The following is a 136,982-nucleotide window of genomic DNA, read 5'->3' on the forward strand; positions in this document are numbered from 1 at the left end:
AGCCCTCATAGCTTCCTTCCATTCAGATTTCCCACATTATACTTGCTTTTTAATTATATCTGAGGTCCAGTTCATCTCTCCTGGTATTTCCAGGTCCTCTCCTCTTGGGTCTTTTCTCTCAGATCTCTCCTCTCACTCCTTTCTTTCTCCTCCCCTCCAGACCAGGATGTCTCACCCTATTCTCTCCATTGCTCAGCATTGGCTGCTTGTTTTTATTGACAATACAGAAAACAAATGGTAGCACGTTTACACAAACTTGAGACAGATCATGCTTAGAATAAGCATCACAGTGCAATGTCCAGATTAAAACCAGCTAGTGGAGTAGAGAAATCAGCATTTGAATGAACAAGGGTAAATTGTATACACTCCACAAGAACATTATACCAACACTTCTGTGTGTTTGTGTGTTGCATGTGCTTGTATGTGTGTATGTGGGATGCATATGCCTGCGTGTATGTGTGTGCATCTAGCCTACAGGCCAATGTGCGGTATCTTCCTTCGTCACTCTTTGTCTTATTTTTGAAACAGGCTCTATCACTGGACCAGAAGTCACCCATTCAGCTAGGCCGGCTCTGAAAGCTCCAGGAATCTGCTTGTCTCCCTCTCTTCAGCACTGAGATTGCAGATGTGCAACAACTGGATTTTTACATGGTTGCTGGGGATCTAAGCTCAAGTTCTCATGGTTGTGTGGCAAGCATTGCACCATCTTCCCAGAACCCAGGTTTTATTTTGTGACAAGATCTCACTAAGTTGCCTAGGCTGCCCTTGAGCTTTTGATCTCCTACCAAGGAGATGGCCTTCCAAGGAGCTGGGATTACAGGCCTGCACCACCAGGCATGGCGAATACCTCAGTTCTTGATGTGTGAACAGTGCCATTCAATAGGGATATAATGAGTTCCACATACATAATATAAAATGTGCTAGTCACCATATTTAAAAAATAAAAACATTGGATAAAAAATAATTTTAGGCTGGGTGGTGGTGGCACACACCTTTAATCCCAGCACTTTAGCACTCAGGGAGGCGGAGGCAGGAGAATTGCTGCGAGTTTGAGGCCAGCCTGGTCTACAAAAGTGAGCCCAGCACAGCCAAGGCTGTTACATAGGAAAATCCTGTCTCAAAAACAAAACAAACAAACAAAACAAAACAAGATGAGGGGAGGAGGAAGAGAGGGACACACAGAGAGAGGGAGAGACAGAGGGACAAAGAGACAGAGAGAGAGAAAGAGACAGAGAGATATTAGTATCTGTTGGGGTGGGGTCTTTTTTTAAAGTTTTATTTATTTATTTTACATGTGAGTGCTCTATCTGAATGTACACTTGCATGCCAGAGGAGGGCACCAGATCTTATTATAGATGGTTGTGAGCCACCATGTGGTTGCTGGGAATTGAACTCAGGACCTTTTGAAGAGCAGACAGTGCTCTTAACTGCTGAGCCATCTCTCCAGCCCTAGGGAGTTTCTTAGCACCATTTCTGTGCCATTTTCGGGACTAGTTGTGTGTGGTGTGCTTCTTGGATTTGGCCACCATCCCAACAGTTACTTGGGGCTCTGGAAGCACCTGGGACTGTTGGAGAAAGGCTGTAGTGCAGCATGGAAAATCAGCCATTTGTTTGTTGTTGTTTGTTTTGTTTTGTTTTGTTTTCAAGACAGGATTGCTCTGTGTGTAGGCTTGGCTGTCCTGGAACTCATTCTGCAGACCAGGTTGGCTTCAAATTCACAAAAACCCTCCTGTCCCTGCTTCCCGAGTGCGGGGGTTAAAGGCATTCGCCATCAAGCTGTTTTTCAACACAGGGTCTCAGTATGTAATCCCAACTGGCCTGAAACCCACTATGTAGCATAGTTTGGGGTTGAACTTGTAACGCTCCTCTTGGCTCTGCCTTCCACAAACTGGGATTACAGACATGCACCACCACATTTAGCATAAAGCCATTTCAATTCAGTGTGGTAAAGCTATGATGCGCAAACCACAAAGTACAATGAGTGCACACAGACTGGACCTTGGTCCTTTGCTTCTTCGCCTAAATCCCATAATCTCTGGAATTTGTGTGTGTGTGTGTGTGTGTGTGTGTGTGTCCCCTGCCAGTTCTTATCCAAGCCAGATCATCCCTCTTTGAGACTTCCACAGCAGACGCTAAGGTTGTCTTTGTGCATCTGTGCCCAGGCCAGGCATCATGATCTATTAAAAATGCATATCAGGAAGCTGGAAAGACAGCTCAGCAGTTAAGGGCACAGAACACTGTACAAATAATAAATAAATAAATCTTTTTTAAAAAAAAAAAAGTAGGAAGAACTGGTGAGATGGCTCAGAAGTAAAAGTATTTGATGCCAAGCCTGCTGACTTGAGTTCAATTCTAAGACGCCCCTACACATTAATAAATGAATAAATAAATATATTTAAAATATATGCAAAATAAAAGAAAACCTTGGCTATTTATTAGAGTTAAGATTTGTTTTATTTTGTTAATTCAGCATGATCTTCAGTTAACTCTACCCCTTTTCCAGTGTGTATGTTTTTGAGTGGACATGCATCCGCAGCATGTGAGAGCCAGAGAGCCACCTTGCGTGTCCTTTTTCCGGTGCTATCTTAGTCACTGTTCTATTGATGTGAAGAGACACCATGACCAAGGCAACTTTTATTTTTTAAAAAAAGCATTTAATTGGGGGCTGGCTTGCAGTTTCACAGGTTTAGTCTGTTGCCATCATGGCCGAGAGCTGGCAGGGTGCAGGCAAGCATGGTGCTGGAGAGGGAGCTGAGAGCTACATTCCGATGCAGTCACAGTGGGAGACCCAGGGCCTGCCGTGGGCTTTTGAAGCCTTAGAGCCCACTCTCCAGTGACGCATTTCCTCCAACGAGGCCGCACCTGTTATTTCTTTCAAATAATGTCATTTATTGGTCACTAAACATTCAAATATATAAACTCTTGAGGGGGGTTGGCATTCTTTTTTGGGGAGAGAGTTCTCTGTGTAGCCTTGGCTGTCCTAGACTGACTTTGTAGACCAGGCTGGCTTTGAACTCACAGCCTGCCTCTGCCTCCCTGAGTGCTGGGATTACAGGCATGTGGGGGTGGCATTCTTATTCAAACCACTACCATGCTATCCACCTTGCTTTTTGAGACAAGGTCTTTCATTGACCTGAAGCTCATCAATTAGCTAGTCTGTCAAGGAGACCCAGGGATCTGCCTTTCCCTGTTTCCTCAGTTCTGGGATTGCAATCGTAGCCACCTTGTCCAGCCTTGTTTTGTTTGTTTGTTTGTATTGGTTGGTTTTCTAAATGTGTTTTGTGGTGGTTTGAAGAAAAATAGCCCCCATAGCACCATAGGGGGTGACAATATTGGAAGAGCGGTCTTACTGAAGAAGGTGTGACTTTGTTGGAGGAAGTGTGTCATGATGGGGTGCTTTGTGTTTTCAGAAGCGCAAGCCAGGCTTAGTGGCTCACTGTCTCTTCCTGCTGTTTGGGGATCCAGATGTAGAATTCTCAGCTACCTCTCTAGCACTATGTCTGTCTGCCATCATAGTGATAATGGACTAAACCTCTGAATTGTAAGCCAGCCCCAGTTAAATGTTTTTCCTTATAAAAAGTTGCCATGATCATGGTGTCTCTTCACAGCGATAAAATCCTAGCTAGGACATGGTTTTAGGAATCAAACTCAGATGCTCATTCTTCTACAGTAAACACTTTTTTTTTTTTTTAACTTACTATATAGCCCACACTAAGCTAAAACTCACCCTCCTGCTTCTGCCTCTCAAGTGCTGGGATTGTAGGCATGAGCTGTCACTCCTAGCTCTAAGTTGGCTTTTCTTGTAGATTAAAAGTGTCTCTGGGAAGGCACAAACAGTGTTCTTCTGGGAGGAAAACAGCTTCCTGGGTTATGGAGAGGGAATGGTGCAGTTACTTGCTTGGGATGGGTTAGTGACTGAAGTCTTTCAGAAGAACAGTCTTGCCCACAGCTGGCCTCTCTTAGTTCCGTCTGGGTGTGTTGCTGCTGCTACTCAGCAGTACACAACGGTGAGAAATGGCAGAAGTACCACCCAATATCTGTGTAAGTCAGTAACAAAATGCGCAATTAAACAAGGCTTTGGGGTGCTGAGAGAAGGCTGTTTCCTCTTGGAGGGTCAGTTCTGTTTTTGAAGGATGGACTGATCTAGACACATGGCCTGCTCCCTCCATTTCTGAGAAAGGAGACTCGGGCCTTTCTGTACGTGTTTTCCTCTCTGTGGCTGTGGCACAGGACAGTACTGAAAGTGGCCCGAATGTTCTCTGCCTCCAACAGGGTAAGAGGAAACCCTGAGACTACGGAAGGAAGGCTGGAAGTTATGATTAAGAAGGACTTCTCGGTCTTGTGTAGGAGTGTATACCTAGAATCTCAGCACTTAGGAAGTAGAGGCAGGGGGATCAGTAATTTAAGACAAGCTGCAGGTACATACCAAGTTGGAGGCCGCTCTAAATTACATGAGATCCTGTCTCAAAAAATAACAAAGAAAAACAGCAAAGAAGGGACTTTTTGGTTTAGGCACAGTTAACAGGAGGAGCACAGTGATGTATGCCTATAATCCTAGCTCTCCAGAAGCCACGGCTAGAGGATTCTTGAAAGTTTGAAGTCAGCATTTGGGTTACCCAGTGAGTTCCAGGCTGCTCTGAGCTACACCATAAGACTCTTTTTCAAACAAACAACAAAGGCAGAAGGATCTTACCCCAGAAAAGATGCCTCTGAATATAGAAGAAGTCTCTGGATATATCTAACCACAGCCTCTGCACCTATGGCTCAGGTGGCATCACGGGAGAGGGGGGCAGAAAGACTGCAAGATCCAGAATTCTAGGAAGTCTGGTGTGAAGCAGTCTCTCCTAGAAATGGCTGTATAAACAAGGCTGGAACAGAGGCTATCCCTGGACGTGTTAACATGGAAGGGAGACATTTTCATGGGTTTCCACCCTTAGACAAAGAACTCTAGGCAACTAATGACTGCTGGGAGAAAAAGAATTAGCTTTTCTCAGGGATGAGCTCCTTTATTGCTAGTCCAATGCAAAATGGTTAGCTTTGAAACTGTGTACAAAGTAGATCCAGGACAGCTAAAGCTACACAGAGAAACCCTATCTGGAAATAAAAATTTTAAAAAAAGGAAGAAAGAAACTGTATACACACCGCCACCACCAACAAAATGGACTCAGCAGGTTGTATTTATATATTTGTGTTTACACATATATGTACATACACACATATAAATAGCAATAACAATAAGAGAAAAAGAGGCTATCAACTTGAGAGTGATGGGGACATGGGAGGGGGCTAAGGGACAGTAGTTTGGAGGGGCTCTAGGGAGAAAAGGAAAGGGGAAAGTTATAAAGATCCATTTCAATTAAACACATACTTAAAAAACAAATAGCAAAAACTGTAGCATAAAGTTGGCATAAAGATATTCTAAAATAATATCTTGTTTTAAAAAAATAATTATTTTGTGTCTGCTTGTGTTTAGCCTACATGTATGTTTATATGAGAGTGTCAGATCTTGGAGTTACAGACAGTTGTGAGCTGCCATGTGGGTTCTGGTAATTGAACCCCGGTCCTCCAGGAAGAGTAGTCAGGGTTCTTAATGGCTGAGCCATCTCTCCAGCCCTAAAAGAGTATCTTGATACTTGAAATGTAGTTTCCTATAGGGATTCTGGCAAACTAATTGTTTATATTGTTTTTGAAGTAGTTATAGCTTAACTGAAAGATTCCTTATAGAACTAAAAGTATGTAATTTGTAGATAGCATTTCTGATAAAAGTTATTTTCAGAATAATTAACTCAAGAGAAATGCTTTATTTATCCAAATTTATCAAAAAGCATTAGTAAGTTCATCTCAAAATCATGAATAAGTGTATCTGTTTATTTATCAAAACTCATAAGTAAGTATATTGAAGTGGCATCTTAAAGGTTATTGTGATGATTAGCAGTAACTGGATCAACTGGGAGAGGGGCTTCCAGGAAACCTCCGGGTGATTTTCTTGATTTCCTTAATTTACGTGGAAAACCCTATCTTAAGTGTGGGCAGACCATGCCCTGGATGGCATAAAATGCTGGCATAAATGGAGGCCGGCATAAAATGGAGAAAGTGAGCTGAGCGCTAGCGTGTGCCCGCGGTTGCGCTCTACTCCTGACGATGGGGTCAGACGTAGCCTGTGGCCTGTGGCGGGCTCCCTCACACTCCTGCCTCTGCTCCTGGACATGATGGACTGTAACCTGGAACTGGGAGCCAAAGGAAGCCCTTTCTCCCTTAAACCTCAGTTATTGGGGTATTTTATCACAGCGGCAAGAAATGAATTGAAGACAATCGCTTAAGCTAATTACATGATTTTTCTTTATACCACAAATTCGCATTTTTCTTTTAATGAAAGCAAATCCTGTAAGCGCGTATATGAAACATATTGAAATTTGTTGATCTGCCTCTGAGAGACGAAGGGAGAGAGAGTCCTTGTCTCAGGACTGAAGGACTGACCTGGGCAAGCGTCTGCTTCTACTGGGGCTGGAAAGTTCAGCTTCGGGGTCAACAAACTAGCTGGGAGTGGAGAGTGGCTATGTATGGTAAAGTTCTCAGCACTCAGGAGGCAGAAGGCAGAAGCGGGAAGATCTTGGCTGCAAAGAAGACCCAAACAACAACCAAAAAACCAAGCAGAGTTGTTAAGTACAAGCTACATACGAAGCAGCTCCGACTCATCTACTATGTTATTTTAATGTCTGAACCTAAGGGTGGGAAAGTGGAAGTATCTGGGGGAGTTTAGAGAGGGGAAATTTACTCAGAATACATTGTATAAAAGAAAATTTCTCTTTAAAGATTTTCTTTTCTTTTTTTCTTTATATATTTTTAAGATTTATTTATTTGCCAGACGTGGTGGTGCACGCCTTTAACCCCAGCACTCAGAAGACAGAGTCAGGCTGATGTCAGTTCGAGGCCAGCCTGGTCTACAGTGTGAATTCCAGGACAGCTAGGGCTACACAGAGAAACCCTGTCTCAAAAAACAAAACACAAACAAACAAAAGATTTATTTTAGGTATATGGTGCTCTATCTGCCTTAATCTTACGTCAAAGATTTTCTGAGGACATTTTGAAAGATTTACTTGTTTTATGTATATGAGTGCTTTGCCTGCATGTATGTGTATCACGTCCATGCCTGGTGCCTGCAGTAGTCAGAAGACGGTGTCATGAAAGTTACAGATGGTTGTGAGCCACTGTGTGAGCAGTGGGGATGGTGCAGGTCCTCTGCAAGAGCTGCAAGGGCTCTAACCTCTGAGCCATCTCTCCAGCCCCATGATGGAAATTTCCTTCTGAACAGGTTAACTCTGTGGATAGAAGAGCAGCGGTTTTCTGTGTGGGTTAGGATTGACAAGTAGACCCAAAGAAGAATAGCGGCTCAAATACTTTTCATTTTTGCTTCTTGGGTAGTGAGAGCATTCCCCTTCCATGAAGTCAGTTAGAACCCCAGGCTGATAAGGCCCTGTTAGGCGAAGAGCGGAAAAGAGCAGACGCTGGGATTACAGACCCACAGGAAGTAAGCATGACCCTGGGATGGGTTCCACAGACCAGTGCTGGTGTGTAGTATGTGATTAACAAGAACAAGGATGGAAAGCAAGCCTTCAGAAGCTTTACAGCCGTCATTGGAGAGAGGTCACCGAGATTCAAATCAAGTGCTGCTCCTGCAGAAGACAACAGTTTCTGACGCCCCTGTAGGGCAGCTCATAACTGCCTGCAGCTCCAGCTCAAGGTGACCCAGCACCGCGGGCTGGCCAGTACTCTTTCACACACACACAATTTTAAAAAAACAACTTTTTCTAGAAAAATAAAAATGTAAACCGGGTGGTGATGGCACTCGACTTTAATCCCGAGGGCTATGTAGCCCAGACTAGCCTCAAACTTGCAGCATTTTCCTGATTCTGCTCCCCAGTTAAGGGTTACAGGCATTATCATGGTTGGCTTTCATATCACCTTGCCACAAATCAGAATTGCCTGAATAGGGAGCCACACCTGAAGAACTGTCCTGATTACCTTAAATGATAAATAATGTGGGGGAGATCCCCCTCCCAAAAAAAAAGAGTGTGGCAGGAAAAAAAATACTTTTTTTTAATGAAAATTCCATTTATTTATTTATTTATTTATTTATTTATTTATTTATTTATTTATTTATTTATATTTGGATGTTTTGCCTACGTGTATATGTTGCTGGCAGGGCCAGAAGGCATCAGATCTCCTGGAACTGGAGTTACAGACCCTGTGGGTCCTGGGGAGTTGCAGACCATGAAGGCACTGGGATTGAAATTTGGGTCCTCTGGAAGAACAAATGCTTTTAACCTGTAAGCCATCTCTTTAATCTCAATCACTTGCCTTTTGTTCTCTTGGCCTCTCTCTTGTCCTGTTGATTTGCCCTGTAGCCTCTGATACAGATTCTTTTGCTGATATCAGAACCAGAATTTGCAAACTTTCTTTTTTTTTTTCCTTCAGTTTTTTTTGAGACAGTTTCTTTGAGTATTCCTGTCTGTCCAGGAACTTACTCCGTAGATCAGGCTGACCTTGAACTCAGAGATCACCTGCATCTTCATCCCGTGCGCTGGGTTAAAGGTGAGCACCACCGCCACCTGGCCATTTCCAAGCTTTCCTTGCGGACTAGGAACCAGAAGCTTTTCAGGAACCTTTCTGTGTTTGGGCACCACAGTGGGACTGCTCAACAGTGAACAGTGCAAGTTAGTCACTATGGGACTCAAAATGCTGAGGCAGCAGCAACTCTAGGGCTCCTAGGAGTGATGCAGCTGTTGCTGACTGTGGTGCTGTGGATGGAAAATGTCTCCCATAGTCTCAAGCGTTTGAAAACTTGGTCCCCAGTTGGTGCTGTCGTTTTTGGAGGTGTGGCTTGCTGAAGTAAGTGCCATCATGGGTGGGCTTAGAATATAAAGACTCCAGCCATTTCTAGTGCACTCTCTTTCCTGTGTGCTTACTCTTCCAGGTGTCCCCTTGGATGGCTGTTCCAGCTGCCAGCCCTGCCGCCTGCCGCTTGTTGTCATGCCTCTCTACCATGATGGACTCTTTTTTTTTTTTTTTTAAGACTTATTTATTTATCATGTTCTGTCTGCATGTATATCTGAATGCCAGAAGAAGGCACCAGATCTCATTATAGATGGTTGTGAGCCACCATGTGGTTGCTGGGAATTGAACTCATGTGTCAGTCCCAGCAGGAACCCAATTACCAGGGAAGCTCAGGAAGGAGACTTGGAGGCCAAATTGATACAAAATGCAAGAGGTTTATTCAGACCATTGCATGATGGGGCTGCCCTGCATGCAAGCAAGAGACAGCCCTGAGGGACAAAAAGCCTCGGGTTTTTAAAGGAAAAAGCATGGGGAAGCGCTGGGGTTACAGGCTTGGCAACACTGGATTGGGTAGGGTAGTTGACTTTTAAAATAATTGGTCAGTTTTGGGTGCCAAGTCCAGTTAGTCCTGCCCTGACATCTTTAAGTCACACCTGGAATGCCCTGCAGATTTGGCTGCTATTGAGGAGGAGAGAGTGATTAGCACATACCCAGGACCACAGTCATGTTGCCCTGGAATGTTCTGCTATGTGACTCTGGTCATAAACCAGGGGCTATCTGGATAGGAAACAGGGACCATCTGGGTCAGTTGCTAGGTAACTGATATCTTGCAATTGCAGGCCTGGTTACTCTTTTACAACAGGGTAGGTCCGTGGGTCCTGTCTCAATTTGCCCACTTCTCTTTTTGTGTCCTTCTGCTTTCTGGAAAAGTACTGAGAGAGCTTAGTTTAACATGGGGTCTAAAATTTATAAAGAAAGCTGTAAAGTTAGTCTGTTCCTTTCACTGTGAAAAATCTGACCTATTGTGGTAAATGTAAAAGTAAGGGTAGGGTCTAATGATGCTTATTATTAGCCCTATAATTATTAGGGTGGTGTTATCTAATGCATTATATACCCAAAAAAACTACACAGAGAAACTAGGATTTACTTGGTAGCCTAGAGCACAATAATTACTTCATTCTAAGCCTTCAAGCTAGTATAGTTTCCTCCCATTCAGATTTCCCACATTATACTTGCTTTTTAGTCATATCCTAGGTCTGGTTCATTTCTCCTGATGTTTCCTTGTCCTCCCCTCCCCAGACCAGGATGTCCCACTCTCTGTATTGCTCAGCATTGGCTGGTTGGTTTTTATTGGCAATACAGAGAACAAATGGTGGACATTTGTTTACACAAACTCGAGACAGGAGATGCCCAGAATAAACATCACAGTGTAATGTCACAGTTGTAACCAGATAGTGGGGTAGAGAAATCAGCATTTGAGTGAACAAGGGTAAACTGTACACAGTCCACAAGAACGTTATACCAACATTGACCATTCTGTGTTTTGGAGGGATGGGTGAGACTGAAAGTGGACTAGAAAAGTATATATAATGGGTCATCCTAGTAAGATTTTGGAAGACAGTAGTGTTGAGAGCCATGTAGACTGTGTAGACTGTGGAGGCCCGGCTCAAGAAGTCTCAGAAGAGAACAATATTAGCAACAGGTTAGAGACCATTCTTGTGATATTTTGGCAAAGAATATGGTAATGTGGTTGCTTTCGATCCTCATTTTAAGAACTTGCCCTAGGCTAAATTTGTGTGCATGCGCGTGTGTGTGCGTGCGTGCGTGCGTGTGCGTGTGTGTGCGTGCGTGTGTGTGTGTGTGTGTGTGTGTGCATGTTTGAGACAGGGTTTCTCTGTGTAGCCTTGGCTGTCCTGGACTCACTTTGTAGACCAGGCTGGCCATGAACTCACAAAGATCCACCTTCCTCTGCCTCCCAAGTGTTGGGATTACAGGTGTGCACCACCGTGCCCAGATCTGAGGCTAAATTTTAAAGTCATGGATTAATTTATTTGACCAAAGGGGATTTCAAGGTAGCCTTATATTGACTCTAGTGAACTGTTATTAATGATCACTTTTATGCAGGTCTACAATGAAAAAGAGCAAATAAAATGAGGAAAAAAGAAATAGAAAGTGTAGTTTGGAGAGAAAAGGACACTTGGAAGTTTAGTTTACAATCAAGTCTTAAACTGGGAGTAATTGTTGAGGAGACTGACGCCTTTAAGGAGCCACCTAATCTGCATTAGAATAGAGGAAAGGTACCCTCAGGGGAAGACCCTCACCACTCTACCATTCCAAATTGTGAAAGAAATCACAAGGCATGTGCTGCTCTTGGAAAGCTACTGTTAATGTAGTTCAGAGAGGCCAGGCTCCATCCCAAGCTGGTAGCCAGTTTTGTCAGTGTTGTCCACGTAGTGTTACTTTAAATTTATGAAGGATTCAGGAGGAAAGGGCTTGTGGAATCTTTGCCTGAGGTTTTGTTAGACCCAGCACGAGCCTAATTTTCAGAAAGGATGAAGAGAACTCAGGAGACCAAATCTCATCGTTGCAAAATCGCAAGAGGTTCATTCTAACCATTGCGCAATGGGGTCATCCCTGCCGGTCAGCAAAGCGTGTCACCGGGAGACAAAGGCCTTGGGTTTTTAAAAGACAAAGCGCAAGAATTTTGAAGTTGCAGTCTTGGCAATTTAGGATTGGATGAGGAAGCTATAAAGTAAGATAATTGGTTAGTCTTAGGTGCTCAAGCTTGGCCAGTCCTGCCAAGTGTGGATGCAGCTGCAATTAAAGGTGGGGGTGGTTAGCTCATCCTTGAAGATCAGGGCTTTGGGCTTTTGGCTGGAGGTCAGGAGCTACTCAGAAGAAGGATTGAGGCCATCTAGGTTGGTTGCTAAGAAACACTATCTCGAACACAAGGGTCTGGTCATTCTTTTTGCTGAGTGAAGGTCATTGCTTGCTCACTTTTTTTTATATCTGTCCTCACAGATGGCCAGGGTCACATTCCTCCATTCTCTGGAAAGGTACTAAGAGGCTTTAGCTTAACCTGGACCTAAAACTCAAAACTATAGGCTTTAGAAGACATATAGGTTACAAAGTTAGTCTGATCCTTTCAGTTTCAGAGAGCTACTGAGGCCAGGCAATGTGTGGTAGAGGAGGAGCCCCAGGGGAAAGACCTGAGAGGTCATTGTGTGAGACTGTGGAAGTAAAGCCTGGGTTATACTGGAGACCTCAAAGTGCTGGAGATGCCAGAGCTGTGAGAAATATGCCAAAGAAAGCTGCATGCAAGGAGTGGAATCAGCCCAAGAGAGAAGTATGTAACAGACAGCGACGCTGGAGGGGCAGTGAAGACCTCGACATCACCACAAAACACACCCGGAGAGCAGACGTTCAGCACGAAGATTTATTCAACCTGATGGAGATGCAGGATACCTCTGATTGGGTAGAGAGAGCAACAGCTGGCCTAGGCAGGACTGTTTTATGGACCTGGAGAGGTGAGGTGGGAAGAGAGAGGAACAGAAGCCCAGGAGGATCTAGATGGCAAGATTAGTTGGCCAGGAGAATTGTTGTATCAAGAATGTATAACTAGGGCTGGAGAGATGGCTCAGAGGTTAAGAACACTGCTTGCTCTTCCTGAGTTCCTGAGTTCAATTCCCAGCAACCACATGGTGGCTCACAACCATCTATAGAGATCTGGTGCCTTCTTCTGGGGTTCAGGTGTACATGCAGACAGAACATTGTATACATTATAAAATAAATAAATCTTAAAAAATATTCCTTTAAAAAAAAGAATGTATAACTAAATGCATTGTGAGAAAGGTGGGAGGGTGCATTCAGGTGCATTCTGGGAAGGAGAAACAGCCACCTTTTTAGTGGCCCAGTGCTGTTTAAGGGTGGAGAAGGATGGGGCCTGTACCAATAGACAGAGCTGTCTAAGCCTTTGACACAGGACATGATGTTTGCCTTGCTGGGTTTTGGGCTTGCTTTCATCTAGTGTTTTCCCACTATGCCATTCCTTTGTTAGGCATGTACATTCTGTACCACTGTGTGTTGAAAGAATATAATTTGCTTTTCTGAAAGGGAGTTACAATTAAGAGATTTCCCTGAGTCTTAAAAGTGACTTTGCACTTTTTGGGTTTTTTTTTTTTTGTTTGTTTTTTGTTTTTTGGTTTTTTTTGAGACAGGATTTCTCTGTATAGCCCCAGCTGTCCTGGAACTCACTCTGTAGACCAGGCTGGCCTCCAACTCAGAGATCCTGCCTCTACCTCCCAAGTGCTGGGAGACTTTGTACATTTAAACTGTAAAAGATTAGGAGAATTTTAAAACTGAACTAACTGTATTATGCAATATGATATGACCATACGACTATGGAGTCCAGGGAGCTGGAAATAGTGCTTTAAATGAGGAATGTCCCCCATAGCCTCAGGCATTTGAATACATGGTCCCCAGTTGGTGGTGCTGTTTGGGGGACATTTAGGTGTTATAGTATATGAATGACATGGCACACGCAGGTCTGATACAAGGAAGTTTATTATGGGAAAGGCAGGGAGAGAGGGAGAGAGACAGACAGTGTGAGAGAGCATAAAAGAGAAGAGAATGCAATGGGTGGGAAGAGACAGAGAAGTAGAGAAACAGGCAGAGAATACAAGAGAAAGAGAGAGGAAAGGTGGGGTGGCAGGCAGGTTACATCCCCAGCACCTGGCGTTATTAATCATAAAGAAGAAGAAGCAGGGGGACAACCGATATTCTCTGAGAGAGGTTTATTAGAAGGGTACGGAGGAAGTGGGTAGCAGGACATGGTGGGGGAAGAGGGGGGAAAGGGAAAGGGAAAGGAGGCACCCCGAGAGAGAGAGAGAGAGAGAGAGAGAGAGAGAGAGAGAGAGAGAGAGAAGAGTATAAGAGAGTTGACCACGTGTCAGGGTAGACCCTTTAAAGGGGCACGATAACCACGTCTTCTAAGTGTGGCCACCTGGCTGGCTGGCGACACATGATGACATCATCATAGGTTGCTGGGTAACACAGAAGCAGGTTGTGTTCCAAAATACTAACACCTGGTGCAGGTGATAACATAGGATGCAGGTGGTGATGTAAGACATCAGAACCCTAAAGGCCCCTGAGGGCAGGCCAGTTGAATAGTCTGCACACCAATGTAACATTCCTCCCTTTTTGTTTAATTAAAAATGAAGAATTGGAAACTGGGTGCAGCGGCGCACACCTGTAACCCCAGCATTCTGGGAGGCAGAGGCAGGCCGATCTTTGTGAGTTCAAAGCCAGCCTGGTCTACAAAGTGAGTCCAGGACAGTCAAGAGAAATCCTGTCTCGAAAACAAACAAATAAACAAGCAAATAAATAATAAATAAATAAATAGAGGAATTGGGAAGGGATGGGGGGAAGCAAGAGCATAAAATGTCCAGATTATATGGTGAGGGAGCAGGGAAGCCCCTGCTCTGGAATGTTCAAGATAGAGGATGGAGTATGCCAGCCATGCCCAGCAGCAGGTAGGAACTGAGGGATGCTGGGAGAACCTGGAGTTGCTTGTCCCAAACCTAAGGCTCAATATTAGGAGGTGTGGTCTTGCAGGGATAAGTAAGTATGTCATTGGGGTAGCCTCAGAATTTAGAGACTTGAGGGTTTTGGTTTTTTTTCCCCACCCTTTTGTTTTGTGTATAAGGTATTTTTTGTTTTGTTGGTTTGGTTGGTTTTTTGAGACAGGGTTTCTCTGTATATCCTTGGCTGTCCTGAAATTCGCTATGTAGACCAGGCTAGCCTTAAACACATAGAGATCTGCCTGCCTCTGCTTCCCAAGTGCTGGATTCAAGGCATGCACCACCCACTAGCTGGGGTCTATGGGTGTTTTGATGGCATTTACATCTGTACACCATGTTGGTCTAGTACTTGCGTAGCATGAGCAGAGCCTGGGATTTGACCCCCAGGACCACAAAGACAAGGTAAGGTGGCATGTATCTGTAATTTTAGCACTAAGGAGGTGGAGACAGGAGGATTAGAAGCTTCCTAAAGAGCTGGAGGCCAGGCTGTAAGTAAGATCACACACACACACACACACACACACACACACACACACGCACACACACACACCCTAGATTTGGGGCCATCCGTACTTGAATAAATGCTGGGTGGTACGCTGACCAACTTGTAATCCCAGAGCCCTGAAGGTGGAGATGGGATTCCTAAAGCAAGATGACTAACTCTCCTAGTTCAATAAGTGCTCTCTAGGTTCAAGGGAGTGACCATCTCTCAACATATAAGGTAGGGATCAACTGAGGAAGACCCCTGACATCAACCTCCTTTGGACTCTGCTAGCACCAGGCACCTATGAGGTGCACACGCACACATGCAGGTAGTCTTACATACACACAAAATGAAAATAAATTGGGGCCAGAGCGAGGCTCAGCAGTTAAGAGCACTTGCTACTCTTCTAAGGGGGCCCATTTGGGTCTTGGAACCCACACAGAAGCTGAAAACTGCCTGTTACTCCCTCTTCTGGCTTCTTCAGGAACCCACATATACATAAAAAAACAATGGAGTAAATCTTTTTTAAAAATTCTTTTAATTAATTAATTTATGTATAAGTGCTCTGTCTGCATGTACACCTGCATGCCAGAAGAGGGCACCAGATCTCATTATAAATGGTTGTGAACATTTATAATGTAGTTGCTGGGAATTGAACTCAGGACCTCTGGAAGAGGGTCCAGTGCTCTTAACCACAGAGCCATCTCTCCAGCCCCAAAAAACAATCTTTAAAACACCTAATGGTCCTGGCCAATATTTGGTACCTAGTGGATAGTTATAAATGAATGAAAGAATAGTTTTCAACTTTGGGGCTGCTAATAGGATAGAGTCTTTATTTCCTGCTGTTGCCCTGTCTAAGGATCAAGAGTTTGAAAAATGTGGTACAGAAAGAGAGAAAAGCAGAAAAAAACCTAAGCTAGATCTCAGAAAGACTGTCAAATGATGATGTTTGGTTTTGGTTTTTTCAAATGATGACTCGTATACGTGTGGGATGGGCTGAGAGATCTCACTCAGCGTCTTGGGAAGAGAGGCTGCTAGTTGCCTGCTCAGCATCTATGCTTCCATGCTTTCTTTTTACTTTATGCACATGAGTGTTTTGCCTGCGTGTGCATCTGTGCACCATGTACACGCACGGCAGAGGAGACCAGAAGAGGGTGGCGGATCTCTGGGAGCCAGAGTCACAGATGGCTATAAGCAGCCATGCCAGAACTGGGAATCAAACACTGGTCCTCTGCAAAGTCAGCCAATGCTCTTTACTGCTGAGCTGTCTCTCCAGGCCCTTGTGCTGCCTCATTAGCATAGCTCCCTCATGTTACACTGGTGACACTTAGACTCCACGGTAGTTGGGAGTGCAAGCACTTGGTGAGGCTCCTTGAAAAACCGTTTTCAAGGCTGGTTTGCTGGCCCTGGTGGTACACACTTTGAATCCCAGCACTAGGAGGCAGCAGCAGGTGGATCTAGCTAGTGAGTACCCTGGTCTACACAGTAACCCTGTCTGAGAAGAAAACGAAAGACTGACTGTGCTCAGAAGCCCCCCTTCTAACTTTGTCTCCTCCTTTCTGCCATCCAGCATGGATATGGATCTGGAGTTCAAATCTTGGCAGTCACCAGAGAGCTAAAACAAAGAACTAGACAGAATCTGAGTCCCTGCTGAGATGGAACTGTTCTGCTACTTTGGCTTGCCTGTTTCAACCATCTTCCACGTGAGAAAGGAATCCTTTTAGTTTCTTTAAAACTATTCTTTAATTCTGTAAAAAAAAAAAAAAATCAGAAAGTGACATTTTCTTTGCTCTTTGTTTTTAGGGGCATGGTGTTTTTAGGGGGCATGGTGTTTTTAGGGGGCATGGTGTTTTGCCTGCATATAAGTCTGTGTACCACGTGTGATGTCTGTGCATGTCTAGAGTCACAGACATTGTGAGCTACCACGTGGGTGCTGAGAATCGAACCTGGGTCCCTTGGAAGAGGTGGAGCCATCGCCACCTCCTAGACTATGTTTGATTAGATTTTCAAATTAATTTTTCCAAACCTAATCTTAATAGGGTTCACAGAATGCCTTCCTATCAGGCATTGTATACATAGTACTTTTTTGTTTGTTTGTTTTTGTTTTGTTGAGACAGGGTTTCTCTGTGTAGCCTTGACTGCCCTGGATTCACTTTGTAGACCAGGCAGGCCTTGAACTCACAGAGATCCGCCTGCCTCTGCCTCCCAGAGTGCTGGGATTATAGATGTTGGCCACCGCGCCTGGCTTTACTTCATCTCTGTGACAGTGCACTAAAGTTGGACAGATTGCTCCTTACAAGCTAGACGTCACTAGCAGCTATGCCACGTCACTTTCATATCCCTCAGCTCCCTCGTCTGGAAGACGAAGACACTGGCAACACCTACTCATACAGCTGGGAAAATGGCACAGTTTGCTGGGACTGTGCTTGGCCTACGCTGACTGCTCAGTGTTGGCCATTGTTGTATTAGCTACAACACAGTTGTGCTCAGAGGCCTGGACGTAGCGCATACCTTGTTTACAGTCACATAGTAGGGCCCAGTGAGATGGCTTAGTGGAAAAGGCACTTGCCACCAAGTTTAATAGCCTGAGTTCAATCCCCAGGACCCACGCGGTGGAAGAAGAAAACTGACTCGTTCTCCAACCTCTGCATGCTAAGTGGTAAAGGCTCGATTAAAACCCTGTATAGCGTTTGAAAGTGAGCATTTCCACACTGCATCCCAGAAGAACCCAATGCAGGGCATAGGGATGGTCCAAGATGCTTGAACAAACAAAACACGGGAGCCTCTCACGCTCTCGTGCCCCTCATCCTTGGAACAGAGGAGCTTCGTCCCTCTCGCCCCCTTGTGGCAATCGGGCTCTCTGTAGGCTCTAGGCTTTTAGAGAAAGCCAGAAGGGATAGCTAACCCAGCAAAGAGCTTATCTTTCTGCGCCTCTGTGGGAGAGCGGAGTGTACCAGGATAGAAGGGCAGTTAATTAGCAAGTTTAAGGGGACCATCCTAATGCCTACTGCTTTTCTCTTTCTCCCTTTCTCTTTCATGCTGGTGACCCGCCCTGGGAATCACAAGTGCTGGACAGACACTTGACAGACAGACAGAAGCAAGCTGGCACTGCTTGCCCTCAGTGACCAACTTCTAAATTCCAAGTTCATTCCCAGGGCTAGAAGTGTCCTGTCTGCCTGCCATAAAAATGAGGCCCAGAAAATTCTAGGCAGTTGGTAAGATTTTCTTAAGGACGAAATGGGGTTCTCAAAAGGAAAATTTCGTTTCCTCCATCCAGAACTCACCACATAATGAAGTCTACTTGAGCAACCCAGGGGCGAATGACATGTGGCTAAAAGCATGTTCTGGAGCCAGACTCCTGTGTAAATCCTGTTGTTTTCTGTGTGACCTCAGGCAGGACACTTCACTGCACTGCACTTGGTTTTTCCCCTAGGGGCTGGGGATGTTGTTCAATGACTGTTGAGGGCTGTTGAGGGATCCAGGCTTTCCCCGAGGCCCTGATGTGTAGAGAAAGAACACAGATCCTTCCCTAAAAACCGGAATATGTGGGGCAGAGTCGGTAATGGCCTGGGGCCATGGCCTTGGAGGGAGCTGTGGCTTCAGATCCTGGGAACTCAAGGCTTCCCACTCTATTGGGCTATGGTTATCAGTCCTGAGGCGGCTGTGTGATCAGTCTGTAATGTTCTTGAGATATCCTGTGTTCCCTTTGTGCAACATTGTTTGCTTAACTTCCCTCTGACTTGGTCCCATTGTATGATAGTTTCTGCTGGCTCTGTCCCATTTCTTCTCTGTAAATGGCATATAAAATGCTGTAAATAGTATATAAGCTTGCTTCCCATAAGACACAGCTTGTGTGAGACCTCTCATCCCACACTTATCTACCCCCTTATTTTCTGACTTTCTGGTCCTATCTGTCAGGACCTGTCACTGAAGAATGACCTGCTTGTGGAGGTCATAGAGCAGAATACTTGCCTACCATCTACAAGGCTCTGGGTTCAATCCTAGCATCGTAAGTAAATACATACATACTTCACATATAATACATACATATATACATACTTCTTCACTTAAAATGGGATTAATACAACTAGGCATGGTGGTGCATACCTTTAATCTCAGGAAGCAGAGGCAGAGACAGGAGGATCTCTGAGTTCAAAACCAGCCTGGTCTACATGGTGAGTTCTAGGCTGACCAGGACTATACAGTGAAACCCTTTCTTAAAAAAAATGAATGGTGGTGGAGGAGGAGCTAGAGACAGCTCAGCAGGTAAGAGCACTGGCTACTCTTGTAGCAGACTCAGGTTCAATTCCCAGCACCCAGCTGGTGGCTCACAACCATCTGTAACTCCTGTTACAGGGGATCCCGTGCCGATTTGTGACCTCTGTGGGTACCAGGTACTCAGATATACATGAAGGCAAAACACCTATACATATAAAACATTTATTAAAGCCAGGAGGTGGCAGCAATGGTGATGCATGCCTTTCATTCCAGTGCTGGGGAGGAAGAGCCAGCTGGATCTCTGTAAGTTCAAAGCCAGCCTGGTCAGAGCCAGTAACAGGACAGTCAGTGATACACAAAGAAACCCTGTCTCAAAAAAATATTAAAATAATAAATACATAAATAACATTTTAAAAGAGTGAAGTAAATACTACCTACCTCATAAGGTCATTAAGAAGATCAAACAAGGTAGTACTTATAAAAGTAAGTAGAATTGTAATTAAAATAGCACATGATTAGCTTTTTTTCCCCAACAGCCCTGGCTGTCCTGGAACTCACTCTGTAGACCAGGCTGGCCTCAAAGTCACAGAGATCCCCCTGCCCCTGACTCCTGAGTGCTGGGATCAAAGGCTTGCTCCACCACCACAGGGACAAGTGTTTAACTTTTAAGTAAGTGAACACAGAGCAATTAGAGTTTTTCAGATAACACTTATCAGACAACTTAGCCACAAAGAATTCAGAAAGGAGAAACTGGGGGCTGTGGGTACGGACCTGTACTAGCCCTGGGTGTGGGAGAAATGATGGAGTGTGAATGGTATAGTGAAACTAAACAACAGACAGGGTTAGGCCAGAGGTGGAGGTGAAGACCTATCCTGGAGGTCAACAGGCAAATGTAGAGAATCAGGAGTGTGGCTCAGGCACAGCCAGGCGGGGAGGGACAGGAAGTGGACACAGCGGGACTGGCATGAGCAGGAAGTACACCTGGCAGTGCCTCTTCCGGGAAGAACAGAGAAGAGAGGGGAGGGTTAGCAGGAGTTTGTGAGAACTCTGGTCTGAAGCTGGGACCTTCTTTACGATTACACTAGACACAGAGGAGAGGAAGAGACTTTGGTGGATGCGTGCTCTCACACTTATTTTCAGAAAATAAGTTTTACTTAGAGTTTTAGCACATTAAGGTATGAAAAAAAACAGGGTTGGAGAGGTGGCTCAGCAGTTAAGAGAAGCGGCTGAATTTCCAGAGGACCCTGTAACTTTGGCTCCAGGGGATCCAACGCCCTCTTCTGGCTTCTGGGGGCACTCTCACAAGCATGACAAACTCTTCTCTATCTCTCACACACAAATACACATAAGAAAGTAAAAATAAACCAGATGTGGTGGCACACGCCTTTAATCCCAGGACTCCAAAGGCAGGCGGATCTCTGTGAGTTCAAGGCCAGCCTGGACTACAAAGCAAGTTCCAAGACAGCCAGGGCTACACAGAGAAACCCTGTTGAAAAACCTAATGATGATGATGATCATGATGATGATGACGATGAGTTGTTATTATTACTAAATAAATATTAATGATGAAAAACAAATTTTCTTTCTTACTCCCAGTTCAGTTCTGCAAATACATATACTTGCAAGCACATTTACATCACAGTCACACCTGACACAGACTGTGTGTGTAACTGTGTGTGTAGAGACCAGAGGTTGACAGTGTCTTCCTCAGTAAGTGTGAGTTTGTCCATGTGTGGGTAGATATGTTCACCAGTGCACATGTGTAGAGGCTGGAGGACATGTGGTATCCCATTTTACTTTCTCGTGACAGGGTCTCCCACTGACCTGGAGCTTGCCTATCCATGTGCGTGCGTGCGTGTGTGTGTGTGTGTGTGTGGTTTGAGGTAGGCTAACTGCCCAGCAAACCCCAGAACCTCTTTATTTATTTATTATCTATACAGTAGTCTGCCTGCATGTGTACTTGAGAACCAGAAGAGGGCACCATCTCTCATTGTAGATGGTTATGAGCCACCATGTGGTTGCTGGGAATTGAACTCAGAACCTTTGGGAGAACAGCCAGTGTTCCTAACCTCTGAGCCATCTCTCCAGCCCCCAGAGTACCTTTTGTCTCAATGTTCCCAGCACTGAGGCCACAGTAGATGCTGGGGGCACAAAGAAAGTCTGTCTTGAAGAACCAAAACCCAAAACCAACCAAACAAACAAAAAAACAACAAAAAGAGTAGGTGCTAGGGAATCTACTCCGGAGACCTCAAGCTTTTTCAGCAAGCCCTCTTACTTGGTGAACCATCTCTTCAGCCCTTCCACCTTATTTTTTTGAACGAAAGTCTCTCACTGATCTTAGGACTCAGCAATTTGTCTAATCTGGCTGACCAGCAAACCTCAAGGATCCGTCCACCTATCCCCACGTGACCCTCAGTGTTAGCATTACAGAAGCAGGTCACCAGGTCAGATTTTTATATGGTTGGTGACTGCGGGTGCCAATTCAGGCTGGCAGGCTTGCTCAGTAAGAACCTTATATCTCCTGGAACCTTGGAGTCAACTCTGCATGCAGCATTTTTTGCTCTGCAAACCTGCCTCCAATACTGAATTAGTAAAATTTTTCTCTTAGATGAAATTAGGGATTTGGATTCTTTTTCCTTTTTTTTTTTTTTTTCTTAATTTTTTTGTTTGTTTTGTTTTGGGGCTATTGGGACTTTGTTGTGTTGTTTGTTTTTGAGACAGTATCTCATTTTGTAGCCTTGGCTGGTCTTGAATGCAGATCTGCCTGCCTTTGCCGCCTGAGTGCTGGGATTGAAAGTTTGTACCACCGCACCTAGCAAGGATTAGGCTCTTGAAAATATCTGGCCAGAAAATGAATTATGGCTGGTGAGACTGGGTAAAAGTGTTTGCCTCCAGCCTGATAACCTGAATTTGATACCCAGAATCAACCCACGCAGTGAGGGGAAACAGACTCCTGAGCTCCACACTCATGCTGCCCATGCACCTGCACACACAAAAACATTGTAATAGATTTTTTCATCAATTGTGGTGGCACACGCCTTTAATCCCAGTACTCAGGGGGCAGAGTCAGGTCAATCACTGAGTTCCAGGCCAGCCTTTTCTACAGAGTAAGTTCCAGAACAGCCAGGGCTACACAGGGAAACCCTGTCACGAAAAAAAGAAAAAAAAAAATAGAAAACACACACACACAAACAAACAAACCCAAAAAACTATTTTGAGAAAAGGTCTCATTCTGTAGCTCAGGCTGGTCCTAAATTGGAGATCCTTTGTGCCTTTGCCTTTTCAGAGCTGGGATCGTACAAGTATTTTCTTTGTTTGTTTGTTTCTTTCTTTCTTTTTTCAAGACAGGGTTTCTCTGTGTAGTCTTGGCTGTCCTGGAACTCACTTTGTAGACTAGGCTGGCCTGGAACTCAAGAGATTAGCCTGCCTCTGCCACCTTGAGTATGGATTAAAGGCTTAAGCACCACTGGTCTCCAGTATTATCAACTGATTGCTCTGTAAGCTGTTCTGTGTATGTTTCTCTTAGACTCTCCTTTTGTTGGTTCCCTCTAGGCTTAGATTTTTCAGTCATCTACTTTATTTATGCTTCTTAAATACCTCTCCCTTCCTTCCCACGATCTGACCATAGGTAGGAGATAAGTAAGGAAAGGGGCTGTAGACCTTTTATCTACTTCCTACTGACTAGGGTCCTTGGGTTCTTTGGGGATATAGCAATCTCAGTCGTCAGGATACCCGCAGTCTATTCAAACAGCAAAGCGGCAAACCGCAGCAGCAGCAACAGAGGTGGTGCCGTTCAGAAAAGGCAGCCAGCCGGCACCTGAACAGCAGGGGTCTGACGAAGTGGCAAGGCAGCAAGAAAAGTGTTTTGGAGTGTTTCTCTCTTCGAAAACCAGGAAAGCAATCCTAACCATTTCAAAATGTAGAGATACAAAAACCATTGTCTCACTGTCTGTGGGCTTCTACTTTTCCCTCCTCAGAGGCCATACAGGATGTTGTCCAACTGGCAAAACCCATGCCCCTCACATGAGGTCGTTTCCAGCTGACAAACATCACTCAACTTTTCCTGGGAGCCATTTTCAGAGGGGACAAAATATCCCACACTTGGGACCAAAACAGAAATATATTTACATGACACAACTGAGTTTCCAAAGAAACCAGAAACTTCTACTTCAGTTCCCAACACTGAACTCATAGGTAGCTTACGCCTGAAGGAAGCTTGTCCAATACACTGAAGCTTTCCTCAGCTCAGGAACTCTAGACAGCATTTCCACAGGATCCTGAGGATTATTCTAAATGAGCGCTCTGCCCAGCATGTGTCACACTAAATATAATACATTAGAGAAAGAGATGCTTATTTATGGAGTAAGCCAGGGGCCAGAATGAGAAGCAGTGTTGCCTCATCTGACCTCAGCTGGTAATATAATAGCCAGTGACATTTCTGCTCTGCACACGTCCGTGAATGACCATGCAAGCATTCTGTACCTTGTTTGGGGGATTACAAACTAATTTCCTCAAGCTGGACCAACTGGAAAATACAGAATCAAATAATGAGAATCAGCCATGTGTGCAGAGAGATCTAGCTTTGTGGGCACGTGACCTGTGCTGCTGCAGAGAATCCCCACTGGGAAAGGTCCCAGGCTTACTTCAGAGCTTTACCATTGTTGCTGTATGATGGGGACTCTTGTGTATGATGGGGACTCTTGTGAACAAGGGGCTCCTGTTGTTTAATTTTGCACTGAACTACAAACTATGGAACTGTTCCTACGTGTCTTTAATTTCATGAATGAACTCATATACAAGTCCCTCTGAACTTTTCTTCTCTTGTCTGTTCTTCTGTCTTTTCCTTCCTCAAAGAACTCTTCTCTTATTGACACATACAAATCTGTTTCCTTCTAACAGCCTGACACCCATAGTACAGGTAGGTACATTATGACGCATTTATTGACTTTCCTATTATGACCCTTACTCTACTTTTCTTTTCAGTTTTTAGAAAGCATTGATCTAAGCATGGTAGCATACACCCTGTGGCCCCAGTCCAGGCTCAAGGCAGTCTAATATGGAGGCAGCACCATAAAGAAATATATCATCTCCAAAACACAACAAAAAGGAAGTGGGGCTACAGGAACGGCTAGGCAGAAGATGAAGGTTTGATTGCTGTCAAAACCGTCTTAACTCTAGTTCCAGGGAATCTGGTACTGTTTTTCTGACTTCCACAGGCAGCTGGTACATATGTGGTACACAGACATTACATGCAGGCAAAACACCATTACACATAAAGTAAAAATAAATAAATCTTTTTTTGTTCTTTCTTTCTCTTTTTTCTCTTTCTCTCTCTTTCTTTCCTTTGTTTGTTTGTTTGTTTCTTCCTTCCTTCCTTCTTTCTTTCTTTCCTTTCTTTCTATCTCTTCTTTCCTTTCTTTCTCTCCCTTCTTTCTTTCTTTCTTTCTTTCTTTCTTTCTTTCTTTCTTTCTTTCTTTCCCTCCCTTCCTTCCTCCTTCCTTCTTTCTTTCTTCCTTTCTTTCTTTCTTTTTCTTTGATACATTGTTTTTCTGTGTAGCTCTGGCTGTCCTGGACTCACTTTGTAGACTAGGCTGGCTTGAACTCACAGATATCTGCCTGCCTCTGCCTCCTGAGTGCTGTGATTAAAGACATGAGCCACTACCACTTGGTATAAGTCTTTTCTTAAGAAATGAGAAAAATTGTGCTGAAAGGACTCTGTATCTTCACACACAGCATGCACTCTGTCATACCTTAGAATTATACTCATCCACTGCTGTAGCAATGGGTCTTGTCACTTAGTCAAAACATAATTGTATTTCAAGTGACAGTTATTGGATGGTTGCTCACCAAAAAGACTGTGACTTCCACTCCTACCAAGAATACTTGAGGATGCCTATTTTCTCACAGCCTACTACCTCCAAAAATTTCTAAATCTTAAAGCCAAACCAAACAAACAAAACAACTGCCAGCCTTATAGACAAAACCTGACATCTTATAGTTGCTCTAATTTTCATCTATTTGATGTGTGAAGCAGAATGTTTTCCTACTAGTAGGAACAAAACCATCTCATTTCTTTCCTTTGTTCATCTTCCCATTTGATTGCTTGTCTTTAGTCATTGGTGGTGGCGGTAGTGGCTGCTGCAGTGCCAGGGGCTGTACCCAAGACCTTGAACATGATAGGAAGCTTCTCTATCACTGGACTTGGCAACAACAGTGCCTTTCTTATGCTCTTCCAGCAAGAATTCACACAGTAACAGGTCCTTTCTTTTCCTTGATCTTAGAGTGCCAAAGTCTTACAATCAAAACTTCATTAGGAACTAGAGCAGGTAGGCCTGGCTGGCCTTGAACTCCCCGTGTAGCCGTGGATGGTCTTGAATTCCTGATTGTCCTTCCTCTACCTCCCAAATTCTGAGATTATAGGTGTGTGCCACCACGCCCAGGTTATTATCATTTTGTGATGTTTGTTCTTTAGACAGGGCCTCATTATTTAGCCCAATCTTGCCCTGAATTTATGAAAATTCTCCTTCCTTGCCCTCCTGAATGCTGGTATTAAAACAATGCCCTGCTCAGTTTTCCAATCAATATCTTAATATTAATAGCATGATATATTTGACACATTTTTAACGATTACTGCTATTAGTTGAAGGTCTAACTTTATTTTATTTTCTTAGTGTCTTTTTAAATTACTATGTGTTTGGGTGGTTTGCCTGCATGAATGTCTATGGATCTCTGTGTGCCTGGTGCCTGTGGAAATAGTGGGCTCCCTGAGACTGGAGTTACAGTTTTGAGCTGTACTAGGAATTGAAACCTGGCCCTCTAGAAGAGTACCCAGTGATCTCCAGCCCCCTTCATTTCTAATTTAGTGTCTTTTTTCTGTTCCAAGATCCTATCCAGGACACCATATTTTTTTCATTTTACTTATTCATACTTGCTTCTACTGCTCAGTTATAACAGATGAATTTCTGCTGCTCGTGGACAGTTGTCATTTCCCATCAATTCACTGAGTGATCAGAGCAAAACCCCTTCGGTACCATCCCTGTCTAGGATGTAGAACCAGCCCAACCTAGAGTCCAAGCTGCTAGCCCTGTGCTGCCTCCCACCCCCTCCATCTTCTCTGGGCTCTCAGATGCCCTTCTTCCCTATCTTTGTGCCCTGGACAATCTGACTTAGGCCTAGCCCCAGCAAATCTTCTCCAAAGTCCAATTTTACTTCCTAGCCTGCTTTGTCCAAGGCTGGGACTACTCCACATAGTCCATAAAGTTACCCTGCATTTAAGTAAGTGTCCCATATTTAGCTAGCTAGTAGGTTGTTGTTGGCTTTTTTCTTTGATTTTTAAATTTATCTTTATTTCATTTGTGTGTGTGTTTGTTTATCAGGGGCAGAGGGTATATGTGCATCTGCATGCAGGTGCCCTAAGAGATAAGATGAAGGTGTCAGATCCCTTGGAGCTGTACTTAGAGCTGTGAACTGCTCGATGTAGGTGCTGGGATCCACATTTTTGTCTTCATGACTACACAAGCTCTTTTAGCTACCGAGCCATCTCTTCAGTCCTGGTTTGGTTTTTATTATTATTTTCATCATTATTTTGTTTTATGTATATGGTGTTTTGCTTTCACTTGTGTCTGTGCACCACATGTGTGCCTGGTGCCTTCAGAGGCCAGAAGCGGGTACTGACTCTGTTGGAAGTGCAGTAGGTATTTCATAGACATGAACTGACTGAGTGGGTAAATCTGTGTTGTCAGCAGATAAATCTATGCTGGTGGACTTACAGGACCTTGCCATCCTATTATAGTTGATTTGTTTTTGGGTTTTAATTTAGATTTTATTTTATTTTATTTTATTTTATTTTATATTTTATGTATACACATGTTTTACCTGCATGTGTGTATGTGTGCCGTGTGCATGCCTGGTGCCCAAGGAAATCAGAATTGGGCATCAGATCCCCTGGAACTGGACCCCCAGATGGATGTGAGACACCATGTGGGTGCTGAGAGGTGAACATTCGAAGTCCTCTACAAGAGCAGCAAGTGCTCTCACCCACTGAGCCATGTCTCCAGCCTCTCTGGTTTGGTTATTTTGAGACAGAGTTCCGCTCAGTAGCCCGGGCTGCTATAACCCACAGCAGTCCTCTGATATGACAGGCGTGAGCCACAGTACCTTCTGGGTTTTCTAAGCAAAATTCTCTCTCCATATTCGGTGATTCAGGCTGTGAGAAGTGGACACAGGAACTTCCAGACAGAGAGCTGATGTACTGTGGAAGTTTGTACACCTAGTTTGTGCCCTAATCAGAGGTGAGTTGTGCAGGTGCAGAGGCCTGGGGAAAGTGGGAAACACACTTGGTTTATGGATTATGGAGAGGTCAGGGTTGACAGAGTTGAGATTTGTGTTGATATAAAAGCAAAAGTGGAAAGTATGAAAGTTAGTGAGCCCCTAAGGGAAAGGAGCCAGGGACAGACCAAAGAAAAGACATTTATCACCCTTAGGGAACAGGGGAGAAACACCCGAAGATCGTCCAGGCGAGGGCATGGAGCCGGGGAAGATCATAGATACAGCAGCAGTTGCAAAGCCATGGAGGAAAGGAGACACCCGGGAACGACCCACAAGTTACCGCCCACCAGAGAGTCTAGCTTTTAGTGCCCCATGGAAGGAAGCCCACCAGCTCAGTCCAGGCAGGCAGACAACACTGTTTTGACTTCTCCATACCTGGAGGCTGAAACAGTGTGGCACCTGGTAACAATTCAGTAAGTACTGATGAATTGTGGAGAACAGGACTTCAACACAGTGGCTAGGAGGATAGGTTAGCAGGACGAAAGAGGCCTTTTCCTCATAGTCCACAGGGAATACTGAGCTAGAGAAAGGGAAGACTTCATGCCCAATATCCTCCAGCAAGAGCCAGAGCTACTAGTGAGCGAAGGGCAGAAAATTCTACTGCTTCCACACTGAGCGGGCTTGGGATTCCCACTGAGCACTGTCTCAGCCCTCTGCATTCTGCATTCCAGAGATGACAATGTAGTGACAAGATCCTGGTTAATGAGCTAGTGAGCACCTGCCAAGTGGGTGGTAGGAAGTTGCTCTTCTTTCCTGACTTCTTTCGCAGATTTTTTTTTTTTTTTTTTTTTTTTGTGAGTGACTCATCTTGTTTCATTACGAAGAGTACAAATTTGTGAGCTGATAAGAGGTCAAAACCCAGGGGAAACAGATCCACCCCACACCTCCAAATTCTACACTTGTTATCTTGCCTATAGGAGGGATTCCATGGATGTAGACTCACATGGGAACTCTCCCACAGTACACTTCACAATGAAGTTTATCATATGCCAATCATAGTTCAATAACCTATTTTTCAAAAGTAAAAAAAAAAAATCTATGTAAAAATTTTAAATCACACAGTTTAGATGTCTAATTTATATATGCTTATTTGCATATAAGAATGCATCTAATTCATGCCTGTGCTCAAATAGAAATTTGTTTTGAAATAAGATTTTTTTTTCCTTCTGGTGCAAAGAAAGCAAGCCAGGGCCTCTCCTGTGGTAGATACTGTTCTTTCTCTGAACTACACCGTAGCCCTAAAATTAAATAATTATTTAGGGGACTAGACAAAGAACAGCCCAGATAGACAAAGACACAAAGCATGTTATTGTGGAATTTCTAGCTACATACCAGGATAAGGACTTGTCCCTTCCCTGAGAACCAAAGAGGAAAAGTATTTGTCAGTGGGGTGAGAATGTTGTGTTCTCTTTGTAAACTTTTTGTAATTTTTCATTTAACTGGTTAGCTTCCTTCTTGACACCATTTTTTTTTCTTTAATCTACAGAAAACCCTCCCTTTTTACAGCCCCAAGGAAAAGATGACTTTCTACTTGGAAAGCCAGATCCTGTGCCATTCTGCTGCTCCAGGGTTCCATTGCTTAGTCCTAGTGTGCTGTAGGATGTGAGACCTGTGTGGTTCACCCACCTTCTAGAAGGGTCCAGGCCCAGTTCCCAGTCCCCTGTGCTGAGGATGCAGCAAGCAATCAGAGCTTGGCTGAGGACAGCTTACTTTACACTTTCTAAAGAGTTTTTAGAAATTATTCCCCCCAAATTTGAACTCTAGTGGCCAAGGATTTAAATGGCTTCTGGTTGGGTCTCCATCATTGTGGTCTTTGGGTTTTATGTCAGAACAAACCCACAAATGCTTCTGGGTTCTGTTTTTAATTATAGAGGCAGGCTAGTTACTTTTCATTGTTTAGATTTATTGTGTGCCTGTGTGTATGTGTGTGTGGGTGTGTATGTGTGTGTGTGTGTATGATTCCTGTGGCATGTTTGTGTACCACACACATGCAGTGCCCAAAGAGGCCAGAAGGATATATCAGATTTTTTTTGGAACTGAAGTTACAAATGATGGTGTATTGCATTGTGGTGAAAGATCCCCGGAGGGTATCTTCCGTCAGAGAGACCCCCTCCCAAGGATCAACGAGGCCATTCGGATGCAAACAGCAAGAGGCTTTTATTTTGATACACAGGTACCCGGGGCAAAAAGTCTTTCGGAAGACTTCCGCGCCCCCTAGATGGGAAGCTGGGGTTTTTATAGGGTTTTAGAGGCAGAGGCACTGGTACAGAAACGAGAGGGCATGGTTACAGGGGGCTGATTGGTACGTTTACACGAGACCACAATTTGCGTCAAAGTTTGGCAGGGGCACCAAGATTTCAGGAACTGGGTGGTCAAGGGGGGTGGGATGACCCCTTGACGTGGCCCGCCACCTGTTATTTTGTTTTTCCCTATCTTAGCTGAAACAGTCTCACAGATATCTATGAGAGTGATTAACACAAACTGTTTTTAGTATGACTGGGGCAGCCTGACCACAGATATCCCAAGTGGGTGACACAGCTAGGATTTTTCAGTAATTTTCCAGTTTCTCATCTGGCCTTCAGAGTTTTACAAAACAGTGGTGTCTCACAAAATGGCATTAGCTATGTTTAACTTAGGGTGAGGCTGGGGTCTTTCAGTGGGTGCTGAAAGCTGAACTCAGGTCCTCTGCAAGAGCAGCCAGTGTTTTTAACCACTGAGCATCTCTCCAGCCTGGCTGCTCTTTCACACCCCAAAACAAAAAGTTCTACTTGACAAAAAGGGTTTTTAAGCCGTTACACTGGAAGAGGTGGGCTGTGGTAAGAGGTCAGAGGACAATTGACCTCTCCTTTCACCATGTGGGTTCTGGAGATCAAACTCAGGTGTCAGCCTCAGCAGCTGAGCACCTCATCTTTTTTTATTGTTGTTTGTTTTGTTTGTTGAGGTAAGGTTTCACTCTGTAGACCAGCCTAGCCTCAAACTTGTAGAAATTCTCCTGCCTCACTCTCCTGAGGAGATGAATAATAAGTCAATATTTTCTTTGTAATTGGAGCTTGTCTGTTTCATATAGCTCATTTATGATTGCGGAAGGTAAAGCTGGGCTCTAGGTAAAAGTAACTTCTTGAATCAACAGGCCTAAATTTAGAGAAAAATGTACAAAGAATTATAGGAGATTCAGGGCCAAAGGTGCCTGCCATCATCTTCAAATCTTTCAGAGTTTGGCTCAAAAGCTGCTTCCACAGAGTGCCAACCTCCAACCCCCAACTCTACATCTATTCCTCCTGATATAAATCTTTTAAAATGCCTTCATTGCCGTTATTAGCCTCTGAAAGTATTAATTTACCTGTTTCTATCTTGCCATTTATAATACAACCTCCATTGATGTCTGTGAATTCGGGGCCAGCCAGGGTCACATAGTGAAACCTGACTCAACAAACAAGCCAGGAGGTGGAGCAGTGGAAGAGCATGCCTTTAATCCCAGCAGAGACAGGTGTTCGAGGCCAGCTAGGGGGTTACTCAGGGAAACCTTGTTTCGAAAAAAACCAAGCCAAACAACAAACAAAAACAAAACAGAAAGAGCAGAAGAGAAGAGAGAGGAGAAGGGGAAGAACAAGAAGAAAACGGTAGAAAGGAAGAAAGAGGAAAAGGAGGAGGAAGACGAGGAGAAGTTCTTGAGAAGGAAGGAAGCTGGCACTGAGCTTGTCTCAGCCTTCCACGGGTTGTGATTACATGTCTCACCACCACAATAATAATGTAAAATATTGTTCTCCAAAAGATGTCGCCATCCTAAATCCAGGAGGCTTTGTTTTCTTACAGACGAAAGGTATTGTCCAGGTGTGATTAAGTTAACGATTTTTAAAACTGGGTTCTGTAGCCTGTGCCTGTAATCCCAGCATTTGAGAAGCTGATGCAGGAGCATTGCTACAAGTTCAAGGCCAGCCTGGAAAAGGATTCAAGGCAACCCTAGCCTACATCTGAAACACTATCTAGAAAAAAAAAAAAAAAGAGGTGAGGGGATCTTGAGATGGTGAGATTATTCTGGAAGGAGAAAGGAGCTTCATACTCAGGGAATACCTGGTCAAATCTGGAGATGCTTCTGAAGATATCAGACAAATTAAATTTAGCAGAGTTTATTTGAGCCAAGGCTACACAGAGAAACCCTGTCTCAAAAACAAAATGAAACAAAAACGAACAAACAATAGAACAACGACAAAAAGGAATTGTCCCTCCAAGCTTCTTTAATTTTCTTTTAGTATTTGCAACTACATGTTTTGCCTGAATCTATTTCACGCATTGCATGTAGCACCCACAGGAGGAGGCGCAAAATCTCCCTGAAATGATGGTCATGGGGGTGAGAGTAACCAAACACAGCTACCCTGGGAAAACAGCCAATGTCGTAACCGCTGAGCCATCTCTCCGGCCCTCCTTGGTTTTGTATTTATTTATTTGTTTGTTTATTTGTTGTTTTGTTTGCTATTTGTGTTTTTTTTTTTTTTTCTTCTGTGCAGTCTTGGCTGTCCTGGACTCGATTTGTAGACCAGGCTGCCCTTGAACTCGTAGAGATCAGCCTGCCTCTGCCTGCCTGGCCTTGTTTTTATTTTTATCTGATGCCAACAATAAGGACATATAAAAAACTGATTTACTCCGGCCATACCACTCCTAGCATACATCCAAAAGAGGCTCAAGTACACAATGACATTTGCTCAGCCATGTTTGTAGCAGCCTTATTTGTAATAGCCAGAAGCTGGAAACAAGCCAGATGCCCCTCAACTGAAGAATAGATACAGAAATTGTGGTACATCTACACAATGGAATATTACTCAGCAATAAAAAAACAAGGAAATAATGAAATTTGCAGGTAAATGGTGGGAACTGGAAAAGATAATCCTGAGTGAGCTATCCCAGAAGCAGAAAGACATACACAGTATATACTCACTTATATAGACATATAATATAGGATAAACCTACTAAAATCTGTATACCTAAAGAAACTAATCAAGAGGGAGGACTCTGGCTATAATGCTCAATCCCCATCCTGAAAGGCAAAGAGGATGGACATCAGAAGAAGAAAACAGGAAACAAGTTAGGAGCCTGCTACAGAGGGCCTCTGAAAGGCTCTGCCATGCAAACTATCAAAGCAGATGCTGAGACTTATGGCCAACCTTTGGGCAGAGTGCATGGATTCTTATGAAAGAAGTGGGAAATAGTAAGATCTGGAGAGGCTCTCCACAAGGAGAGCAAAACCAAAAAATCTGAGCACAGGGGTCTTTCCTGAGACTCATACTCCAAACAAGTACCATGCATGGAGATAACCCAGAACCCCTGCACAGATGTAGCCCATGGCAGTTCAGTGTCCAAGTGGGTTACATAGTAATGGGAACAGGGACTGTCTCTGACATGAACTGATTGGCCTGCTCTTTGATCACCTCCCCCTGAGGGGAGAGCAGCCTTACCAGGCCAGAGAAGATGACAATGCAGCCACTCCTGATGTGATCTGATAGACTAAGATCAGAAGGAAGGAGAGGAGGACCTCCCCTATCAGCGGACTTGGGGAGGGGCATCCGTGAAGAAGGGGGGGAAGGGTGGGACTGGGAAGGGAGGAGGGAGGGGCTTATGGGGGGGATACAAAGTGAATAAAGTGTAATTAATAAAATTAAAATAAATTTAAAAAACCTGATTTGCAATCCTTTCAAGATACTGCGTTTCTTCTTACTATGCTTGTCTTCTTTTAACCCTCATCTACATATGTCTCTTTTCCCCTGGTGCTAGGGACTAGATGCAGGACCTTGTACATGTAGGCAAGAGCTCTACCACTGAACGATACTTCACCCCTAAGACAGAGTACATACATACAGACTTAGAATTGCATTGTGTGTACACACATACATTTTTGTAGGGTTAGCCTAATATGATGGCCCATGCCTTTAATCCCAACAAAGGCAGGCAGATTTCTGAGTTCAAAGTCAGCCTGGTCTACAAAGTGAGTTCCAAGACAGCCAGGGCTACACAGAGAAACCCTCTCTGAAAAACGAAATAAATGTCCTTTCCTTTCTTTCTTTTCTCTTTTGAATTTCATTGCTTTTTCACTGGGACACTGGAACATAGCAAGAGGTTTATTGGTGGTCATGGAATGATAGCTAAGAGCAAAAGCAGCTGGACGAGGCAGAGAATCACTTTGCAGATCTGACAAGGCCTCAGTCAACCACACAGAAATGGGCAGAGTTGCCAGAGTAGCTTCACAGTCTTCAGAAATGACCAGCTCTGGGTGTATACACCATGTCCACTTGTTTCTGAGGTGTGGGTGCGAAGAATGCAGCCTTGACTTGAACATGGCAAATTCGTACAGAGTTGCTTTGGAAGAAGTGAGATAAGGACATTTGGAACAGTTGAACAAAGAGAACTGTCCTCCTTCCTGTGGGGTGGGGGTTGGCTGGCTTCAGTCTTCCTGCCTTAGGCACCGAAGTGCTGGAATTACAAGAGTGTTCCATCACACCCAACCCAAAACACACCTCTCTGTCTCTGTCTCTATCTTTTTTCAAAACAGGGTTTTTCTGAATAGCCCTGGCTGGGATTAAAGGTGTCTGCCATCACCACCTAGTACATGTTCTCTCTCTCTCTCTCATTTTTTTAAATATTTATTTATTAATAAATATAAGTATTTAAGTACCTTGTGCATGTGTAGAGGCCAGAGGACAGCTTGCAGGAGTCTGTTCTCTCCTTCTACTATGTGGCTCTTGAGGATTGAACTCAGCTTGTCAAGTTCTACCTGCCAAGACATCTCGCTGGCCCAAAAATTACATTCTTGAAGGGCGTATCTGTGACTACGCCAATCTACCCTTTGTGTCCTGAGGGTTCACGTCTCCATACACACTTGATAAGGGTTTCTTGGCTCCCTCTTCTTGTGGGAGAACCTAGATGAGAGATGAAGAAAGTTAGTGGATTGTGTCTGGTACTCATTTCATCCTCTTCTTTATTGGAGGGTGGTGAGGTAGGAGAGGGTAATGGCTAGGTATCATGCCTAACTGAAGCTAGCCTGGAACTTTCTATGTAGCCCAGGCTGGCCTCAAACTATTACTGATCTTCCTTTCTCAGTCTCCTAAATACTGGGATTATAGGCATGTGCCACCATGCTAAGCTTCCCAACTTCTCTAAATTCTTTATAGATAATATCTCCTTGGTGTATCTGATGCTAAGGTTGAAACTCTAATTCCTGAGGATATAAGGTCCCCTTTGCATCCTTGACATTTATTGTCATCCTTAGCAAGGCAAAGAAGTACTAAGAGGTGTCTGCGTGTGTCAGTATATATGTTCCTTTCTCTATGTAATAGTAGCCTTGCTATTTGTTTGTTTCTGATGAGAGGCTCTTACCCTTAACTACATGGTAGTTTTTCTTCTTGCCTGGTAATTCCTATGTACATGGAGTTTAAAGTGTCCACGTGGCAACCATAGAATACATTTCAATATGAACCACTTGCTGGAAAGAATTTGAGTCTTTGGGGATTATTAGAATTTCTAATCCTGCAGAACAGGGAAGCACAAAGTCCTCCAGGAGGTCACCAGGAATGATGAAAATGGGCTTAGTTCTTTTCTGCTCCAGGCCCCATGCAGAGTGGGAGACTTTCTCTTTAACATCTATTAACTCTTGTTGTATATCTGCACATAATCTGCACATGTGGGCATGTATGCAGTTTCACATGTGAAAGTCAGAGGACAACTTTATGAAGAGGTCTCCATTTACCTTTACCCACAGAGCCCTTTTGCTGGTCCCAGAGTGGCAGGTTTTGGGTGACCTGGTCTATGGGTCAGAGCGGTGTTTCTGTAAGGAAAGGGTTGCCTCCAGACCTACAGAGCACCAAGGTGCTGTGAATTCTTCTCTGTGGCAGGGGATGAAAGGCATAGCAGTTTGTCAGGGTCTCACTGTGTAGCCGTGGATGACCTGTCTCAGGACAGGTATGTGTGACAATGCCTGGCAGCAACTGTGCTTTCTATATTGGAACAGATGTCCCATAAGCACCGGATTCTTGAAAACATGACCAACATTGCAGGTGCCAGTTACTTCTGTGCTCTGGAGGTCCTGTATTTTACAATGCCAGCTACTTTTGCTTGGCCTGACTCATTAGTATGACTCTGTCCACAGGACATCCTAACAGACTGTTCTAAGTAGGGTGGCCTCACTGGCAGCTTGCCTTTGGCTCGGGCACTGTTGGCTACCTTGCCTATCAGTGACAGTTCAGATTCAGTGTCCAACAACCCTCCAAAATGTCTTCGTATCATCTCCTCTGTGGCTAATCAAGAGGAATTATCACAAGCCCCACACTGGAAAGATGGAGATCAAATCAGTAACACATTACTCATATATTACTGGTGCTGCAAGCCTTTGTGAACAGTCCACCAGCTAATCAGTTTGGGGTCTGAAAGTGACTTAGGTCAGGAAGCTAGTCAAAGGAGTATGATTTAAAAAATAACCTAACAAGCCAGGCGCTGTGGTGCACACCTGTAATCCCAGCACTCGGGAGGCAGAGGCCAGCCTGGTCTACAGAGCAAGTTCCAGGACAGCCAAAGCTATGCTGAGAAACCCTGTCTCAAAATAAATAAATAAATAAATAAACAAACAAACAAACAAAACAAAGGCTAACAAACAAAAACTCAGAATCTAAACTAGTCAAGGTGGCACACACCTTTAATCCCAACACTCAGGAAGCAGAGGATGACTGTGAGTTTGTGGCCAGCCTGATCTACAAAGCAAGTCCAGGACAGCCAGGACAGAGTTACACAGAGAAACCCTGTCTTGAAAAACCAAACCAAACCAAAACCAGCAACAAAAAAGAAACAGAAAAGAAAAACAAACAAACCAGCCTCAGAATCTCTTCTCAACTTCCTGCCCGTCCATCCTTGCTTGCTTTTCTTTTTAATCGCTGTGCTTGGGAGTTCACAATCGTGTGTGCAGAGGTCAGGTCTCGAGGACCCCAAAGACCTCCAAGGAGCCAATTCAGTAAGGTCTTTATTACAAGCTCGAGCTCGGGCCCACACCATCACCAGTGCATTGGTTCTGGAGTGTAGAGCCCTGAGCTCAGGAGGAAGAGAAGGGTTTTTATTGGGGTTTGAGCGAGGACCGGGGAATTCCAGCTTGGCAGTTCTATGACTGATTGACATTTAGCAAATATCGGGTGATAAAACCCGATTGATTGTGTCTGGAGGGCCAAACCATACTTGTTTTGCTCAACCTATAAAGAACACGTGGGTAAACTCCAGGTATTCACTAATTAGCTGTTGCTGGGGTGATGGTTAAATATTACCAGAGATGAATAGTTGAAGCATATTTTTGTGGGTTTTCTCCTTTTTTGAAACTGGAGTTCATGCACAGGTCATTTACCCTTAGGAAGGAGTTTCTTTTTCAGAAATGGGGCTACACAGTCCTCGCATTCCCCCTTCAAAGATTTGAGATGGGTTCAAGGGCTGGTATTGAGACTTTTTTCTAATGCTAGGCATAATCATGCAAGGGGCACAAAGCATGACTAGAAGAAACAAAACTAAGGGTCAATTTTCTGGTATGTCAATTGGCATTAAGGAACCCATTCCTTATGTCAGGGAGCTGACTTAGCATTTCAACCTGTTTGGTAGGACAATGGCCAACAAATTTATCTTCTGTAACTTCTTTTTATATATATATATATATATATATATATATATATATAGAACGCTTCCCGAATTTGCGTGTCATCCTTGCATAAGGGCCATGCTTATCTTCTCTGTATCATTCCAATTTTAGTATATGTGCTGCTGAAGTGAGCACCTTCTGTAACTTCTTAAAGCTGACATTAGGACAAAGACATTGGAGGGTCCAGGAAGGCTGAAAGGCTAGGCAATGGGGCACTTATCAAAACCGTCTAACTAGTGATCCAGTTGAAGAGACAAGGAACCATCACATCAGCTGGACTGGTTTATTTCAGCTTTCAGCAAGTCTAGGTCTCAGCAGCTTGCAATCCACAGCTGATCCCTGAATGGAGTCTGTCAGCCAGGTGAAAATCTGCTGAGACAAATTTAGACTAGGACAGAAGTTAAAGTTTGTCTAGTAATTGGGGAAAGTAAGGAATCCCAAGACCAAGGGAAAAATCCCATTTCAAAATCAGGCAGGTGTATTCATCTGGGGTCTGTGTGGGCAGTGGCGGATCCAGGTCTCCTGACCTTTTGATTTCCTGAAGTTCATATTAAATTAATTTACAAAAAGAAGTATATTAGTATCACCATTGTATTGAGATCCATACTTTAGAAAAAGCAGGTAACAGGTGTCTGCAAGACAGCAGGAGTAGACTCATGCCATTAAGACCTGCTAAAAGCCACAGCTTTGGGTTAAAAAGCATTTTATTTTCTAAGATATACACATTGAACAGAAAGGTTTTAGCATAATTAGAAGCACTTTTAAGTCTATCTCCAGAAGACAACAAAAAGGAAATTAAAATCTCAAGCTTGTGATTGATAATAAGCAGTCAGGGCTCTGTCAGCTTATCAGAACTCTGTTGATCAGTGTCAAAACTCTGCACCTTTGGAATCTTATAACGTAAGGACAGCAATAGCATAAAGGGGGAAGAGAAATCTGAAATATTTCCCATTTTTAATATGACTTTCTTAATATCACTACAACTTGTATTCATATACATTAAAAACACTTTCTTAGACCCACAAATACTTTACAGCTTACATTTATAGATCTTAGAACACCTTCTTAGACCCTGAGTCTTCCTTGCATTTACCAACCTTAAAATACCTTCTTAGACCCTCAAACACTTTCTTAAAGGCTTTTCTTTATAACTTTTTTCTTTTTCTCTTTCTTTCCTTTTTTCTCTTTATAACTTTTATTTACCAACCTTGAAACATCTTTCAAGACCCTCAAACAAATTTCAGATTCTCATAATCTAAAAATCTTCTTATATCCTCTGACCTTACATAAACTTAACATCTTTCTATCCAGTTATTTACCATAAGACACAGGCAGTTAACATGAAGCCTGTGAGCAAGGCAAACTTGTTTGCCTTTCTAAATAAGAGATCTAGTACCTAGTAGTTTTAACTAGATAATGAATCTACTAATGAACTAACAGTGGATCTAACTGTGTGTTTTTTTAGTTGCAAAGCTACTATTAGCTAGCTTAGCCATTAATGTGATCAGAGACCTCAGAAGGATAAATTGTAACCTAAATTAGTCTATGTACCAATCAAAATGACAGAGATGACAGTCCATCACCTAGGCAGTTGTCCCTGGCTTCTGTGGTCTCATGGCATCTTGAGCAGAGGCAGTCCGGCCATCAGGAACAGAGGATGAGAGACAGTTTCTGTGGAAAACAAGAACGTGAGAGACTGGCCTCATGTCATCTTCAGCAACACGGAACAATGACTCTCCAGGTGTCCACAATTTTATCCACAGTTTAGGCTGAGCCCTAGTGGTGGGCCAGTTGGGGCAGTCTTGCCCAGTGGTTAGCATACCACAATCCAGAGTTGAAGTCATCTATCGTTGTGCCCTAATCTTCTCAGAGACCTTGGGAGCTACTGCCAGGATTCTGGGACTCTCTGTCTGTCATAATAAGCTTACACATGTTAAAATGCCATATTCATCAGATTTCTGACAACCTTGAGGGCCAGCACATCTGAGTTAACCTTTGTCTATCTTTGGTTATCTGCTCTAAACTGCATTCTGTGAAACACAATGTTATAGTCTCTAATGCTGATGCACTCTGTAGTTAAGTGTTTTAGGACCGTATCTATTTCAAGTAGATCTACGTAGGCAAACGTTGTAGTTACCCATCTTAGGCTTAATCTTGAAAACATAAACAAGAGACTAGGTAAAGCTCAATCTTGTAAAGCTCAACTGCAGTCATTAACATAACTTTAAATATATTTCTGAGGGGCTGGAGAGATGGCTCAGAGGTTAAAAACACTGACTGCTCTTCCAGAGGTCCTGAGTTCAATTTCCAGCAACCACATGGTGGTTCACAACCACCTATAATGAAATCTGGTGCCTTTGTCTGGTGTGCAGATGTAAATGCAAAACACAACGTTGTATACATAATGAATAATAAATCTTAAAAAAAAGGTGTACCTAAATATATTTCTGAACTAAAATCAAAGCAAAACTTTCAATCACAGATACAGTTCAGAGAGGGACTAGGAAACCTTGTTGATCCTACCACATTGCATTATTAAGATGGAACAGCAAAAGCTTAAAGGACAGAAGTTGCATTTAGTGCTAAAAAGGGAAATGAACACAGCTGGCAGCCCTCAACTAGGATGGCAGCATGACTATCCCACAACCAAGATGGTTGCATGGGACTGCCCTTAGTTAAGACAGCGGTGACACCATGTGCTTGCCCTTAGTGGAGATGCTAATGAAGCCATGGCTCCATCCTCTTTATCCCTGACTTAACATGGCAGCCAGCCATGTGTTGTTACAGGCGGTAGCAGGCAATTTAGAACACAGCCATCAGATGTCACTGGCGGTGTTGCCACCTCCCACCACATAGCACTGTGGAACATCTACAGTTTCTTATAACCAAGTTCTAATGTTGTAATCAAATCAGTTTAGAACCAACTACATAGGAGAACAGTATAGAACAATTTTAAAACTGTACTTGAACTATTCTGGCCATACTAAACCTATCCGCCAGAAAGAAACAGTCATTCAGGAAATGGCAGCCAGGCACATACTTCAGATCTGAATAGACCTTCATAAACCAGGGTTGAATCATACATGCCCTGAATTTTATATATATATATATAAAATCCATAAAGACATTATTATAAAATACCTGATAAACTTTAAAATGTTTCATAGTCTTAAACACATTTTTAAAAAGAAATCTGTTTTTGCAATATCAAAATAAAGTACCCTTTCTTAGGAGTGAAGTCACAAAGCATAACCATAATTTTAGAAGTCAAAATCAAATACTATCAGCGTAAATAATTCAGTGTCTCTAAAATCATTTTAAAATGAGACTTGTTTTCCTAGTCTAAAAGGAGATAGGATGATAAACAGAATTCATTATGACTAGGAGGTTCTGTAATTTTTTTGCCCTAGGCCACACCACGTGGTACTTTCAAGATGGTGGAGTCCGATCACATGGCAGGCCACATGGTTGCTAGTTAAATACATCTGTATTTCTATAGATGTTACAAACACATATGCACACATATATATGTTCTAAACAAAGAGTTTGAATTTAAACTTTAAACACATCCAATAACTGTTAATTTATAACCAAGATATACAGAGCACATTAACCATTTAAGATCAGTCAGAAATATGTAATGGCCATACATACATTTAAAACAGACAAAAATTTTTCTTCCTTCCTCCAGCTGTAACTTCAAGCACTTTGCTATCTGTGAATCCAGGCAGGAGTTGGGGCTCCCCAGCAGCATTGCTTGGTTTCAGGGGGCAGCAGGGGCGGCTCTGCACACTACAGTTACTCTCTGGTGCCCGCCTGCCATCGAAGCTGCCATAGCCCTCTTTGAGCCTCAGAGAAGTGGGCACGGTCACGGTGGAAGTTCACCGCTTCTCCTACTGGAGGCCAGGCTTGCACACGCTGCGCTCTTCCAGAAGCACAAGCTCCCTCTTCCCCAGGATTTCAGCTAGCACTTGGGGTGGGGGATGGTTTCATGCCACAGGTGATGCTGACACCATCTCTCCCCTAGCCATCTTCACCAACCGGGCCTTCCCAGCCATCCAGCTGGAAGTGCAACCATTAGCCTGGGTGGGCTTGAGGCGCTGCCTGCCTGGCTGTTTTCCATCTCCCCGCCTTTCTGTCCTGAGGCATGCTCCCACCGGAGCCAGCTCATAGTGCTGGGAACACGGGGCAGGCAAGGTCACCATGGCACACAGCCCTGTTTGGTCACGGGCCTACCGAGACCATTACAAAAAAAGATGACCAAAAACCCACAAAAAGATGACACGACACACACACACACACAAAAGAAAAAAAACCCAAAACTCAGAACAACAGCCTGTCGTTCCACCAGACCAGAGACCAGAGCAGCAGCACAGGTGCTCAGCCTGGGGCTCTGCATAGTGTAGCCATCCCTTGGCGCCTCCTCGCCACTGCCACTGCCACCGCTGGAGCCACCACCTGAGCTACCTCAACCCTGGAGGAGAAGTGGCCACCACCACCATCTTTCCTATCAGAAGCCAGGCTTGTATACCTATGGCCATTTTTGCTGGCCTGCCTGCCCTCTCAGCAGGCTCTTTCCCACCCACAGCTACAGGCTAGAGCAGCTGAGCTTGTGGAATGGCTTGAGCCTCCCTGAAACGGGCGAGAATTAAGTCTAGGGGGTTAGAAAGAGTCTGTCGTCAGTTTCAGTCACACACAAAAAAATAGGGAGCAACAAACAAGACAGTCAACCGAAAAGACACACACAGAGCCAGACAACAGATCCTGCTGCTCATGCGGCAGAAAAATGGAAAATGGAACAGCGGAGAATTGCCACACTGAAAGAACAACCTGCCTTGTCCTTCTCCAGAGATTACAAAAACTAGGGGAACTCTGTCCCCTCCACCAGGGTCTGGAACGTCTTCCAGCACATCTTCCCTAACCGTTCCTGACCACATAGATTACATATTTTGCTTCAAGGCCTGAAACAGAAACTAGAGGAACACCAAGACAGATGCAGACAAGATGCTTACTGGCCAGTCCTTGACCCTTCCATTCAGGGGTGCTGGGGGGAGTTCTTGAAGATCCTGGATGAGCCCCCAAATGTTATGCCCAAGTCTTGTGGACCCTAAAGACCACCAAGGAGCCAATTCCAATGCAAACGCAGTAGAGTCTTTATTACAAACTCAAGCTCTGGCCCACACCGTCACCAATGCAGTGGTTCTTGAGTGTAGAGCTCAGCTGGTGGGGGTGGGGTGTGAGCTCAGCTGGGAGGGGGCAGTTACTGGGGTTTGAGCAAGGACTGGAGACTTCCAGCTTGGCAGTTCTATGATTGATTGAAATTTAGCAAATGTCAGGTAATAAAATTGATTGATTGAGTCCAGAGGGCCAAACCGTAATTGTTTTACTCAAGCTATTGTAAACAATACCTGGTAAACTCCAGGTATTCACTGATTAGCCACTGCTAGGGGTGATGGCTAAATATTACCAGAGGTGAGTGGTCGAAGCACATTTTTGTAGGTTTTTCTCCTTTTTTGAAACTGGAGTTCATGCCCAGGTCATTTACCCTTAAGGAGGAGTTTCCTTTTCAGAAATAGGGTTACACAGGCCTCACAAGAGGTTGACATTGGGTGCCTCCTCAGCTGTTCTTCACCCTGAGTTTTGAGATCCCACCTGTCCCTGGATCTAGGGCTTATCAGTTAAGCGAGGCTGGCTGGCCGGCAGCCTCAGGGATGCGGCCTGTCCCAGCTTCCGCAGTGCGGGCGGTGGGCTTCTGCTGCTTTGCCTAGGGTTTTGGAAGGCAGCGAGGCTCATCACTGTGCCACCCATCACCACTGTATCCAGTTTGGTTTCGTTTCCCTTTTTTACTGGGTGCCAGGGAGCCACACTAAGCTCCTCACGTTTTTGTAGCAAGCCCTTTTCATATCCAGCAATATCCTTGTTTACTTCCCCATCTGTTTTTCTATGAGGGATGGCACATTCTATTAACCATTTATTCTCACTCATAGTGTCAAGCCCTTTTGACTGTCAGTCTGGTCTTACTCATCACTACAGTAATTGCCACCCTCATCCCCAGGTTTCTGGTAATTAAAAGCCACAACCAGCTCCTATCTCACCACACCATCTGTGCTGGCACAAAAGGGCCAGGATGGTGACAGTGCCATCTCCTCTTTGCTCTGGCTTGCAGATGGGGACTACTGACAGCTTCTTGGTGCTGTTGATACTTCTCTTAACCACACATTCCTGGGGAACTAGTAATGAGGGTTTTACCAGGCTTTCTATGGAGCATTCTTTGGTATCTTAGGATCAACTCTGGTTTACATACTTCCAACAGGGTATTTATCCCCCTCTCCCCCTTTTCCTAGGCAGCTCAGGCATTTGGTTTTCACTTAGCAAGGGCTGTTGCTTTCTCAGTAGGAGTCCTTGAGGCATGTTCTTAACAGGATGTTAATTCTATTCCAAGAAAGCGATGACCCCCAAACCAGGGTTGGCAGTGCATGTCTGTCAGTCTCAGCACCTGAGAAGTGGAGGCAGGAGGATCAGGATCTAGGCCATCCTCAGCTACATAATGAGCTTCTAGCCAGTCTAGGCTACACGAAACCCCATCTCAGAAAACAAACAGGCAAACAAACAAAAAACAAAACCAAAAATAAACAAAAGGCCCAACAACAAAAGAAAGTGAAGTCTATACCAACATCAGTTCTCCCTAATGCATCCTGATATTTCATTCCCTAAATTAAGCTCATCAAAATCCAATCCTGGGGATGCTGGTCTTAACCAAGCATCTACGTAGCAGCTCACCACCATCTGTGACCTCAGTTCCAGGGCATCTGATGTCTCTTCTGGTACGCGTGTGCACGCGCGCGCGCGCACATACACACACACACACACACACACACACACACACACACACACTAAAAAAAAATTTTAAAACATTTAAAAAATTCAGCCTCCGATGGAGGAGAAAGTTTATTGTAGACACAAGGCAGAGGCATCTTGAAGGGTCCAAAATGAACTGGGCCATGAGGTAGAAGGAGACTGCAAGAGGAAAAGAGAAGACACACACAGAGACAGAGACAGAGACTAAAAAAAGAGCAGGGGACCAAGTATCCAAAAGACCTCATAACCAAAATCGCTGAGGTTATATAGGAGTCAGAGAAGCTGAGGGAAGGGTTTGGTGTAGGGGCAGGATATGCCAGCCAGGATGACTGTAATAGTTGAGAGATGCTGGGAGAGCTTGGTGGCCAGCATTCACTTTGATATGTTAAGTAGACACCTCAGTTGGCCATTTGTCCTGAGTTTGAGATCTAGCACTCAGCGGTACAGAGCCTGTTTTCGCTACATCCCAGCGGCTTGGCTCTGCTCCCATCATTCCTGCCTGCCTCAGTGCTGCATGCCTGCTCCACGGAGTGCAGCTGCTACTTACAGGGTCCATTGTAGCCTCACTGGACTGTTTGGCAATTTAGCCTTTATTAGACTTCTGTGAGCCAGAGTGGTTCTGAGCAGGAAAAGACCTCTGCAATATCTTCTCCCCATGGAGGGAGAGCTAGCTCTTAACAGACCAAGGTAGGCACCCTCTTAAGACTACGACAATTCAGAGAAGTGTAGGCAACCAAAATCTTTTTGGTGCCTTCCTAAATCTTCATCCCATGCATCAAGACTCCTGCAATCAACCCAGGGCTTCTGTGAACTCTGGAGTCTTGGTGTTTAGATGTTTTTCACTCTCCCACTGCTCTAGATAAGGGCCTCTTTGTAAGTCATCAAAGAGGCCCTCTGGCCCTCACAGTTAATTTTCAATGTTTGTTAACTGCTCTTAGCTTCTCATTATCTCCTGGCAGGCCTCAAAGCAACTTAATAACAACCAGTTCCATGGTCTCTGTGTTCACTGCTATCTCTCTGCCTAGCTCATAGGCCTGAATTGTTGCAGGATAGGGCTCTCCCAAATTACCTTCAGGGACAGGATCCTCCCAGAGACTGTCTATACCTCACACTATCCAGAAGGTTTTTTTGTTTTCCAGAATCTCACTTTGTTGCCTTGCCTGATCCTGAACTCTTCGGCTTAAGGTATCCTCCTGCCTCAGCCTCCTAAAGTAGTTAAGACAGTAAGTGTGTACCAGGAGAGGTTCTTATTCTTTTCTTTTCTTGAGACAGGGTCTCTCTCTGCATAGTCCTGGCTGTCCTGGAATTCACCAGGTAGACCAGGTGAAGAGTGCCTTTTCAGATCTCTTCTGAAACAATAGAATCCATTCAGGTGATCTGTAGAGGCAGGTACTGAGACAGAGCTAGTAATGAAAAAGTTGTTTTGGGCAGTAGTGCCTGTGTAGGATAGAGAGGAAGCAGGAACAGACAGAGTGAGTCTTTGGGTAGTGCAGACCTGATACCTTTCTCAGAAATCAGACAAGGTAGACCTCAAGCCATAGTGCAGATCCTACCAATGGAAGGCTCTCAAGCAAAGACAGCCTTACAGAGGAGTCCAGCAGTGGGCAAGAGGACCTTTCCACCCCTCCCTGGCATTCATGCTGTGCTCACCTTAGAGGCCATCTAGGGACAGTGCTCTTAGCTCTGACACCAGTGAAAGCCAGTGAAGCTGGAGCTCAAGAGTGGATTCTCTCCTAATGACTGCTTTTTCAGGCGTTTCTTCTCTGAATCCAGTGTGGTGGTATTTGTGTACGTGCCCACATGTATGCCCATGGGTGAGGTTCTTCAGGAAACCTCACTTTTTTTTTCCCCAGATAAAGTCTCTCAGTTCCCTGGAGCACCTAGAACACTGAGTAGGCTAGGCTAGCTGGCCAGTGAGCTCCAGGGATCCGCCTCTACCTTCTATCTGGCCATCTCTGGGACTGCAAGTATACACACCCATTGCATCCAACTTTTTACCTGGCCTCCAGGGATTGAACTTAGGGCCTCAGCCTTGCAAAATAATGCTTTCCTGACCAAGCTCTCCTCTCAGCCCAGTCTAGTGTTATTTCTGCCTGTCATCATGCCTCTGTACTAAGAAACATAAACTTTGAAAAAGATTCAGATGCAGAATTGAAGCCAATCAAACAATCAGAATGATTCTGCTAAAACTCTTTGACGAAGTGGATAGGGAAGGCTGGAGGAATCTTGAAGCTTTGGGATGGCGGTGTGGGTTTCAGCTGCCAAGCTTGTCTCCTTCACTGATAGGAGAAGGGGAGTGATGAGAGGTGGAATCAGCTGTTGTTTGGGTATGTGTGGGAAAAGCTGGCTCTCTACTCAGAATGTTGTTTTAACAATTCGGAGAAAAAATTATATGGAAAGAGCCTGTTCCTTTCAATTCCATCGTAACGAGATATATGGCTTTCTTGCTATGTTTTTTCCTTCCAAAGGACACCTTTATTTTCAATTTACACTGGAAACCTTGGAGATACTGGATTTAGTTCCCCAGGGTATTAGTGATACCTGGGTAGTCGCTGGACGACAAAGGGGTTAGAGGATGTGGGACAATGCAAGGAGCTTCCAGATAGGCCTTTCCCTTGACAGGAGTTATGCTGGAAAAAGTGGCTTGGAATTCTTTGTTTCAAAGAGCTATCCTGTCATGGTCCTGTCTTCTCATGCTGCTGGCTGAAGGAGGAGCTAGGAAAGAACATGACACACGTGCTCCTAGGAGTTCCTTAGAACAATATGACTGAGTTTGGTGTGCCTGCACAAACTGTCATACCAGCACTCAGAAGACAGAGGCAGGGGAATGGCCCATGACACCAAAGATAGATAGATAGATAGATAGATAGATAGATAGATAGATAGATAGGTAGATAGATAGATAGATATAAAGTGGATATGTAATCTGGGTGTTTTGTTTTGTTTTTTTAAACAGGGTGGTCTCACTGTGTTGCCCTGGCTTACCTGGAGCTCACTGAGATCCACTTGCTTCTTCTTCCTGAGTGCTGGGACTAAGGGAGTGTGCCACCACATATAGCTTGAGCTCATCTTCTTAATTCTCAGAGGAAGCTGAAGATGGAAGAACATAAAGAACTGAGGTGCTGGGACTGGAGAGGTGGCTCAGCAGTGAAGAGCACTGACTGCTCTTCCAGATGGACCCAGGATCAATTCCCAGCACCCACGTGGCAGCTCACAGCTGTCTGAATTACAAGATCTGATCCCCCTACACAGACATACATGCACGAAAAATACCAATGCACATATAATAAAAATAAATAAATAAATAAATTAAAACAGACAAACAAACAAAAAAAACTGAGGTTGGAACTATAGTTCTCCCAGAGGGAAGAGAAGTCTGGAGTCTTGATGACAGACTCAGCACTCTGTTTGGTGCTGTCACAGATTTCCATGGTTCTGCTCCCCGGGCTGAGCTGAGAACTGAGGATGGGACTGGGTCAGAGGAAGGAAATGCCTTCTGAGGATTCTTGGAGATCCTAGACCCCAAAGTTGGAAGAGCATATGTAGTATTACTATGACCCACTCTTCCTTCCTTCCTCTCCTCCCTCCCTTTCTTTCCTGTCCCCTCTAGCTCCCTTCCGTTATTTTTCCAGACAGAGTTTGTCTTAGTTACTTTTCTATTACTATAAGATACCATGACCAAGGCAACTTATAGAAGAAAGAGTTTATTTGGGCCTCAAAGTTTCAGAGGGTTAGAGTCTATGACCATCATGGTGAGGAGCATGGCAGCAGCCGTGCAGACGCACTGGAGCCAAGAGCTCACATTTTGGTGCATAAGCATAGGGTAGGGAGAGAGAGAGAGATATTGGGAGTGGCCAGAGTCTCTTGAAACTTCAAATCCTGCTCCTAGTGACACACTTTTCCAACAAGGCCACACACCCCCAATCTTTCCCAACCAGTTTCACTAAATGGGGACCAAGTATTCAAATATATGAGTCCATGGGAGCCATTCTTATTCAGACTACTATATTTCACTCTGTAGCCCAGGTTAGCCCAGAACTCATATGTAACCCAGGCTGGCCTTGAACTTGTAGCTATTCCCTTGTCTCAGTCTCCTGCATGGTAGGATTATAAGCATAAACCACTATGCCTGGCTCATCAGTGACTATGTTTTTTTCTATTATTTTTCCTAACCATATCCAGAGTAGAAACTCAACTTAACCAGGAAAATCCCATGTGTTAGTATAAGTTATTCTTGTTAAAGACAAAGTGTTGAGCTGGGAATGATGGTTCACACATGTAATCTAAACACCCAGGAGGGAGAGGCAGGAGGATTGTCATGAATTCAAGGCCTGCCTGAGCTACATAGTGAGTCTGAGGTTCCCCTTGGCTACATAATGAAACTCTGTCTCTAAAAATTAAATAAATAATAACCATAATAAAATATTTAAGTAAAACTCAAGAGCTAAACAAGAAGAAACATATTGAAAATACCTCAAGATAGTGATCTCCTGTTCTGAAGAGCCAGCCTGTCTCCATCTTGGGCTTGAAAACCATCTTATAGTAAAGACAAACCAGGTTTATTTCTGTTTATGATTAAATCTGTTTCTCAAGGATTGGCCTATGCCCCATCTGTAACCTTAACTACAAATGGTTCTGGACTGCCTGTTCCAGGAATGGCAACCAGGTCTTTGTTTCAAAAAGTTGTTCATAACAGTCTTGCAATACTACCTTTGTTTCAAAAGATTAGATGGCTACCTGTTGTTATGACCACCTTGTTATGCCCACCTTCCCGACAAGGAGGGACTACCTTGTCATGCTTATGTTCTGTTCCTGTAACCCCGCCTATTTTGCTCACCAAATCCCCCATTTGGAAATCCTGTACCCCTGATTTATAAAGCCTTGTCTTCGTCATATCCAATGCTGACCTCTCGAATCCTGCCTTAAGGGGAGGCAGCCTGTATACACAAATAAAAAACCTTGCTTTAATTAACTGCTTGCTTTAACTAATTTGGCTATGATGATTTGGGTTGGTGGTCATTCTCCCCCCATTCTTGGGATTAACAGTCTCCTTCTCTTGCACTGCCTTGCTGTGCAAGGCTGACCACTTCCATCAAGCTATGCCATTGCATCTGTCATACACATCTGGATTAGCCTTCCATTAGGCCGAACTTGCTCAAGAGCCTGTAGTAGGTTGGGTGTCTTGGTGTACTCTTGCAAGCCCACACTCTGAGGGTGAGGTTGGAGGATGGGTAGAGCCAGCTGGGGCTACAAATAAACTGTATAAAGGTTTATCTTGGTATTTAACAGCTTTTATTTTCACACTATTTCCCTGTTTATTTGCTCAGTCTTAGACTCTCTCTCCTTTCAGTCCCCTCAGCAAACGTGTTTTTCTGCTCCTGGCCTTTGTACACTATTCTCATTCATCTTTCTCTACCTATTTGTTTTCTAGGCAAGTGTTCCCCCTTGACATGGTTGAACCTAGAACCGTGGACATGTGGACATGCTAGGCAAATTCTTTTCCACTGAGCCAAATCCCACCACACCCCCCACATGCTAGGTAAGCACTCTTCTGAACCACAAAGCATTGACCTGTTTTCCTTTTCTTTGTCTACACATTTACAGAAATTTGTCTAATATGAACTCCAGACAATCCCTGAAAGTCTAATCTTACCTGTTTTCTAAAGGTTCACATCAGATTGCACCTTATTTTGGTTGCAAAGAGACCTTTCCGTAAGCAAATCATTCCTGCCTATCCACTGGCCGCTATCATAGTCCCTCCTCCATAGCAGATAATTTCAACAGCTCCAAATATTTTGACAAAATTTTCATCCTCAGAGAGAGAATCACTCTTCTCTGTAGCAGGTCCAGTCACCTGGTGTCTAAAGTTACCTGACTCAATTTCAACTCTCAGTTCTTTAACAACTGCTCTTCCAGAAAGGGGTTTCACCTTTATTTAAGTCCAGGGGGACTGGGCCATTTTAGTGTCTCTCCATGACATCCCACCGCCCTCTCTGTCCTCCACCCTCACAGGGTCTCACTGCGTAGCTAGCCTTAAACTCAGAGATCTACCTGTCTCTGCTAGGATTAAAGGTGTGCATTAGGCTAAATTCTCTTTTGGATTCTGGAGAAAAAGCTTTTTTTTTCCACCTGAACTTGATACTAATGTCCCTCTGAGCTGTTCCCCCAAGGAGGAAGGGTTGATGGTGATGACTCAGAGGCTCCCATTCCCCCCCCCCCCCCCCGTGTTTTAGTGCTGCGTAGCTACCCGATTTTTATTTACTACAAATACACTAAGTACAGTCCAAGGGGTTACCCCGTGAGAGTTAATTTACCTTCACTTTTCAGTGTCCGGGCCAATTCACCAATTCCTTTTATGTATTTATTTATTTTTAAGTTCTCTTTTCCAAATCACCCTTTGGTCTAGAAGTAACCTGATCCAGGAGAAACACCTCCTCTGCGGAAGGTCGCCCAAACCGCACCTTCTCTCTCTCTGTTCCTCCTTAGGGCTCTATCCCTCATCGAAAGCTTCCTTTGGAATGCGGAGACCTAGCAACCCAGCTTCAGAACAGGTAGGTGGACTTTCCCCTCCAGGGCCCACGCCCAGCTTCCTAAGGCTGGGAGAGGGGGAGGGAAACATGCTCCAGCGAACGCCAGTGGAATGTGGCTGGATCGGAGATGAGGAATCTTCATTATCTAAATATATTACAATAAATATTTACCGAACAAATAAAGGAGAGAGCTACTCAGAGCCCAGCAAGGTAAGCTAAGCCAATCTTTTAACGCATCTCAGCCGTTAACACTAGGTACCAGCTAGCCTTAATGCTAACTGCCTCAGATTGCAGGCAAAGTACCCCAGAATCTTGCGGTGTAGTGGCACCAAAAGCCCTCCTTATTGACAGGCTTTCAAAAAATGTGGGTTTACAATGTGTGCTTGAGTCCCTTCCTGCTTATAGAGATCATTCTGATGCATATACATTTACGGCACTCGGTGCCCAAGTCATTCAATCTACACATTTTATTAAGAGCCAAATATGTGCTGGCCTCGGCTATAGGCATTTGAGATGAAGCGTACAAAACAAAAGAAAAAGATTTCGGCTCCGGCCGAGCTTCTCCTAGGGAGGCAAAACGATGAAAACGTATTTTAGAATGATGCAAAATTAGGTGATAAGTGTCACAAAAAAAAAAGGTTGCAAAATGATTACTGAGGCCAAGAGCCTGCGGCGAGCAGAGATGCAGGACGCGCTGACGTCGGGAGACTACGAAGAAATTTTCTGCAGAAAGTGACAGAATTCCGGTTTCTGCGGAGGAGATGCAGGGTAGAAAGGGACCGAGATTTGCGTTGAGAAGAGCACAGGGGAGACGCTTCCCACAGAGCCCAGGGGATGCTCAGGCGATAAACTACCGTAGTCCGCAAAACCCCGACGCCCCCAAAATGGCCTCTGAGGCCCCTGCGCGACGCACCCCGCCTGCCCACGTGACCCCTCCGCCCCTCCCGCCCACCGGGCTGGGGACCCCGGGTCTGGGTTCCCGCAGAGCTTGCCCCGCCCCCTGCGGGAAGCCGACCAATAGAAGGAGGGGTAAGGCGGGGCGGGAGGTGATGGCCAATGGGGCGGAGCTCCTGGGAAGTAACAGGTTGGTGGGCGGGGGAGAGGAGGGAGTTCAGAGCCCGGAGAGGCTGGGCTGCCGCGGCGCGTGCAGCGCGGGCAGACGGAGTGCGAGCCCCTTGCGGGTGTGCGAGCCCCGGAGCACCGAGCCGGCCCCGGGTGAGTGAGCCTGCCCCGAGCGAGGACACCTGAGATGTGGGTGGGCCCTCAGGAATGTGCCTGAGCGGCAGGGTGGAGACATCAGATGCCCTCCTCCTGGGCACAGGTGCTGAGTTTAGGAGGAGGGGCGGTCAGAGTGCGTGGCAGAACTACGAGCTGGCCCCTACTCCACGGTGCCAGAAGCAAGTGGCTGGGAAGGTGCCAGGTGTGGGGCACCCGAGGGTAAGATTATTCCCAGGGCATCCGTGCGTTTCAGCGCTACGATCTCTGGAGGTCAGGCGCCAGCCCTTGGGGCAGAATTTCTCTTGGCGACCTACATGGGGGCGGGGGAGGGTTCAATCCTACTGGAGCAAATGGAAGTGCCTCCAGAGGTTCAGAGACTGAAGTGGAGATATCAGCATGTGCTGGTTTTGGGGGTGACCCTCCCCGTCAGTCCATGCTGGCCGCTGACACCCTCCTTTTGGCTTTGGAAGTGCTCTGAAATGTGGGGTCATTCCCTTACCATTTGCCTACAGGTGAAAACTTGCCGTGGAAGGCCCTAGGGTCAGAATATGAGGGCGGGTCCACTCCCCCACCCCCACCCCCACCCCGCTCTTTGCTAGGTGTGAGATTATTTAAGGTTGTTTCTTTCTTTGCTTTCATACCAGGGAGAATTTTTTCTTCTTTCTCTAGAAAGAACTGTGTGTGTTTTTCATGAGAGGGGAATAAATTTCTGGACCCACAAAATAGCTGAAAAAATGCTTTTTGGGGGTGTGGAACGAGGATTGATACTGGGTTTCTGGCCTTGAACTTGCCGTAAGGCAGAGGCTGACCTTGAACTGATTGCCTGCCTCCAGCTCCCAATGCTGAATTTACAGGCTTATGTCACCACACCCACCTAGAAATAGCCTTCTTTCCTAGGACTGATGTCAAATCTTTCCTTCAAGCAAATGTGTGTGTATATATATATATATATATACACACACATTTTTTAACCTCTAGTTCTAGATTGGGGGACACTGGTGAGATTTGGATGCAACTAATTTCCTTGACACCTCATAGAATCCTTTGACTCTCTGAAACCCTAACGGGCAACCCTGACTCATGATCGTTGATGACTGACTGTAGGTATTAGTGGTGCATAAACATAGGCAGAACTCCCTCGGAGACCAAAGGACTAGGGGGCTTACACCTCCAAATTCCCAGGCCACATGAGAGGTATATACTGGACCCCAGACAACTTATGAGGTGAATTTCCTTGCCTTAGGCAGCAGTGAAAGCAGAGTCAACCTTAGCTTGGCCCCTTTGATGCTCTGTCAGAAGACAGTTGCTGTAATTGGGAAATAATTAGCCACTGCTATGTTTGTAGACAAGCTACCTACATGTTCCAGGGCAGCTGTCATCTCATCCCGGGTGTTTGGGAGTTTGGGAGTTTGGGTCTGGCTCTGGGGGCCTGCCTATTCAGAGATTTGCCTGATTCTAAGAAGATTCTGGCTTCCTGTGGTTCCCAGGCTGGCCTGCCTGCCTGCCCTTGTAGAAGAGGGGGTAGGGCTAGGTTTTTGTTTTATTTTTGTTTTTGTGCCGGGGAGGGGAGAACCAAGGGCCTGGGAGCTGATGGAGATAAAGTGTAGGACCAAGAATGCAACTTTGGGAGGGAGTGGTGGAGGGACACAGTCTTCCAGTCACACACTGGCCTGTCACCAAGTTCTTTGTGCATCTGTAACTACTGCCTTCCTCCCTCTCCACCTTTTGCCTCCCCCTCCAGAGTCTCAGCCTATGTTGACATGTAGGCTGGACAGAGCTCCCATTCTTGGTCTTGTCTCTGCCTTTGCTGTGGAACCTCTCTGGTCTGCTTTGCAAGGTTCCAGCTTAGCCTTATGGGCCCTCCTTTCTCTTTGCCTCTCAAACCAGTCCAGCCAGTTTGTAAGAGCCCAGTTCTTCATTGTTTTTTTTTTTTTTTTTTTTTTTTTACTGCCACTGGCCAAGCAGCTCCAGGTTTGGCTCTCAGGTTTCTGCTTTTTCAGTGGACCTAGTCTGGAGTCCACTTGGGGAATTCTGTTTGGGCCTACAAGGAGCCTTCTTATCAAATGATAAGGCCACTAAGCTCTCTGTTTTTATTTTGACCATTTATTTGCTTTCTTGTTACCACTGAGGTGGTTCTAATTGCTGTTCTTTTAGTTCTTCCTCTTTCTAAACGCTCCAATTATTCAGCACCCAGCACATTGCTGGGCCCTGTGTCTGTCAGCCCTCCCTCCCTACACCCGAAACCACCCCACCCCCACCCACTTCCTGCCAGAAGTCCAGGGACCCTGTCACTCCTAGTTGGAAGCCAGATGCGTATGGCTGGGCCAGAGGTGATGGAATTGGGGCAGGGCAGGCTAATGAGTAACTCAGGGAGAAGTGGCTGTCTGGTACAGGTGTAGTGCTCCTTCTCCCAGCGTTTGGGCAGGAGTGGCAGAGGCAGACAGATGGCGCTGAATTAACTTCTGCTCTGGTCTTTTCCCAGTACAGTTGGTGAGAAATGCCCTGGGCATGTGCCAGGGGAGGGAAAAGAGGGTCAGGCATCTGGTGAGAGCACAGGCCCTGGACTTCATCTTGTTGGTCCTGACTATTGTTTACCTGCCTGGGGCTTATGCAAGGCCTCTGAGCTGCCCTGCTCTCTTGGCCCCACCCCACTGTCCTCTGTAACTGAAGGCGGATAGGTTTCGGGTTTTCCGTGTTGAATCATTTAGAGCTCTATTTTCTGACCCAACCCTAAAGATCTCTCGTCCTGGCCCCTGACCCACATGTCCTGGAATTAATAGTGATTGAGGTTGGGGGAGAGGGTCTTTTGAACCTAGGGGAACCAGGATAGCACTCCTGTATTGTCTGGCACCCTAGCCCAAGGGGCTGGGCACTATGCTATGCCTATACAGGAGCTCCTTGACCTGCTCTGGAAGATCTGCTGATATACTGACAGGGCAGAACTTCATCATAAATAAATCATGTGATTTCTGAGAGCTGGCAGTTTAGGTACACCTGATTGATTGTAAGATCAGGGCGGCATAGGGCACAGAGTCCAGACTCAGAAGACATCTTGTTACTAAGGCACAAAGAATGCTGTGAGGCATCCATGGGCATATTTTCTGCTGCTGGGAGAGCCTGCCTTGGTTCAGGATACAGCCTTCAAAAAGTATTCATTTGCATTCTCCATGTTCCAGGTAGAGGACAGCTGAGAGTCTTGGTCTTTGTCCTGAAGGAGCTTATTTTCTAGTGGAGGAGACAGGAAATAATCTCTTCAGTAAATGTGTGGAGGTAAACTGAGGTAAACCTGCAGGTAGCATATGAAAACAATGGAAGCTCTGCAAGAAACTTTCTGCTTTCCCCAATGAGACAAGCTTGACTTTGCCTCTTTCCTCTATTTCTCTTTTTTTTTTTACAGATATCTGCCAAAGCTTGGGCATGCTTTTCCATACACATGGGGCTTTCTCTTCCCCTCTGAAGCCTTTTCCCCTTCTGCCACACAGTTCCTTTCCTGCCGTGGGGTTGGATGCTGACCTCCGTTACTGAACCTGCCTGCTTTCTTAAAGGCAAGGTTTTCTCTTTTCCGCTTCTTGCAACTTCTTTTCATTTTCTGCCTCCTGGCAACTGCTGAGATAGATAGTCCCTATTGTTGCTCCCTCAAACTCTAATAACACTGTTTCTAAGTTTTTTTCTGAGTCCATTTATAAATTCTTGTATTAATAAAACTTAAGAACCCAAAGAGGGAACCTCAATTTCCTCAGCAACAATACCTAGCTACTCGGTGAGTTCAGGACCAGCCTGGGCTACATAGACCTTGTAAAAAACAAAACAAAACAAAACAAAACAAAACAAAACAAAAAACATGTTATAAAATTAATACATGGGAAGAAAGAAGGGAAGCAGTTTGTTTATTACTTATTTTTATTGAGGCAAAGTCTCACTGTGCAACTGAAGTTGATCTTGAACTCATGGCAGTCCCCCTGCCTCAGATTTACAAGTGCTGGTAGATCCTGACTCTAGTGCTGTGGTTATCAACCTTCCTATTGCTGTGACCCTCAATACCTTATGTTGTGGTGATTCCAAACCATGAAATTATTTTCCTTGCTACTTTATAACCATAATTTTGCTACTGTTATGAATAGTAATGTAAATACCTATGGTTTTTGATGGTTGTGTGTGAGTCCTATGAAAAGGTCTCTCAGCCTCCAGAGGGTTAAGAACCTCCCCAGGTTAAGAACCACTGCTCTGTTTGAAGAGCTCCTCCCCTCTGCCTTCACACACGTAAGGTTCTGTGTTAAAAGCTGTGATGGACTGTGTCCTGGAGGAGGTGCATTCACAGTCCCAGGACCCCCAAAGTGAATCATTCCCAGTAAAGGGTTTCTCCCTCCCCATTCCTTTCTGCAACTGGGAAGGAATGGGGATGCTAAGGATTCCCGCAGTGTTCATTTCTCCCCAAAATCCTCTCTCACATGGGCTCTGCCCCTTCTGCTCATCACCTGCCTTTAGCTGCCCTGGTTTCTTGGCTTCCTAGAGTTTATACTATCTCTGAGAGGGACCTTGCCAAGTTTCCTTGGCCAGAACCCTACAGAGAGTTGACTTGGGTGTGATTGTTTTTCTGTCTGGCACACCTGAGGCTTCTCCCTCCAGCTTGGTGCTAAACTCCAGTAGGGAGTAGCAGAAGGAGTAGGGGAGCCCCATTTGCTGATGTTGATTTGCTTGGAACAAAACCTCCCTTCCCAAGTTCCAGGAGCCAGAGCACACCTGGAGCACATTCCATTTGATGACTCTAAGCTTGGGCAATGTAGAGCAGGAAGTTGGCCTCTGGATGGCCTTGTCTGTATCCTGGAGCCTGCTTCTTCTGGGTCTTTGGACTAGCACACTAAAGCCCACAGTTAAGGGGCTGGAGATGAAGCTCTGTGATAGAGTGAAACCCTGAGTTCCATCCTAGCCCTGCATAAAACCAGGCCCAGTGGCTCACCTGAGTAATACCACTACTCAAGAAGTGGAAATAGAAGGACCAGAAGTTCAAGTTCATCTTCAGCTGAGTAAGGAGTATGAGGCCAGCTTTGACCAGATAAGACCCTGTCTGGCCCCGCCAAAAGAAAAAGAAAAAAAAAAAAATCATATTTAAGTCCTCCCTCCTCTTCCATCTGCTTTCTTTTCTTCCTTTTCTCTCTTGGTGCTGAGGACTGAATCCCAGATCTCACCATACATGTTAGGCAAATGCTTTATCACCGAGTCACAGCCCAACCGGAAGTCCTTTCTCAAATGGGTAGTACAGCTACACAGTACCAATTTCAAAAGAGACAGAAAACTACACAGCAGAAAGCCCAGAGAGCAGAATCTCTTCTGTCTTTGTTTGGCCCTCAGTACCCTCACTCCAGAGACATCACAAGTTTAAGTATCTGCCACGTTTTGTGATCTAGTTATTTTAATAAACTCTGCAGTAGAAGGTTTCCTTTTTCAAGGGAGTGGAAACATCAGATGGACAGGCTTTGGTGTCCACCTTCACTCATTGACCCATGGCTGTCTGTGTTGTATGTGAGGATCAGAATATTATCTTCCACGTCATAATAAGCCATAACCCTCAGGATTGTATCAAAGGAAATGAATTATTTTGGTTTGTGGGCCTCAAAGTATCTTATCTGTCTTATTTTGATTTTTCTTTTCTTCCTATGTTGGAGGTCAAACCAAGGCCTTGTACACTCTAGGCAAGCCGTCTACTAGCAAACTACCTCCTAGACCTTTCTTACTTTCTTCCTTGCTTGCTTTTTCAAGATAGGGTTTCTCAGTGTTTTTTTCTGGCTGTCCTAGAACTAGCTCTGTAGACCAGGTTGGCCTTGAACTCACAGAGATCTGCTTGTCTCTGCCTCCTGAATGCTGAGATTAAAGTCACAACTGCTGGTCTTCCTAGATTTTTTAAAATGTGCTATCTGTATCAAGAATATCAGCATCACCCAGGAGAAGTTGCTGAGGAACACAAATTCTCAGGTCCCACTCTAGGACTATTAAGTAGAAATTGGGGATAGACTGCCATACATAGCATTTCTCCTGCTCAGATAAAATATGAGAACCATTTTCTGTAGAAGGGACTGACTAGGTAGTCAGCTTTCTTGAAGCTGGTTTCTCATTCAGGCTCCTTGGCTAAAAACTGTTTTCTTCATCTTCTAGGATCCCTCCTACATGAGAAGCAAGCACACACGATGGCTGATCCCCGGGGCCCTGTAGACCATGGAGTCCAAATTCGCTTTATTACAGAGCCAGAGGATGCTACTGAGATGGGCACCCTTCGCCGGGGTGGGAGGCGCCCTGCTAAGGATGCGAGAGCCAGTACCTATGGAGTCGCTGTGCGTGTGCAGGGCATTGCTGGGCAGCCCTTTGTGGTGCTTAACAGTGGAGAGAAAGGGAGTGACTCCTTTGGGGTCCAAATCAAGGGGACCAACAACCAGGGGTCCCCAGGAGCGCTGAGCTCTGATTCAGAGCTCCCCGAGAATCCCTACTCTCAAGTCAAGGGATTTCCTGCCACTTCTCAAGGCAGCACATCTGATGAGGAGCCCAAGGACCCCTGGAAAGGAAGACTGCTCCGTTCCCAGTCGCAAGCCAATCTGGTAGGGCTTGCGTCCATGGGTCCTAGCAATAGGAGCACCAGCTTGCTGGAACTAGCCCCTCAAAAGACTCCTCGTGTTAACACCATTGACACTGCCCCCTTGTCTTCAGTGGACTCACTCATCAACAAGTTTGACAGTCAGAAGGGGGCGCAGGCCCGCGGTCGGACTGGCCGCCGCATGCGGACACTTCCCCCTGAACAGCGCAAGCGGAGCCAGAGTCTGGACAGCAGGCTCTCACGGGACACCGGTGAAGATCGGGAACGCCGGTCAAACAACCACTGGACCTCTGGTACAAAGTATGACCACTATGTGGACAGTTCAAAGCAGCCATCTAAGAGCCAGAGCCCTCTCAGCAGCTTTAGCCGTTCCCGTCAGACTCAAGACTGGGTGCTTCAGAGTTTTGAGGAGCCACGGGAGAAAGCACAGGATTCTGCCATGGTGCAGGTCAGAAGTCATCCCTCTCCACTTCCGACCCCTACCTTTGCATCAGCCCACAGACGAATTCAGATAACATAGGGGCAGAAAGTCTCTGCCTTTTGTTCTCCATTTTATCCACATACACCACATACTTTCACAGGAAAATGAAAATGAGCATGGAGAGTTAGCCATTCTTCAGTCACCAGCAAATGCTATTTTGCAGGGTCTGGCACAAATTACTTAGGATATAGCTCACAGCTGGTTCTTGAGAGAAGTGTCATCTGCAGCAGCAGCACAGAGATCCATACTGCTTGGACTTTTCTCTGGGCTGTTCCTCAGGCCTAAGCAGTGTTCAACGTGCTGAGAAGCCTTGTTTCCCAACCACCACCTCTGTTCCATTCAAAACACACAGGTACTTCTGCCTAATCTTTCCTTCCCTTTCTTTCCTCTCTTTTTCCTTTTTCTTCCCAGTTCAAATCAACTCCAGACCTTCTCCGGGACCAGCAGGAGGCAGCACCCCTAGGCAGTGTGGACCATGTGAAGGCCACCATCTATGGCATCCTAAGGGAGGGGTGAGTGGGGCCCACCCTGTAGTGGAAGCATGGACTTCCCTCCTTGTCCTCTGGCTTCATTTCCCGCCTTCCTTGCTTTCCCCCTTTCCTCCATTCACCCTTGCTTCTGTCCTTCTTTCTGTCTTCTAGAAGCATGGAAAGTGAAGCATCCATGAGGAGGAAAGTTAGTTTGGTGCTGGAGCAGATTCAGCCTCTGGGGGTGAGTGGCCTTCTAGGGATCGGGGCAAGGGTAGGGCCTTGAGACCTTCAGGGATCTGGATGTAGACTCGCTTCCCACCCTCCTATTCCCCAATACCTCTGGCAGACCGTTTCTCCTGCTTCTACTAAGGCTCTGGCAGGGCAAGGTGAGCTTACCCGAAAGGTGGAGGAGCTGCAGAGACAGCTGGACGAAGAGGCAAAGGTGAGGCAGGCTGTGGGAGGGGTGAAGGGTCACAGGGAAGACGCTGTGTCGGGGGGGGGGGGGGGACGCCGAGGCTGGCTTTTTATTTTGAGACTGGGTCTTCCTGAGTAGGAGTATCCCTGGCTGGCCTTGAATTCACAGACATCCTCCTCAGTTGGCTGGGATCAAAGTTGTGTGTTGCCATGGCCAGCTGGGCTGGCTCTTCTAGGTACTAGGACAAGTACTGTCTGTATTATATGACAAGAAGTCAGTGTCCTAGTCCCAAAAAGAACTTTGAGTTCTCTGGAACTATGGGCGGAACACATTAGAGTTCTACTTCTTTTTCATTTTCCCCAGGACTCTGTATCTCAGATCTGCTATTTACTGCTTATATAAAGCTTCAGATACTTGCTTTGGTTCTCTGTGCAGTGGTGTAGCTCAGCTGATAGAATGCTTACCTTGCATGCATGAAGTCCCAGGTTCAATCCCCAGTACTGACTACAACCAATTGTGGTGGTACTTGCCTGTAAGCTCAGCACTCAGGAAGTAGAGGCAGGAAGATCAGGGTTCAGAGTCATCTCTGGCTATTTATCAGGATAAGACTGGGTTATGTGTAACCATGTTTCAAAAAAAAAAGGGGAGGGGAGGGCCTGGAGAGATGGCTCAGTGGTTAAGAGCACTGTCTGTTCTTCCAAAGGACCCGGGTTCAATTCCCAGCACCCACAGGGCAGCTCACAACTGTCTGTAATGCCAGTTCCTAGGGATCTGACACACTAATGCACATAAAATAAAATAAAATACATTATTAAACAAAAAAGAAAAGAAAATTATTTACATTCTACTCTACGTGTCTCGACTTTTTCTCGTCATAATTATGATCGGTATCATTTACTGAGTATAAATTTTATGGCAGATACTGTCCAGGGTAAAACATAATCATTAGAGTGGCTGTGCACAGTATCAGTAGGACTTTTTCTGATGAGAATTCTGAAGATCAGAGAGGTTGAAGGAATTGCTGTGTGCAGCCACTCTTTCTCTAAAACCTGAACTTTTTAATTTGACTTTTTATTTTTTATTTTTTGAGTTGGGAGAGCAGGGTGTCAAAAGAACTGACCCTGAACCATGTTATCCAAGAATGACCTTGAGGTAGCTTCTCATCCTCTTGCTAAATTTTGGATGACAGATGTCCATCAGCATGCCCAGTTTATACCGAGCTGGGGATGGAACGCAGGGCTTTGTGCGCGCTTGCCAAGCACTCTGCCATCTCGCCACAGCCCCAGCCCCACGCCCTCTCTAAATGCTTCCTTCTTCTCACCGTATTGCCCCGTACATAGTTGGAGTTTGGTTTGCAATCCTCTCATTAATGGTGCAGGTAATGGTTAAATGAAATCAAACTTAATGGGTTCAAACCTTGATTCTGTGTAATTAATCTTAGTTAAGCTCTTCAAGTATTCAAGTCCTGTTTCCTTAACAGTAAGTGAAGATAATAATATACTCTTTATTTATTGCAAAACAGATTACTCTAAAACTTAAAAGCTTAAAACAAGCTTTTCTCAGTGTCTGCGGCTGGAGAATCAGGGTTCAGCTTAGCTGAGTAACTGTGACTCATGGCTGTTATTGTTAGAACACCTAGGGGACCTATGGAGGTTTGGTAGGGTTTTGTTGTTGTTTTTTGTTTTGTTTATTTTTCGATTTTAGGTGGTGTTTTTTTTTGTTTTGTTTTGTTTTAGACAAGGTTTTACTCTGAAGTCTAAACACTGGCCTGGAATTCACTGTGTAGTTCAGCCTGGCCTTGAACTCATACTGTTCCTCTTGCTTTTGCCTCCCAAGTGTCAGGATTACAGGTGTGTGTTACCATGCGGAGCTAAACGGAATGTTTCTACAAGCTTTTCCTAGTCTCCATTTTGTTTCCAGAAGAGGCAGAAGCCAGAACCATCCAGGGTTGGGCTAGAGAGACAGCTGGAGGAGAAGGCAGAAGAGTGCACCCGACTGCAGGAGCTGCTGGAGAGGAGGAAGGGGGAGGCCCAGCAGAGCGCCAAGGAGTGAGTGCAGCTGATGGCGCTCATGGGTCACCTGGGGCAGCCTCCAGGACCGGGGCTTGGTCCCAGAGGTCAACCCTCCTAGGGTTGAAGGAGGCAGAGGGGAACCTTCAGAAGCTAAAGGGACCAGGATTGTTCTCTCTTCCTTTCTATGGTAACAATGAGAGTGCTTGGTGTGGAGATGGGCTACCTGGGGTGCCTGTCTGGGTTTCTTGTCTTCTTGGTTGTGAGCCTAGCCTTTAACACCTGAGCCATCTCTCCAGCCCATGGGGTTCTTAGTTTGTAAACTGATTCTAAAACTATCAGCTACCTCCCGGGACTATTGTGAGGGTTAACTCACTGAGTCAGCAAGTGTCTTCTGTCTGTGAGTGATATTGTTTATGTGACAGGCTCTGACGTGGGCTCCTGAGGTACATCTGTGAGCCACATAGGTAGGGCTCTTCTCTCCAGAATCTTAGCTCCCAGAGACGGGACAGACAGTAAACAAGGGGAACATGCAAGTAATTGCAACACTTGAGAAGGTGCTGAGTAGAGCAGACTGAGACAGGTCAGGAGGCCCAGGCATAGGTCGCAGTATTAACTAAAGCAGTTGGGTATGAGGGTTCATTTAAGATTTGAGCAGGGCCTGGAGATGGCTCAGCTTACCACAAAACCCCAGGACCTGAATTCAGTCCCTGGGGGACACAAGTAAGAAGGAGAGAACTGACTCCTGCAGGCAGTCCTCCGACTGCCACACAGATGCCTCTCCTACACTCATCCACAGCAAACGGAAGGAAGGAAGGAAGGAAGGAAGGAAGGAAGGAAGGAAGGAAGGAAGGAAGGAAGGAAGGGAAAGAAAGAGAAAAGAAAATAAAGGAAAAGAAGATTGGAATAGGGCATGGTGTAGTTCATTGGTGAAACGCTTGCCCAGTTTGGCAAGGCCTGCCTGTCTCCAGCACTGCAAAACCAAATGTGCAGAACATAGAGTGTAGGGAAGTTTAATGTATGGCAGGTAGATAACCACCTGACACAGTGTCCAGTAATGCTATTTATCTTTAGGCTTCAGAACATGAAGCTCCTCCTGAGCCAGGAAGAAGGACATCGGCAGGAGCTGGAGACCCAAGTGAAGGAGCTGCAGATCAAGCTGAAACAGGGCCAGAATCCCGAGCCTGCAAAAGAGATTCTTCTAAAGGTAAGAAAAGGAGGTGCCGGCTGTCTATTCTAGTCTCGGTTCCCAGTAGCATTCTCAGGCCTGCTCATCTACTGTTTCCTTGAAGTGTGGAGAACAGGTAGGTTTCACCAGTGCTCTTCAGTGTGCTTTCAGTCAGACTCAAAGGTAGCATGAGGCTGGAGCCCAGAATGACAACTTTCTTTTATGCCACAGGCAGTTTAGAGGGCAAGAAGCACCTAATACCAGACTGATCAAAGTATGAATACATTTTCTTTTTGGATCTGGGACTTGGCTAACTTGTCCATTCTGGCTTCTGACTTGTGATCCTTCTAATTACTGGGGTTGGAAGCATATGCCACCCTGCCAAGGTCTCAATAAATAATTTTTGGCTAAATGGGGTCAGTTGTTTAATAGACAGAATGAGTACTAATATGGTTACTGATGCATTTCCATCTTCCTTTTCTTCAGGACTTGTTAGAGACCCGGGAACTCCTAGAAGAGGTCTTAGAGGGAAAACAACGAGTAGAGGAGCAGCTGAGGCAGAGGGAACGGGAGCTGACAGCCCTGAAGGGGGCCCTGAAAGAGGAGGTGGCCTCCCATGACCAGGAGGTGGAACACGTCCGGCTGCAATACCAGCGAGACACAGAGCAGCTTCGCCGGAGCATGCAAGATGCGACCCAGGCATGTGACAAAAACTGGGGCTGGGAGAAGAGGGCACTGCCAGGGAATGGGGCTGCCTTATTAGTGTATTCTTGGACTTTTCATGATCGCAGCTAGGATCCTTCTTTAAAGGACACATGCTAGATGTAGTGAGAGCCTTGGTTGGAAACTTGCCAGGGCCGAGAGAGGAGTTACAACCCAGAAGTACCTTAAGGATGTGTGGCCAGACTCTGTAGGGAAATAAATAATGGAGTGAGCCTTCCTGCAGATGACAGAGAAGTGGGCTGAGCTTCCTAACATCGCATTAGCAGGATGTCAAAGTGTCACTGATCTGGTGCTCTCTGCTCCCCGGCTTCCCCTTTTGCCTTAAAGTGAGCTTTGCCTTCTGAGCCTCCTGGTGCCCATTTTTCTCATTCTCTAGGACCATGCTGCAGTGGAAGCTGAGAGGCAGAAGATGTCTTCCCTGGTGCGGGAGCTGCAAAGGGAGCTAGAGGAGACCTCAGAGGAGACAGGGCATTGGCAGAACATGTTCCAGAAAAACAAGGAGGAGCTGAGAGCCACCAAGCAGGAGTAAGACCCATCTGCCTTTTGCAGGAGCATTCACCCTGACTCTTACACCCCACTGCCTCTCTCTCACACTACGCTTTCACACAGTGTTTCCAAAGCTGCTTGTTCTCCTTGCCTCAGTGTCTGTGGCTGTGGCCTCCGGAGGGCTGGTTCCTGTTGTCCTGTGAATCTCTTCTATGTGGGAAGTCTGACCTTGATCTTTTATCTTTGGTATATAACCTTGCTGAGCTCAGACTGCTGCAGCTGCGGATGGAGAAGGAGGAGATGGAAGAGGAACTTATGGAGAAGATGGAGGTCTTACAGAGGGACTTGGAGCTGGCCCGAGCCGGTACAAGAGACACTCACCAGGTGGAGGAGCTCAGAAAGGTACTCAGCACTTGGTGTGCAGAACGGCAGGTGGGGTGAGCTGCTGCTTCACCGGTGCTCTTCCGCCATGCTAGTGGGGCAGTTCTCATGAGTGTGGTTTTCAAGCTTCATCTGAGCAGCTCAGTTTTGGCCTTCCAGCTCTGCTGGGCTGGTCTCCCCGTTGGTTATAGAGTTTTCTAATGAAAAAGGCTATCAGCAGCCAGGTTGTGGCATAGACAAAAACTGCTGGCCACCTCCTAGAAGGCATCTTAGGTAACCAGATGCAGGTGGGTTTGTAAAACTTCAGGGGCATTTTTGCAGCCTCAGAACCTTAATTTGGTCATCACTGGAAAACCTGCGCTTTCAGCAGGGAACTCATTAGCTATGCAATGAAACAAATGTCTGCTTCAAATGCTTATTCATTTACATTGAGAGACACAATCCCTGGACTGCAGTGCCAGTATCAGCTCAGCTAGCTGACCTACTGGAGAAACCAAATAGTACTGAAGGCTATTGAGAAAACACACAGTCTGCACATGGTGCTCAAGGGGTCTAGTGTTTGACATGCATCTCCCCAGTATCCCCAGTCTTGTTGGCGGCTTGGTGACACAACATTCCAAGATTATCACATATATATATGTTAAAGTCAATCCTTTTTTTCATCATGCATGGATGATAGTTCATAAGAGTCATGAGAAAGTCATAAAAATTGAAGTAAACCCAGTTTGATATTCTAAGTGTTATAATTCATGAAGGATAAGAATGCAGCTAATAGGCCAGGTGTGGTGGCACATGCCTTTAATCCTAGCATTCCAGACGCAGGTGGATCTCTGTTAGTTCAGGCCAGCTTGGTCTATAGGGTGAGTTCCAGGACAGCCAGGTCTCTAGAGAGACTCTGTCTCAACCCCACCCTCCAAATGAAAAAAAAAAAACCCTGCACACACACACACACACACACACACACACATACACACACACACCAAAGAACACAGCTAATTATTATTGGATGACATAAAACTATGTTGTTGGGAAGTCACAAATACCATGGAGAGTGAAAATTATTGATGTATTAGCTGACATGGCCAACTTGACAGCCCTCCAGACAATCTCATTTATCACTGTGCCTCAAATAGGAGGAATATTTTATCGAGTATTTAAACAAAATGTAAAAGAAGGAAGCAGCCTAACCAAGTCCAGCACAGACCAGAAAGCCGGCTGTTTCCTTTTCTTTGTAATGAGTTTTGTTAGTGTCTACATTATAGAGTCACTGCATAGTCCATGGCCTTCAGTCTGATTGAATGTTTACAAATTTAAAAACGCCTAATAACTACAGAGAGTAGCTGTTTATAATTACAAACTATAATTAAAGAGAACCATAGTTTATACATATTTTTTTTTTACATTTTTTTAATTTATTTATTTTATGTATATGAGTGTTCTATCTGCATTTACATCTGCCAGAAGAGGGAATCAGTTCACATTATAGATGGTTGTAAGCCACCATGTGGTTGCTGGGAATTGAACTCATGACCTTTGAAAGAGCAGACAGTGCTCTTAATCACTGAGCCATCTCTCCAGCCCCCTATAACATATTTTTTAAAGAGATGGTTTATTTTTTTTTTTACATTTCTTTTTTATTTATACAGAATTCTGCCTACATACCAGGAGAGGGCACCAGATCTCACTATAGATGGTTATGAGCCACCATGTAGTTACTGGGAATTGAACTCAGGACCTTTGGAAGAACAACCAGTGTTCTTAACCTCTAAGCCATCTCTCCAGCCCCATAGTTTATATTTTAACTGCCCTTTAAAAGTAAATTTAAGATGCATTAGTATTTATTGTGACATATTTTTGTGTTTTGGTTTTTTGTTTTGTTTTGGCAGCCAGTCTTGTTTTGTAAAATTCTATACATAAAATTCCTCTATTTAGTTTCAGTTTTTTGAGACAAGGTCTCACTAACTAGACCAGGCTGGCTTTGAACTCATAGCGATCTTCCTGCCTCTTTCCCAAATGCTGGGATTAATGCACCATGATTGGCCTAAAATTTCTCCTTTCAAAGCAGACCATTCAGGGGCTGGAGAAATGGCTCAGCAGTTAAGAGCACTGGCTGCTCTTCCAGAGGACCCGGGTTCTTATTCCCAGCACCCACATGGCGGCTCATACCTGTTAGTAACTATTTCCATGGGACCTGACAAACACCAGTGCACATAAAAGGCAGACACTTCAGTGGCTTTTATTATATTCACTGTATTGTGAAGCCATCACCATTATCTAGTTACAGAATATTTTAAGCACCCCCAAAAGCACCCCATGCCCATTGGTGGTCATTCTCTGTATGGCCTGATAACTTTGTCCCTCCAGATTTGCATAAGCTGAGTAGTTCATATAATTATAATTCTGTAATATGTGGCTTTTGATTTCTGGCTTTAATTTTCAGCTGTTATAATTTTCATTTTTTAAGATTCAACTGTGTGGTAGCAAGTGTCTTCATCTTTTTGTTTTTTTATGTGTTACTAGGTTATCCTCCAGTCTCTGCCTTCTGTTTGTTGGGTTATTGGGGTACACTGCCACTCCTGGTTTCAGCCAGTTTTATGGATGTATGCGCTATTCTTTTTTTTTTTTTCTTAAGACAGGGTTTCTCTGTGTAGCCTTGGCTGTCCTGGACTCTGTGTAGCCAGGCTGGCCTTGAAGAGATCCGCTTGCATAAGATCTGTCTCCCGCAGTGCTGGGATTACAGGCATGCGTCATTGTACCTGGCTTTAATGCTCTATTCTTGATTAGTGTATTTTGTCCATTTTCCAAATTAAGGACGTGTGGATTGCTTCTGTATTTGACATACAGTGCCTGATCTTGCTAGGAGCATTTACAAACAAGTTTTTGTGAGAACTGCCACTTTTCTTGGGCACATCACTTAAGAATAGGATCAAGTGTCATGTGGTTAGTCTGTGCTTAGCTTTTTGTGAGTCTGCCCAACTGCTTCTTGGAAGCAGCCTTAGCATTTATATTTCTTTCCATGGTGTGTGAAGAGTCTTACTTCCTCCACTTTCAGGAACCTTATTATAACCGAGTCGCCCCACTGTTTTCTCTCCCTTCTAGGAGCTGCGACGCACCCAGGGGGAGCTTAAAGAGCTGCGGGCAGAGCGGCAGGGCCAGAAGGTGGCCGGACAGCAGTGGGACCAGGAGTTAGAGAAGCAGCTGGCGGTGCTGAGGGCTGAGGCTGATCGAGGCCGAGAGCTGGAACAGCAGAACCTCCAGCTGCAGAAGACTGTGCAGCAACTGCGGCAGGATTGTGAAGAGGCTTCCAAGGCAAGGGGAGTGGGTCCAAGGCCCAGGAGGTGGAGGATGAGGGGTCAGGAGGGCTGAGAAGCATGGGCATGGACTGAGCAACTCTGGAGGCTCATGGGTGTGGTGAATAGCAGATTTTGGCAGGATGGCTGCATCAGTGTAGGGTGGGGTTATCAGGGAGGTTCCTTGCTGGGGCCACCCCTTCATCTATGGCTGCTGTGAGCTTCTGGTGGGTTCTTGGGTGGCCCCTTTTCCTGGATATGCATGTTTACTCATCGGAGCCCCACGGTTTGAGCCGGTTCTCCCAACTGCCCACAGGCTAAGCTGGCATCAGAGGCAGAGGCCATGGTGCTGGGGCAGCGTCGGACAACAGTGGAGACCACGCTTCGGGAGACCCAGGAGGAAAATGATGAATTCCGAAGGCGCATCCTGGGTCTGGAGCAGCAGTTGAAGGAGGCCCGAGGCCTGGCGGAGGGTGGGGAAGCTGTGGAGGCTCGACTTCGGGACAAAGTGCGTCGGCTGGAGGTAAGGGCTCTTGTGCACCTTCCGGGCCTCCTCTCTCATCTAACCTGAACCTAGTAGATAACCCGTTTCCCTTGTGTACTCACATGCACTGCCGTCCCTCAGTACTCAGCATCAGTTTTAGCCCACCGGCATGGGCTGCACTTCCCCCTCAGTGTGCGGCCATGGGTTCTATTGCCAGCACTGCTCTTTTGCCCTTACCACATCTGTTAAGCTTGGGTTTGTTTTCTGGAATGACGTGGTGGAAACATTTCAAGCTCTGCCCTGCTGTTTTTGTCTCCTATCTCTCACCTGTTGAGGCCTGCACCTTTTGGCATAGCTATAGCCATTTTTGTTTCAGGCCCACCAGCCACATCATCTCAGCTCGTTGCTGAGGTAAAAGAATCTCTGTACAAGGTCAGGCTGACTATAAACTATGTTTATGTTTAATGCGAAACTCTATGGCCCTGTTGTTGCTAGAAATTCTCCAGCCATAAGCACAGCTGGCTCCAGCTGCCAGGCACACTTTCAAGGTTAGCTAGAGCTGCTTGTCTAATTAACAAAATAACTAGAGTCAGAACTGATCACTCCGTTCCACCATCCATCCAATTGCATTTTTTTTTTTTTTTTTTTTTTTTTTTTTTACCTTTATAAGTTAACTCTGAGAAACACTCAGTGTCACAGTTTGGCTCCTGAGTCCACTGTATCCCTGACCATGGTCAGTCTTGGGCTGTTGTGTTCAAAACCATCTATATTTAACTGAGATTGGTGTCTGAGTGGTTTGAGTGGCTTCCCCCGCACCCTAACATCACCCTTTTGCTTTGATTACTAATTCCTCTGAGCCTGTTTGTAGTTTTCAGTCTTGGTTTTTTTTTTTTTTTTTTTTTGAGTCAGGGTCTCACTATATAACCCCACCTGGTCTGAAACTCCTTATGTTGACCATGCTGGCCTTGAACGCACAGAGGTCTGCCTGCTTCAGCCTCATTACCTTTTTTATAAATAACTTTCCCATCTTTTCCATCTACTTACCTCCAGTACTTCAGCCTGAGCTTTTCCTTCTCTCCCCCCTCCCAGATAGAGAAACAGCAGCTACAGGAGGCTCTGAATGCTGCCCAGGAGGAGGAGGGGAGCCTGGCAGCAGCCAAGCGGGCTCTGGAGGTCCGGCTGGATGAAGCCCAGCGGGGGCTGGCACGCCTTGGGCAGGAACAGCAAGCACTGAACCGGGCCCTAGAGGAAGAGGGGAAGCAGCGGGAGGCCCTCCGAAGGAGCAAGGCAGAGCTGGAGGAGCAGAAGTGTTTGCTGAACAGAACTGTGGATCGACTCAATAAAGAGGTGAACATAGGTTGTGTGGACCCTTAGGAAGATGTGTGAGCCTTGCAGAGGCTAACCCTGGAGGTGCGCCAGGATGTGTGACATAACTTTACTCAAAGATAGGATCAGGTCAAACCTTTGTTTTTTTTTAGAAAAAAAAGTTTAAAAATTTTTTATTATTGTTATTATTGTTATTGTCTTGGTTTTTGTTTTGTTCTGTTTTTGAGACAGGCTCTCTCAACCTTGGCTGTAACCTTGGCTGTCCTGGAACTTACTGGCTGGACCAGGCTGGCTTTGAACTCACAGAGATCCATCTGCCCCTACCTCCCAAGTGCTGGGAATAAGGGTGTATGCCACCATACTTTGGCTCTTATTATTATTTTAAAATTAGGGGTATATTTCTGTGTCGATGTGGAGGTTTATATGTGTACATGTGAGTACAGCACCCAAGGAGGTCAGAAGAGGGCATAAAGTCTCCTGGAGCTAAAGTTATAGGCAGTTTTGGGCTGCATATGGGTGCTAGAAACTGAACTCAAGTCCTCTGAAAGAGCAGTATGTACTTAACTGAGCCATTTCTCTAGCTCTTCCTATATATTTGTTTGTTTGTTTGTTTGTTTATTTTGGAGACAAATCTCATGTAGCTAAAACTAGCATTGAACTCTCTAAGCATGCGCCACCATGCCCAGGCCAAATGTGATATTCTGCTTATGTGGCAGAAGTCTTGTGGTCTTCATTCTTGGAGAATAGTCCTAGAAGTTTGCTTTAGAAGTCTAGGAGACCTAAACATAAGAATTTACATTAGTAAAGGTTTAAATTTCAGAGAGAGGAAGAAGCAAGTGAGATAAGGAAATCAAATTGCTTTTTGCTGGTATGGTTCTTCCTCCCAATCTTATTTTATGAAACAAGGCTAGCTACTAACAATGTCAATTTAGGAAATATATATACATTTTATTTTCTCTGAAATAGTAATTGAGGGTTTTTCATGATTTAGGTGGAAGACTTTTTTTCTAAGTGCTATATTTTAGAACCACTTGAGTTTGCAAACTTGAGTTTTCAGAAATAGGGTCATTGAAGGTTTACTTAATTATCCCATTTTATAGATGGGAAAAAAAAGAGACCAGAGATGATAAGCAAGTGATAAAGCTATGATGTCCAGGCATTTGAATATGCATTGAATAGAATATGAATACTAGCCATATGAAAGATCTAGACCAGGAAAGCCATAGAGGGCTGCTTACCAGAAAGGAGGCTCTTGGGAAACTCCTGGAAGCTGGGTCTAGAGAAGGGACAGAACATTTGATATATAGAGGCACAGTGCTGAAACAAACAAACAAACAAACAAACAAAAAAAAACCCAAACACTTTTCTTTGCGTTTCAGCTGGAGCAGATTGGGGATGATTCCAAGCTAGCCCTGCAGCAACTCCAGTCCCAGATGGAAGATTACAAGGAAAAGGCCCGGAAGGAAGTAGCTGATGCCCAGCGTCAGGCCAAGGATTGGGCCAGTGAGGCCGAAAAGAACTCAGGGGGGCTGAGCCGGCTTCAGGATGAGGTAGGAGCCTAACGAGAGGAAAGTGTCCTTGGATTTGAAGGTCATCCCTCCTCACTGAACTATGGCCTCAAGTGCTAGAGCCAAAACCACTTGGAGTGGCACACTGAGGTAGAGGGGGTTGTTCATACTAGGACATACAAGAGGGGATCATTTATAGAGCAGTGGCCTTCAACCTCTGCTGCAGTCACCTGGGAGATTTAATTTTTTTTTTTTTTTTTTTTTTGCTTTATTGTTTTTTTAAGACAGGGTTTCTTTGTATAGCCCTGGCTGTTCTGGAACTCAGAGATCCGCCTGCCTCTGCCTCCTGAGTGGTGGGATTAAAGGCATGTGCCACTACTGCTAAGATTTTTAAAACTTATTGCATAAACATCATTTCATATTATTTAAATCATAATTTGGGACCTACGATCAATTGATTTTTGTTTTGTTTTCGTTTTGTTCTTGTTGTTGTGTTTTGACATAGGGTCTCAGTATGGCTGGCTTTGAACTGACAGAGATCTGTTTGCCTCTGCCACCTAAGTACTGGGATTTAAGACATGCTCCATCATGCCTGGTAGTTTTAAAGACTCTTTAAATAGCCACAGTGGTGTCTGTTTCCCAGTAAAAACTCTCAAGTGATTCCCATTTGTGTAGAATGTTTTAAGACAATAAAGAAAATAATCTGAACTTGACTCTTCCGTCACCATGAGCTGGCAGTTCTAGGCAAGTAGACTCCCACTAACCTGTGCTCCCAGCCTGGCACTAAAGAATGCCAGTGGGGAAATACTTCTTCCCCGGACAGGCTGCTCCCACCGTCCACCCCTGCATTTCAGCTAGGCTGAGCTGTTGCATGTTGTGTTTGGTCCCAGCTGCAAAGGTTGCGGCAGGCTCTGCAGACATCCCAGGCTGAGCGGGACACAGCACGGCTGGACAAAGAGCTGCTGGCCCAGCGGCTGCAGGGGCTAGAGCAAGAGGCTGAGAACAAGAAACGCTCCCAGGACGACAAGGCTCGACAACTGAAGAGCCTTGAGGTAAAGACACTGGCTGAGTGGGGACAAAAGGGGTTCTGGCTCAGGCACAGGTGAGATTTAAATGGGGAAAGGAGCCAGTGTTTCCCAAGCCCTTTTCTGTCCCAGAGAATACAACTTGAGAAGCCACAACTGATGGTTTTTGTGGGTTACAGTGTTTTAGCAACTGAGTGCAGATATTGAGACATTTATAGATGTCATATAAAAATTTGAATTTCTGTCATCTTTTGTGTTTGGACACTGACCTTCTAGACCTGAGTTCTGCCTGTCAGTAGCTGGCTGGAACTGAGCAGTGGCTTTCCTCCCTTAGAACTGTAGTCTTCAGTTTGCTGTACTTGAAAGTAAAAATAGCAGCAAGAGTATATTGCACTGTGGATGTGGCGTGTAAGTCTCATCTCCTCTTCCAGATCAACCTGTAAGGTGGATGGTCTCATCTCCATTTTACAGATAAGGGAAACTGAGGCATGGAGATAAATAACTTCCCAGTGGAGTGAGTCCAGTGCTAGAAAGTGGTAGGTCTGGTTTTCAGGCCCAGGTGGTTGGCCCAAATTCATGATTTTAGCTTCTGCCTGGTACTTCGTGGCTTTAATCTGTCCCACACTCTGGAAAAGCAGCTTTTCCCGTCTTAAGCCTCTGCTGAGGAACTTAAGTTTCACTTTCAGTTTTTCCATTAGGAAAATAGTTCTCCAAATCGGAGTGGAGTCTCCCATTTGCCTTCCAGGCCAGCAGAGGGCGCTTACTCCATAGAGGCTTCGAGCAAGCAGGAGCAAGGACCAGAAAGTTTTGGAATATGCCAGGGAGAAAACTCTGTGGGGCTGAAGTTTTGACAGGGCCTTGATAGGAGTTTAACATTCTAGGGCCCAGAACCTGGGGCAGAATTGACCTTTGGCCCTTCTGCGGCAGGAGAAGGTGGCACGACTGGAAGCAGAGTTAGACGAAGAGAAGAACACGGTGGAACTGTTAACAGATCGCGTGAACCGTGGCCGTGACCAGGTGACTCCTGACCCCTCACTGTGCCTACTCCTCACTGTAACACCCGGCTCTCTCAGAGACAGCGTAGCTCCCCTGTCCTTCATAACCTAGACAGTTCTGGCAAGGCAGGGTCTACTTCAGGATCTCATCTGCCCTGGAAAAGGGTACACAGGTTTCCTTAGGTGGAAGGAAGACAAGAATTGGAGTCTGGGGAAAGAGTCCTGGTGGCCCAGGTTGCTCTGACCCCAGCGAGGACAGTTTCAATTCAGGAGTGCTGGTTGTGGGATTTCAAGAGCCTTCCTTCAAATGGCTCCTCCCATTTCAATACCTATAATTTCTTCTTTTAACTTGACACCCAACACATCACTTTTTAGTTTGTTTATTTTTTTGAGACAGGGTCTCTCTAGGCAGCTCTGGCTGACCTTGGATTGTGCAATGTAGACCAGGCTGGCCTCAAACTCACAGAGATCCATTTGCCTCTGCCTCCCAAGTGCTGGGATTAAAGGTATGTACCACCGTGCCTGCCTCCAGACATCACTTCAATCTATAGTATTCCACTCCTTGTTTCCCCTCCCATAAAACTTATATCAATATTATAATGCAAAGTACATTCAGTCCAATCTCAAAAGTTCCTTTAGTCTTCTACTTCTAATACTATTCAGGAGTCCAAAGTTCAAAATCTGTTCTGAGACCAAAGCAGTCTTTTAATTGTAATTGCCACACCACGTCTAGCAGCCAGGGCTCGTGGTGACATTACCCGGCTCTCACGGCCTTGGGCAGGCCTTCTCCTCCGGCTCTGCTACCTGTAGTACACACTCTCCTCTCTCACCAGCTCCTCCTGGCAGATATACCCTGTTCCCGGTACCTCAGGCATCTTGGGCTCTCCAGTGCAAATTAAACTTCACTTTCACAGATTATGCAGTAGCCTTTCAGGGCCCCTTGCAGGACAATCCATCATAATGTGGAAGATAACAGCATCATGGCAGTGGGAGCTGTGATGGCTTCCTCAAATCTAGTTAGGCCAGGGAACATTGAGAGGGGTGCTGTTGATTCTAGGACGAGAGTCCTTAGTTGCCTGAGGATTTGGAGGACTTGGGGTTCAGCGAGTGTCCTCTAGGGATCTGCTTTTATTGATTCACTTGGCTGGTTTAGCCTTAGTCTTCCCCAAGTCTAATTCCTCTCGCCCACCCTTACAGGTGGATCAGCTGAGGACAGAGCTCATGCAGGAGAGGTCTGCTCGACAGGACTTGGAGTGTGACAAAATCTCCCTGGAGAGACAGGTGAAAAGGAGTCTTGGGGATAGAGTCAGGGGCCAGACAGGGGACCAGCTAGGTGCTAAGCATGGAATTTTCCCATCTCTCTCAGAACAAGGATTTGAAGACCCGGCTGGCCAGCTCAGAAGGCTTCCAGAAGCCCAGTGCCAGCCTCTCCCAGCTGGAGTCCCAGAATCAACTATTGCAAGAGCGGCTGCAAGCTGAAGAGAGGTGATAAGAACCTGTCATTCAGCCCCCTCCCCCTCCCTTTCTTCCTCTGGGTCTTTCCTTCTCTGGGTCTTCCTCCATCTTCTACCTCACGCCTGGCCAACCTGGCCTCATCTTCAGGGATGAGTCCCCTTTTGGCTATAGTATAATGCAGAGTTGTGGGAATTCTGGAATGTGTGTGGCTTCTCTCTCCCTGGTTCTTAGGATCTTCCCCGGACTCTCCCCATGTATTGGTGAGGCTCATGACAGAAAAGTCCTGGGAGGCAGTCCAGTGTTAAGTAAAGGCTCCCTTATAGAGGTCAACAGCTATAGATCTCCTCCTCTCCCTCTCAGAGAGAAGACAGTTCTGCAGTCCACCAATCGGAAACTGGAGCGGAGGGTTAAGGAGCTCTCTATCCAGATTGATGATGAACGGCAGCACGTCAATGACCAGAAGGACCAGGTGACCACATGGCACCCTGTGTTCTCTGAAGCCCAGGGAGGCCATTATCCCCTATAAGGCATCCACACATTTTGCTTGTGTAAGGACATAGATTAGCCTCAGAGGTTTAGCCTAGAGTAGAAGGCTCTGTATTGAGTGTACTCGTTTCTCTAAGTGTTATATATACATTAATTCATTGACTCCCCAAATAGTCTTTGTGCCATGCTTGTGTGTGGGTTGTATATATGCGTATGCATGTGCAAATTTTGCATATGTGTGTAGAGGCTGGAGGACAAACTTGACTATTATTCCTCAGGCACCATCCATCTTTTTTTTTTTTTTTTTCTTTTTTTAGGCAAAGTCTCTCCCTGGCCTGGAACTTGCCAAATAGGTTCAAATAGGTTAGGTTGACTGGATGGCTAGTGTGCCCTAGGGAGACTGAATTTAGGTCCTGTGCTTGCATGGCAAGTGCTTTGTTGTCTCTGCTATCTCCTCAGTTCCCTAATGCCCTCTCTACAACTCCTGAGGCTACAGGGTCACAACCTTTTTCTTTTCAGGGGTAGGAGGGAGTGTGTGGATTGTCCCTTGTCAGAATCATTGCAGGGGAGACCCCAGCCCTCGGTAGTAGATGCTTTTCTGATGTGAGGACTTGTGTCCTGCTTAGCTAACCCTGAGGGTGAAGGCTTTGAAGCGGCAGGTGGATGAAGCAGAAGAGGAAATTGAGCGGCTGGACAGCCTACGGAAGAAGGCGCAGCGGGAACTGGAGGAACAGCATGAGGTCAATGAACAGCTCCAGGCCCGGATCAAAGCCTTGGAAAAGGATGCCTGGTATGGCCACCCTTCAGTACCTCACCGTGCTCATGGGCGCTCACGCGCGTATGGGAATGGTTCCTCCCAAGCTGGATAAGGAGAAATCTGTAATCTCTTGTCCCTGCCTAGAAGCCAGTGTGGTTACTTCTTATATCTTAGCTTCTGTCTTTCACTTTATCTTCCCAGATCCCTTACTAGTAGGAGACCATTCGAGTAGCCTTAGGTCTTAGAAGAATTACTCCCTTAGTGTGGAAGGGTGAGTGTCTCAGTCTATTCCTTTTTTCTCTGACTCAGGCGAAAAGCTTCCCGCTCAGCTGCTGAGTCAGCCCTCAAACAAGAGGGGCTGAGCTCTGATGAGGAGTTTGACAGCGTCTATGACCCCTCATCCATTGCATCACTGCTTACTGAGAGCAACCTGCAGACCAGCTCCTGTTAGCTCATGCTCTACTAAGGACCACAAACGGGCTTGTGGTCAAGCCTCGCAGCCATCCATCCATCCATCCATTCTCTGCTTTGCTCTGTCCTGCCTTCCTCAGTCTTGTTTTTTGTTTGTTTGTTTGTTTGTTTTTTGTTTTGTTTTTTCCCCTATGGTTGATTCAGTTCAGACTTAAGACTGGGAGGAGTCAGGGTGATGGTGATCAACAAATATATTAGCAATGAGCTGCTGGATGGGCTTGTCCTTTTCACTTGAAGAGTGGGTATTTAGGCCTGCTGAGCCCTTCCTAGGGTTCTGACCTCTCCATCATCTCCCCCGCAGAGTGGGCCTAATGATCCACATATACACTAGGTGGGTCTTTGAAGAACAGAAAGGGATGGATGTTGCCATGTATGTAAAGCTTTATTTCTTTAATATTTAACCATATGGCTCAGGAAAATACCCAATGTTGTTCTGCTCCTTGAATCCCTACAACTTTTGTCCCTCCCCCTCTGGAGCAGGGGAGGGAGGATTATGGGTAAAGGGCATGCAGGTGTGGCTCTACCCACTCTCAGACCCTTCTTTTTGCACAGGCGTAGGTCCCTGTGGTAGTCCCTAGCATCTCTTCAGTCACACTGCTTTTTGTTTTCTTCAAGTCACTGGGTCCAGGGGACCTTTCAACTTTCTTTTCCATCTTTAGCATCCCTGCCTTGCTGCTTTACTCTCAGTGCCTTACCAGTGTGAGAGATGAGGATGCTGTTCTTGCCTTCCATAAACCTGCACATTCATACCTCTCCAAAGACCAGCCTTTCCTCATTGGAGGCTCTCAGCCTGTCCTCCTTCCCCAGTGACTAGGCAAGAGAGCTACAGGCTGCTCTGCCAACCAGCCTCCGGGAGAAGGGCTTCTATAGGGTGGTGGGGACTGGCTCTGCTCAGGGTTTCCATCTTCTCGCCCTCTGTGACTCTGGATGCTGCCATAGGTGGTTGTACCTGGGAACCATGGTGACAGTTTATACAGGCTCTAAAAGCAAACATCTAGTCCCAGTGGCCTCCTGTGGCTTCTCAGACCAGATGTACCCAGCCTCTGTATAGATCCTTGCTTTTCTCAGGAAGTGGGTCCTGATTCAGAGCTTTTCCATGAAGTTAGAAGCTGAATCTCAGAGATGGGAAGGGGTAACGGAGAATATATTCCTCCTTTGAGTTTCAGGGCGTGCCAAGTTCTGGTGGGTGAAGGTAATGGGGATGGTTCACCTCTTATTTCCAAAGTAAGTTCTGTTCTCATTAATGATGTGTAATTTCATGATTAAAAAAAAAAGATATTCTGAAAATCAGATATTTTCTTCCAATCCAGCCTCAGTTTATTTTAAATTAAATATTAAAATGACATATCTATATTGAAGTTCTTGTCTTCATTTTCCTGGGTGATTGACGGTCTATGCTAAAGTTTTTTTTTTTTTTAAACTGTGTGTGTGTGCATACTCACTTGTACATGTGAATGCTACATTTGTGGAGGACAGAAAACAACTTTTGAGAGTCAGTTCTTGCTTTCCATAGTGTGGGTCCTGGGGATTGAACCCAAGTCATTAGGCTTGGCACATTTCCTTGCTAAGCAGGCTCTATTTATTTCAAGAAGTCATTTAAACTGTATATTAACATGAGGCTTTAGTTCATTTTTCAGAGGTCTCTTATGGCTGATCAAGGATCTAGTAACAGACTACTTATAGTAGAACCATTTTCTTCTAACAACCTCTGGGAATAGCAAGAAGTGCTATATTAGTTACTTTTCTGTTGCTGTGATAAAACACTGTGACCAAGGCAACTTACAGAAGTGTTTATTTGGGCCTACAGTTCCCAAGGGATGACAGTCTTATCACCATCATGGTGGGAGGCATAGCAGCAGGCAGGCAGAAAGCTGATAGCTTACCTTAAACAAGCAGGAAGCAGAGAGCAAACTGGGAAGGGGACAGGAGGGGGGAGTCTTTGACCTTTCAAAGCCTGCCCTGGTGACCAAGTTCTCCAGCAAGACTACATTTCCTCAACCTCCTAAACAGTGCATCTAACTGGGAACCAATTATTCAAACGACAGAGCCTATGGGGGCCTTTATCATTCAAATCACCACAATCATCACTTTTTATTTGAGGGATAGAGAAAGTGTCAGAACTGACCCATTCCTGGGTCACTGATATCTCCAGCATTTCTCTTCCACGTATAGTTCTGCATCCATTTTTAACTGGCAAGTGACTCAGAGTCCAGACCCACTTGAAGCTGTTCACCAAAACCAATTGCTAGCTATGGTGATACCCCCTACTCAAGCTGGTCAAACCTTACGAACTCTGCCTGCTATCCCTGTGGACTCTGTCAGTGGGATAGCCATCTACCAGAGGTTAGCCCTCGAGATCCCAGTTTAAGCTTGAGCATAAATACCTTTGGTGCAATTGAGACTCATCTTTTCTCTAGGGTGCAGATTCCCTTTAAGGGAATGCGTCCCCGCCTCTCTCCACCAAATAAGGCTAGCTTCTGCAAAGCAAGCCCCACCCAGAGCTTAGTCGGCTTTGACTTCGGCCTGGGCGGCTTGCCAGGAAAAAAGCACCTGCCAGACTGGCTTAGACTAGTCCGAGTGAGCTGGCCCTTGGTGCCTGCCTTTCTACCACAGAGGAAAGATTTACTTAGTTCTAAAATGCCCACAGCCTAGCTTACATTTAGGAAGAGCTTACATTTAGGAAGACCATAGAAGCGTGTGCGGGCCCGATTCACCGATTCACAAAGGACCAGAGCAATTCTTTCCCTGCACAGGTCCTGGAGACAAGACTAATGAAGAATGCTGAGATGACCACCGCAAGCCCGTACTTCGTCTTACCTTAAGTAAAACTCTTAAACCACCACCCAAATGTCACTTCCAAACCCCACCTTTATGGAAACCTGCCATAGCGCCGGTAGGCTAGTGCAGAAGCCTCCTGGCACCGCCCACCTCTTGCTTCCGCTCACCCTCATTGACAAATACCGCCCTGGGCGTGGCCCATCTTCAGCCCCGCCCCCGACGCGTCTTTACTAGGAGGACAGGTCCGCGCGCGCCCGCCCAGTTGCCGCCCGGCCTCAGAGTTGAGGACGCTGCTTCGATCTCCGCGGAAAGATGAACGGGACGCGGAACTGGTGTACCTTGGTGGACGTGCACCCGGAGAGCCAGACCGCGGTAGGTCGTCGCGCTCACCCGCCTGCCCGCTTCGGCACCGTGGCTCTCCAGTCGCGCCCCTCCCGAGCCTCCCGGGAGCTAGCCGACGCCACCTGACGTCCGGCTCGGTGCGGTCAGCCGCGCGTCGTCCCGTGCGCTTTCTTCCTCTGCCCTGCGGCGGGCGGTGGGGTGGGAGGCGCGGCCCGAAACGCTGGCGGCCCCAGGGCTGAGGAGTACCTGTCCTTGGCAAGGACACTGCAGCCCCGGTGCGGGCTGCAGGCGTCCTGTGGGCAGCTAGTCTCGTGGGAGACGCTCAGGGGACCGGATCCCTGCGTTGTTTGGGACGCTGTGCCGGCCCAGGCAGGTTAGGCTTTTCCGTGTTTTCCGGTGGCCTCAGAAGCCCTTCAAAGACTTTTACGATGCTTCAGGCGATCCTTTAACTAGAAAAGGGGGCAGAGGGTGGAATCCTAGGGCTGGGAACTGAGAGGCGGGAGCGTGCGAGGGGCGGTAGGTTTCAGACAACTCCGGGAATTGTTCCTAGATCCTATCTTTACTTTAGCTAAGAGGATGGGTAGAGCTTTCCGCTAGACGGTCACCTCTTTCGGGTCTCGTTTTTTCTTGCTTTTCGGATCTCCAGCCTCCTTTCGGTCAATCAGTAGCTAACTGGATTATGCTTCCGTGTCCAGTTGCCAAGTCCGTGTATGAAGGGGATGTCTCAGAACCCGGGCAGAGGTGGAAACCCACCTGGAGAAGGGCTAGGGGGGAGAGAGAGAGAGAGAGAGAGAGAGAGAGAGAGAGAGAGAGAGAGAGATCTCCAGTGCAAGCCAGTTTGCCCTGCTCCCTTCAAGTCCTCCCCACCCCACCACCCTCAGTTGACCGCATGATCTTTCTTCCCGCAGAGGGAAAGATCGGTAATTTGATGCTGAATGTTTCTAGGCGTTGCTGGGTGATCCAAATACACCGTAGATCTCTGCTAATTAATTTATTTCCAAGGTGTTGTGGGAGAGTGAAATGAGAGCCAAGGTGATGGGGAGTTTGTGCCCCCCCCCATTCCTTTGCTTCTGCCTGTCTCAGCATGTCCCTGAGGGAAAGCTAACCCAGCTACAGCTGGATTGTGGCTCTTCTTCAAAGAATAGGTGCTCATTTGAAGTTTAGAGTACATTGAAGTCGGTTCACTGTCCCCTTGACATCGTTGCTTAGAAATATGGATATTTCTTCCACATTACAAGTCTTGACACTGCCCAAACTGGAGCCTTTCCCCCTAGATAAGAGATGCTGACCAAATGGAAAAACAAAACAACCCACCCCCCCAACCATAAGTCCTCCATGCTTTTGATGTTTTGGGATGGTTGATTCAGTTAAAGAATGTGGAATGAATGAGTGAAGGGTCAGAGGCTTCCTTTGCTTCTTTTCCACATCATATAGAAGAAAGACCTTTAAAACCTCAACACCAGCAGCACAGAGGACATGTCACCTGGCCCTTGATACTTTTGTTTCTTGTTTGGTGGGACAGAAAGCAGAGATGGAAAATAGCAAGGAATTTGTTCTCAGGTATAAGTGTGTTTAGATCTCACTGGAGAGAGGAGACAGGCTGGACTTGAGATTTATTTTACTCTAAAGCCAGGACTAAAACGCTTGCCTGGGTTTACTCCTGGAGACATTCCTGGGCTCTTGAGGACGAAGGGCAGACAGTAAACAATCAGTCAGTCAGGAGACAGGCTTCATCCTGGATTCCTCTCCTCTGAGCCAACCTGTAGATAGAATTTATGGCTCTGGACAGTCCCTGGGAACATGTAGTCATGTACTCATACCATTGAACAGTGCTCAGTGAGGGTGCAAAAGGTGTGAATAAATAAATGAATCAACAGATGCCTGGTTTATGTGGTGCTGGGGTTCGAACCCTGGCCTTTGGGTGTGCCAGGCAAGCTTTCGGTCTAATTGAGCTGTATCCCAACCCGCCCTGAATCCACTCCCACCAGGAAAACACTGTAGCTGCTGAGGTTTGAACCCCGGGGCCTCATGCCTCTCCTCCCCACTCTCAGCCCTCAGAATTTGGGAGTGTAGATGGTTGGAGTCAGAATCCTGGAACCATGTGTCCCCTGTGAACCATTTGTCTTTTAGTGCTTCACACACTGACGTGAAAGTACAGCTAGGACACTGTAGTGCTTTTATTGTGGGACAGTTATAAGGACAGCTTTATGAAACTACAGACCATAGCTCACTAGTGGGTCTGAAATCAACACAGTGGGGCAGAAAGCTTTTGAGCTTCAGTCTGTCCCCAGCACTGTACCCCACCTTTGTTTTTTGGGGGAGTGCTTTTCCTTAATCAGAAGTCTTTGTTCCTGTCACTAAGCAAACAAACAAAAACTAAGTGGAAAGGCTGGGCATAATGGTAAAAGCCTTTAATCCCAGAACTTGGAAGGCAGAAGCAGATGGATATCTGAGTTCGAGGCCAGCTTGATCTACATAGTGAGTTTCAGGCCAGCCATTACTACGTGGTGAGACCTGTCTCAAATCAAAAACCATAGCAGAGGAGAAACAGCATTAAAAAAAAAAAAATAGAACTAATATCCTTGGAGTGTTGGTGAGGATAGTCTTTCTGACAAAAACTATGTGTCTGAGATATGTATGTTTGATGGGATTAAAGGTGTAGACCACTGTGTCTGGCTGTAAAATGTATTTGAACGTCAAAAATGTTTGTTTAAAAGTGACTTTGGTAAATTATATTGGCATATAAAGAATAAATCTCCAGCTCATATTTACTAGACATTTCTAGTACTTTCCTTTGGTTATAGTAAACAACAGAAAGTAACCTAGCTAGCTAAAGAGGAATTTATTTGAAGGACAGGAACAGTGCACAAACCAAGGGAGTCCTGGGAAGGACTGTGGGTGCTTCCTCCTGGGTGTTCTAGCCGTTTCAGGTCATTTTGCCATTCTGAGATTCCAGGGACAGGTAAATTATCCCTTAACTAGGATTCTCCTTAACTAGGATAGTTCTTTGATTGGCAGTGTGCTCCAGAGCAAAACCCAGATGTCCCCAGGGGAGGGCCATGGAGGCTGTGTGTAGAAGAACACTTGTGCACATGCAGTCTCTGGCATGGGTGATCTCTGCCTGCCTTCCCCCTTCCTCCCTTTGACTCTTTAAAGGAAACAAATATATGTTAGAGGGATGGAGAGATGGCTCAGCACTTCAGGGTAGTTCGGAGCTAGTAGGTCACTGATTGCTCTTGCAGAGAGACCTTGATTTGATTCTCAGCACCACATAGTAGCTAACAACCACCCACAGTTTCAGTTCCAGGAGACTAGGTGCCCTTTTCTAACTTCATGGGCATCAGGTCTGTGTGTGGTTTACATATATATATGTAGGAAAGACATTCATACATATCAAATAAATAAATAAATAAAACTTAAAGAATACTTGTACATAATTTATTTTTACTTTTTGTGGTTCGTGTTTGGCATTTTAAGACAAGGTCTCATGTACCCTAAGATGACATTAAACTTCTGGTCCTCCTGTTTCCACCTCCTAAGTGCTTGGGCTTTAGATGTGCCACCACTTCCTGCTCTTGTACATGATTTAAAAAACAAAACTAGGGAGGGGAGGAGGGAGGGGCTTATGGGGGGATACAAAATGAATACAGTGTAATTAATAAAAAATTAAAAAAATGTTATTCACAAAAAAAAACTAATATCAGGGGTTTTTGGAAGAATATACTTGTTCTCTACCTTAAGTTCTGCTATGTGGAAGTGGCCACTTCTTTAAAATTAGGATTAAAAAATTTTTTGTTATGTACATTGGTGTTTTGCCTGCCTGCATGTCTGTGTGAGGACGTCAGCTCCCCCGGAACTTGAGTTATGGACAGTTGTGAGCTGCCATAATGATGAGGGGAATTGAATTTGGGGCTCCCGGAAGAACAACCTGTGTTCTTAACCCCTGAGCCACCTTTCTAGCCAGAAGTGAGCACTTTCAATTCTTAGCTGTTTTGTCTGGTGCAAACCTTTTTCTAAATAAAGTGCTTTATTTTATTTAGAATGTTTTATTTAGTAATGCTTTTCTTTTCTCTTTTGAAAATTACCACTGTTTATTAACTTGGGGTCAGGAGTGTGAATGCTCCATATATATCCATGGGGGTCAGGAGATGTGTCAGGAGAGCCTGTTCTCTCCTACCATGTGGGTCTTGTGAGGTTTGACATCAGACATCTTTTTCTCTCCTTCTTCCCCTCCCCCTTTCCTCAGTTCTTATAGGGAGGCTGGCCTCAAACCCAGTGTTGATGATCTTAAACTTCTGATCTTCCTGCCTTCACCTCCTGAATGCTAAGGTTACAATCATATGGCAACATGACTTATTTATGTGGTGTTGGGGGTCAAAACCAGGACTTTGGGCTTGCCAGGGAAGCTTTTTTTCCTAGTTGAGCTGTACCCCAGCCCAACCCACCCCAACTCCCCACCAGAAAAACACTGGAGGTACGGAGCATTGAACCTGGGGCCTCACGCATGCTAAGCAAGGTTCTGCTGCAGAGCTGTTGTGCCTCCTGTTTTTGTTAGTTTTAGACATCTTCTATTGAAGGAATTATGGGGAGGTGAATATTCCCATTTTCTTAGAGACTGCTTTCTCGTGATTGCAGTACAGTCACAATTTTTAGTTAATCGGTGCTTTCTGCTAATAGCAGGGCTCTGGGGCTGTCCAGTTGCTTGCCTGGCATGCACGAGATACCAATACTATACAGACGGGGTGTAGTGGCACATGCCTGTAATCTCAGAAGTCAGGAGATTAGTCAGGAAGACCAGAAGTAGGTCATCCTTGGTACATAGATAGTTCAAGGCCAGCCCGGGATACGTGAGAACCTGTCATAAACAAATAAACAAACAAATAAATAAGTTTTAAAAAAAAGCAACATAACTATGAGTCTGACTAAGTGCTTTGCCAGAGTACTTCGGTAATTAATTTCTTCATTCTCAGTTTCCTCATATGTAAGAGAATAATCATGCCTTCTCATAAGATCATTATGAGGATTAAGCAAGACAGAATATATGAAACACTAAACCCAATGCTTGGCGCGTGGTTAAGTGCTCAGATGTGAGTGAGCTTCATTTTCTGTTTGCTGCTGGTGTGGACTGGATTGTCTTAACTGCACCTGGGCACCCTGTGTGTGTGGGGTGTGTGTGTGTGTGTACATGAACACATCAGAATTCCTTTCTCAGTCCCTGACGATCTGTATTCTGGTTATCATCATGCTTGTATAGCAAGCACTTTATCTTTGACCCATCTCCACCTCCCGACCCTACCCCCTTTTTGACACAGGGTTTCACACTGTACCCAGGTTGGCCTAGAACTCATGTAGCCCAGAATGGCCTTAGATTTGCTGTGACCTTCCTGCCTCAGCGTCTAAAGTGCTATGATTGTAGGTACTGTCCTGGCCTGACTTTGGTCAAGTTTTACTCCTTCTCATATTGGCATTTGCTTATTCTTATCTGTTCCTTTCCCCTTTCCTTCTTAGTACAGGTCCTCTGCCGGTGTAGAGTGGGAAGAGTAACAGGGGTCCCTGGAGAGACCCAGGATGGAGAGCTGACCGACCTTTGCTAGTCAACAGGGCTGGGCTTTCTCAGTGATGCTGAAGAATAATGGGTCCTTTTCCTCCTCTTTCTTTTTCTTGTGGCCAAGGCAGCTGGTGTGTACTCTGGGCTCTCTGGGTGATTTGGTAGTACCCTTCCTTATATACTACACTTTTCTTTCTAATTCTTCCTCCTTTCCTCCCTCCCTCCCTCCCTCCCTTCCTCCCTTCCTTCCTTCTTTTCTTTCTTTTTTCTTGTTTTGAGACAGGATCTCTTTATAGCCTGTCCTAGAACTTGCTATATAGATCAGGCTGCACTTGACCGCACAAGAGACCTTCTGTCTATACCTCCCAAGTACTGAGGTTAAAGGAAATACATTTTGTATTTGAATTTCTTTGTTTGGTTTTGGTTTTGCTGTTGTTTTTTTTTTTTCTTGGCAAAACTGGGTAGGTTTGGAATTTGTTTTATCTGCTGTATTCTGAGCCTTTGTCCTAACTGTAGAGCAGATGCTTCCTGTAAGACTTCAAAAGCTGAAGAAGTTTATGCCTGAGGCGACTTTTTCTTAGTTAAAAATTAGGCTGTAAGGAGCTAAAGAGATGGCTTAGTAGTTAAGAGGATGTTACTCTTGTAGAGGATCTGGGTTTGATTCTCAGCACCCACACAGCAGCTCACAAACATCTGTAATTCCCATTCCAGGGGATCTGGTAACTTATTCCGGCCTCTGAGTGTACCAGGCACTTGTATTACACAGATATATATATACTCGTGTACTTGAAACAAAGATAAATATTTTAAAAATTGGGATGTGACTTATTGGAAGCCCACCATGAATTTCAACCACTTTATAAGCTTTATTAAGACTATTATGCCACATGATTCAACAGTTCAAGGTATATATAATTCTGTATTTTTCAGTGTATTCAGAGATACATGGTCATCACTGATCAATTTTAGAGCCCTTTGCCCACTTCATAAAGAAATCTTCGTCCGTTGGCAATTGCTCCCATTCCCTCCAGTCTACCTTGTCTATACTTTACATATTCATATTTACATTTCACAGAAGTGGAGTCAGGCAGACTGTGGTCCTGACTGGCTGCTGTAAAGGGATGTACACATCTGACCTGTGGCAGTTCTCCGTTCATTTTGATGGTTTTTGGTTTTAGTTTTTCAAGATAGAGTTTCTCTGTGTAATAGCCCTGACTGTCCTGGAATTCGCTCTGTAGACCAGACTGGCCTCAAACTCAGAACTGACCCCCAGGTGTTGGCACCACCACTGCCCAGCCTCCATTGGTTTTTAGAACTGAATGATATTCCATATTAACTCTTGTCACAGATATATGTTCATTGTGTGATCGCTGATGGACCTCTCTGATTGTTGTGAACGTCCCTGTTGGGAAGTGTTATAAGTTTATGTAAATTTATGTTTCCTTTTTACTTGGGAGTGAAATACCTGGGAATGAAATTGAATATTCTGATTTTCAAAGAGGATTGAGGGGCTGGGGACATAACCTTGTTGTTCAGAGTGCTCGCCTGTCATACACGAAGGTCTTGGGTTCATTTCCCTGAACTACGTAAACCCTGCACGGCTGCCTGCCACCGGGGAGGTGGAGGCAGGGAGATCAGAAGTTTATCCTTGGCTGCAAAGGGAATTTGAAGCCAGCCCAAGATACACACACGTTAAGAGTGCTCTGTGGTCAGTGGTGCTTACTCCAATGGGATGAAATCTCAAGTGACAGAAGTCCTGCCTCCGTGACACCCGGGTGGGGAAGAAACTCTTGGGTGGAGGAATCTTTCAGGTTTGGAGACTATTGTTCCAGTTCCTGTGCATGCCCCAGACTCTTGCAGTCAGTTTCTCTTCACACCGTTGCCCCTACCCTTTTTATTGCCAGCTCTGACTGTTCAGCGAGGTCTCCAATCCTGCCAGGAATTTGGGGAGAGCTTGGCTTTCTTGCCTGGTGAGGGAAGGGAGGGCATGAGGGAGGAGGATTACTTAACCATCAGGCATGTGGCACTAACATTGCCCATATTTCTCTGGGGTGGAGGGAGGTGTGCACCGGATAGTTTCGGTCCCAGGGCCTGTGCTTAGATCGGGTGGGACGAGCCTCTCCGCCTGCTCCTAATTATGGCATGTGCCTCTTTGGGTCATGGTGCAGTCTTGTGAAACACTTGTTTCTTAAGGGTGGGCAGGCTTAGTGGGGGAGTGGATGTGTGCCAGGAAGGCTGTTGGCCCAGATTTAAGCCTGGGCAGCAGAGGCAGGAAGAGAGGAAACTATGGAGTGGATAGAGTAGGGTGGAGATGATAAATGGAAGAAGAGTGTGAGAGCAGGAAAACCAAATCACAAACAGGTTGAGAACTTTCAACCCTTGGTGGTAGCTTGTCTGGAGTTTTCCCTTCCTCCATCCCTGCTGGGCTTGAGGCAGGTGACCTGGAGGGAGACTAGGTCAGCAGCAGGTAGCTTTTCGGAGCTGGGGTTGGGGAGGCCACCCCCTTCAGTGTACATACTGTCTCTGCCAGGTTCCAGTGTAGGGCTCCGGATTATGAGAAACGCTGTGCCATCTAGGGCATTGATCCAAGTTCTCATTTTATTTCCCCTGTTGTGCTTGTTCTGCCATGCTGTGGGTAGGGCCAGAGTAAAGGTAAACTCCTTTCCTGTTTTGTTAGGTTAGCTGTGAGAAGGAGGAAAGAGAGGGATTCTTTGTCTCCTGAAGGACCCAGCACAGCAAGCCTGCTTGCCCAGTGAACTGGGAGCCTTCCCTAGGGGAGTGTGAGCACCTAGCCATCCCATTCCACCCTGTCCTCTTCTGTGACTTCATGGGGCTTCCCTCATGCCGGCCTCTCAGGAGCCAGTGTTAGGAGAAGGTAGCCAGTCTCAGATTTCAGGTGGACATAAGCTGGACAAGCCATGAACAGGGCTGGCAGGGACTATGGCGGGAAGGTGACTCAAAGGTTTTCAGGAACTGTCTATCTCTCTTCCCTTTTGACCTGGACCTCCCCACCCCCAGTATTAGTGGCTCCCTAGAAGCCTGGATAGTGGGTTCTAGAGAAACAGGCTGTTCCCATGGATCTTTCCCATTCAGTAAGTCTGTGGTGTGAGAACCCCTGGGGCCCCACTGTTTATCTCCTTGGGGCCTCCCTATTTATCTCCTATCACCTCTTTCTGAGCCTCTTGATCTATTAAGCCCTTAGCTATGTGTTTACCCCTCCCTGCTTTGAGGAATGAGTCATGCTGCTGGTGTGTTTGAACAGAGTGGAGAGGCTGCTGTAATTGGAGGTGGCTGGGCTTCTCCAGAGAGTGTTTATGAGGTTAGAGGCCTGCTCACCTTGTGATTAGTGCTGTTCTGCTGTTCTTTTTCCCTTAGACAAGACTCCACTTCCCATGTAGCCTTGCAGAGGCTCCAGGAGGGCAGTCCTGCCAGGCACTTTGGGGTGTTCTAACGTTTTCCTTCTTTCCTCCCTCCCTTCCCTCCTCCCCTCCCTCCCTCCCTTCCTTCCTTCCTTCCTTCCTTCCTTCCTTCCTTCCTTCCTTCCTTCCTTCCTTCCTTCCTTCCTTCCTTTTTTTTTCCTGCTGAGCACAGCCCTGGGGTCACTGTAGCTCCAGAGGACAGCTGGTCTCACCAAGCAGACCGGAGCCCTAGGTTTTCCATCTTTGGCAATGTTTTGGGATTGTGGGGTAAGGGCTCTGTAGCATCCTCAGAGAGCCCTGGACTTTTCTTCAGGACCACTTTGACATTTTGTTAGATGCCTTCCTCCCTTGAGCTTCTTGGGTATAGTGCAGCTGCCATACTTTTGTGGGTTATTGAGTACTTTCACACCATCCTTACACACCTCCTACTCTGCCCCAAACTGAGCAGGGTATCTTTGATCACCCCCCCACTACAGACTGTAAACAGGTCAGAGAGAGCAAGCAGCGTGCAGGATTAGTGGATGCCAGATGGAACTCATGCGCCTCACTTCTGCCTACACTTAGTACCTTTCTTCTCTTCACCGTAATTTTTGTTATAGGAGTGTTAGGCAACATTTCTATTAAAGTTTAAAATATCACAGAAGGGGCTGGGGAGATGTCTCGGTCAGTAAAGTACTTGCTGGGCAAGCTGAGGACCTGGGTTCTATCCCAAGGGGGAAAAAAAAAAACATGTGTATAAAAACCAGGCATGGTAGCAAAGCGTTTGAAATCCCAGTGCTGGGAGGTGGAGACAGGGGAATCTCTAGGCTTTGCTGTCTACCCTACTCTTTGAACAACAGGTCAGGGAGAGACCTGTCCAGAAAGAACAATCTAGATGGCTACCGAGGAGTAACAGCTGAGTTGGTCTTTAGCCTACACATGCAAGCACACCGGTGGGCATGCTCACCTACATGAACGTACACAGACTGCACACATGCAAACCCCAAACCTTGGGAATCTAGGGAACAAAAGGCCCTTTGTACCCCTCCCCACTCTTTCTTTCCCTTGCCCACCTTTGCTGTTCTTCCTTCCTTTGTAGGGTCTCATAGTCCAGGCTAACCTAAAACTTGCTGTGTAGGCAGGATGACCTTAACTTCTGATCCTTCCCCAAACGTGCGTGTGTGCGGTGGCATCTTGGTTAGAAGCCCAGATTGGAGCCACAGGTCTTAGGGGTAATCCTGGCTCTGTCTCCGATTAGCTGCTTGTTGAAGACTCTTAACTTCTGAACCTGTTTTTAAAATTGGAATGTTGGTACCTACTATATGAAATTGTTAGGATTAAGTGAGTTAGCACATGCAAAGTCCTTGGAACAAAGACCAGCAGGGTCCCACATGTGGTAATTGCTGGTGTAGGGATTGGCAATTACTGTGTATTTCTGTACTTACGGAAATGAAAAGCCATGTTTTGTGAGTGTCTAATTTTTTTTCTTTCTTTTTTTTAAGTTTATGAGCCCAAGCTCCTTTGAACTCACTGTGTTTTCCAGGCTGGCTTCAAACTCTTATAAGTCAGTCTTTCAAGGATTGGGCTCATAAATACGGCCTTTTTAAAAAAAAGGTTATTTATTATTTATAGAGCATTCTGCCTGCCTATGTGCCTGCTCACCGGAAGAGGGCACCAGATCCCTATAGATGGTTGTGAGTCACAGTGTGGTTGCTGGGAATAGAAGTCAGGACCTTTGGAAGAACAGGCAGTGTTCTTAACCTCTGAGCCATTTCTCCAGCCCAAAGACTTATTTATTTGTTTGTTTGTTTGTTTAATACATGTGAGTGCTCTGCTTTCATGCACACCAGAAGAGGGAGTCAAATTCTATTACAGACAGTTGTGAACCACCATATGGGTGCTGGGAATTGAACCCAGGACCTCTGGAAGACCAGCCAGTGCTCTTAACCACTGAACCATCTCTCCAGCCCAAATATGGCCTTTAAAAAGATATCATTTATTTATTTATTATGTATACAATATTCTGTCTGCATGTATACCTTCACACCAGACAAGGGCACCAGATCTCATTATAGATGGTTATGAACCACCATGTGGTTGCTGGGAATTGAACTCGGGACCTCTGGAAGAGCAGCAGTGCTCTTAACCTCTGAGCCATCTCTCTAGTCCCCAAATATGGCCTTTTTGTGGTTTAAATCTTTCTAAATTTTTTATTTTATGTATATGGGTGTTTTGCCTGTATATGACTGTATCCCAGTGCTCATGTACTTGCAGTGCTCATGGAGGCCAGAAGAGGGTATCTGATACCCTGGAAGTGGGGTGATAGACAATTGTTAGCCCCCATGTGGGTGCTAGGAGCTGAGCCAGCTCTCTGCAAGAGCAGCCAGTGCTCTTACCCTGTCTCTTAAGCTGTCCTCCAGCCCTCCCTCCACACTTGTCTCGCTACGCAGCCAGCTAGCCCTGAGCTCTCTGCTTGTCTGTATTGCAGCTGTGCTCACCCAGGTGGAGCATCCTTCACGTTCCTATGGGCCATTTGTATTTTTCCTTAGGATTGCCTGCTTTTGGATGTTGCTGATCTTTTTTATGATATTCCTCAGCCAACTCTGCTGGCTTTGTCTAGTGTTCCTGACTGTTTTCTCTAAATGAAAGGGCCGTGGTGGTGCAAACCTTTAATCCCAGCACTTGGGAGGCAGAGGCAGGTGGATCTCTTAGGTCAAGGACAGCCAGGGCTACACAGAGACACCCTGTCTCAAAACAAACAAACAAATAACAACAACAACAAAATACCCCTCCATTTTTCTCAAAAGAAAGGGAATCAGGATGACCCCTAGCTGGATCACCTGAATTCATTCAAGTGTCTTCAGAGCCGGTCACTGCTAAACAAACTGTCCGTGTGTTTAAGAACCCGTGAGAGAAGAGGAGGAAAGGTTGTAAAGGAGCCGGGCATGCTGGTGCAGGTTGAGCGCAGCACTCAGGAGAGAGAGGAAGGCATATCTCTCTGAGACTTTGGTGACAGTCTGCACTGTGTACAAGCTCAAGCCCAGCCCAGGTTACACAGTGAGATTATTGCCTTGAAACAACAAAAAAACGAGAAACAAACGGTTATAAAAGAGCAGTCAAGTGCTTGCAGGTCAGGTGTGGCAGTTATAGGGAGGAAGTAGCAGCTTCTGGATGGGAACAGGTGAATGAGCACTCACGCTGAGCTACTTTATTGTTGAATTCCGTGTGTGTGTGTGTGTGTGTGTGTGTGTGTGTGTGTGTGTGTATGTGTGTGTATTAGTTCTTTGAGAATTTTATATGATGTGTTTTGATTATATTCACCCCTTTCCCCTGATTCCCCCAGATGGAACCCCTCTTCCCTACTCATCCGACTTTATGCCCCTCTCTTTCTTTGTAAATCCTGTCTTTGTGTTTTATTGCTCTGAAGAGACCTCATGATCACGGCAACTTTTAAGCATTATTTTTATTTTATGTGAATTGGTGTTTTGACTGCATGTCTGTCTGTGTGAGGGTGTCAGATCCCCTGAAACTGGAGTTAGAGATAGTTGTGGGCTGCCACGTGACTGCTGAGAATTGAACCTGGGTCCTCTGGAAGAGCAGGCATTGCTTTTAACTGCTGAGCCAGCCTCTCTTCCCCACTTGTGTGCCCCTCCCCCAGCCAAATGATCCTAATTAGTGCTGCCTGCTGCCTTGTAGATAGCTGCCTGATCTTGTTGCCGTGATCTTTCTTGTGCAGGCAGCCACAGCTGCAAGTAAGTTCCTGAGCACAGAGGCCAAGCCTGTCCTAAAGACAGCATTTCACAGAGCTCCTCCCCACCTTCTGGCATTTACATTCTTTTTGCTGCCTCTTCCACGGTTATTTTAAATTTGTATTTTATTTTTATTTATTTGTTTTAGTTTTTGAGACAAGGCCTTACTATACTGTTTTGGATGGCCTGGAACTTGCTATGTGGATCAGGCTGGCTTTACACTCACAGAGAAAAAAGAGAGAGAGAGACAAAAGAGAAGAAAAAAAGAGGAGAGAGAGAGAGAAACCTCACAGAGCTCTGTTTGCCTGTGCTTCCTGAGTGCTGCATTAAAGCTGTGTACCAGTCCAGAAAGCTGTGTAGTTAGAAGCACTGGGTGCTCTTCTAGAGGACCTTGGTTTGATTCCCAGCATGCACATAGTGGCTTACAACTGTCTGTAATTACAGCTCTAGAGGATCTGATGCCCTCTTCTAGCTTCTTTGGGTCACTGCATATGTATACATGCATTCCGTATGTGTATGTGTATTCACTTACATGCATTCAAAACACTCATACACATTAAATTTTAAAAAGCCATTAAAACTTTTTAAAAATTTAAAGGCATGTGCCACCACAGCCAACCAGTTAATTAATTAATTATTAATTAATTAATGTATATGAGTGCTCTATCTGCTTGTATGCCTACATGCCAGAAGAGGGCTAAGATCTTGTGTGGGTGGTTGTGAGCCACCCATGTGATTAGTGGGAATTGAACTCAGGATCTCTGGAAGAGCAGCCAGTGCTCTTAACCACTGAACCATCTCTGTAACCCCTAATTTTATTTTGTAAAGACAGGGTCTTTATAGCCCACGCTGGCCTTGGACTTACTGTGTGGTTGAGGATGACCTTGAATTTCTGATTTGCTGTTTCTACCTTCCAGGTGCTAGGGTTACAGGTGTGCACCATTACACCTGGTTTACATGGTGCTGGGGATCAAACCCAGGGCTTAGTGCATGGTAGGCAAGCATTGTACCAGCTGAGAGTTACATCCCAACCTTCAAGTTGAGCCTTGAAGGCTGAGTAGGAAAACTCTCCAAGGACATGGGGGTGGGGTGGGGAGGTGGGGTGGGGAGCTGCAACTCTTCCAAATGCTATTCCTTTCCTGCAAGGAAGGTGTACTTATTTTATATCATGGGTATGAGTGTTTTGTCTGCATTTATATATGTATGTGCACCATATTTTGGGGGCCAAATGCCCGTGGAGGCCAGAAGAAGGTGTTGGACCCCTAGAACTGGAGTTACAGATGATTGTGAGCTGCCATGTGGATGCTAAGAACCAAACCTGAGTTCTCTGGAAGAGCAGCCAGTGCTTTCAACCACTGAAGCATCTCTCCAGCCCCAATATTTTCTTAAAAACAACAACAACAAAAACCTGCTTTATTATCTGTGTGGGTGTGTAGGTGCAGGCATGCGCCACGGTTTGTGTGTGTGTGTGTGTGAGACAGAGGACAGCTTTGTAGTGTCGTTTCTCTCCCTACTCCGCTGAGCCATCTTGTGGACCCACAGATGTCTTCTAAACTCACATTTCTGAAGTGTGTGTGTGTGTGTGTGTGTGTGTGTGTGTGTGTGTGTGTTTGAGAAAGAGACAGAGGGAGAGACACAGGATAAACTGACAACCTGCATAGGAGTTTATTTGAATAATAATTTATCTATGAAATGGAATATTAGTGACCATTAAAAGTAGTTTTGGCTGAGCAACAGGATCACAAGTTCAAAGCCAAGCTGGACCACCAAGTGAGATCTTGTCTTAAAAAATAGAAAGGATGCTCTATACCTATTACTCAGTTTCAAATTCCAGTACACTGTATTGCAAGGTGTTGACGTGGAAACTAATTGGGTTTTCTGGTCACGGCAAGAATCCCTCCCATTGCTGCCTCAGAGTCATGCCTGTCCTCCTACCCCCACCCTCCCATTAGGTCCCAGGAATCTTTAATCTCTCTTTCCTTCCTTTCTTCCTTCCTTCCTTCCTCTCTCCCTCCTTCTCTCCCTCCCTCCTTCTTTTCTTTCTTTCTTTCTTCTTTCTTCCCACTTATTTTGTGCTGAATTTATTTTGGGGCTGTAAGGAAGTAATTTTCTTCTGTGTAACCTCCTCTTCCGGCTTAGAAACAGTTTGTTCCTTTTCAGCGAAGAGTCACCTCCACGTGGCAGGGGTGCTCACATATGGCTACTGTGATCCCGAGTTCTGACAGCAGGCACTTTGTTCAGTGACTGGAGAATCCACCACTAAACCTTCAAGCTGAGCATTCCTTCCTACACTTTTAAGCATGCGCAACACAAATTCAGCAGTGTTTTTGACCACTGATGCTCTCCAGCCCCTCTCTTTGGCCAGGGTTCGTCTACTGACTCCAGCAGTATAATGGCTGTCATAGTGGCACACGCTGCTTCTTTAAAGTGATGCCTTTCAGATACTTTATGGTTTTCCATGGCTTTTGGATATGCAAACCATGGACAGCCTGAACAATTTCATAGTGTTCTTAAAGTAAATACAAAGGTTTAAACCGCTTGATCTGTGTGACTTTGTAGGGTTTTCTGGGTCAAGAGCATAGTAAACAGTTTCACAGGTCACCTCCGGCTGCTCACAGGAAGAGGATGTCTCCATTTCTTTACTCATTCAAGAATATTACATAAATAGAGTTGTGTGAACTCTACCTTTTTGTTGGCTTTTTTCCTACTTTTCCTCGTGAGGTTGCTAGTACATGTATCACTATTTGTCTCTTTTTATTGCTGAGTAATGTTAAAATAATAGATTTACAAATTTAACAGTTCACAGGGCTGAAGAGCCAGATGGCTCAGCAGTTAGAGTACCTTCTTCCAGAGGACCTGGGTTTGACTTCTGCCACACACAGGGCGGCCCACAATCACTTGTAACTCCAGTTCTAGGGGATTCCTTGGTCCTCATGCATGCACATGGTAAACAGATGTAGGGGCAGGCGGAACACCCATACACATAACTAAACTTTAAAAAATTCCACAAAGTTTAGTTATTTGTCTGTTGAGGGCAAACTTTTTGGGAGTGGGGCGGTACTAGAGACATGACCCAAAGCCTTGAGCATGGCAGATCTTCAGAATTTTTGTTTTGTTTTATTATGTTTTTGCCTTTTTATTTTTAAGATACAGTCTTGGTGTACCCAAAGTTAGCCTTGAACTTGAGAACTTGTGTAAGTCTGTTAACATGTGTGCCATGGTGCATGTAAGCACAGAGAGCAGCGTGCAGAGTGGTTTCTTTGCTTCTATCATGCCAGTCCTGGGATGGAATTCAGTCCTTCTGGCTTGGCAGCAAGCACCTTTCACCCCTGAGACATCTTCCTGACCCTGTTCCAATTTTGGTATATGTCTGTGAACACGTGCAGTATTTAAGTAATTCTGGTAAATGTGTAGTAGTATTTAGTGTGATTTTAATTTACATGTGGTTAATATTAATGATGTTGAATATATTTATAAGTGTCCAAACCGTAATAAAATATTAGAAAATAGACTATATTTGTGAAAGATACTGGTCAGTATTTGTGTGTGTTTGTGTGTAAGATCTTGTCTGGCATGTTCAAGGCTTTGGGTTGTATATCCACACACATGCACATCTCTTTCTATCTTTGTCTGGTACTGGGTTGTATTAGCTTCCTCAAGTGAACTGCACTGTCATTTGTTCTGTGGGTGGGATTATATACGATTGTCACTACTTAAACAGTGAGCTGATATAGCTGATATACTGGAGCCATCAGGCCTGGAGAGTTCTGCTTTGAGAGTTCAAGTTATAAACCTGATTTTCTTATGAGCTGTAGTTTCACATTATTCATTTGGATTGGGTGGCTTGAAATGGTAGATGCTTTTGTTTGTTGTTTTTCCTCTTTTCTAGGAATTCGTCCATTTAATCTAAATAATTAAATTTATGTTCAGAGTTGTTCATGGTATTACTCCATTCTTTTGATGGGTATAGGGATTGTAGAAATATGTCTCATTGTCTTTGCTGGGAAGATTGAAACAGGATTTTACTGTGTAGCCCATGCTTGAACTTGTGGTCCTCCAGTCTATACTTCATAGGAGTAAGGATTATAGGTGTTATCCACCATGCCAGGTTTCATGCAGTGTTGATAATTGAACCTGGGACTTCATCCATTCTAGTCAAGTATTCTACCAAGTGAGCTACGTCTTCAGCACATAAATACCATGGTTTTGTTGTTGCTGTTTTGGGTTCTTTCGAGGCAGATAGGCCTGGCTATCCTGGAAGTCACTGTGTAGACCAGACTGGCTTTAAATCCTCCTGCCTCTCTGCCTCCTGAGTGCTGTAACTAAAGGTGTGTGCCTTTAGTTACTCCCGTCTTCAAGTGGACAGTTTCTCATTGAGACTCCTTCCCCAGTGTCTTTCCGAAGCCCGGGGTCTGCTTCCTCCCTTGGGGTGTCTAGGCACTGATACATACAGGTGCTGGACTCAAAGGAATGAAGCTTAGCCAGGCGAATGGGGAGGGGTCCCCACTATCTCTGATACAGTTTTTTCCAGCGATACAGCTCCTCTTTATTGAGGTGGGGGAAATGAAGGCTATGAACCTTAGGGAAATAGGTTGGGGTTTTCAGGGTGAGTGGACATCAATTGAGGAATTCCAGTTGTTAGCTGGACATGTCCTGGTCACCAGGCTACATGACTACCTCAAGGGTGTCAGAGGTGGGGGTCGCTAGACTAAGTGGACCTGGAACTCGCTATGTAGACCCATCTGACCTCGGACTCAGATGTGCCTGCTTGTGCCTCCTGCCTGTTCAAGGTCGCTTTCATCCTTCATGCCCTGCACACCCATCTTCTCCTGAGGTTCGGGGTGCAGTCCAGTCGTGGAGTGCTAACATGGATGGATGAGTAGCTTGGGCTCCATCTTTAGCACTGCAAGAAAAACAGGAGGGAAGGAAAAGGGAATTTCTATCTTCTCTCTACCCTCACTGTCACAGACTGTCCCAACCCTTGAACTGAGTCCCAGAGCGGCTAAGTCCCTCAGGCACCTAAATTTCTAGCCTCCTGCTTTCCTCTCACTCTTGTTTTCCTTTCGGAGGCTTTTAGTTGTTCTTACAGGTGTTTAATCTGCCCATTAGGAATGAAACTCTCCACTGTCCTTTGAAATTAGGCTGATCTCAGAATAAATGCCCATTATTGTGCCTTCTGTCATTTGGATAATTTCTATATGGCCAGTAGAGGCTCAGTTGGATTCATGTGTTTGCTGCTTTGTGTGCTGTTTGCTTGTTTTGTGGACATGTCTTACTACTGTACTCCAGGTTGTTCTTGAACTGATGATTCTCCTGCCTCAGCCTGTTAAGTTCTGAAATTATAGGGATGTGTTTGTGTGGGTGTGTATCTCCATTCCCAACTTGGGATTCAGGAACATTCTTATTGTTTGGTTCTAGAAGACTATCCTAGGCTTCAAAACTTTCTGGCTGGTTGTCAGGGGTAAAAATTCTGGTGTCAGGAACCACATATACACCTATAATCTCAGCACTGGCAAAGTGGGGGGCAGGAAAATCACTTCAGGCCTGTCCTGTGCAACACAAGACCCAGTCTCCAAACAAGCAAAAATTCCGGCTTTGAGGTGATTGTCCAGGAAAATTTCTCCACTCTCTGGGGACAAGCAATCCATGCCCTGTACTCCTGTGATCTGAGAATCAAGGTATGTCCCTGGAACCACATGGAGCTATGTGCTTATACAGTCATTCTCCTGTGTGATGGACAGAGGCTGGTAGAGACATGCCAATACCCAGGCTGGTTGTTCTTGTAGGCTCGAAAGGTAAGGGGTCACTGTTGCTGTTGTTGTCATTATTAGGGCAGCGTGGACATTCTCAGACTGACTCTCCAGGGTGAACTGGCAAGAGATGAACTTGAACACATAGCTCAGAAGGTATCAAGGTGTCTGTTGGGGCAAGGCCTCCTCTCAGCCAGTTCTTCCTTGCTGCCAACCCCTCACCCTAATGTTGTCTGGAGCCACCTCTGTTGCCCGCAAGCCTGAGAGCATCTCCTTTCAGACAGACCCAGCTAGATCAGCCGCATGCTTTGGGAAGTGGGAGACCCCCACTAAAATCAAAACTAACCCCCGTTTTCTACTAATGTCCCCTGTTGTGTGTCCTTGTTGTTGTGTGGCTGTTCTTGGAGGGAAAAGAAATCAGAGTGAAGCTTTTTGTAGGTCTCCGTGTGGGTCAAGGGCAGGAGGTCCTTGTTGCCGTGTGATATCTGAATCACTTTTCTCCCTCTCTCTGGCAGGCGGACAAGAAGACCTATGCCACACTCTCTGACCGCTCTTCAAGTCATTCTCTGGCGTCAGAACTGGTGGAGTCCTGTGATGGACATGAAGAGATCATCAAGGTGAACTTGGTCCTTTTTCTTCTGCTTTCCCCCTTCAGGTACACGAAGGGAGCTGATGACTTACAGCTCATAAACTAACTGGGAAGAACAGGGAGATGCTAGCTCCTGTTCATCTCCTACAGGGATTTTACACCTAGAGTTCAGAGCCTGTAGTGGGTGACTTTGGCTGAACCAGGCATGGGGATGAAGACTTGTCCTTCTTTTCTAAAAATAACTTTAGAGGAAAAAAAAAAAAAAGAAAGAAAAGAAACAAACCTTTAGAAGAGGCTGGGCAGGTGGCTCAATAGTTAAATGCTTGCTTCTCTTGAAGAGGACCTGAGTTGGGTTCCCAGTACCCATGTCAAGTGGCTCAAAATTGACTGAAACTCCAGCAACCAAGGAATCTGATCCCCTCTTCTGGCTTCCCTAGGCAACTGCACTCATGTGCAGTCTCCTACACAAACATATATCCAAACGTGTAATTAAAAATCGTTAAAATATGTGGCTGGGGAAATGGCTTAGAAGTTAAGAGCACTGGCTGCTCTTCCAAAGGCCCTGGAATCAATTTCCAGAACCCACATGGCAGCTGCGATTGTCTGAGACTCCTGTTCACCAGGTGATCTAATGCCCTTTTCTGGGCTCATAGGGCACCTGACACGTGGTGGGGTTCAGACATAAATGCTGGCATAACTCCAGTACACATATAAATATTTATTAAAATATTTTTTAATTAAAAATAACTTTATAATATAATATATACTTAGATAATTCACACATGACACAATGAACTCAGTTAAAATAGTCAATCACTGTTTTTTTTGGGATAGCCATAGAGTTATAGAAACATCACTGCTTTAAATCCCAGGGATTTTTTGGTTTGTTTTTTGTTTTTAATTAGAGACCAGGTCTATATAGTCCAGTTTTTGTCTCAGACTTGCAGTATTCCTTCTGCCCAGCTTCCTGAGTCTTGCAACCTCAGATGTATGCCAGCAGGACTGGCTTCAAAATCATTTCCAGTTATTTCTTCAGCTCTGCCAATGTCTTTCTAGACTTACGTATTCTGGCTAGTTACACATGGAATTAACAGCATGTGACCTGTTTTCTTCAGTTTGCTTCCTTTTTTAAAATGTCTATTTCTAATGAATGGTAATTGCATGTATTAGGGGGACTCAGTGCGACCTTTCCATGCATGCATTTAGCATGTTTTAACAGTTGGATCGGTAGTTGCTGTACTGTCAGCCCATATGACAGTATCATCCTAGTTAATGGTTACTGTAACTTTGTGGCTAACTATGAAATAGTCCCTTAAGGGTTTTTTGTTTAGGTTTTTTGTTTGATGCTCAGGGTTCCTTAACTTTTTTTTGTGTGTGTGTGTGAATTTTAGGCTTAGTTTATCAGTTTCTGCAGGACTGTGTTGAATCTCTTGGTCAGTTTGGGAGGGATTGCTGTCTGAGTCTTCTGTACAGAAAGACAGGGTGAACTACAAAGTTAAATTTTTAAAGTTTTAATTTTTTACAAAACTAGTTTGTAAATTTAAAATAGAAAATTTGAATTTATTTCCCTATTTAAAAATACTTACTTTGGGTTTATTTATTTTATTCTTTGTGCATGAGTATTTTGCTTAAATTTGTGTCTGTGTACCACGTGTGTACCTGGTGCCACATAGAGGGTATCGGGATCTCCTGGATGGTTGTGAGTTGCCATGTGGGTGCTGGCAATCAAACCTGGGTCCTCTCTGAGAACAAGTGTTGTTACTTGTTGATCCATGTCTCCAGCCCCTCCTTTTGCTATGTTTTGTAGATAAGTAAGGTCTTACATTATAGGCTAGGCTAACTTGGAACTTGATATGTAACCCAGTTTGGCCTCAACTCTTAATTCTCCTGCCTCTGCCTCTCAAGTCCTGGGTTTAAAGGCATGAACCACTGAACCCAGCTTTGGAAGCTATTGTTATTACTATTTTTTTTTACTCCCCATTGTTTTGTTTATCTTTTTGAACAGATGTTAATGTGGTGGAGGAAACTTATTGTTACAATATTATAATTAAAACCATATATTATTACCTCTTTTTTTCTGTTGTTACTTTTAAGATAGGATTTCACTTTGTAGTTCAGACTAGCCCAGAACTCCTGCCGCAACCTCCCAAGTGATAGAATTACGAGTGTGAGCTACCACACCGAGCTGTCAATGGAATTTTACTTACTGCTTCATTTGTTTGTGCGGACATGTGTAAGGGTGAGTGTGCATGTTAGTGTGCGCGCGCCTGTGCACCTGTGTACCCACGCAAAGAGCAAAAGAGGCCACGTGGGTGTCCTCTGACACTGTCTGCCTTTTCTTTTGAGGCAGAGGTCTCTCCCTAAACCTGAGGCCTGTGTGTTCTCAGCTCAACTGTAAGCCACCAAGCCCTGGTGATCTCATCTGTGCCCACTGGGAGCTGGGTCACAGGCACTTGTGGGGAAGCCAGCTAGCTCGTCACCTTGGTGCTAGCACTCATGATTTCAAACAAGTGCTCTTAGCCATTGACTCATCATCTCTCCAGCTCCTGTAAATGAGATTTCATCTTTGGATTGCTAATTGCTAGAGTGTAGGAAGACAAATCAGTTTGTACACTGAAGTAGTGTCCTTCAGCCCTGCTGCTCCAAACAGGTCATTCCACAGTGTTTCTTAGGCTGTTCTCTCTTTAAGGTTATGTCATCTGCAAATAGGCATTGTTTTACTTCTTCCCTTCCAAAGTGGAAGCCTTTAATTACTTTGTTTTCCTTACTCAAAGTAATTGCATGCTTCTTGAAGAGGGCAAAGCTACCCCATAATCCAGCAGGTAACCACTGTAAACATCTTGCTGTAGACGCTTGCAGACATACATGTGCACTTTTTTAAAAATAATTTATTTAATTTTATTCTATGTGCTTTAGTGTGAAGGTGTCATATCTCTTGGAATTGACGGTACAGACAGTTGTGAGCTGCCGTTTGGGTGCTGGGGATTGAACCTGGGTCCTTTGGAAGAGCAGACAGTGCTCTTAATCACTGAGCCATTTCTCCAGCCCTTTTTTCTTTTTCTTTTTTTTTTTTTTACATGTGCACTTTTTAAAAAAGAAAATGAAATTGTGTTCATATATTCTGTCCTATCGTCTCCTCCCACACCTAATGACACATTGTAATGTCTTCTGTGTCTATAAGTATCTGGCATTTTAGTGACTACATAATGTTCCATTAAAGACATGATTTATTGAATTAATAGCTTATTGTTGGACATTTTGTCCTTCTTCATTCATTCGCAACCATATCTCCTGCTTGGCAGAACACAGATGTGTTCTAACAGTCAGAGCGACTTCCTCAGCTGGAGATGCTGAAGTGTGCTGAGAGAGCATCAGGCCGCCTTCAGACCTTTTTTTGTGGGAACTGCAGGACTGAGTCAGAGTTCACCCTTCCCGCTGCTTTTCCATCAAGTTACACTGTGTGGCTGAACGTTCATGCTGGTGTGGTTGTATATTGTCGAGCGGAATTTGTTGTGTTAGGATGAGTGTCTAGAAGTAGATTAAGTAGGCCCAAGAGTAATACATTCTGGGCTGGCCGTGGCTCAGCTGGAAGTGCTTGTCTTGAATGTGTGAAGCCCTGTGTTTGTCCCAGCACTACTGCCCTGAGTAATAGGAATACAGTTAAGCTCTTCTGAGCTGGATCACCAAATTGTCACCTGCTAAGTTGGTGGTATCGGTTTGTTCCTTTCGCCTGAGTATGAGCTATGTGTTTCTTAACTAAACAGTGCTGTCTTTACTGCAGGTGTACTTGACGGGGAGGTCTGGAGACAAGAGGATCCATGAGAAGAACATCAACCAGCTGAAGAGTGAGGTCCAGTACATCCAGGAGGTGTGGACCCCTTTCCTTGAGGGAACACCTACATTCTCTGAACCTTACAATTTTGGGACTACCTTCTCTTATGGGTTCTGATGGTTTTTCTTTCTGTTCTTTTTATTGTCACTGAAGTGCCCCATTCCCTCCTGTGTCAAATAGTATATAAGTATTTTTGTTATTTGTGTTTTGAGAGGGGACCTTTCTGTGGAGCCCTGGCTGTCTTGGTACTTACTCTATGCAGACAAGGTTGGCCTTGAACTCTGCCCACCTCTGCCTCCTGAGTGCTGATAAATAGCATTTTTGACCTTCTGGATCTAATCCATTAATGAATAAATAATTAAGTATCCTGTGCCTAGCTAACTCAATAGTCTGAATGGTCAGCCACATTCCCCAGTGTTTCCCAGCCCCTGCCTGGCTTATGTATCTCCTTAGCACTTAGCACTGGATTCCATATTACCCATTTATTTGTCTTTTGTGTCATGTGTCTTTTCAGCGAGCATGTCAGCACTGCCAGGGGAGGGGATTAATTTGTGTTGTTTGTACAAGAGAGACAAGATTGCCAGCTGGTTGGGCACAATTCCTCTGTCTGCAGCCCCTGTGTACAGCTATGCCTGACTGAAAGTGGTATGGGTTGGGTCTGTGACCCAAAGGTTCTTAGCTTTCCCTGCCCTGAATCTCAAGTGTCTGGCCCTCTTTTTCCAGGCCAGGAACTGCCTGCAGAAGCTTCGGGAGGATATAAGTAGCAAGCTTGACAGGAATCCAAGAGACTCTCTTCATCAGCAGGAAATACAGGTACTCTTGAATGGTGTTGACTCTCAAGATGTGGCCAGGAAGGGAGAGCATATCAGGGATCTGGCTTCCTGAGAACTCTGGGAGATAGGGTTTCTTAGCACACAGTGCAGAAAATCTTCTATGTAAGTCTTTTTTTTTTTTTTCTTTTTTTTTTTAAATAAAGATTTACTGTTTGTGTGCTTATTTTATTTTATTTCATTTGTGTATTTGCTTATTTTTGAGACAAGGTCTTTCTGAGTAGCCCTAGCTATCCTAGAACTTACTATGTAGATGGCTTCAGGCTCACAGAGATCCACTAGCCTCAGCCTCTCAAGTACTGGGATTAAAGGTGTGCACTGCCACACCCAACTAAGATTTATTATTTTTATTTTATGTGTAGGTATTTGCCTGCCTGTTTTTATGTACCATGTGTGTGCCCAGTGTGCCAGGAGACTGAGAGTGTTAGGTTCCGGGAACTCAAGTTACAGATGGTTATGAGCTGCCATATGAGTGTGGAGAATCAAAGCTAGGTCTTCTGCAAGAACTGCTGTCTCTTCAGTCCAGTCTGTTATTTGTGGGCTTGGAAACTCCTTAGGGGTTCACCACCCTGTCCCTGTGACCTTAGTCTGGCTTAGGGTGTAGGCTGCGGAGCCATCAGCAACAGAGGAGCAAACATTCCATCAGTCTTCTCTGGGAAGGTAGTGTAGATTCTCCTAAGAGCCAGGAAGAAACGTCCTCAGAGACAGAGCAGTGTCTTCTTGACCCCTCACTTGGGCTACTGAGACCAGAGTTCTGTGTCCTTTGTTTGCCTTTTGGTTTGAGCCAGGTGGTCTTTCTCCAGCAGGCTCCTCCCTGGGCTGAAGGGAGTAGTGGCCTAGCAGGTGGTGCCAGATGGGTTCCTTTGTCTTGTCAGGGTTTCGTGTGCTGGACATTTCCACATTCATCTTGTATTGGCTGAAAGCAGCACTCTCAAGGCCCGTTGTCACACCTGGCTGGTGGGAAGCCCCTTGTCAAGTGGCACCAGAACCTTTTGTGCACAGTCAGGGTCAGGCCACAAAGCCCAGGCCCCTTGTTAGCACAAATCAGAAGTCACACGATGAGACAGTCTGCCTTTGGGTCAGACAGTTATAGTGAGAGCTTCTTTCTTGATTTATGCCTTGTCAAAGCCTGTCAGGATCCCCTGAAAAGAAGAGTGCAGTGTTTATAGCAAGTGGGGCTTGTGCTCCTGGGAGGGATGTGGCTCACACATTTTCCACTCCTCTGCAGGTTTTAGCCTGAGGTCTATCTCATCCAGCTCACAAGTTATAATCCCTCCCAAGGCCATGCTACCCTCTACTTTCCGTTTTCTTGTGAAGCACTGGGAATCTTTTTCTCTTGCTCCTTTCTTCTCTTCTGCTTGTTCCCTTCCCACTCCTTTTCCTACTTCTTTTTCCTCATTCCTTTTTCCTCTCTCTTTCCTATAAGATTTTTAAAAGTTACATTTATTGTGCATGTGAGCGTGCACACATGTGAATCTGTGTATGTGTATGCACTCATGCCATGACACACATGTAGATGTCAGGGATGACTTGTAAGAGTCAGTTTTCTTCTCTGTCAGATAGGTTCTGGGGATTGAACTCAGGTTGTCAGGTTTGGTGGCAAGGGCCTCTGAGCCATCTCTTGGGTCTGCAGGGTTTGACATCTAAGAAATATAATGCTTCAAACTTTCTTGCTTGGTTAAATTGTTAACCCCTGACTTTATTTTTCTTTAAACAGGTGGTACTAGAAAAGCCAAATGGCTTTAGTCAGAGTCCCATGACTCTCTACAGCAGCCCACCTGAGGTAGGTAATGGGAGAGGCCTTGGTGAGCAATGTTTAACCAGTGGACAGCATCCTCTGCTCCCTGCCCATCCCACCTCGTACTTATTTGGTATAAAAATCAAACAACAGGGCACAGAAAAGGCAAACATTCCCCACGTTAACTGCATAGAAGCAGCCACTGCTGGTGTGTGGGTCCTCCTAGAGTGTTGTCTCTGACTGGCTGCCCCTTAGATGAGCCTTAAGAGCTTTTAAGGAGTTGATGCCTAGCTCCCCTCCCTTGAGTAACTTCTGAGATGTGGCCTGAGCAGGAGGACTTCTTTATGTTCATGAGTGTTTTGGCAGCATGTATGTGTGTGCACATGTGATCCCAGTCTCCACAGAGGGCAGAATTCCCTGGAACGAGTGTTACAAGCAGTTGTAAGCCACCATGTGGGTGTAGGGAGCTGAACTTGGATCCTCTGGAAGGGCAGGAAGAACTCTTAACTGCTGAGCCATCTCTGCAGCCCACCATCAGGATATTTTACAACTCTTTAAGTGATTCTAATACTTATCTAAAGTCTAGTTTCCTATGCAGATGCTTATTTAAATACTGTGCTTATTAAACACAACGTATGTTCATACATATTTAGGACCATGCTAAGCTCATTCTTGCTTACTTTCCCCCTAGCATGCTCTGTAAGCACTTTTATTCCTGAGGCATATCCCCAGACTCCTGGTTTTTGTTTTTGTTTAAGTCTCTTATTTTTTTATTTTTTTGGGGGGGTTAGGGGAAGGACAGGGTCTCTATATAGTGCTGGCAATCCTGGAACTCACTATGTAGACCAGGCTGGCCTGTAAGTAACAGATCTTCCTGACTCTGCCTCCAGAGTGATGGAACTGTTCAGCACCATGACCAACTTTAAGTCTTTTCATGTTAGTTCATAGAGCTTTATTTCATTGCTGTGTTTTAAAAAAAAAATGATATTTGTTACCTTGTGTGATTAAATCATAAGATATATTAACTGTAGAAAAATCTTAGAAATTCAGAAACACAAGAAAGTAAAACAAGAAAAATTTAACAGCTTTAGTCTCTGTCAGTGGCAGCAGTAGCCTGTAAGCAGCCTAAGGGCATCACTCCCCCTTAGGGACTGCCACTGAGGAGGAAAAGCCAGATTCCTATTTGCAAAATAATTGCAGGATTGGTCAGAGTAAAACAAAGTTGTCAAGTTTATTAGTAAAGATGAGGATTGGTACATATTTCAGACTTCAATGTAGGACATCAGGGAAAGCGAGAGGCTTAGGAAAAAGCACACACGGGCGTACAGGGATGGCCAGCTTAGTGTCTCTACAGTGGCTGTTTGTGATCTTGTGGCTTTCTAAATTACATTGCTCAAAAGATATAATTTACAATATAATTTGAAGACTAAGCAAAACTTAAGTTTTAAGTTTAAAGATTAAGTAAAAATATATGAGGTGGCTTATTTCTTGTCTTAAAGAATTTTTTTTGTAAATGAAATTGTCAAGTGGTATAAAACATTCTTTTTTACATTTACTTATTGTGTGTGTGCATGGCCATATGGATGCCCATGTGGTGTGGAGCTCAGAAGACAGTCTGGGGGACATGGTTCTCTCCTTTACTACATGGGTTCCAGGCATCAAGCCTGGTGAGGACTGCCAGCAAACCCTGTTACCCACTGAGCCATCTGATCATCCTGTGAGGTTTCATGAGGTCTGGATTTTTGGGATGAGAGAGAAGTGATAATTTGGTCATGTTTACAAATATTTTAGTCCAAAGTAAGCCCAGGTGCATTTGTTATTTTTAGCATCCTTGTTTAACTACCTCTTAGGAAAGTGTTCATGTTTCTGTAAGCACTCTTAGCGTTATCAGTTCTGTTTAAGGTTTTGTCTCCAGCCAGATTCCAGAAGGAAGGGTTTCTTTCTCTTCCCATGGCTTCTCCTTTTTCCTGTCTCTCTATCCTGTCTCATCCTCAGAGAGAAAAGGTTATACTTTGGTAAAGTTTTCTCTTGTCTTTTCATCCGTGCAAATACTTAGTTACAATTTTGAGAGAGAACCACACACCACATTTCTTTGTCTCCTGTTTCTTTGGTGGGTGGCTTTTTGTTTGTTTGTTTTGTTTTTAAGGGACTCTGTTCACTTGGTGCTGAGAACTGAACATAGGTCTCTTTAGTAATTATGGCTTGTACCACTAAACTACACATTCAGCCTGAAGGCTGATTTGGGGGGTTTGGGTGTTTTGGGCCTTCATGTATAGAATTGAATCGCACTTATCCATTAGTCACGGCACATCATGGTTCATCAAGGCCTCTCACTGGTTGAACTGTTTTTTTTCTAACATTCCCACTGACTATAAAATACTTAACATATGGCTTTAAATATGACTGTAAAGTGTTTTCAGTTTATGTGATAGATTTATATCTTTTTTCCTGTTTTTTAAAAATTGTTTTGAGAAAATATGTTTTTAGGGTCTATGAACTTTACTGTATAAAATCTGGTTTGTTGAGTCACAAATGATGGCACATGCTGATAATCTCAGGATTTGGGAGACTGAGGCAGGAGGGTCAATGTCAGTTTGAAGCATAGTTTATTATTTGTTCCTCTCATATGTAGTTTTATAACTTCTTCTTTTGGTGTTTCATATAATATTACAAAACCTCTCTGTAGTGCTGGGAATTAAGCCAAGGGCCTTTTACATGTTCAGCAAACAGTCTGCTATTGAGCTGAACGAACCTCTGACATTTTAATTAATGACAAAAAATATATCTTCATGTCATTGGAAGGGTCCTATGAGAAAAGAGTTGAAATAAATGTGTCAGGGGTGTATCCAGGGGCCTGTCGCAGTGTTTTCACTTGGCGTAGGTGCTAGAGTAAGGCTAGAGAGGAATTGACAAGGTAACTTAATTAATGTTCAGATTTTAAGTATGGTTCCAGCCTCATGCTTAATGTTAAATGTACAGCTTGAATTGTTCCTCTTCCACCAAGCACCATATTTGGCAGATAAGTTATTGGTAATAAATTATAGTAACTCCTGGCAGTGTCTGCCTCAGTGCTTCTCACTAGCTCCAAACTGTACCAAATATTGCCTTCCCAACTTTGGAGCTAGCCTGTGAGCTAGGGCGTGGTGAGGAGTCTTCCCCAGGAGTAAGGAAGAATTAGAAGGCTGGGAAGCATCTCCTTCCACCCAACAGAGATTTCTGTGCAGGCAGGGGTGAAGAAGGTCTTGCTGCTTCCACCATGTAAGACAGGAGTCTGTGCCAGACTCTCAGGGAGTTATGGAGTTGTGTTTCATGCCTTTGCAGCAAAATGAGAGTGAGCGAGACCCTACACGTCTGCTCAGCCCTTACCTCCGGCCCACGGATGGGTGTGTCTGGGAGGGACTGCTAGCAGTCACCTCAGTTAGACAGACACCCTTTTCTTCATCACATCAGATCCCTGAGCTTCATGCTTTTGCTCTAAACCTGTCTATCCAGCAACAGCCCTTTTTATGCTGATCTCTGTGTGAAGTGTAAAAACAGCGAAAGAGGTGCCTTTGGATTTCAGGGCTGCTGCCCTCTGTGATGGGAGCCAAATAGCCACTGTCCTTGGGGAGCCTAGTCTAAAAGGGAGGGCTTCAGTCTGAAACTGGGACTTGTGGTTCAGATCTTTCTTTAATCTTAGCCAAGGAAGTTTGATGGCCACAAATTTTGAGCCTATATATAGTGAGTTCTAGATCAACCTGGGATAGAGGTTGAGGCCTTGTTAACAACAACAAAAAGTGATCTCATCTGGAGGAAGGCAGGGCATGTTCATAAAGATACTGTGTGCCCACACACACACACACACACACACACACACACACACACACACACACACCTGCTAAGGAGCCACTGAGATGGTACCTGTGGCCTAGTTTAGGTTTGTGCTGAAATCTCTGAGACCCACAAGGTGGAAGGAGAGAGCCACCTGCAACCTCCATAGTGTTCTGTGGCACACACTGCTACTCTAACACATGATATAAATGTGAAAATGTTTAAAAGAAACCATTCCTGCCCTGGTGATGGTGGCTCACATCCTTAATCCCAGCACTCGGGAGGCAGAGGCAGATGCAGATGGATCTCTGTGAGTTTGAGGTCTACAAAGTGAGTCCAGGACAGCCATGGCTGTTACACAGAAAAAAACCCTGCCTTGAAAAACCAAAAAGAAAAAGAAAAAGGAACCATTCCCTTGATGTGTTCAAAAGTTACTGTGTCCTAAATAGTTGGGTGAGTTGAGACTGGCCAAGTCCCTTAGGGATTAAAGGAAGAATGTTTTTGTGTAAACAGCTCAAAACTCTTGGTTGGCCTTCCCTGTGTCATGCTAATTCTTTTGTGAGGGTGGTCCCAAGTGTAGGGGGATGCAGGGGACTGATGTCAGATGGGGGATGGACACAGGACACGACAAGACAATGGACGGACCTTCTCTTACCAAGTCATAGATGTGGCAGCTTTTCCTTCCTTTCTGTGCTCCGGTTCTAGGTGGACACCAGCATGAGTGAAGATGTTGAGAGCTTGAAGAAGACCGTGCAGGAATTGCTTGCCAAGCTGCAGGAGGCTGAGCAGCGACACCAGGCTGACCGAGTGGCTTTTGAGGTAAGATCTGGCATCTGGAGAGAAGGTGGCCTGAAGGACTGGCTCCTGGCTGAAGGGCCAGAGACTTTCTCAGCGTGAACTCTGTTTTCCTGGGTGGACACCAGCCTAGGAGAACCACAGTGCTGTGAAGCCTTGCTCACCCATCTGCCTTTGCTTTCCTTAGAGGTAAAGTGCTTGCTGTCCAAATCTGGCCATAGTTCAGAGGTCAAGTCTTTTCTTGTTCTTTTCCCTGCAGTGCTGAGGACTGAAATGTCTGTCCCGTGTGCGTGCTAGGCAGTGCTCTGCCACTGAGCTACATGGCTAGCTCTTGAATGTGAGATCTTGATTTTCTGCTCTGCCGACATTGGGTATAGTTCTGGTCTGGGACAGCAGACATTCAGAAGTCATTGCTGTCATAAGGTTCATGGTGTCGAGGCTCCTTGTAGGCAAGGACTGTTGCTGTGGTGTTCACAGACCCTCAGTGCCTGGGAGGTATTTCATCTGTGTGAGACAGTGAGTGAATAACTCTGTCTTATCAAAGAAATAGCTGTTCTGGTGGACACACAGGACTTTGTCACCTTAATCATTGTTATAGTTGATTTCTTAAATTTTATTTTATGTGTTTGGCTGTTTTGTCTGTATGAATGTGTGTCACATCTGTGCCTGGTGCTTGAGGAGGTCAGAAGTAAGCATTAGAGCTCCTGGAGCTGGAGTTTTAGATGGTTGCGAACTGCCACGTGCGTAATGGGAATCAAACCTTCGTCCTCTGGAAGAGCTACAAGTGCTCTAATCCATTGAGCCATCTCCCGCCCCTGTTATTTTTGAGGTAGGGTCTCATGTAGTTCACAAGGGCTTTGAAAAACTCCTGAGTCTCTTCCCAAATGCTGGATTATAGAAGTCTGTCATCATGCCTGGTTGGATTTTTAGTTTTTATTTTTTTTATTTTTGTGGTCCTAGAGATGGAATGCCTACTAGGCTTCCACACTACCAGTGAGCTACATTTCTAGCCTGTAGTTGATTTTGTAGAAAATGACATTCATTTTTTTTCATTCATATGTGCGGTGGGTAGGGAGCTCTTTACTGCCGTGGCGTGCATATGGAGGCCGGAGAACAGTTTACTGGAGTCAGCTCTCTCCTTCCACCATGTGGGTCCTGGGGATTGAATTCAGATCATCAGATTCGGTGGTAATACCCTGCTGAGCTTTCTCACCAGCCCAGTCCTTGCAGCTGACTTCCTTAGAGCTGATTTCCAGTTCTGTTGGAAGAGTTCGCGAACTAGACTCCGCGGCTGGATTGCGCGAGGCTGCATGAGCGCTTTCTTTGGCTGGGTGTAGAAGAGGGAACTAGACTTTGTTTTTCTCGGTGCTCAGTTTCCAAGCACACTTTCCTATCATACGTAGTTTGACTTGGGATGATTTTAAAACGATTTTAAGTTTGTGAGCAAAGCAGCCATTTGGTAAAGGCATTCTCAGGGAAAGGCTTTCCCATGAGACAGTTTAGATAATCTGATTATTCACGTATCACCTAGATGACTACCTATTTCCTCTGTTCTTTGGAAGAGATACAAGGCAAGGAAGCTGGAGCTGCAGCCCTGAGCAGGGTTAAGGTTTTGGAAACATTGAGAAGTGGTGGCATTCCAGACACGCTTATCATTTCTGACTGCATGTGGTAGAGCCTGCTGTTCCCAAAGAAGAGCTGCCTGAGCATCCGCTGCAGGCGCAAGGCTGGGGATCCCAGCAGTTGGGATAGCGGGACTGTTCTTTAGACGTCTGCAGCAGCTGCCCCTTAGGTCAGGTTCCTTCCTGTGGGCAGAGTGGGCTGAGCTACTGGGATAGTCGTTTGGTTTTTGTTGTTGTTTGGGCCTGTTGGTTTTTGTATGTTTGCTTTTTGCACCTCTGATTCTATGGTGAGATTTAGATCATGGCTCTGTTAACTCCATGCTCTGACATGAGTCAGCCTGCATATGGTGTTGATGTACTGAAATGAAAACCCTTTTTCTAAGTTCCTGCCCAAGAAACTGGCTCGTTTTAGGCTGATATCTGTTATTGAGGGTTTCTTAACCTTCCTGATGAGTAAGATTGTCCAGTCTGCTTTTCTGAACCTGGGGGTATAAAGGGCAATTGGTAATTATAAATATTGCCTGTCATTTAGTGTGGGTTCCTGCTCTACTGGCTGCCTACTTTGAAGAGGGATTTGGCTAGGGCGGGTGTGCTCTGTGGACAGGTCCCATTATACACTTTCTGCATCAGGCTTTCTCTGCTCTGATTCTGAAATTGGGAAGAGCCAGACAAACTGGCTGCTTTCCGTCACCTAGGCCTCCCAGAGCTTATCTGGATTCTCTTTTACCAAGTGATCAGGTGACTGGGAAGCAGAGATGTGGGTGGTGAAGTACCCAGGTGGTAGCATGGGTCCTGCCGCTCCCTACCTTTATTTATGATGGGAGAGGATTAAACTAAATGAACACCAGTTTTATAGAGCCCTGTCAAGCAACTGGCTGTGTGCAAAGAACTTTGTGGCTCTTTGGAAGCATGGAAGAACCTGTGTGGCATGAACTTGCACTGTACTCAGGGGTTCACTGACTCTGAGAAGAACCTGCCCAGGCCTAGGGGCTAGAAGGAATATCTGTGGGACTTGAGGGAGGCATTGGTGAGATATAACTAGAGAAAACAAGGCAAGTTCTTTCTTTACCTTCTCATCGTAATGATTAAAAATTCTGCTGTTCATTCCAAAGTGCTTTCTTGTCTGCTGAAAGACAGACTCAGCCTACTGCGGCACCTGCGGCAGGCACTGTGTTGGCCTTGGCGTGGAGGAGTGAGGAAATGGAAGGATGGGGATGTGTCTCCTGAGTTATTTGTTTCTGAGTAGCAGGGAAGCCACAGCATTGGGTTAAGCTTGGTCAGCACTGGAGGGGTTATGGAGGTGTGGAATATGTCAGTGAGGGGGTCTTGATGAACTGTGTGCCAGTTGACCTTGGAGATGGAGTTAGTCTCCACAGTAGTTCTAGATGGGGATGAAAAGTGACAATGTGCTCGCCGTAGTTGCTTCCTTTGTCCCATCGTGGCTCTGAAGCCATCCAGGTTCTTATCTGTCTTTGCCCTTTTCCTTCCACCATTGAACACACATCTGCATCATAGATCACACTCAACCGGTATCAAAGAGAAGCAGAACAGAGCAATGTGGCCCTTCAGAGAGAAGAGGACAGAGTGGAGCAGAAATCAGCAGAAGTTGGAGAGCTGCAGAGGCGCTTGCTGGGGATGGAGACGGTAATGGTGATGTTCCCGGCTTCAGTGTCTAGCCCTGGGGCTGGAAGGGACCTGAGGCTTCTTTCCCTAGTACTCCAAAAGCATCCCTTCCTAGCAGCCATGCACATCCCTTCTGACACCTTCCAGCACTTTAGGAATGAAAGGTGTGTCATCCAGCTTCAGTCTCTTTCCACTACATGTGACACTGTTCCCACCTTAGACTCTTCTTAGCAGCCATTCACTCCACCTGTTTCATCCAGGATTGGCCAGAGCTTGCAGGTGGGCTTGCACAATGCAGGGCCTGCTTTTCCCTCGGGCAGCTGGGTGAGGCTGGGAAGTTTCTGTATGCTGACAGTGGGAAGGGCTACCCCTGACAGGGGAGGGAGCCCATCAAACCAGCCTGGCCTGCTGCTCATTGGCAACAGTCCCGGGCCCAGTAGCAGCCAAGCTGCTGTTTAGTTACACATCTCACCCCAAGCTGTTGACGTCTGTTCCTGCTACAGGCCTTTTCTTTTGTCCCACTCAGGAGCATGAGGCCTTACTGTTGAAAGTCAGGGAAGGGGAGATGGCCCTAGAGGAGCTTCGGACCGAGAACGCTGACTGCCAAGCAGAAAGAGAAAAGTAAGGGCCCTTGTTCACTGTAAAGCTGGGTGTAGGGAAGAAAGGGCGGGCCATGTAGCCTGTTCTCTGGAAGGACACTGGTGCTGATGTCAGATCTTCCGCTCAGTGTGCTTACGCAGGGTAGAGCCCTGCCCAGGCAGATACTGTTCAGAGGGCTGCCTTCTTCAGGGAGCTCATTTAATGTGTGGGGCAAAGACCTAAAGAAAAGGATTTTTGTTTTTAGAGGTAAGGTCAGACGGAGCTGAGGAAGCATGGGCTATCACAGCTCTCAGTGCAGGAGGGTTCACTGGATGAATCACTCCGTACTTCTTACCTTTAAAGCAGAAACACTGGAAGTTCTAGAAGGTCATGTAATTTCTCCAGTCTTTTGGAGACAGAACGAGAACGGGTAGCCTCATGAGGACTTTCTGTTGCTCTAAGCAGTTCAGATAGAAACCAAGCACTACCTGCTCTCCTCAGAGGCCTGTAGGGGATTACTGAGCATTCTTTGCCTCCAAGGTTAGAGGGTTTGGCAAACTTCCTCTGAGGAGAGGAGATCAGAGGTTCCAGATTAATGGGACCCTCAGCGCAAAGACTGTTTCCTGCATCTTCAGAACTGAATGAGACCTTGACAGGACGTGGTGGCACATGATTATAATCTCAGCACGTAGAAGGCTAAGGATTGCTATGGCTCCAAGGCCAGCTTGGGCTGCAGAGTGAAACTCTGTCTCTAACTCACTTCACTCCTTCTGGATGCAGTAGTGGTAGTTTGTACCTATTATCCCAGGTACTCAGGAGGGAGAGGCAGGAGAACCATGAGATCCAGGCCAGCCTGGGCAATCTAATATAGTTTGGCTGAAAAATAGAAGAACAACAAGCAAACAGTTAAATCTCAATGAGCCATAGTAGGTCTGATCACCATTATATAAATGACCCTTTTCAAAGTCAATAAATATTACCTAAAGGGCCAAGATCAGCAGATACTGTTACAGCCCCTCTGTCTTCAGAGGGTCTTTTCTTTTCCTTAGAGAACCCAGGTTTGACCTTTCCAGCATGGAAAATGTAGGCACCTTTTTATTATAGCCTCCTTTCTAGTTTGATGTCATATCAAAGTAACTTTAAAGGAACAGTTAGAGCTATGTTAGTGTACTTTTTATCTTATTTTATTTGGGTTTCTTATACCTCTACCTCTCTTCCAACCCTTTCCACTGTAATCCCTTCCAACACCCCAATATCAGGTAGGAGAGAAAGGTGATTATAGGGGAAGAGGCATCATATGTCTCTTTAGGCTACTTCCTGTTGTTTAGGAACATCAGGTTCCTTGCAAAAAGTCCAGTCTTTGTAGTCAGGATGTCTTTAACTACTTCTCAAACCACAACAACAAGGAGCAGCGGGGGGGGGGGGGGTAGCAGCAGCCTTCTTTTGAGCACTTCTATTCCTCTCTGGACTCTGGTATTTATTTCCTGAGTCCCCAGAATTAAACTATTTGCAGCTAGCAAAGATCACATCCTTCTCAGACCCTGCACAAGGCAAATAGTCTGCTGCTGTGCACAGTCTGAAACAGCCCTGTATCTCACACCTGGGATTAAAATGAAAACATGTTTATATAACATAACTGAGTTTTTAAAGAAACCAAAACTCCCACTACAGAACTGGGAATGGTGGCCCACACCTTTTATCCGGTGGACAGGAGATAGATGCAGGTGGATCTCTTTGAGTTTTAGGCCAGCCTGCTCTACATAGCAAGATCTAGGCCATCCAGGGCTTCACAGTGAGACCCTGTCTCAAAGAAGAAGACAAAAACCAGGAAATTGGAAATGTCTCTTTACTGAATATTTACAGTCTTATTTTGTTGCCATTGGTCCACAAACAAACAATAAACAGTTATTTGGGGGGACATTTATATTGTATTAGGTATCCTAAATGATCTGGAGGTAAAGTCTAAGGGAGGGTGCACACGCACAGGACACAGGCAGATACTAATGAGAGACAGAAGTACATGGGCTGGGGTTCTATAATTGTTCCCCCTTGGGTTCTGAGGGATGGCTGTGTGCACACTTCCTCCTCCTCTGTATGTGAGATACCCAGGCCACACTGAGAGAAGAGCAGAAGGAAAGGATGAGGTAATACTAAACTAATGCTCTGGAAGAGTGATAGCAGCTTGCCCTCCTGTGGAGCACTGGGGGTGCTAGAATGCTAGAAGTTCAGGAAGGGGCCGTGTCAGGGGCCCTGTAACCAGCTCACCCCGAGGGCTGCCCATCTTCATTTTGTTTTGTTTGTTTGGTTTTTGTTTTGTTCTGTTTTTATTTTGTTTTTGAGACAGGTTTTCCCTATGTAGCTTTGGCTGTCCTGGAACTAGCTCTGTAGACCAGGCTGGTCCAGGAACTCACAGAGATCCTCCTGCCTCTGCCTCTTGAGTGCTGGGATTAAAGGCATGCACCACTGCACGCAGGTAGCAGCATGTACTTGTTGATTTCTTCAGGCAGAACTGGGAGTATCCAGTGCCTGTGGCTTTTCAGAGATCTCTGGCCATTCTCAAAAGTGACTAAGGAAAGCTTTCTCTCCTCACAGCACTACGACATCAAACAGCTCTCTGCTTCTCTCCTGACACTGACTGTGGTTCCCACGATCTAATTCAAGTCTGAGACTATCCCACACATCAGGGGTTCAGTTCTACTCCCACTTTAGCTGACAGTTAAAATTACTGTGCTCAAGGGCACCCATCCACCTTTCCCATTTGCCTTCAAAGTGTGTGTGTATCCAGTTGCCTCCTCAGGTTCAAGAAACTGTTGTAGTGACAAAGCAATACTATAGGTTCTTTCTTATTTTTTTTTTTTTTCAAGACAGGGTTTCTCTATGTAACCTTGGCTGTCCTGGACTCAATTTGTAGACCAGGCTGAACTTGAACTTACAGAGATCCGCCTATCTCTGCCTCCCAAGTTCTGGGATTACAGGTGTGCGCCCCTGCACACATTTACCGTAAGTTCTTAATGGATTCAGATGAACAACAGATGGAGTGTTGTATAAGGTCCAGAGGGTACAGTGCTGCTGTCCCCAGAGAGTTGGTGTATGCTGTCCAATTGGCCTGTGTATGTATTACACTTTGTTCAAAATTTAGGGGATGTTACAATGTGAAGGCATGTTTGGTTTCTCCCTCAGAGGTGGGAGAGGGGCTGAGGTTTGTAACATTTTAACTAGCCCCCATCCTGCAACTATCTGTAGACCCCAAGCAAAAATCATTTCCTTAGTGTACTTAAGATCTCCTTAGCATTTCTGAAGATTGCAAACATCTTTCAGAAGCTAGAAATCCAAGACCAGATACATGTCTCCATCACTCCTGTGCTTGGAAATTTGTAAGGGTTTGAGGGATTCTCTGTCAAGAATTAAGGACAGAGGGACTGGAGAAATGGCTGAGCAATTCAGAGGACTAGCTGCTCTTCCCAAGGACCTGGGTTCCATTCCCAGCACCCACACGACAACTCATGCAACTCCAGTTCTAGGGATCCAACAGCCACACATTCAGGCAAAGCACCAATGCACATAGAATAAAAATAAACCTTTAAAAAAAAAAGAATTACGGCCAGAGAGCAGATATTTCTTACTGAGGATCTTGGCTTTATTTGCTTAGAATAATCCTAGTTTCTACTTAAATCTTTTGAGGTAAACAGAAACTTACACAAGGCAGCCAACTTTCTCCTGACTTTAATACTGAAAAATTTTAATAATAATGTTAATATTTTTAAAAATATTAAGTTTAGTATTAAAATATTAAAGGTGTGATGTGCACACCTTTAATCCCAGCACTCAGGAGGCAGAGGCAGGTGGATTTCTGAGTTCGAGACTAGCCTGGTCTACAGAGTGAGTTCTAGGACAGCCAGGGGAACACAAAAACAAAACAAAACCCTATCTCAAAAAACAAAAACCAAAGCCAACAATAACAAAAACAAACAAACAGATCCCTGCCACTGGCCAGGCATGGTGGTGCATGCTTAGCAATTTGGGAGGTTGAAGCAAGATAGTTCCTTTGAGTTCAGGGCTACCACCTGAAACAAACAAAACAAAAAAGCACCCTGCCCCCTAGTGGCTGCAAATGACTTGCCCTGTCTCTCGGCGGTGATGCTTTAAAGTGCCTGGTTACTTGTTCTTTAGGGCAGGCCACCAGGGCACAGGGACTCACATGTGGAGGCGAGTGTGACTTCACCGCAGCCTCCTGTCTTTATCCCCAGGGCTGCTGCTCTGGAAAAGGAAGTGGCTGGGTTTCGGGAGAAGATCCACCAGTTGGATGACATGCTCAAGAGCCAGCAGCGGAAAGTTCGGCAGATGATAGAGCAGGTAATGGGGGTGCTATCTTAGCTGCTCCAAATTTACCCTAAGCCTGCGCTTTTTTTTTTTTACTTATTCCCCTTGGCCACTTAGTGTGGTCCATGGGCATTAAGGCTGCTGGTTTCTAGAGTTCAGGTGCTGCTCTTTCTCAGTTGTTCCCTAGCACTGTTTTTACATTTAGTTTCTGCATTCTCATTGGAAAAGGAAAGAGGCTGGTCTCATTTATACTCTACATTTTTTGATAAGTGAGAAGTGGAGTCATAATAAACTCAGTTATTTGTGAAAATTATCAGTCTTCATGCATCCTGCAGATCTCTGCCTGACTGTTCTGCCTGACTGTTCTGCCTGACTGTTCTGCCTGACTGTTCTGCCTGACTGTTCTGCCTGAACATCAGAGTAGTGTGTGTTTGCAATAGGCCCAGTTGCTAAATTGTTTTGAGACCCTAAGATTCACCTCACTGAATAGGGAGGGCTCAATTCTTCCCATCCTGCCAGCTGCCTCCACATGTGTTTTGTTTACTGCCATTTCTCACTGTCTAGAACACTATGTGATGTGGTAAGCACTCGATAAATGTTCTCTAGACAAATGAATAAGTAATTTACACTTTTCAAAACCAGAAGGATTGGGTTTTGTATTGTCTGTTATGTCCTTTGGATTTCAGGCTGACCTTCCCTCTCACTCTACCACTCCTGTCTGGGTTTATAAGTGATGAAAATAAAAGTTTTCTAGAAAACTTGAGAAACCACCAATGAAACCATGAGAGGAGCAGAGCTCTCTTTTTGGCTCTGCTGGCTTCTCTGTGACCCAGGTGGAGTTTGGTGAGTGTATAGCTAGTCTTTGCCATGTTTGTTACATCTTTGCAGCTCCAGAATTCAAAAGCCGTGATCCAGTCGAAGGATGCCACTATTCAAGAGCTCAAGGAGAAAATTGCTTATTTGGAGGCGGAGGTTTGTGTATGGGAAAGCCCCCAACAGGGAACTGGGCTCTTGAGAAGCCTGGGCACAAGGAAGGCCCTTAGTCCTGTCCAGCAGCTGCTTGGAGCTGAGTATCTGGTAGCATTGTTCCATGGTAGCTGAGTTGAGAACTTCCAGGATACAGCTGACAGTGGTGAGACCTGTCCCTGCTGTAGAGTGCAGAGTAGCATGGTACAAGCCACCTACATGCACATTTGATCATATGAGCTTTGCTGACAGTGGAGCCAGGCTTTGAAGGAAGAGGGCACATTCTATGGTTGGCATCTCCTCATAGCTCTGATGGTGTGTTCAGTGACTTCCTAGTCTCATTTCTGCTTTGCCGCGGAGCCCTTCCATTCTGTTGCCCACCTTGAGCCAAAAGGAGATCACTTTGCCAGCCACTGTGTGATGATCTCTGTAACAGGGGAGACAGATGGGAGACAGGGTATTTAGAGAAAGTGTGGTCTAGAGTTAAAGATAAAATATGTTGGGGAAAACCGAAATAAAACCAAGATTATTTGGGCTGGAGATATGTCTCAGATGTCAAGAGCATGCGCTCTTCCAGAGGACTTGAGTTCAGTTCCCAGCAAACACATGTGGCTGCCCACAACCACCTGAATGTCCAGTTCCGGGGCACCTGACACTTTCTTCTGGGACTCCAAAGGCAACTGTATGCATGTGGCATACGTATAAATAAAAAGTAAAAGTAAAAACAAAAACTACAAATATTTTAAAAACTAGGCTGTTGACCAAGGCATATGACTATTTTAACTGAAGACAAGAAGCTATGTTCAAGAAATGTATACAGAGAGGAGCCAGAAGTGACTGGTGTTGCTGAGTTGCTGAGGAGCAGGGACTCAGGGCACAGGGTGAACTGTTCTGATGAAGATAAAGGGAGGGGAGAGGCCTATTTAACAGGAGCATCCATGCAAGTTAAACAGGGCCTGGAGCAAGCCAGAGAGACCCACTGTAACCTGTGCTCACCTTTTAGAACTTAGAGATGCATGACCGCATGGAGCATCTGATAGAGAAGCAGGTCAGTCATGGGAACTTCAGCACACAGACTCGTGCCAAGACAGAGAACCTGGGAAGGTGAGTACGAGCGGAGACTGGGCTCAGGAGGATGGGAGAGAGCGAAGGAGCTTTGTGAAGCCTTCCTTGATGAGTCAAGGAAGGCTCAAGCCCAGCTTTCTGCCCTGCACCCTGGTCTGAGTTCAGCAAGCTACTTTCTAGCCTGAGAGGACCGTGCATAGCTTATGGAAGTATGCGAACCCCCAAGATTGTATGTGAAATTTATTTATAGTATTTGTGTATTGCAGATTTGTACATATATTTGCATATTTCTAGAGGAGTGTTTTTTGTTTCTAACAGATTGACAAAAAATGCCTCAAATCTCGGGGGGAAAAACCCAAGAATCTCTGCTCTGCCCACTTCTCAGTTGTGTAACTACCCTGTCTTTACCACCCTTGCCACCGGATAAGTGTGTCATACAACAGCTTCCCCTCCGTGTTATTGAAAATCATTGTTTTGAGCTCTTAGAACTCAAGAGATGAGGCAGCCCTGCACCATGTAGGGGAGGCTCTGGGAAGTACTTCGGATGCAGCAGCACAGCCCTCAGTGTTCACTCTCTCTCTCCAGTGTCAGGATATCCAAGCCTCCCAGCCCTAAGCCTATGCCTCTCATCCGAGTGGTGGAAACCTGAGCTGCTAGGACGTGGAAGCTGCCATTGCTGTCGCCTCATCCCTGCAGAGAAGCCCACCTGTAGGCTGTTGATGCTGCCTCTGACTTCCTGACTACCCTGGTGGCCCCAGGTCTTGGGCTCATGGCCCGGGCTCTTGTCCTGTGCTTGCTAGCAGATGGGGCAGGACCGTCTGTCTCTTTGGGACCCTGCAGACCTTGAGAGGACAGTCCCCTGCTGGCAGAAACGGGCCAATATCCTCATTCACAGTGTTTTTCCACGTAACAGAGCTTCCCTGCTATGTACACTGGAGTCTAACTGCCCCCAAGCCAGGCCCTCATCAAGTCCAGAGAAGTGACTAAATTTGTCTCAGCCGGAAAAGCTGGAAGCACAGATGTACAGTGATTGGAGGGTGTCCTGGGGGAATGAAGTTCCTTCGAAAACACAGCTCAGTTCTTAGCAACAAACTGTTTGTTTTTCCACTTGGCTCCACCCTTGTACCATGCTGACCAGGGCCTCCCACAGACAGCCAGTGGAGGCTAGCTGGCCTGGCCTGGTCTTAACCAGGGAACCTAAGCGAGATAGCCTTGCCCTTCTAGGGACAGAGGAATGTACATCCAGGGAGCAGTTTTTAGCAGGAAGATTCTCTAGGGCCATGACTAGTTCGTGTGGCTTCTCTACTGCAGAAGGTCCCAGGCTCTGGGTTCCCTAACCCAGAGCTAAGAACTGTTTCCACTGAGTTGCATCAGTCCCAGCAAAACCGCTACTGTATTTATTCTGCTAAGTTATTGCTGGTTTTGCTTACATCTCATAATTGACCTGGTACCAGTGTTCTGCAGCCTTCTGCTAAGTATTTGGGTTTATCTGGACGTGGGGGAAAGTATTCTGGTGGGCCTGGCTGGTTCTACAGTGGTGTACTAACTCCCCATGCCTTCCCTCTAGCTAGCTGCTGCTTTTTACTTCTTCCTCCAGAGTGGACCTGTAACTCAGGAGGCTAGTGTCTGTCCCCAAGTGTGTACTTTCTGGAGACTAGGGCAATCAGGAGTGCTGGGGGGACTGGAGTGGGTTCTTCTAACCTCTTGGAGCCCTTCCAGTCCACAACAACTTCTACTCCAGCCCTGAATGACCCTGTAGCTCATTGTGTTTCTTATTGTGTGGTCTAGTAGCCTCAACAGTGTTCAAGCATATGAATGTGGGACCATAGGAACAGTTTTAGTCTTAGATCTACCTGGGTCATAACCAGAAGCCTTAAGTCTGTGTGTTTCTATGTCATGAGTAGGCCCAGGGCCTGTCTTTGTCTATACAGTGTCCTGAGACTCAGGCAGACTCTCTGCAGAATGAGGAAGTTCAACATGATCTCCGTGTCCCTTCAAATTCTTTTCCTGTCTGTAACACAGTCTTTGTATGGTGACTTTAATAAATTATGCTAATATGTCTCTTTGCCTTGTGGGCCTGGTCTCCTTTTACTTCTTAGAGAGGATGAAACATAATATGCCATCTCTCGAACGTGGCATTGTGCTGTCAGCATCAGAAAGGTGTGTTACAGCTCTCATGCTATGATGTGTGGGGTGTTGTGGTATTCAGAAAAGTTAGAGTCATCAGGCTCGGTGGTCTAAACCTAGCTTTGACCCTGTTTGGGGCAGTGACCTTGTGGGTTCCCTGAGCTTGGCCATTCTGTCCTGATTTGGAACAACACTACCCAGATTTACAGGTCCTGAGACTGCATGGAAGGACACCAGTCACAGCAGAGGCACATGAGCAGCTCACATCCTTTGCAATAGAGGGTAAAAGCTCTGGGAAATGCTGACTGCAACTCTTTGAGGGTTTGTTAGATTCTGGCAATCTCTGTTAGTACAGTTAGCTTTCTGCCAGGAAGCTAGTTGGCTGCAGGGCTAAATAAGACATAACTGAATTTACACAAACTCTTCTGGGCCAAGGAAATGGGAAACAACACCCCCTTGTTGCTGGCCCTTCTGGTTCTCCTTTCTCTTTCAACTGAGAGTGTAACTTTGCTCCCTTTGCCTCTCAGCTGATTCACAGCACAGGTGTCAAAATGCTTGGGAAACATTCCACCCCAGATCTGGATTCGTCTTCTGACTCCTGGGTTTCTCTTGCCATCGCAGTCTTGCTTGGCACAGGGATATCCAGACCGCTTGTCTCAGAGTATTAGCAGGGTGGGGTTGGCAAGGGTGCCAACAAGACTGGCCTGGCTGGAGGACTCAGGAGTGCTGCCCTGCAGGAAGGGGAGGCTGTCTGGCAGGGCGCTGGGCTCCATGGGAGGAGCAGAGATGTGGGTGGAGATAGGAAGTGGCAGAAGACTTTCTGGAGGCTCTAAGAGATTCTTTAGGGGGAAAAAAAAAGAGGAAAGTGTTGCGGTGGTGGCCAGTGAGTCCTGGTGTCCGCTTTGCCTGGCACTGTGCGCTGCTGCTGAAAGGAGCAAGGCCAGGAAAGATGCTGGGGAGACGCTGGGAAACCATTCGGCATCTCGACAGTCTTTTCAATTAGAGATGTCAGATGGGGCTGGGGAGACGGCAAGCTCCTGGCCTCTGCCCTATTTATTGCCTATCTTTTGTGGTGTTCTAAGCCAATTCCTGTGTACTACCCTCTGGTAGCTTGAGTTCTGCTTCTTTAGGACCTTTGCTGTGAGGGCGTTATGAGCTGCACAGACATGCAGTCATTATTGTCAGCCTCCTATAAAACTGGGCTACAGGCCTGGTGTGGGAAAAGAAGCTCACAGGAATGCTTGCTCCCTGCTCCCCCACCCCCACCCCCAGCGACTGCCCATATTCCAGCTTTTCATTTTCCCTTGTGCTGAGCAGAAAACAGTGCATAATGTTTCAGCCAGGTGGAGCAGGTTGCTAGCCTTGGCCAATTTGGTGATGAAACGTGGGGACTGAAAACTTAAGGGCTGTCTGGTCAACTTACTTACAGCCCATCTCAAAATAAAAGTTTACCAAAATAAAGAAAAAAGTGCTGCATACCTTTAACACCAGCATTTGGGAGGCCAAGAAATCAACCCACAGGTTGATTTCTGTGGGTTTAAGGCAAAAGTCTACACAGTGAGTTCCAGGCCAGACAGGTGTCTAAGGTTCAAAGATGATTTGTTCGTGTGTGTGTGTGTGTGTGTGTGTGTGTGTGTCTGTCTGTCTGTCTGTCTGTCTGTCAGTATCTCTGTCTCTGCCTTTCTTGGGGTCCCATTTATGTAGCTTAGGCTAGCCGCAAAGTCACCATCCCCCTGCTTCACCCGCAGGTGCTGGGATTACAGGTGTGCACCATCATGCCTGGCTTTGTCCCCAAATCACTGTTCACAGAGAACTGTTCTACCACTTTGGATGGAGGCTTTGCTTGGGTACAGACGAGGTTAATGCCCTCTGGAATGGAAAAGCAGTATTCCCTCTCTAGCGAGCTCCTAGGTCTGAGTGGCTGGGTTTTTGGTTTGTTTTTGTGTGTGAGGATGTCCCTGTGTAATTCACTGACTTCTCTTTTTTCTCAGAGCCAAGCATGCTGAGCTAGGGCTCGAGTCTGTTCAGGCCATGACTCAACAACAGATGTTAGCTTAGGGCCCTTGACCTCTTTTTCATGCTTTGATTTAGAGCTCTAGCTTTGCAAGGAACAATTGCCTCCTCTATTCTGTTCCAATTAGAAGCACCATGGCCTTGAAACTCATAAGTTGGAGACCTACATACTCCCCTTTTCCCAAGGAAAATGCTTATCTACATTGAGGATGAAGGAGACAGTTCTTAAAGGTAAGTCTTTCTGGTTCACTGAGGCTGACTTGGGACTCTAAAATGTATGTGGCTTTTATGCTAGAATCTGTTTCCCTGAGTCCTGTGGGAGAAGATATTGAGGGTAGATGGTGGCAGGATAATTAATTTCTCAACAGGGAATTGGTCACCAAGTCTTAAACTGCAAGGACATCAGGCTGCTGAAGGAAAGGAAATCATTAGTTCTTGTGACTTGAGTGTGCTATCATACAGCCAGCCCTTTCCTCTCTGTTACTGGGGGCTCCCAGCCCAGCCTGACTTTTTGTCTGTCTGTAACTTTAACTGTGGTTTTCTGTTTTAGTTGACATGCTATGTAAAATATATTACTGGGTGGGAATTTTGCACAACATCAGTCCATTTTAAAAAATGAGCTTCTGTTGACCATATAATTTCAGGGTCAAGAGGTCTGCAATCAGCTTCCATCTACTCTGTTTCCCTTCACAGTCTCTCCCTCCCTTCCTTCATTCTGAGACAGGTTCTCACTGTGTAACCCAGGCTAACGTTGAACTCTTGATTCTCCTGCCTCCTACGGGCTGAGACAACAGCTGTGAACTATCACGTCTGACTTCAGCTTCTCTGCTTTCTCTTGGTAGAACCATAACCCTTCAGACTAGACAACCATCTTTGACTCCTCTTTCCATTTCTTACTCTAATTATATCTGTTTTGTCAACTTGTCCATTTCCTCTCTTGAAAGCTCTTGTTTGTGCCCTGTCCACGGCCACAGCCCTCTCCTAGCCGGCCTCCTCCTTAAACTTGGGTTAATGAAGAAGCCATGCCTTGCTGCCCTGCACCTCTTGTTACCACAAAGATTTATTGGAATCGTGTCTAAACGTACTAAGCACTTGTCTAAGGGGACTCACAACTGCCTGCAGTTCCAGTTCCAGGGGATCCAATGCCTCTGGCCTCTGTGTGCACAGAGCCGTACACATAATTAAAAATCATAAAAATAAGTCTTTTAAGAAAAGATAAAAATTGTTATTGTTAGGAGATGGGAAAAGTAGGCAAAGGAAGAATTGAAAAAATCAATAAAACCCTACCCCATATTATTTGTGCAGTTTCGGGTCAAATGCTCTAGGACAGGGTTGTGTTCTTCCAGAATTCTATTAGGTTAGTGGGCCAACTGGGAACCGTGTATGATAGTGAAAAATGAGAGATGCTGAGGATAGAAAGGATGTGACACTAGAACTGAGCCTGAAGGATTTGAGGATTTGAGCCCGTGAGAAAGATCAGGAAGCCTGCAGTGGAAATCAGTAAGCATAGCTGAGGAACAGGTAGCCCAGCTGAAGGCCTTTTGGGAAGGTAATGGGAGAGACCAGTAGTAAGGTAGGCCTTCTCTAGGACTTCTAATCTATCTATCTATCTATCTATCTATCTATCTATCTATCTATCTATCTATCATCTATCTATCTTCTATCTATCTATCTATCTATCTATCTATCTATCTATCTATCATCTATCTATATTAAATATATATTGAGTCAGGGTCTCACTACGTAGACCTGGGTGGCCTTGAACTCAGAGATCTACCTGCTACTGTCTCCGATGTGTCAGGATTAAAGGTGTGTACCACCACTGGAGTTTACACAATAATTTTACCAACTACAAGTAACTTTGTTTGTTTGTTTGTTTGTTTGTTTGTTTGTTTTGAGACAATCTTACTACATAGCTCTGGCTGTCCTGGAATTCACTATGTAAACCAAGCTGACCTTGAACTCAGAGAGATCCTCCTGCCTCTGGCACCCAAGTGCCAGGATTAAAAGCATATGCCACCATGCCCAGCTGCATGTAAATATTAAATGAATTGATAGGTCGGGGGGGGGGCAGTTCAGCTGAGAGAGACAATACCATCAAACGTGTCAGTGGGACTATGCAGAGGGCATGGAGAGTACAGCCTGACTGAAAGAGGAAAGCAAGTCAAATCATCTCGAAAATGGGAAAGTGTAGACTGAGAGTAACAAGGAACCAAGACAAACCCACTTCAAAAGCATGGCTAACACCCAGGAGTGTCTGTCTCACCCTCTTTAGAGACAGTCTTTTCCCTTTGGCAGAGCTGTGGTAAGTGCCCATAAGATTCTGTGCCCTTCCTTACCCATGCACAGTCTTCATAACAAGCATTTGTACTGAACACATAGTAATGCAGTGCAGCGCGTCCTCACATAACCATTTCTCTATTGTCGAACATGACATTTCCCATTTTCTGCTATTGTGATTAGCATGCAACAAATTTGTGTGCCGAGAGACGTGGAAAGAAACTGAGTCTTTGGTGAGACCCTCGGCTGCTGTTACGGAGTTTGTGATCCCTGGGGAAAGACCATAGATCGGATCCTATTATACTTAAAAGATTGATTGGTTAGCCTCTAGCAGGACCAACAATCTGAGCCAAATTTCAGATTGCCGTCCGGGAGGGGGATGGGAGAGGACCTTTAAAGGGGAAAACCACGAGAAGAACTTCAATCTCTATGCAAACCAGCAAAAGCTGTTCTGTTCTGCCAACTGAAAACAATCTTTGGGCATCTGTGTGAGCAAGTTACAGAAGCAAAAGAAGCAATTAGCATATCATAATAACATAGTCACGCCTGCACATTTTTAGGTGGGGGTCAGGAGTCACAGTTCCTGGGAACTTAACTTCAGGGACTGAAGTTGGAGACAAACACTTGGTGGATACTGAGGTGGATGGCTAGCATAAAATGAGGCTTCTCCAGTCATCACACTGCCTTGGGAGAGCTCATCTGAGCCTCAAGCATCTCTGTCTGAGCCAGGAAGACAGCTTTCATTTAGCGGACCAACTGTAGTGATACTTTCTCTGAAGCGTCTCCTACCTTATACCACTTAACACAAGAACCCGACTTGTCTTACAAGACCACACTTGTCTTACAGCCACAGCCCTTCCAAAATCCTCAAAGGCCCCGTAGAGAGGGGTAGAGCTTAGTCAGAAGAAAAGGCTATGACCACTCTTGAACATCCTGACCACTGACTTATGACATTAGTATTCCTATAAACTTGTTTGTATTTATTAATTAAATGTTGCCACTGTCTATTTAACCTCATTACTTAAAAACAATTCAGTTTATAGTTTTGGCCTAAAATGTTTCCCTTTGTGACCTTGATATAATATATATATCTTATGTGTATGGTTGTTTTGCCTGCGTGCATGCGTGTACCATGTGTGTGCCTGGTAACCCCAGAGGCTAGAAAAGGTGGTACAGAACTGGAGTTATAAACAGTTGTGAGCCACCATGTGGGTGCTGGGAACTGAACCCGGGTCCTCTGGAAGAACAGCCAGTGCTAGTGTTCTTAACCACTGAGCTATCTCTTCACTCCCCTTTGTGATCTTTAATATAAACATTCTAAATATGTTACTTTAAGTTTTGATATGTAATTGTATTTCCTTCTAGCTTTTCTATGGTTAATTTATAATGTTTAATTATCTTATCTGGAGTTTATTTAGGTATATGGCTAAGCCTAAGTCCTGTACTTAATATACACAGAACTCTAAAACAGTAATTCTTCGTACTATGTACATAAGAATTGTATACACTGGTGGGGCTTAGTATAATAACTAACACACGCATACAGAGAGTACTGATCAAGGTATTGAGATATATTTTCCCCAAATTGTTTTTGTTTTTGTTTTTGTTTTTTTTAGTTTTCCAAGACAAGGTTTCTCTATGTAGCCTTGGCTGTCCTGGACTCACTCTGTAGACCAGGCTGGCCTCTAACTCACAGAGATCTGCCACCACCCATGGCTCCAAAATTTTTTTTATTCAAAGTATTAAAATGTGTACAGTTGTGCTCATAAGTATTCTAAGTCAAAAGCTATACAACAACAAGGAACAGTGGGGCAAAAATAAACCCGAATGAAGACATTGCTGAGTTCTTTTGTCTCACCAAACACACTAATCTTAGCTCATCATCCCTTCCCATCAATCACCAGACATTTAAAAAGAATTTGTTGTTTGTGTTGTTGTTCAGTCAGGGTCTCACAGTGTAGCTGTGGCGGATCTAGAACTCTCTGTGTAGACCAGGCTGGCCTCAAACTTAACCAGACCCACCTGTCTCCTGAATGCTGAAATTTGGGTTTGTAGTACCATGCCAGGGTCCGAGCTTCCTTTTTTTGTCTTTTTCCTTCGTTGTTGTTTGCTTGCTTGTTTGTTGAGACAGAGTCTCTCTATGTAGCCCTAATTCTCTTGGAAGTCACTGTATAGACTAGGCTGACCTCAAACTCAGGGAGCTCCACCTGCCCAGTGCTGGGATTGAAGGTATGCACCCCTGTGCCTTGCCTGAGTTTTCCTCTTTAAGGTCCTTTCAGAATCTTCAAGCCTCTGTTGTTTTGGAACCCAGTTCATGCAACCATCCGTACCATCCTGTTGTAGAAGACAGTAACACACTATTTTGCACAATTATCCAGACTTTGCAGGTTTCCCTAAGTAGACTGCAGTCAACTAAAGACTAAGGATATTTATAAGAAACCAGTATTTTTCTGTGTAGAAGACATGCCACTTGTGGATTTTTTAAAGGATTTATTTACTTGTTGATATGTGTGAGTGTTTTGCCTGTATGTCAGTATGTGCCCATGTGGTGCCTGTGGAGGTCAGAAGAGGGTGTGAGACCTCTGGAACTGGAGTCACAGAGGGTTATCAACCACCCTGTGTGTGTGAGGAGCTGAACCCGGGTCCTCTGCAAGAGCAGCCAGTGCTCCTAACAGCTGAGCCATCCCTCAGCACCCGCGCCAGCTCTCCTGCCTTCCCTGCCCTCCAGCTCTCCTCTTCCTCCTTTGGTTTTAACAGGCTATTTGCGGATGGACCAGAAAGATCTCAAGTGTCTTGCCTCACAAGTACTAGAATTGTGGGTATGCACTGCCACACCCCCCTTTTTTTTTAAGGCAGGGTCTTATGGGGCCTGAAGAAATGGCTCAGTGGTTAAGAGCATTGATTGCTGTTCCAGAGGTCCTGAGCAACCACTCGGTGCCTCAACACAACCCTCTATAATGGGACCTGATGGCCTCTTCTGGTGGGCAGATGTGCATGAAGACAGAGCACTCATATACGTAAAATACATAAATAAATAAGTCTTTTTTTTTTTTTTTTTAAAGGACAGGGTCTCACATAGTTCTGGCTGGCCAGTTTTTGAACTGACTGTAGAGAATAGAGCTTTGACCGTAACACCTAATCCTCTATTTCTAAACTGCTGGGATTTATGTGCCACCATGCCCAACTTCAATTTCCTTTTTAAAAAACTCCTTTCACCTGAACAGGGTGACACATCCCTGAAATTTAGGAAGCTGAGGCCACATAGGGAGACCTTATCTTTTTTTATTTTTTAAGATTTATTTATTTAATATGTATACAATGTTCTGTCTGCATGTACACCTACCTGCCAGAAGAGGGCACCAGATCTCATTATAGATGGTTCTGAGCTACCATATGGTTGCTGGGAATTGAACTCAGGACCTCTGGAAAGCCAGTGCTCATAACCACTGAGCCATCTCTCCAGCCCGGGAGACCTTATCTTAAAAGGGGATTTTACTAGGGACTGGAGAGATGGCTCAGTGGTTAAGAGCACTGGCTGTTCTACCAAAGGATCTGGATTCCAGCACCCATATGCCAGCTCACACCTGTCTGTAACTCCAGTTCCAGAGGACCTGACTCTCAGACAGTCGTACATTTAAGCAAAAACACCAATGAACATAACAAAGATTTTTTTTTTTTTTAACACACAAAAATAATTTTGTTAGACTGGGGAGGTGACTGAGTGGTTAAGAGCACCAGCTGTTCTTTAAGAGAACCAGGATCTGATTCCCAGCACCCACATGGTGGCTCACAACTGTGTTCAGCACCAGTCCCAGGGGATCTGACGCCCTCTTCTGGCCTCTGAGGGTACCAGGCATGCAAATGGTGCACATGTAGGCAGAACACCCATACACATAAAATTAAAAAATTACAGCCAAGCATAGTGGCACACTCCTTTAGTCTCAACACTCGGGAGTCTGAGGCAGATGGATCTCTGTGAGTTCAAGGCCAGCCTGGTCTACAAAGTGAGTCCAGGACAGAAAAGGCTACACAGAGAAACCCTGTCTCAAATAAACAAAATTACAAGGAATTTGTCTCCTTTGTTAGTTGATCCCAGGGAATGACAAGTAGATTCTCCTAATCTCCTCCCTATGGAAGAGTAAAAAAGCAGGCACCAGCAACAAAGAGTCTCACGTCACTCCCTTGTCCTTGCATTCGGTCATTCAGCAGTAGTGAGACTGTATAGCATAGAGCTGAGAGCAGCCATGGGCAGCTCTTATTATCTTATATCTTCTTTACTAGCCGTGCTAGTTGGAAAAGTTATTTAAACTCTCTAAGCTTTACAAGACAGTAAGAACATTTACTGAGTGCTTGCAGTGAGCCACAACCATCATTTCCCATTTGGCGGATGAAGAAGTTGAGACACAAGACAGCAAGTGTCCTGTCAGAGGTTGGACAGGTGGACAGTATGGACCCGTAGCCCTGTGTATAATGCTGTGCTTTACTCCCTGTTGGCTGAAGCACAATGGTCTGAACAGAGCTATGTGGCAAGGGAGCTGGAGATACGGGCTCTGTGCTTCCCTGTGCCTGCAGAGGGCCAGCGTTCTATTCCCAGCCACCCACATGGTGGCTCAAAACCATCCGTAACTCCAGTTTCAGAGGATCTGGTGCCCTCTTCTGACTTCTGTGGGCACCGCATACTTGCCTCCACAGGCATACATGCAGGCAAAGCATCCATATGCATTAACACATCTTAAAAAGCCATTGGCAAGGACTGTGTGTAGCATGTTGTATGCCTGGTGCACTGTGAACACTAAATATGTGATTTATTGTGGATTAATATAACTGAGTATGTATTATCTCAAAGGTATAGGGCTTGTTTATAAGGTTACAAGGAAAATTCAGAGGACCTGTCCTCAAATTGCTATTAATCTAAGTAGTGCCACGAGATATCTGTATGCTAAGAGGTAAGAATCACACATCACTTCTAAAAGAAAACTCGGAAATTGTACAATCCGGTTTTAAGGAAACGAGGCACAAAAGTGGGCACAGGTAAGGACATGGGCAAGGGTGGGCATGAGCAAGGGTGGGACAAAAATCAGGTTCACAGTAGGGGCTTTGCCTTCATTCTTAGAAGAGCATCTCAAAGCTGGAGAGAAATCCCTGCTCTGAGCTGGCGTAGCTTACTTTCCCTTGGAAGCATAAGATTGGGGTGTGGAGAGTGAGTGTTGGGGAGACGCTCTGCTTTCCACCAGACCCTCCTGATCCTCTTGGCTCACCTGGACTCCCCTGAGTTCACAGGTCTTCATGTGTACGTGAGGGTGCCGAGGATTGAACCCAGGACCTCACACCTTCTGGGCAGAGCTTTACTGCTGAACAGCATCCCCAATGAGCCCACATTAATTTTTTTTCTTTGAGGTTTTATTTATTTCCATTTTTATATGTTTTAGTATTTTGTTTGTATGCATGTCTGTGCCCCACATATGTGCAGTGTCTGTGTACATAAGAATGCAGGTGCCTGCAGAGGCCACAAGGGGACACTGAATCTCATTGGAGCTGGAGTTACAAGTGGCTAAGAACCCCTGACATGGGTGGCAAGAATCCAGCTCCAGTGCTCTGCAAGAGCAGGAAGCGCTCAACTATTGGACCATCTTTCCAGCCCCTAAGTCCCCAGTTCTTAAGTGCCATCATGCCTTTCCAAGTTCAAAAGGTGACCATTTCTCCTTCCCTGTCCTCTAACGAGTGTGGGCATCTTGCCTGACTACTTCTCTAACTTCACTGTGACCTCACCTGAGTCCCAGCCTCTTTGAGATTCAAGTTCTCTCCTACTAAAAAAAAAAGAAGAAAGAAAAGAAAAAAAGGTGGTGGTGGTGGTGAGAGAGGGCTAGACTAACATCCCTTTTTTATTTTTTATTTTTTTATTTATTACAATTTATTCACTTTGTATCCCAGCTGTAGGGATACAAAGTCCCGTCCCCTCCCACTCTTACCCTTCCTCCTTGTTTTCCTCCCATGCCCCTTCCCCAGTCCACTGATAGGGAGGTCCTCTTCCCCTTCCGTCTGACCCTAGCCTATCAGATCTCATCAGGACTGGCTGCATTGTCTTCCTCTGTGGCCTGGTAAGGCTGCTCCCCCATTAGGGGGAGGAAATCAAAGAGCCAGCCACTGAGTTCATGTCAGAGACATCTTGTGTCCCCCTTACTAGAGAACCCACTTGGACACTGAGCTGCCATGGGCTACATCTGTGCAAGGGTTCTAGGTTATCTCCATGCATGGTCCTTGGTTGGAGGATCAGTCTCAGAAAAGACCCCTGGACCCAGATATTTTGATTCTGTTGCTCTTCCTGTGGAGCTCCTGTCCCCTCCAGGTCTTTCTATCCCTTTTGTGAGCCAAGTAGAGGTACTCTGCACCCTCAGGTTGAGACCACTAGAGGGCAGCAGTGCTCGAGCACGTGGGCAGGTGGCCACTCTGAGCCCCACAGGACAAGCTGGAGGCCTCTTTAGACTTCACCTGGGTCTCAGGAGTTTTCATGCTGTAAATACCAAATTCTTTTTATTTTTATTTTATTTTTTTTAGCTGAACTAAGGTGAGATGAGGGATTTCCTGCAAATTAGGTCCAGCACCAGAAGAATAAAGGCCAAACCTAAAAAAAATTGGATTATAGGAAAGTAAATATTTTATTAAAAAACTGAACACATCTCCCTGTGCTAGTTTTGTTGCTTGCTCTTGTCATCGGAAGCATACCTCTGGGAACATTTTAAAGGCTGGTAAACATTTTGGTAAAATGAAAGTTGATTTTAAGATCTCATTTGCAGAGAGACAGGTTGCGGCATGCCTGTAGTCCCAGTGTTTGGGAGGCAGTAGTGGTGGGGGCAAGAGGGTATGGGGTTCAAGGACATCCCCAACTACATAGCAAGTCTGAAGTCAGCCTGGGTTGTAGGAAACCCTGTCTCAAAACAACGAAAACAATCTCATTTATAAGGCTTGGTGTTTAACCTCTTCTTCATACAATTACTCAAGAAATGTCAGTTCATTTGATCATCTTAAATAAGTTCTTGTTCATGAAAGAATTGGTTCTGGAGGATTCCAAAAAGATCTGTCAAGCCATACTCTCCACCCCTTTTAGAGAGGATGATATAACTGGAATTGCCATGTGCTCGCTGGACGACAATCAGCAGCCTGAGCACACTAAGGGGAATGCTCAGTGTGGGTGGTGAAGAGGGTTGGGTGCGGGTGTGGCTTACCCTGAGGGGATGTGGCAAAGCATGCCACTAATAGGAACCTCAGGTCCCTCTTCTCTCAAATGGCAGGTTGCTTGAGTTCCAATCATCGACTATTACATTATGTAGAATCACAAGCTGCCTGAAAATGCAAGCCGGGCATGGTGGCACATGCTTATTTGTAATGCCAGCACATGATGGGTTGAGGGCCAGAAGATCGAAAGATTCCAGCTGGGGGCCTGAAGAGATGGCTCAGTGCTTAAGAGCATATGCTGTTCTTACAGAAGACCTGACTTCAGTTCCCAGCATCCAGGTAGGGGCGCTCACAACTGACTAACTCCAGCTCTAGGGGATCCAACACCTTCTGGTAACCTCCATGGCATCCACACTCAAGGGTGTGTGCAAACACACACACACAAAACCACATGTAAAAATAAAAAACTCATTTTTTGAAAAATGAGTTCAAGTTGGGCTCAGTAAGTCAAATCACTCTCTCCTGTCATCCACATGTGCACGCCCCTTTCCAAATAAAGGAAGAAGTGACAGCCTGAGTTCAATGCCTTGTGCCCACATGAAAGTAGAGACAAAACTCCACAAAATTGTCCCAACTACACTGTAGAGAGATCCACAGAACAGAGTTAAGTATATGACAGCTGTGTGGAAAAAGACTGTGGCTCACTCAGCAACAACAGGGCTGAATGGTTTTTTCCTCCTAGCTCCAGGCCCTGGACATGTGACGGCTGAATTGAGCCTTACTCCCTCAGCCTGGTTCCTGGATTTTTGCTACTGTGCAGGTTGTTTTCTCAGATGCAGCAACACTTTCACTTTTCCCACCTTATGCTTCTATCTTCTTCCAATCCTTACGCAGGGGCCAGGAGAGGAATCTGCCACCAAGGCTGGTGGCCTGAGTTTAAGCCCAAGGACCTGTATGATAGGAGAGAAGGGACACTTGAAAATTGCCTCTTAACCGCCACACTCACACCATAATCCAGACAAACAAACAAAACCCAAAACCATGGGCCAGCAAGGCACTTAGCAGGGAAAGGTGCTGCTGCCAAGGCGGGCAACTTGAATTCAATTCCGGGGACCTGTGTGATTGAGAGACGCCATTCCCAAATACCGCCTTCGGACCTCCAGAGATGCACTTGGCAGGAGCAAACCCCCTCCCAAATAAATAAGTAATGTTAAAAAACAAACAACTCTACTCAGTAATGGAGCATCCTGGGATCCCTGCCCTTGAGAAGTGAACGCAGTTCTTGGCTACCTACCGAGTTGGAGGCTAGCGTAGGCTACATGTAACTGTGTCACAAAACAAAACCAGGGCTGTGGGTGCCGTTCAGTTGGCAGAGTGCTTGCCTGGAGTGCACAAAATGATGGGTTCAGTCCTTAGCACTGCATAAAACCTAGCTATGCAGCACATTTGATGCTAGCCTGGAAAATATGGGAGACCCTGTTTCGAAAGACAAAGAAACCCCCCACAGCTGGTACTTGGTGAATCACTCTGCCCCTCCTCAAAGGCTGCCAGACGGTGATCACCCTCTATGGCGCTCCCTCAGCACCTGGTACATAGCCTCCCGCTCTACAACACCTGTCCATCCTCTTCTCTGCCCAGCCCACACCGAGAGGTCCTAAGGGAGGGGTTGTCTCCCTCTCCCAGCACTGGCCCAGTGGCTTGTGGGCACTGCACTCATGTTGGGAGAGATGTGTGAACTCTGCTGTGACCAGTAGGATGTTTTGCAAGGTGGCTGCCCTAGATCACTGAAGAGAAAATCATGGTTCCTGGAGGGAGCCCTGGAGCACTTGACTGGCACCAGGAGCTGAATGGATAAAACTGAGTGCTAAGACTTAAATGTCTGCACTGGAGGGCACATATCATTTAGAAACTAATGGAGGGTGGCTGGCATCTGTAATCCCAGCCATTTGGGAGGCACAGTGGTTATGCGTTCCAAGCCAGCCTAGGCTGCATAGTGAGAACTTGTGTCCCAAACCAAAACCCAGTGCCAGATTAGTGGTGACATAGTGAGTTACCGGATAGCCAGGGCATATGGTCTCAGATAACCAAACCAAACCAGAATCAAAGAGAAAACTTGGTAGAAGCTGATTAAAACGTATTTTACCTCTAGAAGAAGATTAAATGAAGAATGATCTTTCTCAGAGTGTGGGTGAGCTCCAGCGCTAGGGGTTGAGGGGTTAGGGAGACCTTAGCCAATTATATTTTTTAAGAAAAATTGTCTGGAATTACTAGATTAAAATAAATAGATGGTCCATAATGGCAGGCTTATAGACTGGAGCTGGATAGGCATTTTACTCAGCTCTGGGTATGGGACACAGGCTGGGGTTCAGCAGTGTCATCTGGAATGTCTATGCTCTCTGAATGGGTGTTGGAGTCAGATCCTCACTGATCTTCTCAGTATGGCTCTCACAGCTTTGCCTCATGTGCAAACTTCTGAGGGACTGCATGCATTAGTATCTATATGTTGTCAGTAAATAGACTTTTGGAGAGCTGCCAACACTCACCCAGGCTTTGTGCATGGGCTTCTTTGTGGCTCAAAGACTTTCTCTCTGCCTCCCTGTCCCAAAGGCTCTTGGCACAGATATGCGGTGAGCCAGCTGTGTTGAAAGAGGGCAGCAAACAAAGGAATAAACGAGGAGGTGACCTTCAAGGGGACTTGGAAGTGGATGTGGCAGTTAACTTCATTCTGCACATGGCATTCCTTGCTGTACTTTTATTATTATTATTATTATTATTATTTAAAAATTTTAGTGGTGCTTCTTGAATTGCATTTCAGTCCCAACAACTTTGGAAATGTAACTGGGCATGGTAGCACCCATATGTAATGCCAGCACCTGGGAGGCTGAGGCAGGAGGACGACTTCATCCAAGGAATTTGAAGCCATTGAGAACCCATCTCAAATAACAACAACAATAATAAAAACAACCCTAGAGCTGGAGAGATGGCTCAGTGGTTAAGAGCACACACTGTTCTTCCAGAGGACCGGGGTTCAATTCCTGCTACCCATGTAAGGCAGCTCACAAATACTTGTAACGCTAGCTCTAAGGAAATCTAACACCTCTGGCCTCTGTTGGCACTGCAGTCATGTGCACATTCACATAGAGACTCACACACACACTTAAGTAAAAACAAAATAAATCTATAATAATAATAAAAATAAAACATGTGTCTTGGTTACTGTTCTACTGCTGTGACAAAACACCACAACAAAAGCAACTCATAAAAGAAAGAGTTTGAGGCTTATCGTTTCAGAGGGTTGGAGTCCATGGCCATCATGGCAGCATGGCAGCAGGCAGGCATGGTGCTGGAGCAGGAGCTGAGAGCAACTTCGAGGCAGAGAGAGCTAACTGGGAATGGTATGCCCCCAGTGACACACTCCTCTAACAAGGCCATATCCCCAATCTTTCCCAAGCAGTTCTGCCAACTGGGGATCAAGTATTTAAACATATGAGTTTCTGGGGCCATTCTTACTTGAACCACTACATCCTAGCACTCAAGAACCAGAGGTAGGGGAGGTTCAACATGCTTTTGAGATCAACCTGGTCTGCATAATGAGTTCCAGGTCAGCCAGGTCTACGCTGCCAGTATATACATTAAAAAAATAAATAACAGGGCTGGAGAGATGGCTCAGAGGTTAAGAGTACTGGCTGCTCTTCCAGAGGTCCCACAATTCCCAGCAACCACATGGTGGCTCACAACCATCTAGCGCTCTCTTCGGGTGTGCAGGTGTACCATGCAGGCAGGACACTGTGTGTGTGTGTGTGTGTGTGTGTGTGTGTGTGTGTGTGTGTGTGTGTG

At 45.4% G+C, this 136,982-nt stretch overlaps 2 protein-coding genes and 1 non-coding gene across 8 annotated transcripts; 2 read left to right on the forward strand and 1 right to left on the reverse strand.

Moving 5' to 3' along the window:
* Positions 1-37,127: 37,127 nt before the first annotated feature.
* LOC129678368 (U6 spliceosomal RNA) lies at positions 37,128-37,234 on the reverse strand. The gene has a single exon (XR_008720363.1). It is a non-coding gene; the product is annotated as a U6 spliceosomal RNA (small nuclear RNA).
* Positions 37,235-51,591: 14,357 nt separating this feature from the next.
* Cgn (cingulin) lies at positions 51,592-77,569 on the forward strand. 5 transcript variants are annotated; one of them, XM_055609041.1, is made up of 22 exons: positions 51,638-51,702; positions 54,882-54,975; positions 57,856-58,736; positions 59,181-59,281; positions 59,411-59,480; positions 59,586-59,681; positions 61,575-61,702; positions 62,738-62,870; positions 63,318-63,530; positions 63,931-64,079; positions 64,310-64,442; positions 67,521-67,730; positions 68,028-68,234; positions 69,285-69,542; positions 70,901-71,071; positions 71,920-72,081; positions 72,982-73,071; positions 74,247-74,330; positions 74,416-74,534; positions 74,865-74,973; positions 75,617-75,780; positions 76,057-77,569. In XM_055609041.1, exons 2-22 carry the CDS (start codon positions 54,966-54,968, stop codon positions 76,196-76,198), a joined length of 3,630 nt encoding a protein of 1,209 aa, XP_055465016.1. In that variant the 5' UTR covers positions 51,638-51,702; positions 54,882-54,965; the 3' UTR covers positions 76,199-77,569. The 5 variants fall into 5 exon arrangements, with proteins under 5 accessions (XP_055465020.1, XP_055465016.1, XP_055465017.1 ...); XM_055609045.1 differs by lacking the exon at positions 54,882-54,975 and having other exon boundaries at positions 51,592-51,702; XM_055609042.1 differs by lacking the exon at positions 51,638-51,702 and having other exon boundaries at positions 59,610-59,681.
* Positions 77,570-79,270: 1,701 nt separating this feature from the next.
* On the forward strand, positions 79,271-121,622 carry Tuft1 (tuftelin 1). Of its 2 annotated transcripts, XM_055609089.1 has the most exons (13): positions 79,271-79,368; positions 97,865-97,939; positions 98,299-98,400; positions 102,154-102,240; positions 102,928-103,017; positions 104,752-104,817; positions 109,288-109,401; positions 112,515-112,643; positions 113,149-113,243; positions 117,449-117,554; positions 118,410-118,493; positions 119,491-119,591; positions 120,138-121,622. In XM_055609089.1, exons 1-13 carry the CDS (start codon positions 79,309-79,311, stop codon positions 120,199-120,201), a joined length of 1,173 nt encoding a protein of 390 aa, XP_055465064.1. In that variant the 5' UTR covers positions 79,271-79,308; the 3' UTR covers positions 120,202-121,622. The 2 variants fall into 2 exon arrangements, with proteins under 2 accessions (XP_055465064.1, XP_055465063.1); XM_055609088.1 differs by lacking the exon at positions 97,865-97,939.
* Positions 121,623-136,982: the final 15,360 nt, after the last annotated feature.

This window comes from Psammomys obesus, unplaced genomic scaffold, assembly GCF_907164565.1.
Source record: "Psammomys obesus unplaced genomic scaffold, mPsaObe1.curated_primary_1811, whole genome shotgun sequence".
Taxonomy (NCBI): domain Eukaryota; kingdom Metazoa; phylum Chordata; class Mammalia; order Rodentia; family Muridae; genus Psammomys; species Psammomys obesus.

Coding starts and splice junctions, on each gene's coding strand:
- Cgn (XM_055609041.1), top strand. Junction 64,080..64,309: donor CTGAGAGCCACCAAGCAGGA/GTAAGACCCATC, acceptor TGCTGAGCTCAG/ACTGCTGCAGCTGCGGATGG. Junction 67,731..68,027: donor ATTGTGAAGAGGCTTCCAAG/GCAAGGGGAGTG, acceptor AACTGCCCACAG/GCTAAGCTGGCATCAGAGGC.
- Tuft1 (XM_055609089.1), top strand. CDS start 79,309: ATGAACGGGACGCGGAACTGGTGTACCTTGGTGGACGTGCACCCGGAG. Junction 102,241..102,927: donor AGGTCCAGTACATCCAGGAG/GTGTGGACCCCT, acceptor CTCTTTTTCCAG/GCCAGGAACTGCCTGCAGAA. Junction 104,818..109,287: donor TCTACAGCAGCCCACCTGAG/GTAGGTAATGGG, acceptor CTCCGGTTCTAG/GTGGACACCAGCATGAGTGA.